We start from the raw sequence: 127,283 nt of genomic DNA on the forward strand, positions 1-127,283 counted from the left end.
CAACGCTCCAGCTGCTCAGCGGAGCATCACACAGGCACTGTACGCGCCGTGCGTGTGTATGGAAGCGCCGAAGACTTAAAAGACCGGTAAGGAACTCGGGCGGGTGGGTGGGTCCTCTGGAGCACCGTACCGGAACGGTATCTGGTGCTCCGGGCAGGGTCCTGTACGCCTGTACCGGGGCGTACCACCTGCAACCCTTCACTGCTCCATTCCCTCTACACTCTGGGGCCGGCCAGAGGTGATATTTGCCGGTTCTCTGAACTACTCAAAATTTCCACTACCGGTTCTCCAGAACCTGTCAGAACCTGCTGGATTCCACGCCTGGTCCATCATGTTCTGAATTCTACTCTGTGTCCTAACTCAGAACAACATTTTCAGGCATCGAGACTCTTTTGGCAGCCATGCATGATAGACCATTTGCTGGTGTGTCACTTGCACAAATACATTAAAAAAATGTGAGTGCCAGAGCAGCCCATTTTAGCTTTTGATGTAGCAGTTTAGTTTGGAAGTGACTGCTACTGTGCTGGCTTTTATTGGTTTCCCCACCTCTTCTCCTCCGTGTTGAGTTATTTCCTATTACAATGTTACAGCACAGGTAATTCTCAACTTACTAAGACTTGAGCCTTGTAATTAGGCTTGTAATTTGTGTGGGTCATAGAGGATCACTATGTGATGGTACCTGTTTTTACACCATTTTCTGAGGTGGTCATTAAGTGAACACCGCAGTTAGGCAAATGCTGTGGCTGTTACGCAAACCCCTTGTTTATTATGTGCTGGTTTTTGCTAGAAACCAGAAGTACATTCCAGTTTCTGGCAAAACCACTGTCAATCGCAGTCACATGACCACAGATCACAACTGATTTGTGAGTCAGTTGCTGAGTGGCCAAAATGCAGATACATGACTGTGGGAGGTGGGGCGATGTCAGGATTTTGAAACCAGGTCATAAGTAACTTGTGAGGTCACTAAATAAGTTCAAATGTTCACCTAAGCAACTGGTTATAAGTCAAGGAGTACCTGTAGTCTCTTTTGGTGTAGACTGGAAAACAGCCTTGGAATTTCCTGGAGATCTACTGTACCTTTAATAAAAAGGAAACTCTTTCCAAGTGCGATTATAATATAACATTTAAAAAGAAGCAGTAAGAGGTGGGGAAAGAACATTATGCTCTCTCCTCTCCAGGAGGGAGACCTGTCTTAAAAAGAGCATTAAGAGAGGTTAGATAAGGGGCAATTATCAAATTGTCCACCATTCCGCCTGCTTCCCCAATGGAAGCAGTAAAAAGGGCCAAAGTAGCAAGGAGGAAGCTGCTAATTAATCTTGCAAGGGACCTTCACTGAACCACACTGACCTACAAGGACAGAAGACTCTTGGTGATGAAGGCAGGCACTGCTGGGAGTGGGGCTATTTTAGGGATTGTGTGAAATAACTGCTTTAATTCTGCTTCCAGAAGATAGCGAGAAGCGATGCCTCAAAAATGCTCAAAGGTTTTGGAAAGAAAGCAAATTCTCTGATCTACAAAAAATGGAAATCTCCACCGAGGTTCTCTTCGTATTTCACATCTATTCTTAACAGCCCAACATTGGCTTCTAGACAGTGTGTGGGTGGGGAGTCTGCCCTGCCCCAGGCACAGACAGGAGAAGTTATGGCCTTGCCAAATGCTCTTGAAATACATCATCCCAAGGGCGAGAGGAAAAATCTGTTTGGAAATTTGCCAGAAAGGACTACTAATGGCTCTGAATAATAAAACGGTGCCTGCTTTGAAAAAGATTAAGAAGACCTGCTTTGGATCTCCTTCAAGCCTTAACTGAGATCACCCAACTTTTTTCAGGCTTCTGGAAGAGCCTGGGGTAAAAAAAAAGATGCTGCTGCTTTAAAGAGATTATTCCTTAAAGGGAATCCAACTCTTAAAAGCAGCCACACTGTTTTTTTGGGGCGGGGGACTGAAAGCACTCTTCATTTTGAAGAGTGCCTACTGCATTAAAAAATATGGAGCAAGTATGATTCACTTAGCAGTGGATTGCTTGCCTTGCATGAGGCATCTCCAAGCATAGCTTTCTAGCATTTTCAGACCAGCTGGAAGACACCTGTTAGGAAGGATTGGGGTAGCTAGATGATCCCTGATTCTGGTCAGTTAAATTGACCAAACCAATCTAGTACAGGGGGACACTAAATATCCTATAGCAATGATGGGGAAACCAGACTTTGCCCATTGCTGTTCTGGGTTCCAGCATGCACATGTGCACCGGCCAGCTGGTCTTTGCACATGCAGGAGTGCCGGAAACCAGAGAGGCAGCTCCCTGGTGTGCATCTGCATGCTGGGAAGCTGAGCTTTTTGTTTCCGGCACACGTATAAACACTGGCCAGCTGGTCTCTGTATGCGCATGTGCGCCAGAAACCGGGATACCAGGTGGCTGGCGCGTATGTGCACACTGGAAATTGGAAGCTCAGCTTCCTGGCGCGTTTCCAGCACTCCCGCAAGAGTGCTGCTCTTCCAGTTTCTGGCACTCCCCTTCCGCCCGTGTGCTCCCATTTTGGCACTCGGTATCGAACTGTCCAACACTGTCCTATAGAACAGGGCTTCAAACTCCCAGGCCATGGGCTGGATGCATCATGCGCTGGCTACACCCAGTTTAGTGAGGGGGGGGTCCCAATATGTCACGAGATGCCGCGAGTTTGACACCCCTGCTGTAGAGTATCATCCCCTCTGAAGTGAAATTGGTCCCAACCCTACTAATGTTCCAGAAATTCCTCAGAACATGCGTTTGATCAATAACCTTAGGAATCCCAAACGTTTTTTTCCAAAAGGCAACTTTCTTGGTTTTTTCCTTGACACCATTTTGCTTTTCATCCAAGATGTTTCTTCAGTTGACACAGCTGGCTGGAGAATTGAAGTCTATAGGTCGTAAAGTTGCCAAGGATGGACATCCCTCAACTACATTGTTCAGTATATTGTGTTCAGCAATTGGCAAATTCAAACAGCTGAGTGAAAACCTTCATGCAAAGATAGCCAAAACTAGGAAACAGGAAGAGGACGTCACCCCCGGGGATGTGGACAAGGCCATGAGAGCTGTAAGTTCCTCCACCTGTGTTCTGGATCCGTGTCCCTCATGGCTGGTTACTAACTGCAGTGAGGTGACACGAGGCTGGATCCAGGCGGTTGTAACCGCCTCCCTTCGGGAGGGGAACTTCCCCGCCACACTGAAAGTGGCGGTGGTGAGACCCCTCCTGAAGAAACCATCCTTGGATCCAGCTGTTCTTAATAACTATCGCCCGGTCTCCAACCTTCCCTTCTTGGGGAAGGTTGTTGAGAAGGTGGTGGCCTTCCAGCTCCAACGGTCCTTGGAGGAAGCAAACTATCTAGACCCCTTCCAGTCAGGCTTCAGACCCGGTTACAGCACAGAAACCGCTTTGGTCGCATTGATCGATGATCTTTGGAGAGCCAGAGATGAAGGACATTCCTCCATCCTGGTCCTCCTTGACCTCTCAGCGGCTTTCGATACCATCGACCATGGTATCCTTCTGCGACGACTGCGGGAGGTGGGAGTGGGAGGCACCGTGCTACGGTGGTTCTCCTCCTACCTCTCGGACAGGCCGCAGTCGGTGTTAGTGGGGGGGCAGAGATCGTCCCCTAGGCCCCTAAATTATGGGGTGCCGCAGGGCTCGGTCTTATCCCCCCTACTATTCAACATCTACATGAAACCGCTGGGAGAGATCATCCGCAGGCACGGGATTAGATACCATCAATATGCGGACGATACTCAATTGTATCTGTCCGCCCCGTGCCAAATCAATGAAGCGGTAGACGTGATGAGCCGGGGCCTTGAGGCAGTCATGGACTGGATGAGGGTTAACAAGCTTGTGCTCAACCCAGAAAAGACCGAGTGGCTGTTGTGTTTTCCTCCCAAAGATTTGGCTAATATTCCAACACTCAGGCTGGGGGGTCAAATTTTATACCCCTCAGAGAGGGTTCGCAACTTGGGAGTCCTCCTGGATCCACAGCTGTCATTCGACCACCACTTAACGGCTGTGACCAGGGGGGCATTCGCCCAGGTTCGCCTGGTGCGCCAGTTGCGACCCTACCTGAATCGGGAGGCTCTCACAACAGTCACTCGGGCCCTTGTGACCTCTAGGCTGGAATACTGCAATGTGCTCTACATGGGGCTGCCCTTGAGGAGCATCCGGCGACTTCAGCTAGTGCAGAACGCGGCCACGCGAGTGATTGCGGGTGCACCTCGATTCACCCGCATAACACCTATCCTCCGCGAGCTGCGCTGGCTACCTGTCGATCTCCGGATGCGCTTCAAGGTGCTATTAATCACCCATAAAGCCCTACATGGCAGTGGATCTGGATACTTGAGAGACCGCCTTCTGCCAATTACTTCCCTGCGACCTATAAGATCCCATAGACTAGGCCTCCTCCGCATTCCATCGGCCAGCCAGTGTCGGCTGGCAACTACAAGGAGGAGGGCCTTCTCAGCAGTAGCCCCGACCCTTTGGAACGAGCTCCCCGTGGAGATTCGTACCCTCTCCACCGTCCAAGCCTTCCGCATAGCCTTGAAGAACTGGCTCGCCCGTCAGGCCTGGGGATAGGATAATTACCCCGCCCGAATGATGAATGTATGTTGGTTATTATTTTACTATATGTTGTTATCTTATGTTTGTATTCCCCCCCTTCCCGGTTTTGTGTGAGCCGCCCTGAGTCCCCTCAGGGAAAAGGGCGGCCTACAAATGCTAATAAACCACTAAACCACTAAACCAAGAGAAAGGAATTTTAGGAACAAGAAATCACGATAGAAGGCTTCAAAAAAACACATATTTCCATGCTACCTCCAGTGTAGTTCTAAACAGGAGTAGCCACAGGATAGGGACAAAAAAGTCAAGATGGTAGCCCTGGCTTGAAGCTCTATCTGGTTTTTTAAGTGCGTTGACTTTTGTGTCTTGGAGCGAAGGGAAGGACGCGACAAGAGGTATGAGGAAGTGACTTTATTCAGCTCATAGTAAACTGCGATTCAACGTGGCGTGGTTCGCGCCAAACATTTATACCCCCGGGTTTGAACGAGGAGCCAATGGGGCGTCGAGTAGCTCGACCAATCAGGGCGAAGATTGAACCGGCTCCGCCCGGGAACCAATCAGGAAAGGAGTCCTTTATTCGCGCGCTTGTATTTCCCGCGCTAGTATTCAACACCCCTCCCCCCCCAGTCAAAGAGTTCCTTTAGGAAGGGCAAACATAGTCTTGTAGGTAGGCGGGACGGTGGCGTTCTCGTCCCGATCTTCGTGGCTCCCCGGCGGTCGTCGACGGGGGGGGAACCGCCGGCGGAGGTGTGTCCGTGGTGGGGCGGTGAACCTGCGGCGCGGCCCCGTGAGAGAGCGCTGGCCCCGGGTCCCGTGCCCGATGTCCATCTGTCCGGGGCGGAGTTTCCGTGGCAGCCGGAGTGTCCGGTATCGGCCCCGTGCAGTCCGGTAGGGGTGTAGGTTCAGAGTCTCGATAAGGGCTTCGAGGAAGGGAGTAGCCGGGTGAGGCGCGCCTGTCCGGAAAGTTCGCATCGTCTTGTCTCCCGTTCCCCGGGTGGAAACGGTCCGTAGGGAAAAGGGTCAACGAGGGTGGCTCCTGCTGAGAGCGGGTGTCTGAGGGGCTCGGGCCGTCTGTTTCCGCGGGAAGGCGACGCCTTAATTGGTCCACGTGGCGCCTCCATTGTGTTCCGTCGGCCAGGCCGACCCTGAAGGAACAGGGGCCGGTCAGAGCTGTGATGGTTGCGGGAGCCCACCGTGGATCCCCAGAAAAGGAGCGGGCCCATACAGGATCCCCTAGCTTAAACGCGTGGGAAGGAAGGGCCCCCAGGTTGCTTGGCGGATCTCCTGCGTAAAGTGGATGGAGCCTGTCTAGGGGGGTTCGCAATCTCCTACCCATCAAGAGCTCCGCGGGACTTTTATTTGTCGTTGGGCAGGGTATGGAGTGCTGGCTCAAGAGGTAGGCCGCTACTCTTTCTTGCCAGTCGCCCTGGCCCATGCGGCCCAAGGCTTCTTTCGCTGAGCGAACTGCGCGCTCCGCCCGGCCATTACTAGCTGGGTGATAGGGGGCTGTGGCCGCGTGTCTGATTCCTTGCTCGGCCAGGAATTCTTGGAACGTGGTGGAGGTAAACTGGGGCCCATTATCGGAAACTATCACATCCGGTAACCCATGGGTAGCGAACATCTTACGGAGGGCCCTCACTGTACTCTCCGCTGTGGTGGAGGTCATGATTACCAGCTCCACCCACTTGGAGTAAGCATCGACTACTATCATGAAGTTCCGGCCGTGGAAGGGGCCGGCAAAGTCGATGTGTAAACGGGACCATGGGCCTCTAGGGATCTCCCACTCACGAGGGGCGGCTGTGGGGGGATTCGGCCTAGAGTTTTGGCAGATCCTACATCGGCCTACGTAGTCTGCAATTTCCGAGTCTAACAAGGGCCACCACACGTAGCTGCGGGCTAAGGCTTTCATTCGCGCTATGCCTGGGTGGTTTTTGTGGAGTGCGGGCAGGATTCGTGCCCGCAAGGCCGTGGGGATCACTACCCTATCCCCCCAGACAAGACACCCCCCGTGAAGGGCGAGTTCGGCTTGTCGCACTTTAAATGGACGGAATTCTTCCGCTACCTTTTCCGTGGGCCACCCCCTCAAAACCCATGAAGCAACCTGAGATAGGACGGGGTCAGCCTTTGTGCAGGCTGCAACGTCCGCGGCCGAGACGGGGAGGTCGGATTCGGCGATGGACAGAACAGAGAGCGCGGGCACGTGGGCTGTGTCCGTCTCTGGCAGAGGGCAACGGCTTAGAGCGTCTGCGTGCCCTAGCTGTTTGCCCGGACGGTATAACAGCGTATACGAATACGCCGTTAGGAACTCCGTCCACCGAGTCATGCGGGGGGACAAAATGGGGGGAGTTGGCTTGTCGCCCGCCAGTAGCCCCAGGAGGGGCTTGTGATCCGTGACCAGGGTGAAATTCCTACCGTAGAGGTAGTCATGGAACCGCTTAATGCCGGACACTGCAGCCAGGGCCTCTTTATCGATTTGGCTGTAGTTCCGCTCCGTGGAGGAGAGTGTCCGGGAATAGAAAGCTATGGGGGCTTCTGAGCCGTTCGGGAGGACGTGGCTCAGGACCGCCCCTACGCCATAGGGGGAGGCGTCGCAAGTCAGAATTAGAGGCATCCTATCGCTGTACTGGATTAGGACTGCCGATGAAGTTAAAATATCCTTTATAGCCGCGAACGCGTGTGCTTCACGGCTACCCCATTTCCAGGCCGCTGACCGGTCAAGTAGTCGGTGTAGCGGCTCAGCTAGTGACGCCTTGTGGGGGATAAAAGGGGCGTAGAAGTTTAAAAGCCCCAGGAACGCCTGTAATTCCGCCCTAGAGGTGGGTGCGGGTGCGTTTTTGATGGCGGCAACTTTGGAAGGAGTGGGGTGGATGCCTTGGGCATCAATGAGGAACCCCAAGAATTCAACTTTGGGAACAGCGATTTCGCATTTGCTGCGCTTTAATTTCAGTCCTGCCTCCCTAAAACGCGTGAGGACCTCCCGCAGTGTTTTCAGGAGTTCCGAGTGGCTGGGGGCTGCGACCAGGACGTCGTCGAAGTAGGGAACGACGCCTGGGAGCCCATGGAGCAACCGCTCCATGAGGCTCTGGAAAATCCCAGGGGCAACCGCGACGCCGAATTGTAGGCGGCGGCAACGGAAGGCCCCGCGGTGGGTGACGATGGTCTGGGCTGTAGCCGCATCGTCGTCTACGGGAAGCTGCTGGTAGGCCTGTGCCATGTCTAGCTTGGCGAAAATGCGGCCCTGTCCTAAAGAGTGGAGTAGGTGCTGCACTACGGGAACCGGATACGGGTTTGCCTGCAGGGCCAAATTGATGGTCGACTTGTAGTCGGCACATATCCTCACCGATCCGTCGGGTTTGACCGGGAGGACTATGGGGGTTTCCCAACGGGCGTGATCTACGGGCTCGAGTACCCCCTGCTCGATAAGTTTATCCAGTTCGGCGTCTACCTTTGCTCTCAATGCGAAGGGGACCCTGCGTGCCTTCAGCCTAACGGGAGCGACCTGGGGATCAAGGCAGAGGGAAATGGGGGTGCCCTTGTAACAACCCAATTTCCCATCGAACACATCCGCGAACTCATCTAGGACGCTATCTGCGGAGAGGGGAACTACCCTGTGCACCCCTTCTATGGTGAGGCCCAAGGCAGGAAACCATTCCAACCCCAGGAGAGCGGGCAGGTCGTTCCTGACGATTAGGACTGGGAGTTTCCCCTTAAAATTCCCGTATTCCACCCGGATGTGGAATATCCCAGCTGTGGGAATCCCATTTCCCTGGTAGTCTAGGAGGGAGACCCCGACGGGGCGCAATCTGCTCTGGGGAACCCCGGGACAAAGGCGGGAGAACAAAGCCCAAGATAGGAGAGAACGGGAAGACCCGGAGTCCACCTCCATTTGACAAAGCTGACCTTCGAGTCGGACGGCGGTGCTTATCTTGCGGCTACCAGCGGGAACGTGGGATGCCTGGTAGACCACGCAGTCGGCGCTGGAGGGCTGGTAGGTTGAATGGCAGTCCTCAGCTCGCCTCGCGGGACGTGGCTGTTGGCGGTGTTGCGGTTGCGATGCCTGGCGCTGGTCGCTGGGCTGCATAAACGATGGGGCTGGCAGGAGAGCCCGGCAGACCCTGGCGAGGTGCCCTTCTCCTCGGCAGCGGCGGCAGACGGCAGAACGGAACGGGCAGGCTGCGCGGCTGTGGCGGCCGCCGCATCCGCGGCAAGGTGCGCTTGCGGCTGGCTGAGCGGGCGTCGGGGGTTGCTGGAGTGGCCTCCGCTTCGGCTGCGTCCTCATTTGCCCAACGGTTTCCTCCTCCTCCTCCTCCTCCTCGTCTTCGGCAGGGGAGAGGTCGTCGACGAGGTTCGTCTGGGTGGACGGCCCCGCGGCGGCTTGCGCGGGGGGGTTCAGCTGGAGGCGTTCCATGTCGGCCGTGGATTGTTCGGATAGTTCGGCTGCTCGCGCTGTCTCCACGGCTTGCAACAGGGTGATTTTGTGATTCCGGAGCATGCGGCTGCGCAATTGCACGTCGCGGACCCCGCACACAAACTGCTCCGCGAGGTTCTCCTCCAGGTCTGCAAAATCACATTGGGCGGCCACTGTGCGCAAAGCCTCCAGGAACTGGCTGATGGATTCGTTGGGCTTTTGCACTCGGCGGCGGAAAGCGAAACGGCATGCAAATAGAGAGGGTGAGGGAGCGTAGTGGTTCCTCAGCCTGGACATCAGCTCGTCCCACCCAAGTTTGTAGGCTGGCCTCGGGGCGGCCAGGGCTCTCGCAGAGGCGAACATGGAAGGCTCACAGCAGGACAGGAAGAAACTGCATTTCTCCTCGTCGGTCTGAGCCTGGTTCTTCGAGGCGATCAGGTAGCACTCGAAACGCTCCATGAAGCCGTCCCATGATTCTCCGGCGGATCCGAATGGCGCGAAAGGAGGAAGCGCTGATGCCATCGTGGTGTAGAGCCAGAGAGGGGGAGGAAGAGGGTGGAGAAAATTTCGCGTTCGCTGCCGGAGTTCTCAGTCTGAAGATAGCGTTCGAGCTGATTCAGACGCGGTGGCAGCTGGCTGTTCTTCTCCGTGGTCGCGGGAATCGGGATCCCACCTTCGTCGCCAGTTTTGTGTCTTGGAGCGAAGGGAAGGACGCGACAAGAGGTATGAGGAAGTGACTTTATTCAGCTCATAGTAAACTGCGATTCAACGTGGCGTGGTTCGCGCCAAACATTTATACCCCCGGGTTTGAACGAGGAGCCAATGGGGCGTCGAGTAGCTCGACCAATCAGGGCGAAGATTGAACCGGCTCCGCCCGGGAACCAATCAGGAAAGGAGTCCTTTATTCGCGCGCTTGTATTTCCCGCGCTAGTATTCAACATTGACCACCATTTTAACCCCTTTTGGCCACCCCTTGCAGACAACCGCTGTCCTTGAATGGGAGAACCTGGAGCTGGCAGTATCTCACCTCAAAGGGAATTCAGAATGCCACTTTACTCCGCAATGCCAGCCTAAGGATGGTAAGAATTGGACCTGGCTCAAATCCAGGTGGAATGGTTTTAGCATGATGAAGGGCAAGATAAATTGTATTTCTCACACTCAGCAGGAAGGATTTTGCAAAAGATCATTAGCTAAGGAGAGTCTCTGCCCCCTCCACCCTGAAGCTTTTAATGCAAAATCAAATCAGATTTGGGGGGGGGCAAGAGAGAGAGAACAGTTGGGAGGAGCCATTGTTTTTCTCCACCTTCAGCCTTGCTGGACTTTGTTTTCCTCCCCGCCCCCCAAGCCTTCCTCTTAGGAGATCTGCAGCTTCAATGGGCTGGAATTTGCTCCCCTGCGAGGTCTAATTAGCTAATTCTGTTGCTATTTTTAAAATGACGCGGAAAACCTCTTTTATTTGTTTGCCAGCTCCCATTCCTCTCTGGCAAAGTAGTCAAAATGCCAGGCTTTGAGGGAGTTGCCTAGGCTCAATCGATAAATCAACAAGGCAGGGCACGGAGGCTTGCGGCTTTAGCTTCTATTAACTACCCAAAGTTGGTGCTCTCCCTCCCTCCCTCCCTCCCCACTTCGGACTGAAAATACAAGCTATTTAGAGAGTGGCATAAATCAGGCGGCCAGAAACACCAGATGTTTGACTGCCAGGTACCACAGCTCTCCTAGGGGGTCTACAAGTGTTTCTCAACCTTGGCCACTTGAAAATGGCTGGACTTCAGTTCCCAGAATTCCCCACCCAGTATGCAGAATTCCCCAGCTTGTCTGCTGGGGAATTCTGGGAATTGAGGTCCATGCATCTTAAACTTAATGAGGTTGAAAAACATGGCTTAAATCAGGGGTGGGTTCTGGCTGGCACTACTGCCGGTTCGCTTGTGTGCACACTTTGCACATGTGCTTGATGCACACTGCACACGCATGCACAATGCAATTAAAATTGTTCTGCGTATGCGCAGAACTGAAAAACAAGATGGTACCACTGATGGCGCCAACCGGGCAACCTGTTCGGAGGCATGGCAGCCCTGGGTCACTGCCGAACCGAGCCACCAAACCACTACTGGTTCGGCTGAACCGGTCCAAACCGGTAGGAATCCACCATTGGCTTAAATCATGACTCCTCTTGCGTCAGTCAAACACAGAGGTATTTCACATACTACTCTGCAGAAATGATCGTTGTCAGACAGTTCTGGGATTAGAATTTTTAATATTGGTTGGAGAGTTCACATGTATTAAGGTAGCCAAGGTTGAATTGCACTGCTGTCTCAAGAACTGACCGTAAAACTGATCCAGAGTTTGCACCACGCCAATTCACTACATGCAAACTTTTGTATACCATGATCAGCTGCCTGGATTTTGTTGGTGGTCTTGCAATGCCTATGGTCATCTGCCCTTCTTTGGGGGGATCGAACAGATTTAAAGAAATTAGGAAAATCATCCAATAATCCTCTTGTCAATTCTCTTCTTGTTTTCAGCTGCTTGTTTACTGGCAAACTAAATATGGGAAATTACTGTATATTGGCAAAAAATGCAACTTTGTAAGGCTTGGCAAGAATAAATGTATTGAAATCTGTTCTCCCATTTTATCTAGAGATAATGCTTCTCTTAAAATCTTCCTTCTGTGGAAATGCCATTCTAAATAGAAATATTAATATAGGTATTTCACTTGTTGATATATATGAATACATATCCATATCAGTGGTGGGTTCCGGATCCCGTCGCAACCGGTAAGCTGCAATGGGGCCAGGTGTCCACCACGAGCATGCGCGCTGCACACACATATGCACCCACTGTCCTGCGACGCTCCAGCTGCTCGGCGGAGGTCACACAGGCACTGTACACTGCGCACACATGCACAAATGGCTCGGTTAGCTCAAATAGAGGTAAGGAACGAGGGCGGGCAGGTGGGCCCTCCAAAACACCATTCCAGTACGGTGACCACTGCTCTCAACCGTACTGGGGCATACTGCCCAGAACCCACCACTGATCCATATGCCCCCACTTCCAAAATTCTCTTCCCCCCCCCCAATCTGCTTGTGGTTTTGTCATTTTTCATTTAATTTCTGGCTTGATGGTTTGTTGTTCCTGCACTTGATCCAGGTTGCCTTGAGAGAGATAGAATGGCATATGTGCACAACCCATTGGCAGGTTGTGTTGCTGCTGTTGTGGTTCACACTTTGTTGGAAGCTTGCTTGTGGTGTCTTTTGAGTATGAATGACCCGAATGTCTGAGAGCATCTGACATTTGGGCCATGTCTTTGCCACCTGTAGTGTTTCTCAACCTTGGCAACTTTGAGATGGATGGACTTCAACGGCCATGCTGGCTGGGGAATTTTGGGAGCTGAAATGTACCAATTTTAAAGCTCCTGAGGTTGAAAAACATTGATGTGTACTGTATGTATGATGTATTGCAGTGGTTCTCCACCTGTAGTTTGTGGACCCCAGTGGGGGGTGATCTTCAAGCAAAGGCTTGAAGAAATGTTGTGATTTAAATCTTGGGGGGATTCTGTGGCAACAAAAGATGTTTAAAGGGGGTCCGTGGTGAAGAAAAGAATTGCATACTTTATTAAACATACCAATGGGGTGCATTAAAATCCGTCATGACATCACCTGCTTCTTATATCAATACACAAGTCGTGGCAATTTGGCCATTTGTGCAATGACATCACGACGCAGTTAGATTTAAAAAATCGTCTCTGAGTACTGACTGGAAATCCCAATTGGAATTTAGCAAAAAATTTAAAAAAATGGAACAGATGATTTATGGTTTTTATGAACAGATAGGACAGATTATAGACAGAAGAGAGACATGTTGTAAATATAGTGAAATGGGTAAATTTATAATTCTAGTCATAATTGCTGTAAACATCAGAGACCACTTCTTTGTTTCTATTTTTCTTTTACTTTCTTTCATGCATTTTAGCTTCCTCCCTCTCTCCTGTCTTTCATATTAGTTTTTATCTTGGAAAAAAAAACTTTAAATACAATTATAAAAACAGAAACATTATCTCCAGGGTGCATCAGAAACATCAAGATGGTGGCTAGAATCACTCTCTCAAAGCCCTCCTTTTTCATATGGTTTGCACAGCACCTATGATCACTATCTCAACTTTTTCTGAGCCCCACCCTAAGGATGCCCCTTGCTTGAAACCAATATTTTTTTAGGGAGGGAGGCGGCTTGTGAAAGATAATGAAGTCCCACCCCAGCATCTTTCATCTCTTGAAAGCCAGAAGGTCTCTTTCTTCTTGGACCTCCAAGGGCTCCAATGGAAAGGACCCAACCAAGGGAAGGAATTCAATTCACTTAGTTCTGATAAGCTAGAAATTTAGATGGAGCACTCAGACCAGGAAATAGATAGTAAAAGAGAGCTCAATTGAAGAACAAGAATAGAAGAAAAAGGAACTAAAAAAAATAACTAGATGGTTTCATTAGGGTAAAATAGATGAAAAGAGGAATCATGAAATGATAATTTGGTATAACTTTGAAGGGGCAATTAATATTGTTTATATAACAAGAAGTTTAAGATGGAAAATATGTGAAGAGAACAATAAGAGTTCAAATTGGAAATAGAATCATGATGTAAACTGGATTATGTATAAAAGAGGATGTAAAAGAGGACAACTTGGACAATGCTTTGTTCATAAATGTTATTTGTATTAAAAAAATAAAAACTTTATTTTTTTAAAAAAACCACTTAATTCTCTTCCAGCCCAAGACACAACCTGATGGAGAGCAATAAAAGGACCTCTGTTGTTTGAGGTTCTGGGAGCTGGCCTTGAAGCTGCTCTCTGCTCTGGCAACCTGGGTCCCAGCAGCAGCAGGAGAAAGGGGTCAGACCCACAAATGGCCAGCGTACTCCATGGCTTTCCCGTGCCCTAATGTGCCCCTCTGTGAAGAAAAGGGGTCTGGTGTTGCAAGCCTGTCCTTGGGGTGGAAGTTAATCAGTTTCCACTGATAATCTAATCAACTAAATCACAGTGAGGTCATGTTCTCTCACCTTCACCCAGTCTTAAACCCTTCCTTAAACCCCCACCCCATTTCACACCATGTCCCCCCACCCCAGGATAAAAAATAAAACAGGACAGTCTTGGCAAGAGGCTTTGCGTATTGTGTGCAGACAAATCAATTCTTAGGAAACTGACAACAACTCAAAGCGAAAGCGGTACAGTATTTTACAATCTGAGAGGTAAATACTGTACAAAGGCCCAGGAATGGCTGCGTCAGAAATAAAAAAATCCTCACTTCCAAGCACAACCAACCACATGTCCCCAGGAAACTCACAAATGGAGATTAGGGGTATACTGCCTCTGCAGTAGGAAGTTCCCTTACTTAACACTTGAAAGCTACACCCACTCAAATCTTCTCTCTGGCTTTTTCAAGGGGAAAAGATCTCTTCCTCTCTTGCAGCCAGAAACAATCAAATAGTATCAACAGCAGGTTTGAAGGCATCATTTCATTGTTTAAAATTTTAATATGTTGTCATTTCTGCAATGGGTATCCACAGGGTGGGAGTCAGGAGAAAAGTACAGTGGTACCTTGACACTTGCTGTCAATTGGTTCCGAAAGGCACGATGAATAGCAAAAATGATGAGTACCAAACAATTTTTTCCCATTAAGGAATAATATAGTGAATCACAAGACGACACCAACAAGTTCTAGCATGTGTGTTGAGTACCAAACGAACGGTGAATACCAGGACAAAATTTACCAAACGAATGGTGAATACCAGGACAAAAAGAAGTTTGAGTACCAAATTTGATGAGTTTCAAAGTGGTTGACTACCGAGGTAGCACTTGTATGTGTGTGGATGGGGCCTGATTAGCCAACAGGAGCACATAAAGGAAAGCACCACACACACATTATTCCTAACTATGCCTACTATCCTAAATTTAACTTCTTCCAGCTTGCTCAGCCCATTATTATTGTGGTGGGAAATGTCCATGAAAGAGCTAATCTTGTCCACTTATTTTGAAGGGATGACCCTCGGCAGCTCTTCAAGAGACCGATCTAATCCAAAAAGTCGTAACATCACACACAATCAATGGAAGTATACTAATTAAAATCAGCCAGTCACAAATTTCTATCCCACCTTCTGTGCTACCAAATTGGCATTTTGTGAAATTCTAAAAATAAAGCCCTAACAGCAGCTCAACACTTAACTTCCTTAACTGAATGCAGAACCTTCAGATTTAAGCCAGGAAGCGAAAGAAGCAAAATTTGAAGAAAGGCAGTTTTGGCCCTTAAGAAAGTTAAGATGCAATCATCAGGCTAAGCCATCCTATAGTTTGCACGTGTGTTCAAGTCAGGATGTTGCTATGCTATTGGGACTTGTCCATAATTCACACTCCAACCTATGCTGTCAACCCCAAGCGGACCGTGTTTCATCCGCTAAACCATATTAAGCCAACTTGATCAGCATCTTTACAGTAGCGTCAACACGGAGGGGGCCCCGAGGGGTTTCCACATCCCGAACCAAAGGGGAGCGCACCCTAAGAAGGAGGGAGGGGCATGTCCTCAAAGTCAGCCGACGGGAGCGGCCATATGCTCGAGCCCCGGCCCTGCGCCTGGGACCCCGAACCTGATTTACCAAGCGTTACAGCAGAGCGCGAGGCAGAGAAGCGCCCTCTGCACATGTTCAGGCGCACTGGCGCAAGCGGGGACGGCATGCGTGGGCTGCTCAGGCGCTGCCCGGCGAGGGTCTCCGGGGCTGGCCAGGGCCGCGCCCTGCAGCGCCCCCCGCCCGGGCGAGCGAGAGAAGCCCCCCGCCCCCCCTGGCCGCCTCCCCCGGGCGGGACTCGGGCGCCGGGCCCCGCCCCCGCGCGTGCGGCAGCCTTATTAGCCGCCGCTTTTGCGCACCGGGCTCAGAGCAAGCAGAAGGAGCGCGCGCCAGGCAGGGTCTGCGCCGAGGCTGCAACGGCCGAGCCTGGGAGCCCTCCGTGCCAGCGACGCCCGGACGCGGCGCCCCCTGGGCTGGCTCCACCGCGCAGAGTCCCTTGAGGCGGCCGGGGCTCCTTCCCGCATCGCCGCCTGCGCCCGTGTCGCCCGCCGCCGCGCCGCCATGGGCAGCCACAGCTCCAAAGCCGCCAAGGGGGAGGCAGTGGCCCAGGACGCCGCCGTTGCTGCTGCCGGCGACGCCTCGCCCGCCAAGTCCAACGGCCAGGTGGGTCTGGGGACGCGCCCGCTCAACGGCCATTGTTCCCCGCGCTGCCGCCGCCGCCGCCCGCATCCGAGTGGGGCGCGGCAGACTCTCGGAACGGTCGCCCGGAGCCCGCCAGACGCGCCCCGCCGCCTCTTCCCAGCGCCCGCCCGGCGTGCTGCTCCTTTGTTCGACGCGGAGCCCTGTAGACGGAGCGCATCCCTTCCCGGCGGGGAACAAAGGGCCCGTCGCGCTGGGTCCCGCCGCTGCATTGCGCGCATTCCCGGGCAAGGGCGGCGCTCCCGGGCGGTGGTCGCGCTCCCTGCAGGCGACGGCGAAGAAGCCCCCCCCCCCGGTTTCCGCCCTTTTGCAAGGAAGCCCGGAGCTCCTCTGGCTTGGCGGGCGGGGCGGGGCGCAGGAGCCTGGAAGGGACCGACGGGCGGGAAGCGCTTCTGCTAACGTGGCCCTCGCGGGGGCTCCTCTCGCCTTGCGCCCGTCCTTCCCCCTCCGGTGCAGCGGCCTAATGGCGGGGCTTTGCATCGGGAGAGAAAGCCCCCCCCCCCCGCCTGTTTGACCAGAGCGGGGGATTCCCAGCCGCGCCGCCGCTCCTACCCCTTCGCCTCCTGCGGCCTGAGCGCGGCGTCGGCGCTGCAACTCAGGCGGGAGCGGGGCGCCCCCTAGCGACGGCGCGCGGTAGGCTTGCTTTCTCGGGGAGGGACGTTGCGGCCGCCTCCCAGGAACGGCGAGTCCGGGCGGGATTCGGGGGCAAAGGGTTTGCGCTCCGGATGGGAGGAAAACCAGCCGGGTTTCTGGAAGAATAAATACAGGAGACAAAGTCAGTTTTCTGCTGCTCCATATGTTGGATAAAGCGGGTCATTTGGAGGGTTGGGTTGAATGCTGGGGGAAAGCCCAGAAAAATGCATGAATTCAGTCCTGGAGTGATGCATTGTGTGAGGGCAGTCAAGGTTCTCTGCTATTGCCAGGGTTCATCCCTTGGCACTACGGGGGGAGCGGTTTTTCCCCTCATGCAATTGGGGGGGGGAGGGTAGCTGGAGGGGATGCACAGATGCTGAGCTGCTTTTTCAAAGCTGTAACACTGGTGTCCCTTTTCTTTCCTCCTCCAGGAAAACGGCCACGTGAAAGTCAATGGGGATGTCTCCCCGAAAGCCGATGGGGAGGTGAGCTCCCTGAATGGCAGTGGCTCAGTGGAGGCCCCCAAGGAGCTTGCCAAGGCCGAGATGGGCAGCGGAGATGCCATAGAGCCAGCCCCGGTGGCTGAGGGGGAAGCCAAACCCGACGGAGCTGCTTCCACCAAGCAGACCCCCAAGAAGAAGAAGCGGTTCTCGTTCAAAAAATCCTTCAAACTGAGTGGCATTTCCTTCCGGAAAGCCAAAAAGGAAGCCGGGGACGTGTCGGCCACCTCCTCTCCCAGCGAGGAGCAGCAGGTGAAGGCCGAAGCAGCGGAGGCTGAGGACCAGCCAGCCACTGCTGCCACCGAGGAGGGGGAGCAGGCCAGCGTGCCCCAAGAGGAGACAGAGGCCCCCGAGGAAACCCCCACTGTGGCCTCTGCTCCCGACAATGAACCGGTGGCCAAGCGGCAAGATGGCAGCGAGGGGCCAGCCAAGGAGGAGGAAGAGCCTCAGCAGCTGCCTTCCAGTGAGGGCCAGGGGGATGTAAAGCCAGAAGGAACCTCAACATCTGTGGAAGTGGAGCCTAGCACTGTGGCCGACCAGGCTGCTGCTGCAGAGCAGAAAGAAGAGTAGAGCTGACTTAGCTGCCCACCTCCTGCCCATCGGAAAGCGAACTGTGCCATCCTTCCAATCCCGACAACCCCACAGAACTACTGCCTTGACCACATGCCACACATGCCCGCCACACACACAGGCCTTCTGCATTGAGATGGCAAGCTTTGTCTCTCCACAGTGTCTCCACACACAGTGAAGGAAAAAAAAACACCTGACTTTTGCCCCATTGTCCCTCAAGCAGGAGTTCTAAAGCCCCCCCTTAAAACTATATGGAGAGATAACTGATCCTGGACAAAAACTGGAAATTGCTCCATTGAATGAGACTCCAGCTATTAACACCAAGTTCTTTTTCCTCAGATCTTCTGTTTCTACTAATCTTCAAAAGCAGCTTTTCTTTTTTCTCCAAAAAGTCCAACAAACCAGCAACAACTGACCCGTTTTTCAAAACGGATATTCTCTATCTTGGTTTACATTCCTGGTTCTGACTTCATTTAAAAATATTTTGTGCTTTTTATAGAAACAACCATTTAAAAAGCTAATCTGGTTAGTTTTTTATAATGTCTTGCTCTTGGCTTTAAAACCATAAAGCAGCGTGTAAGTTCACTGTGTTTAATTTGACATCAGAGGGAGAATTACTGGCGGCTTATTTAGGGATGGGGGGGAACCTTTAGGGAGGGGGTGGGAGAGGGTTGAGGGAGAGGGCTGGCTGTATGATGTGACTTTAAATTTTCATTTTCTTGTCTTTGTAAATAATTTTTTAATGACCCTACTTCTGATCTGCAGTTTTCTAACTCCTAAACAAAAGTCGTATGGGTCTTATTGTAACATTTGAAAAGAATAAATGGTGACCCCTTTATGGATCGGAGTTGGGTCCTTTTCTCTAGCAGTTGGCCAAGTGGCCAATAATTGAGTAGCTTCATGTTTTCCCAGATATCCTTTCCTTTGAAATGCTGGTTTCTCTTTCTGTATTCTCCAATTCTTCAATGGAAGTTGAACTCCTGCATTTGGAGGGCACTTGCATGCCTCAGAATTGAGGCCAAGAAGAAATGGCTTGTGCCTATCACAGTCAGGCATAGATTTACTCCATTCAAGCTACATGTCAGGAGAGGCCGACCGATTTCCTTAGAAGCCCTAAGCTTCAGGACAGATCTGGGTGGAGTCTTAATCATGCATGCAGCTTTCTTTCATAGGCTATTAAGAGGCTTGTTGGAGAACACTCTAGGATTCTCTTGTAAAGAGTAGGAATTCCTGCAAGAGACACATCTATGTCTCTACAGTTGCCTCCACAGGGTCTTCCTCCCTGCCTTGACCTGTGTGGCTCAATGAATAGGCGGCCAGGCAAGCAGCGGAGATGGCTTTTTCTCTAGCCATCAGCCTTTCCAAGCAAGGGAGCCCTCATTACTCGACTCCGCATGCATCTCTTCAGGCAGAACGATCCTCTCCAGCCTTAGTTAGCAGGTAGCTAAACGTTGGCTCTGCATGTCTGAATGGATACCAGTAAATCTTGTTGGAATCTCCAGGGGGGGATGATAGGATGGGCTTCACATGGTGTTTTGTGCTGCATGCAAATGGCTCCAGATGTTGAAAGCACTTCAGTAGATTTTCAAAACTGCAGCTTGGGTTGGGGGGGGGAGAGTAAGAGAAGCATTTCTGACAGTGGAGCTGGAACTGGAATGTGGTCTGGCAGCCATTTTAACTCATCTTAGATCAGGGAGAGGCGCCTGCTAATCACCATATGAGGCAGCAGTCCTAGTTTCTCCTGCCTAAGATGGAGGGAGGCAGGGAGTTGCAGCTATAGGAACCAACCACTCTCAAGCTGTCCCTGGCTGCAGGTTCCCTGCCATAGTGGTGGGAGGCAGACAAAAGTGCCAAAAGAATGTATTGGCATATGGTTTTAACTGCCCACTGCACAGGTCATGGGGCCAAGAAATACTGACACAAAGGATGGTGGTCCTTCTGGACAGAAGATTAGCCTTCTGGGCTATTGGGGGTGGGGTGGGAGATTCTAGAAAGCAAGGCAGGTGGATCAAGCAGCATCCAAGTAATTTGTTATTTTGACAAGTCTTGAGCTCAGCACCTATTCTAATTGGCTTGCCAGGTCTTGTTTGGGGACAGGGATGGCCAAACATTCTTGTGTATTTCATCATATGTTTGTCTATTTATATATTGGCTTCTTGCCTCAATTCTTGCAAATCATTTGACTTCAGGGAAGAGCCAGTGAGCAAATGGGAAGAGAATATTTTGCTGATCAGCACTCCATGCCCTTCATTAGAAAGCATGACAAGACAAGCTGCAGCCTGTGTTGGCTGAGGGTGATAGGAGGTGTAGTGCAATGTGTCAGGAGTACATCGGATTATGGAGGACTAATCACACTAATTCCTCCAATCCCAGCAGCCACCAACAAAATCAGTGTTTGTTTTTGGGGCTTGTTTTTTTTTTTTTGAAATAAAGCAACTTGCCCTGCCAAAATCTGTTCCTTTTGTTAATTGTTACAATTGGGCCTTGCAACTATCACCTGCTGGTGGCGGATCAGTTTTCAAAAGCCATTCGGGCTCTTCGATCAACCTAAGGAATCGATGCGCCTACTGTTCTGGCACCAGCAATGGCACATTCGGGATGCAAGTGGGAGATGGGTGAATTTGGTGAAGTCTTTTGGCCTTTAGTTACCTGCTGCTGTGAGAAGCAGCTGCAATGCCGTCCTTGAACAAAACAATTCCTAGTCTTTGGAGAATAGGCGATAATGGTTGGCAAACAGTTGTTTATTAGGCCACCAATCCTTCCGGGGATTCAAGTAAAATGGTGATGTAAGCGCTAAAAGGGTTCTTAGCTGTGGTTTCTCGCTATGGCTTACATCCTTCCCAAACCACATGGTTTGCTCTTTAGGTAAGTTGAGACGCACCAGCCTTGTGATGAGAGTTGTTGGGTGGAAACTATAGACGTAAGGAAAAAAAAAACATTTTCTTGTTCCGTCCAGATGGAGAATCTGAATGAACTTCCAGTTGAAAAAGGGCTCCAAATGATAAGTACCAGGGACTTACTAAATTCTTATCCCTTTTCCTCAGAAACTGAAGACACTAGAACAGTTTCTCAACCTTGACAACTTGAAGTTGTCCGGACTTCAACTCCCAGAATTCCCCAGCCAGCATTTGCTGGCTGGGGAATTCTGGGAGTTGAAATCCAGACATCAAGTTGCCAAGGTTGAGAAACACAGCACTTGAATCTTGGACTTTTACTCTCACTACCCTCCCCCCTTTTGTCTCGTATCGAACCTGTTGACTAACCCAAGTCACTAGGGTGCATCTTGACTTGAACCCAAGTTCTCTGTTCCTAGTTCAACTCCTTAGCCACACTTGACTCTCCCTGGATGTTCTGAATACGCTGCGTTTTTTTTAAATAAAAAAAAACTACTGTAGATGCAGCAGCCAGAACAAAAGCTTCAATGGGATGTGTTGGGCGTAGCTGCCGGAGCTTATTAAGAGATTACCTGGTCCCACTGTTCATACCGTTTTCGCACCTTTTAAATCCAGCTTTGGCTGATCTGCCAGCAGAGCACCATCGTTTCCTCCAAGGAAGCAAAAAACAGGTGCCCATTCATCCTATGATTTCCTGAGTGCTCTGCTCAGTGGGGTCAATTCCCTTTCCCCCCATTTGGTCAATTTCACAATGGAAACTGGAAAATGCCTGGCTCTGAGCACCTTTCCAACAACCATGCCCCACAAGCAAAATTGATGATAAAACAACACTGAAATGTTTCAGTGTGGCAAGCAGCTCATAGGGAACATCAAAAGTTGGAGGCGTTGGAATACTGAAGGAGTGGCATTCTGCATGAGACTGGTCAGACAGAACCTCCGTCCATTTAGGTGCAAAGTAACATGTATAGTAGGGACGCAGAGGTTAAGATGTTGAGCTTGTTGATCAGAAAGGTCGGCAGTTTGAATTCCTAGGACCGCGAGCTCCCGTTACTTGTCCCAACTTCTGCCAACCTAGCCATTCGCAAGCATGTAAAAAATGCAAGTAGAAAAATAGGAACCACCTTTGATGGGAAAGAAACAGGGTTCCATGCGCCTTCGGCATTGAGTCATGCCAGCCACATGACCACGGAGACGTCTTCGGACAGTGCTGGCTCTTCGGCTTTGAAACTGAGAAGAGCACCGCCCCCTAGAGTCAGGAACGACTAGCACATGTGTGCGAGGGGAAGCTTTACCTAACATGTATATGCAAACTGGGTTTATGTGCAGCATTAAACTAGAACTGCTTTTAAGTAAGCCAAAGTTTGGCACAATTGGTAAACTGCTGCCTCTGGAGTTCCAGAATGTGCCACACTTGAGAAGGCCATTAGTTTCCCAAGTTTGTTAGAATCCAGAACCTCCCAGCTGTTTTACACTTTTGTCTAGAACAGGTGTCAAACTCACGTCATAGTGGCGTCACATGACTTATTGGTACTTTCCCCTTCGCTAAATCAAGCGTGGCCAGCGCATGACGCATCTGGCCCATGGGCCAGTTTTGACAGACCTGGTCCCAAAGCAAGTAGCATCTGCTGTCAGTAACCCTTTTCTACCCTAAAGGGAGGGAGCCCATGCTTTACCAGCTGCACTTCCATGTTGTCTGCACATTACTTCCATAGATCGTTCCATCTTTATCACTCTCTGGATACATGTACCAAATTCTAGACCACTGATGGCGAACCACTGGGTGCCAAAAAGGACGCACGGTAATGTCATGTGTGCATTCTCATCGGGGCAGTGTTCCAGAAAAGCCAAACTTCTGGGTTCTGGTGCACATGTACATCATACGATCAGCTGGCCAGCGCACACGTCATCACGGTTCTGGGCTGTATTATCCTGAAGACAGGACTTTTCTGGGGTGAGAAGGGGGAAATCTTAGAAAACAAGCCTGTTTCATATGAGCGCTGAGCACTAGGGCGGCCCTGTGCAGCAACCGTTGACCCCACTGAGGGCAGGATCCCAGAGCAAAAGAAATATTGGGGGATACTCAAATGGGCTGCTCCAGTAGTGATACACTTTGGGAGATTGCTGCCTGCAAGAATTCACCGCCAAAAACAGAAAAACAGATCCATTTTATTACAAAGACTTTTTTTCCCTGCAAAAATGAAAATAAAAAGCTTTTCTTTTAAAAAACACTATATATATATTCCCATCCCACCCACCCCCAGAACACACATATACAATGATCTTTTCTTTCACCAATACAAGTATCAAAGAGTAAGAACAACTGGAGGGCATTTGCATCCAAGCAATTAAAAAAAAGGCTTAAAAAAATAAAACCCCACCTTTCCCCCCCCTCCACCCCTGAAAGAGGGACATGGCAAAATTAGCAGCATTGCTGGGGTCAACCCCAGACAGTGACATTCTGTTCTATCTCCCACTTCCTTGCTTCCCCAGAAACCTCGCCCGCCTGCAAGCCTCAGGAACAGGGAGCAGGCTTGGGCTGGTTCCTTTGTTTTGGGAAGGTGCCCATCTGTAGAACCATCCTGCAACAGGGTGGATGTCCTAAGCCCCCCCCCCCCCCGTGGCTCGTGTTCATTCATAAGCAAAAGCCCCAAGACAAGTTTAAAAAGGGGGATTGGGGATCAAATGGCATCGCTAATGGAGACATCTATGGCTCCAAAGGGAGAAGCCCTGATTCTTTCCTACTACAAGCAGGATGAGACCAAGGCCTCCCCTGCAACTCCAGAGCTGATACCCCTAGAGCAGTGTTTCTCAACCTTGGCGACTTTTAAGTCCTGTGGACTTCAACTCCGAATTCTGGGAGTTGAAGTCATCAGGACTTAAAAGTCACCAAGGTTGAGAAACACTGCCCTAGAGGGACTAAGTGTGGAAATAAACCAGTGGGGTTGGGGAAATAAACCATGGTTTACATTCATGGTTCCTCAAAAGGGATCAACCTTTCCTAGGCTTATAGACGGGTAGGGTAAAATGGCTTGGAATTCTGGGCTCCACCCCCCCACCCCCACATCCCATCCCAAATAACTCTTCCAGAGTTTTATGGCTGTATCCATACCTCATTAAACCAGCAAAAGAAAAGGAGAATGGATGACTAGCTTTCCCCTGAAAAATTACCTTCTCCGAGAAGAGAATCATCCTTTAAAAACACAAGCAAGGACAAAGCAAAGGGAAGTTCGGGGGCTGCTTTCCAAAAGGAAGCACGCAAATTTCCCCAATGCAAAAGCAAGGGGGACATGAGAAGCAGGAATCTCGTAAACGGCACCCCCTGGGATAAGCAGGTTCCAGACTGTCCTGGCATCTCACCTAGGGAAGGGCAGCCGAGTCCCCCCAAAGATTTACAGAAATAATCAACACAAACATATAAAATACAAATCTTGTGGCAAGGGAACCAGAGTGCCGAATCAGGGAACCAGGGAGCTGTGGTGTTCCCCAGCTGTCCAATGTTTCTTAAGTGGACTTCACCTCTTCCTTTATGCTGTTGGAGAAATAAAGGGCCCAAGATATTAGCTTGGGAAGCATGAGGGTTAGGGTTCTCGTTTCTAAACAGACTGAGCAGACATTCCTCCAGGAATGGGTCCTTGTCTTTTGCAAAACCCAAACCAGCCCCAGAGAAGTTGCCTCCCCAAATTTCCAGCTTCCCTTTTGCATGAAGAGTGACAGCATGACCATAGGGAAGCCCTTTCATGCAGGTGTGAAAAAGGCTTCCTTTAGAGGAGGAGGAGCCAGGTTTGGGAGCTACAGAAAGAGATTTCCAGAGGTGACACACTGCCTCCCGCATTCCAGGGTCTCTCACCTTTTGGCTTCTGTGGGTTCTTCTTTTCTCTTCTCTTCCTCGTTTACTTCTGTAGGAAGGAACATATAACCCTGTTCCTCTGTTATAGGACACACACACACACACACACACACACACCTTTTAACATGCTGTGGGTGTCCTTTGAAAACATTTCCCTTGTCATCCAAGAAGCTTCCTTAGTTCTGAACTGAAGAACTAAAAAAGAAGAACTGAGGCAGCTTTTTGGATGAGAAAAGAATTCTTTTAAAGGGGGGGTGAACCCAAGAGGGTCCAGTTGACTTTTGGGGAAAGTACCAGTCATATTTGAAAGAGGGGGGGGGGAGAAGGCACAGGGAGACCACCCGTCTCCAGCTCAGCTGGAGTTTTCACAGCTGTGTAGTTCAATTTGCCTGAAATGGTATATGGTTTCTTGTCTGAGCAGGGGGTTGGACTAGAAAACCTCCAAGGTCCCTTCCAACTCTGATTCTATTCTATTCTATTCCATTCCGTTTGTTTTTGTTCCTGTTCGTTTCTATACCATTCCTAGGTATGGTCAATTTGGATTTGCACCACACCCAAATTGACCACCCTCCCTAATTATTTTCTAAGGCTATTATGGAAACTGAGGGCAGAAGGATAACAATTTGGCTAATAGATCCTGTATTTTTTTCTTTGTGAAAGTGAACAATTTTAGTTGTGGAATTCATGCGGGCACCAGGAGGTAACAAAAGGTAACTGGAAAGCCAGTGATGACTGAAAAGATTACATTAGAACTCTAACCTAACAAGTAAATACGGCCTGCTGCCTCAAATGGTAATATAAATTGGAGGGGGAAAAAACATAATGAGGTTTGTACTTCAAGCTTTCTCATAAATGTATTATTTTGGCAAAAATAATGGCCAGCCTCCATTACGGTCATAAAATCAAAATTACTTGTACTCCTAGTAGGATACAAGCCAAAAGTCCAAATACAGAGGTGATAACTTGTCACTGCTTAAAAACAAACAATCTGCACCTACTCAGATAGTACAACTACACAGTTTTAGTCCGGGAGGCCAAAACACGTGTTGAAGCTCAGCATGACATTTCTGCAAGGGCAAAGTGGAACTAGTTCTCACTGGATGGGAGATTAGAGGTCTTGCTGGAAAAGTAAGCTCTACCATTATTATTTGGGGGGGGGGTTTATCCCCATAATAAGCATATTCTACCAATCAGGCAGGATGAAAAGTGCTACCCCACAAATAAATAGCTGCTACCTTTCTTCTCCTCCTCCTCCTCCTTCTCCTCTTCTTCTGTTTTTGGCCGTTTGGCCTTCTTGAAATTGGCAACGTTTTTGCGACCCCCTTCCCCTTCATCCTCCGAGTCCGAGAATTCCTCCTCACAGGCGATTCTCTTGTCTGAAGAGCGGACTGTTGGGGGGGGGGGGGGAGAAGCAGAAAAGGACGTTAGCAGCTTTACGTTTCATACAAGAGGAGGAAGGCTAGAATTATTCTATTTTTTTCTTCAAGAAGTAAGTCTCATCCTTAGACGTCCATCCATTAGTGCGCTGACAAAACCTGAGTGTTCTACAAGGAAAAATGGGAGTCAAACACAAGGACTCTAAGATTAAAAACCCTAATTACCATATTTTTTGAACTATAAGATGCACCTTTTTTTCTTCAAAAAAGAGGCTGAAAATCTGGATGCGTCTTATACACTGAATACAGCATTTTTTTGCCTCCAACACCCCACTCCTTCACCAAAATGGCCATGCATACCCTTATGGACGCTTTCGGAGAGCTCCTGGGGGGCTGGGGAGGGCAGAAATGAGCAAAATATGTGCCTTTTTTGCCCCCCCATCCCCCAGCAGTACTCTATAAGCTCCCCCAAGGCTATTCATGCCTCTTTTTTTTTTGAAAAAAAAACAAAACGGGCCCATTTTCGGAAAAAAACGGGCCGTTTTGAGGAGGTTTGCAGAGTGAAAAAACTTTTTCCCCCCTTTTGGAAAGCTCTTTAACTGATGAGAATTACATTGATCAAGTGCTGTGCCAGCAGGAACAAAGTCTTGGGTGCTGCAGATTGTCAGCAATTCCCTTCTCCAGCACATGGATAAATACACCTGAAAACATTTACCTACCTACCTACTCTCTCTCTCCCTATCTACTGTATTTCTCTCCCTCTCCCTCCCTCCCTATCTACTGTATTTCTCTCTCACTCTATTTCTCTCTCTCTCTCTCTCTATCCCTCTACCTACCAACCTACCTACTCTCTCTCACCCTACCTATCTACTCTATTTCTCTATCTTTCTATTTCTCTCTCTCTCCCCCCACCTACTTACTGTATTTTTCTCTCTCTCTATTTCTGTCTATTTCTCTCTCTATCCCTTTATCTACCTACCTTTCCCTCCCTACCTACTTACTCTTTCTCTCCCTCTCTATCCTTCTACCTACCTTTTTTTTAAAAAAAAATTGCCTCTTCAAAACCTTGGTGCGTCTTATACTCCGGTGAGACTTAGAAAAATACGGCAAACCCTAAACTAAGAGTCAGTTTAGTGTACTAAATGAAGGCTTAAAAACCAGAAGATTCCTACAGTTCCCATGGGCATGAAAGCTGGCTGGGTGACTCTGGGCCAGTCCCTCTCTTTCAGCCCAACCCACCTTACAGTGCTGTTGTGGTAAGGAAAATAGGAGGAGGAAGAAGTGTTAGGTATGTTCATAGCAGCTGGATAAAAATAAAAAAGCAGGATAACAGCACCAGTAATAATACTGACCATCCATAGAGACTGTGTATTTTAAAAGGCATAACATTTTAAAATGCCAATTGCAAAAATAAAAATGACTGTTATTATTTTTATTGGTTACAGTTTTCCCAAGGTGCAATGCTATTCAAAATAACTCAGTAATCACAAAAATTCCATCCAGGATAAATAATCCCCTAACAACAAATCCAGGGACGCGGTGTCTCAGTGGCTAAGATCCTGAGCTTATTGATTAGAAAACTTGGCAGTTTGGCAGTTCAAATCCCTAGTGCCGCGTAATGGAGTGAGCTCCCGTTACTTGTTCCAGCGTCTGCCAACCTAGCAGTTTGAAAGCACATAAAAATGTGAGTAGAAAAATAGGGACCACCTTTGGTGGGAAGGTAACAGCGTTCTGTGCGCCTTTGGCATTTAGTCATGCCGTCCACATGACCACAGAGACATCTTTGGACAGTGCTGGCTCTTCGCCTTTGAAACGTAGATGAGCACCGCCCCCTAGAGTCGGGAACGACTAGCACATATGTGCGAGGGGAACCTTTACCTTTACCTAATAACAAATCCAACAAAGCAACTATTCACAGGTAAAATAAATGCAAACACAACCCCCATACCAATTTAAAGCAAAATTCCTACAGGATCTCGAGTACAGATGCCACTAAAATTAGACTAAAACAGGTACCAGCCTGGAAATTGCCACCATTAACAAGAACAGGGTGGGATAAACAACTCCAGAGTAACTTCTCAGTCAAATAAAAAGGTCTTTAAACCCCTTTGAAAAGCCATTAAGGCAACACAAAGGCAGAGGGAAAGAGGAAGCTGCTTCTAGGGCCAGATCAGCAGATAAAACTGCTAAGGGAACATAGGGAGCAAACAGGATAGTGGTGGGAGAAATGGGGCAGAATTGAAGACTGTAATCAGAGGGCTAAAACTCCACCCCTGCAATTGATTCTGGGCTCTGGATCAAGTATGGATCCAATGAAGAGCCTGGCAGTGTCAGGAAAGTGCACAAGAAGTGTGGAAGGTCCCAAATGGCACCGCTCTGGAGGAATCAGGACTGCAAGCCAGTAGACGATTACCATAACTGAAGCATGAAACAAGAGAGACATAAATCAATAAAGCTGCAGTCTGCTCCGCCAGAAACAGCCCGTCCTATTAGTATTCATCAAATAAAACTTAGCCACCCTTGTGAGAAATGGAGACAGAATTAGTTGGTCATCAATCGAACCTAAAGGTGGACAAAACTGGGTCAATTAAGGAACTTTGGAAACAAATACTGGACAAGCACTATAGACGACTAGAAAAAACAATCGGCCAAAACTAAAATCTTCATTTTATCCAAATTCATTTGAAGCATGGGACATGAACATTGAAGGGTATTCGGGATGAAGCACTAGAAGACACTGTGTTGTGGTGGGCCCTCTCCAGTCATCAAAGATGACCAATCACCAGCAAAATGATGATACTGAGCCCTGATAATGAAACAGGGCACCAGGAATAATCAAGGACAAAGAAAACAAGATTGACTTTCTATTGTAAATCTCTGCTACAAGAGGAAATTCCCAGAAATGCCACAATAGATATCTGTGTAGCAATGGGATACTATAGAAGATTGAAACCAGTCCAGTACAGAGTGAATGATCCTCAGGGATTGTGAGCTAGACAGCAGTATCTGGTGACCACGCATATTAAATGTGGCCATCCAGTCCAAAAAAATCAGCCCTAAAGTCAGATTAAAGACTTGGCCACCAGGATATTGTTCAGACCTCTACAGCATGTTGTCCCAATTGAACTGCTTAAACTGAAATTGAAGAGGATCAAGCAGGCTGTGGAAGATAAATGAAGACCCAATGGTACAAGAGGATCTGAGGAGAGTTCCTTCAGCATGCTTGGAAGTCTGGAATGCTGACAACGGAGAAAGGAAAGGAAAAGGAAACGGAAAAGGCAACTGAACCGTGACAACTTTAGGATGTATGGACTTGCTGGGTGGGGAATTCTGGGAGTTGAAGTCCACACCTCTTAAAGTTGCCACTCTTGAGAAATCCTGGCCTAGAAGGTAGTAAAAAAAAACAGTCCAATTTTCAAATCTTTTTCCCCAAGATCGAAATACCACATTTTTCGGACTATAAGACACACTGGAGTATAAGACGCACAAAGATTTTGAAGAGGTAAATTAAAAAAAACATTTTTGCACTCTGCAGGACTCCCAAACCCTCTGCACGCCTCATTTTTTGTGAAAAACAGGAGATGCAGAGAGTTTGAGGCCTGCAAAGTGCTCCTGGGGGCTGGGAGCAAAAATGAGCAAAAACCAGCCCATTTTTCACAAAAATGGGCCCGTTTTTTTCAAAAAACAGGGCATACATAGGCTTTGGGAGGCCTGCAAAGTGCTCCTGGGGGCTGGGGGGGGGCAAAAACAGGCAAATAACGGTCCATTTTGTGCTCCTTTTTGCCCTCCCCAGCCCCCAGGAGCACTTTGCAGGCCTCCCAAAGCCTATGCACACCCATTTCTGTGAAAAGGGTGGAGTTTCAGAAGGCCAAAAATGCTGTATTCAGTGTATTGGTATTGGTATTTATTCGATTTGTAAGCCGCTCTATTCCCCAAAGGGACTCAGGGCGGCTGAACAAAAACCAGGGGAAGGGGAAAACAAATACAGAAAGTAAGACAAACAGGACAGTGATACAACAATTTAAAAAACACAGCAAGCACAGCAAATTCGAGTGGGGGGGGGGGACTCAACCCCAGGCTTGCTGGGACAGCCAGGCCTTAATGGCTGTCCGGAAGGCCTGAAGGGTGGCGAGGGTCCGAATCTCCACGGGGAGCTCGTTCCAAAGGGCCGGAGCAGCCACAGAGAAGGTCCTCCTCCGGGTGGTCAACAGCCGGCATTGGCTGGCAGATGGAATTCGGAGGAGGCCTAATCTGTGGGATCTAATGGGTCTATGGGAGGTAATTGGCAGGAGGCGGTCTCTCAAGTACCCAGGTCCAATACCATGTAGGGCTTTATAAGTAATAACTAGCACCTTGAAGCGTATCTGGAGACCAATAGGCAACCAGTGCAGCTCGCAGAGGATAGATGTAACGTGGGTGTACCGTGGCGCATCCACAATCGCCCGCGCGGCTGCATTCTGGACCAGCTGAAGTCTCCAAACACTCTTCAAGGGCTGCCCCATGTAGAGCGCATTGCAGTAGTCCAGTCTTGAGGTCACAAGGGCATGAGTGACTGTTGTAAGATCCTCCAGGTTCAGGTAGGGACGCAATTGGTGCATCAGGCGAACCTGGGCAAATGCCCCCCTGGTCACAGCTGACAAATGGTGATCTAAGGTCAGCTGTGGGTCCAGGAGGACTCCCAAATTGCGAACCCTGTCTGAGGGGCGTATAATTTCACCCCCCAGCCTGAGAGATGGAATACATTAACAATTTGTGGGAGGAAAAAACACAAGCCACTCGGTCTTGTCAGGATTGAGAGCCAGCTTGTTAACCCCCATCCAGACCCTCACATCCTCCAGGCACTGACACATCACATCAACTGCTTCACTGAGCTGGCACGGGGCGGACAGATACAATTGAGTATCGTCCACATACTGGTGGTATTTTATCCCGTGCCGTCGGATGATCTCTCCCAGCGGCTTCATGTAAATGTTAAACAGGAGGGGGGACAGGACCGACCCCTGCGGCACCCCATAGTTAAGGGGCCTAGGGGTCGACCTCTGTCCTCCAACCAACACCGACTGCGACCTGCCCGAGAGGTAGGAGAACCACCGAAAAACGGTGCCTCCCACCCCCACCTCTCGCAACTGCAGCAGAAGGATATCATGGTCGATGGTATCGAAGGCCGCTGAGAGGTCCAGGAGCACCAGAAAGGAGGCCTGGCCCCCGTCTCTGGCTCTCCAGAGATCATTGATCAATGCGACCAAAGCAGTTTCCGTGCTGTAGCCAGGCCTGAAACCAGATTGGAAGGCGTCTAGATAATCGGCTTCTTCCAAGGACCGCCGGAGCTGAGAGGCTACCACTTTCTCAACAACCTTCCCAACAAAGGGGAGGTTGGAGACTGGATGGTAATTATTTAAAACGGCTGGATCCAAGGACGGTCTCTTCAGTAAGGGTCTCACCACCGCCTCCTTTAAAGGGGGGGGAAAGGACCCTTCCCGGAGAGGCGCAGTCACTATCGCCTGGATCCAGCCCCGTGTCACCTCACTGCTGTTCGCGACCAGCCAGGAGGGACACGGGTCCAGTACACATGTGGAGGCACTCACTGCTCCGATGGCCTTGTCCACTTCCTAAGGAGTAACAGACTGGAAATCAATCCAACGATGTCGGTCAAGACCCTCCCCCGGTACCTCGGCTGGCTCTGCGCAATTGGAGTCCAGGTTTGCCCGAAGCCGAGCCACTTTATCCGCGAGAAATTGGACGAACTCCTCAGCCTTACCTTGTAAAGGAGTGCCCGAATCCCTCCCTTTAAGGAGGGAACGGGCTATCCTAAACAAAGCGGCTGGGCGTGACTCAGCGGAAGCTATCAGAGCGGCAATGTAAGTTCTTTTTGACCTCCGAATTGCCCGGAGGTAGGCTCTGATGCAGGATTTTAATAGTGCTCGGTCTGACTCGGACTTACTGGATCTCCAGCGGCGCTCTAGGCGTCTCTTTTGGTGCTTCATCTCCCGGAGTTCCTCAGTAAACTAAAGAGCCCTCCTGGATCCACTGCCTCGGATCGGCCGTAAAGGCGCAATCCGGTTAAGGGCCCCTGCCGCCGCCGAGTTCCAAGCAGCGACCAGAGTCCCAACCAAATCGCGGGCGAGAGTATCAGGTATAACGCCAAGCGCCGTCTGAAAGCCCATAGGGTCCATAAGGCGCCTGGGGTGGAACCACCTAATCGGTTCCTCCTCCCTACAGTGGGGGATCGGCCTCCGAAAGTCAAGCTTCAGTAGGCAGTGGTCCGACCACGACAGGGGCAAGATCTCAATACCCCTCAGACCAAGATCGCAACTCTACTGCTCCAAGAGGAATACGAGGTCAAGTGTGTGACCCAAGTGAGTCGGATCCCGAATTATTGGGTCAAGCCCATGGCTGTCATGGAAGCCATGAACTCCTGCGCCCCATCAGAGTGCTCGCCAAGCGAAGGCAAGTTGAAATCCCCCAGGACCATAAGCCTGGGGAACTCAGCTGCCAGCTCGGCTACTGACTCGAGGAGCTAGGGGAGAGCTGCTGCAACGCTGTTGGGAGGCAGCTACGTTAGCAGCAAGCCCACTTGACCCCCAGGGTCCAACCTCACCAGCAAGGACTCACACCCGACAAGCTCCGGAGCAGGGATCCTACGAGGAACTAAAGACTCTCGGATAACCACGGCCACTCCCCCACCCCTTCTCTGGGGTCGCGGCTGGTGAAGCACCTGAAAACCCTCTGGGCACATCTCGGTGAGGGGGACTCCTCCCTCCAGGCCCAGTCAGGTTTCAGTAATACATGCCAGGTCTGCCCCCTCGTCTAAAATTAAGTCCCGGACGAGGGGAGCCTTGTGAACCACAGACCTGGCATTTAGCAACAGCAGCCTGAGACCAGGGCCCTGACTACTCGCGCCATCTGGCCTTGGAGTGGGACTAATAGGGCCGGAAGGAGGGATCTCTGTAACATAGCGAACCCTCCTTCCCCGGTAATGGCTTGCCCTAAAGTCCCCGCCATATCTGCCCCTCCCAGTTAAGACCGTAATGCTCCAGCCCACTCCCGTGTCCATAGGCCCCCCACCCTCCCCCAGGGCTATCGACACCCCTGGCAAGCCCTTCGAACCATACATTCTAAGGCTGGGGGTTAAAACCGGGCCCCCCTAACACTTCTGCAAAGCACTCAGTGTAGGAGGTACCCGGTTGTAGTCCCAGCCTTCTCAAACATATTCACTCATCCAAACAAACACTCCCCCACGACAATTTAAAAAACACAAATACAGCTATATGATAAAAGTGGGTACATACATACATCACAGTCACACCTCAAGCACTCACCATACGTTAAAATGCACGGAGCACTGCGATAGTGAGCTATCAAACAATGATGTAAAAGTGGAGAGAGAACTGCTCTGCTCCTCTCTCTTCTCTATGTCCCGGAGAGACGTCCACGGCTACCAGACCAAAATTCGATAGTGTACAGGGTAGCCGTACATGGGAAAGGGTAAGGCATGAAAGTCTGATGTTCACAAGTAGCAACCGGTCAGTCTCACCCCTCTTAGAGTCCAAAAGAAGGTCAGCGCACCGCATGCACAAAAGTTTCTTTCCTGATATTAAGTCTGGGGGGCCAAAGTCTGAAACTGGCCTGAGCCGCTCTAGGCGGTGGGGGAGAGAGCGCTGATCTTTCCGAAACCAAGTCCTCGCCCTTGCAGCCGCCATCCTCTATCGCTCCTAATCCCAACCCACCCCCAACCCTACTCCTAAACCTAATCACTAATCTAAACTAATCTAACACTAACCTACACCCTAACCCCACCCAATCTTAGCCCAACACCAGCCTAATCTACTACTAATCCTACATTAACCCGGCTATAGCCCAGCCCTAACTCCATCTCAAGCCCTGACCCTAGCCCTAATCCCTGCCATTCAGTCCCTCCCGCACCCCCGGGTGCAACCAGCCGTTGCCCTCGTAACTATTTCTAAACTATATCTAACTATCTAACTATACCTATGCCTATAACTAACTATATCAATCTCTTATCTAAACCTATCTAACTAACCAGAGCAATGGCAGGCGGCAGACGGGCGGGGGGGGGGGGGGAGAGCAGATGTTACAGGCAGGAACATCGGACACAGGCCAGGTAGAGAAGAGTCAAAGCGGCTAGGGAGATGGTAAAGGCTTCCTGATGGCTGGGGAGGGAGACAAGGAGTAATGTCTGGAGGTGGCTATGATGACACGGAGGCCAGAAGTTGGAAAAAAATGGGAGGCATCCAGGCCTCTCGCTTCCTCGGCTGGAACACGGAATTCAGAGCGTCGTTCTTCCTCTTCATCTGAGCAACCACACCAGTCAGACGAACGGCCAGATCTTTTCCCCAGAGGACCGCAGGACAGCAGGCACGAGGCAAGCAGAATAGAACAGGGGAGGGGGAGGAGGCGTCTGGGGCAGCTACGGCGGCGGCAGGCACAGCCAGCCGTCCGATCCGCCGCTCCACAATCTCAAAGTTTGCGATGCCCCCACCTTCTTCACAGCTGAAATTGAGTCCCCAGGCTCACCGCGCCGTTCGGATCAGTCAGTCAGTTAAGCAGGCAAGGGGGGAGGGACGCCGAAAGATTTGCAGTCGCTGCAGTTCAGCAGCGTGGCGCCGCCATCTTCCCCCTCACACCGCAATCGCCGTTCCAGGCCGCCGCAGTTCCCCTGTTCGGGAGACAGCCACGGATAGCTACCGGATGACAGTCGAGCCTTACGTGATTCTTGGGACCAAGCTCCACCGGGAAGGTTTGTTAGAAATGTAAAAGGGCTCCGGAGGCTCTCAAGATCTTCTATATTTGGCACTGGCTTCTATAGAGCGAGAAGCCAGGCAGCCATCCGAGTCCCGCACATGCGCCAGTGTATAAGACACACCCAGATTTTCACATTTTCTAGGGGGGGGAGGTGCGTCTTATACTCCGAAAAATACGGTACATTCAAATACAGATGGAGCAGAGGAAGATGATGGAAGGAAAAGAGTAAGCCATATTCAGGACTTATTTGAGAGGCATCTTTCTAAAAGCCCTCAGCTGAAAGAAAGGGCCCCTCTGGGCTTGATACTCACTGGAAATCCGTTTGTCAGGATCTTCCTCCTCTTCCTCACCACTCTCTTCCGGCACAGCATCCTCCGGAATTGGCTGCATCTGCACCCCGGGAGCATGGGGGAGCATCCTCAGGTTCTCAAAGAGACGCTGCCTGCAACCGAGGAATCAGAAGTCAAGCAGAAGCCCCTCAGCAGAAATCTATCCCCCACCCCAAAAATAAATGCACGGACTTACTTTATCTTTTCCAGGTATTCATTGGTGTTTTGGTTGGTCATGTTGGAAGGGCTGATGTGGAGTTTGAAATCCGGGCCAAAGTATTCAAAGTAATCATTGTAAGGAAGCTCTGTGGAAGCATTCAAAGCATGGAGGTTAGGGTGTTAAACCTGCATCAAGGCAATTCAAAGGAACACACAGGAAAGCCACGGCCTCCAAATGGTGCTGAAGAAAGTTCAAAATTCAAATAATCACGGGGTCATCAAAGCTTTTTGGGGGACTGGGACACCTTCCCAGCCCAATCAAAGCAGAAGGCAGATGCTGCCAGAAAACTGGAGATTACACAAAATGCACTTTGTAAAATTAACAAATGAACCTAAAACAATGTCCACTGACAATTACTACGCCTTTATCAAGTAGCATCAGAGTCCCCATGGCATCAAGACTCAGGCACAAGGAACCAAAAAAACGACAGAATGAATTGCTCAGAACGGTTTCTTTGTTGCTGTTCACCCATAGATAGGAATCTTGCCAGAGCAAAACACACAACTCTGCAGAATTATCAGATAAATCCTGCTGTTTTAGGGAGGATCCTTCCAGGGTCTCTTTCTGCATACCAAGGATTCAAGGCTGATTTGTCTCTGAGCTCCTTGTGAAAGACCCCTCTCCTCCTGCAACTCAGCACTGCCAGATTCCACCACAAATATTGAGGCAGGGAAAGCCTTAAACTCACCTTCTAAGTGTAACTCTGATCTTTACCAGAGACTCACCCCAAGTCCCAGCGCTGGCTGGTTTTCTGATGCTTGACTCTGTAATTCTCAAGCAGCTCAGCAGCTGCTGCCCTGATGGGATTCCCTGAGGACTTGTCTATGCCCCCCTCCCCAGGTGAGCTAAACAAGGGTCCTCCTTACCATTCGGGATCTCGGTGTTCAACGCCACAGCCGTCTCGTACGTCCAACACCGTGCCACATTACGGATTGTGTAGCCACCGCCTCCCAGCATCAGCATGGGCAAATTAAAGCTTTTGATGAACTCCACACACTTGGCATGACCTGGGGGAAGGAAGAGCATCAGCCTGCTGGAAGTGAGTTCCAATTTGAGCAACCAATCAGCAAAATGATGATGGAGCAAAACAACCCAAGTGAGCCACGAAACCACGATAAGAGGCATTTCAGAGCACTTTGTCTTAAAGAGGACCCTTAATTCTCACTATGCCATAAGACACAAATATCCAACCTTCAAAGATGCTCCTGTACTCCCGCAAAACATTGAGAGGCCCCTCACAGGACACACGGTTTTGATTTTGACCAGCAAAGCATCCTGAGGACACCCTGAATAAGTCACTACTTGCCCCCTTCCAAGAAACCTCTCTTACCTTTAATGGTCAGATTAAAACAACCCAACCTGTCCCCTGATAAGGAATCTGAGCCACACTGCAGGGCAACGGCACTCGGCTGGAAGGTCTCCATCACTTTAGACATCACCTAGCCAGTAAAAGAAAATACCTGAGCATGGTAATAATGACCAGAACCTGAATGGTCACCATTAGGACCTCCTTCCTTTCAGCACAACCTCTGGCAGAGATGGAAAAGCCAGCCCAATAGCTTCAACAAAGCCCATTCCCCCATGGAAGTCATCCAGAGCTCCAATCTCACGTTATGCTTCCATGCAGACCAGGGACAAGCCTCCCATCTCCTCCCACCAACAGGACCTGAAGGAGACCACGGGCTTGTCGGTGCTGAACGGGCACTCTGAAACTTGCTCCTTCAACCCGGAAAGCTCGGGGTTCTCCCACCCCGTCCCTGCTCCTCTAGCTTGGAGAGGAGATCAGAGAGCATCTGGTTGCCATGGCTAGAAGTTACAACTTCCTCCACAATCTGCAAGCCTGAAAAGCTTAGCGAGGCAACTGCAGCATCTGCAAAACGAACTAGAAGCATTCAAGGACTAAGACATTTACCGGCTTGAAAATGGCTTCATAAGACTCATCATCGATCCCATCCCGGAGAGGATAGTTGACAGCATAATATTTTCCTTTACCCGCACCAATATCCTTAGGGAGAAGAAAAGATGTCATCTGAAATACCAGCTGGGGCCGCCTTCAGAGGATGCCCAAGACAGAGACTGCTGGTACTCTTAATGCTCACAAGAGGCCCTGCAGCCCAACAATGGCACACCCTCATCACGTCACCCAGAACACTCGAAAGGGGTTGTCCACAAGCTTTCTGGGCTCCCTTAGTCTATGGAGATTCTCAGTCTTCCAGGGTCATGGTTGTCCCAAAAGTGCTTTTTCAAAAGGCATCTGGACTTTTTCGGGGGGTGGGGGGGTGTTGAAGACATTTTGCTTCTCATCCAAGATTAACTTCAGCTCTGAAGAAGCTTTTTGGATGAGAAGCAAAATGTCTTCAAAGAAAAAGCAGAAAGTCCAGTTGCCTTTTGGGACTTTAGAGCCAAGGCTTTCCCAATGACACCTCCCCAAAACAGCAGAGTCATTGTCCTGCCCAGGAGAGCTCAGCCCAGAAGAGGACTGTGGGGGGTGAGCTGGTGCTGAATCAATAACCTGAAATAAGCCAGATTCAACACGTATGCCAACCGGCTCATCCGATCCCAGAAGATGAGTGAGGAAGCAACATTTGCCCTTCCTTACTCATCTCTTCTTCCCCAACGGCTAAGATTTTGCCAAATGCTGCCCAAATGTTCCCCATCTAGTCATTTTCTGTTGCTGTAAGAGCAGGGGGCGGGTTTCAAATTTTTTTACTACCCATTCGGTGGGCGTGGCTAGATTTTGTGTGTGTGTGACTCAGTGGGCGTGGCCAACTTGACATCACTCATGCACACTCAGTTACATAACCCCCATCACCAAGCCACAGCCACCGAACCAGTGGTGAAAAGTTTTGACTGGGGGGAGTGGGAGGGGCCTCTAGCCTCGCCAGAGCTAAGGTAGCGCCTACAAACTACCCAGTAAGAAAAAAAGTTTTTGTCCTCCCTGGCCCCCAGGAACACTCTGAAGGCTTCAGCAGGGCTGGGGGAAGGCAAAAACTGCCCCGTTTTTGTGAAAAATGGGCAGAAAACGGCCCGTTTTTCACATAAACTAGAGCATTTTTCTCTTCCCCCAGCCCAGCTGAAGCCTGCAGAGTGCTTCTGGAGCTGGGATAAAGCAAAAACTCATCTGCTTTTGTGAAAATGGCCCATCTCTGGGAGTGGCATACACACACCATTAAAAAAAGGGGGGAAATGCATTTTTTCAATGAAGATTGTTCTGTGCATGTGCAGAACAGAAAATAAAGATGGCAGCACCAGGATAGAACCGGTGCGGTCATGTGTCTGGCCGAGTTACTACCTACTCGACCGAACCGGTAGGAACCCACCTCTGTGTAAGAGCAAGCTATTTTCTGGAGGGAGGAGGAGAGATCTTGAAAGAGATGAGTATTCTACGATTAACATTATGCTTGCAGGGTTCCCTCTGTTTCTTAAGGCAAAATAATGTATTTCTCAGGTAATTTAGTTTTTCATGGAAAGGAGAGTCTGTTTGATGTAATGGTTAAGGCAATATTTCTTCAACCTTAGCAACTTTAAGGTGCATAGACTTTAACTCCCAGAATTCCCCAGCCAAGGCTGACATGTGTGAGCTTTAACACAACATACTGGTTGAGGAATTCTGGGAGTTGAAATCCATGCATCTTAAAATTGTCAAGTTTGAGAAACACTGGGTTAAGGTGTCCGACTATCCCTAAGGGAGACCCGGATCAGAGCACACCTTTATTAATAAATACACAGGAAGAGGAATGGAACAGTGTTTTAAGAAAATTTCATATTTGAATTGTTTCAAGCTCCAAACGGCATCTCAACTCTCCCAGAAATGTCTGATCTGTTTCAAACTCAACAGGGCCGTATTTCCGTTCAGGGGTTTATTGTTTTATTGTAATCTTCCCCGAGTCACTTGGCTGGGAAGGGCAGCCATAAACAAATTTTAAACTAAAAACATTTTGCATGCTCCTGGAGGCACGAACAGGCCTTTTCTAGGCCAAAGGCCATGCCCTGCCTCTCCTTAGTAGGCAAAAGGCTTGACTCTGAGAAGGAAGTCAGAGAGACAAGTTCTTTAATCAAACTCTTGCCTTTTTCAAGTCAAAGTCGACTCCTAAGGATTAATGGAGATGCTCATGTAATTTTTGGAAAATTTCTGGGAAGTCTTTCAATCTAGAGCACAGATCTGGGATTCCAGGTTCTAATTGACCTAGCTTTTGAGCTGAAACAACATCAGCCGGATGTTATCATCTGTCAATACAGATAACAACCTACAGTCAATAAAACTAATGAGATTACTCTCTTTCTTCCATTCACTAACATTGTGACATAATTTCTGTTGCATTAAAACTTTTCAATTTGGGAACAGATGTGTTAGTAGTACCTCTGACCCAGAGAACATGAATCATCTTGTTTTAGAAGGAGAGAAGGTCAGGCAAAGCTCTGTTGCTAACAGGGCCTGGAAAGTGTTCGAGCCAACCAAAAAGAAGAAAGAGGGACTGGATGCCCAGGAAGATGCATCTCAAGTTCCCATTCTCACCCGCAGATCCCCGGTTCCTGGGAAATATTCCCCATACTTATGGAAGGAGGCTGTCATGACACGGTCTGTGGTGTAGAAGGCTTCCTCCACACCATCCCCATGGTGGATGTCGATGTCAACATACAGGACTCTCTGGTGGTACCTAAAGTTGCAAAGGGATGTCACGCTGGCACCTCAAAAACAAATTCCAGCCATGAGGAATCTAGACATCCCCCCCCTCTGCCCACCCCCGCAAAAGTAAACTCAAAATTATCAAGTTTTAAAATTCAGTCCCCAAAGCCACACTAGGCTTTGTTGAGAAGAAAGGAAGCTTGTGTGATCGACAGCCTGGTGAGGTTTCAAACAGTCATCCCGAGATAATACTGAGGAGCAGAAAAGGTGGAAACAGCTGCCAGAGATGTAAGGGCACCCTTAACTGCTGAAAATTACCGTATTTTTCAGATTATAAGACATACCTTTTTCCTCCCTTATTCCTTTCCTCTGTTGTTAGGTGAAGTCTTAAACACTGAATGTAGCCCCGCCCACCCACCAGCCCCCACCCTTTGGCCTCTGCCTCCCAGCAATTTACCTCCTTGCAGCAAACGGAAAAATGGGGCTTGCGGGGGCAGCTACAGGCTATGGCCAGGATGGCGAACCTATGGCACACATGCCACAGATGGGACGTGGAGCCATTTGTCAGGGCACGCGAGGCGCTGCCCTGTCGGCTGGCCAGAGCATATGCGCACACTGGCCAGCTGAGTTCACCCTTTTTAAAGCCATTTTTCACCCTCCCCAGGCTCCAGAGGCTTTATAGGACACTGGGGAGGGCAAAAAGAGCCTTCCCCCCCCTCAAGGCCCTCCGGAGGCTTCAGGAGCTTCCCTGAAGCCTCCAGAGCGCAAAAAAACCCAGCCCTAAGCGCAAACCGGAAGTTCGGGAATGGACTTCCGGTTTGCTCATAGGGTCTTTTTTTGCCCTCCAGAGGCTTCATGGAAGCCTCCTGAAGGTCCCTGAAGCCTTCGGAGAGCTCAAAACGACCCTCCGAGCAAACCAGAAGTCACTTCCGCTTTGCTGGGAGGGTCATTTTGACTACTCTGGAGGGGGCTTTTTTCACCCTCCCTAGGCTCCTATAAAGCTTCTGGAGCCTGGGGAGGGCGAAAAAAGGATGCAAAAAATGGGGGGGGGTTTTTGTTACGTCTGTATTTCACGCATGCGCACTGGGGGAGTCGCACATTGCATTATGGGTGCGGCACGCCCGCACACAACCCCCCTGCGCTCCCCCCCCCTTATGGCACGCGAGCCAAAAAAGGTTCGCCATTGCTGGGCTATGGCAATCCCTGCAGCCTGAGACAGCTGATCATCGGGAGGCCAGTGCTTAAACTGAAAGTGAAACAGGCTGTTTGCTGCAAGGAGGTAAGTCAATAACTATAAATGCCTATAGAAAGTTCGAATAACTAGACTTATTTTTTAAAGACTTCTTTATTATTGTTCCAGACAACTTAACAAAATGAAGATTTTTAAAATAAATGTTTGGTCTGAAGTGCTATTGTATTTTCTTTTAAATAGCAGAGAATAACGTATACTTCCAGAAAGGCACATCAATTTTAACAGCATCTGTACAAGTATAGTCTGAAATGTAACACCACAAACAGTGTATATCGTCTGTACTGTTTGCTGTTTGCTGTAAAGAGGAAAATTGCTGGGAGACAGAGACAGATTTATTTTCCATTGTTTTCCTCCCCAAAAGCTAGAGGAGTCTTATACTTCAGAGTGTCTTATACTCCGAAAAATACGGTGCACAGCCAGGGTGCTGAATATTTGAATCCTATATGGGGAGATTTCTCCTCTTCCTTCATTTCCAGAAATAATTACTGTCATCAATCCACCTCTTAGGGAAGCTGAGGAGCTGCCAAGGATTTCGGTTCCACATTCTGCACCCAGGCTGTTTTGGGGGGGGGGGGGTCAGGGTGGACCCTTTTAAAAGGATGCATTCCTGAAACACAATTGGGAGTCTCCCTTTTGGTCATCAAAATGACTGCAAAAATGCATCACAAAGCTTCTCTCTGTATCCATCAAGACTCCGTTTCATGCTGGGCTCAGATTCTGCAGAACTTCAGAGATTCCCCTAAATGCCCATGGACCAAATAATGCTTCTTGGACTCGCCTTTCGATGTATGACAAGTCCAAGATTTAAATATCTGTGCCTCCCCGGCTATCTCATACATAAATTCCCTTCATGATGGTGTCAAACATCTCAGAGATTTCCCTATCTGAGTAGCTTATCCTGCACAGGATGAATGTGATATTTTTGACAAGGTGAGGATTTCATTTAGATCCACAGTATAAAAGCTGTTTCTCAACCTTGGCCATTTTATGGACTTTCCAACTCCCAAAATTTCCCAGCCAGCATGCTTGGCTGGAGAATTCTGGGAATTGAAATCCACACATCCTAAAGTGGCTCCAAAAGATGATGAGAGAGGGAAGTAGAAGGGAAGGGAGAAGTAGGAGAGAAATGAGGAGTGGAAAGAGAGAGGAGGAGGAGAGGAAGGGGAAGTAGAGAAGAGAGGGATAGTAGAGGGAAGAAAGGAGGTAGGGAGGAAGAAAGGGAAAGGAGATAAGACGGCTGTAAAATAGGGTATAATATGGTGCACTGAAAGCAGAAGAGCAAATGACAGCAGTTCTGGGTTGAGGGAATGATATAATAATGGAGAATACTAAACAAATCTCTGTTCAGATGTAATGGTATACTTGTGGTTATATGTATGAAATTAAAATAAAATAAAATAAATTTTCAAAAAGAAAAAAAAAAGATAACGATCTCATTTAGGTCCAGCATATAAAAGTGGCAGTTTCACATACTTCAGCAGTTCTAGGATAGCCAGGACAATGTCATTGACGTAACAGAAGCCAGACGCCTCTGACTTCTTGGCATGATGCAAGCCTCCAGCCCAGTTCACCGCGATGTCTGTTTGCTGCTTGTTTAGTTTCACGGCGCTTGCTGGGGAAGAGAATAGTATTTGTACAGATCTGGATAAATATTTAGGGATCCCCGAATCCAGAGCAAATTCCCTTGGTTGCCAGCTTCTCTGCCTTCCCTGATTTTGATCGCTTTAGATTATTTTAATTAAAAAATAATCTGGAAAATAATAGCAAACTAGAGCATAAAATATAATGGTGTCCTCTGGTATCATTGTAATTTGTCAAAACACCCCTGAGCCACATACTTACTTGTTCTCTCAGCAGACTTAGAAATTAAAAATGCCTGATGGCAGCTATCACACTAGTCTCTAAAAGTAGGTCCCCCTGTTGGGAAAAAGTCAATTTGGATCACTTAGAGCCATGCTGGCGAACCTATGGCACGCGTGCCAGAGGGAACACGCAGAGCCCACTCTGCTGGCATGCGTGCCACCGCCCCAGGTCAGATCTCCGTGGTGATTTTTTTTGTGAGCTTCTGTTTCCCTGCTAATGATGAAACAGAAGCTCACAGAAGAAAAAGATCTTACCTCTTGCTGCGCTGTAGGTGTTGGGATGCCCCGCCTCCCACCAACCTGCTGGTCTTGGGTCTCTGCTGCGCATGTGAGCATGTCTGGCGCACGGCTTTCAGTTTGGGCATGTACATGTGCAGTTTGGGCACTTAATGTCTAAATGGTTCGCCATCACTGACTTAGAGCAATAAAGACCAGACTGGCTGGCTAAAGAAGGGAGGAGCAATCGGCGTTTTGCCCCATGGGTCTCCTTGGTATCCCTTTTGTGAGAGGACCCACAGCTGTTCTCAAGTTGCACACTTGCTCACCTGCCCAAAGGAATTGCCCACTTTTGGTATCGAACCAGATGTTAAATGATTCTCAAAACAGGGAGAACTGGAAAGATTGGTCTCTTTTTTGACATTTTGCTGTTGCCCAGTCGCTAAGTTGTGTGACCCCATGGATGACGACAAACCAGCCCCACCCCACTGTCCTGGAATCTGCCCAAACTCAGGACTACTGTGTCAATGACCCTGTCTAACCATCCCACCCTCTGCCATCTGCTTTTTTTTACAACTACCCATGTCTTATATAATGTCTCACGTTTCATAAACATGAATGCCATTGTTGGCCTGAGGTGGGGAAGGTTGCGTGGGATATGCCCCCCATATCCCCTGATCTTGCCTTGATGCATAACTATGCCTGACCAAGAGTGTTCCTTGTGTCTGCTTAAAACAGGGGTCCCCAAACTTGGCAACTTTAGGACCTGTGGACTTCAACTCCCAGAATTCTCCAGCTGGTTGGAGAATTCTGGGAATTGAAGTCCACAAGTCTTATACTTGCCAAGTTTGGGTACCCCTGCTCTAAATGCTACCGATAGAGAAGAATATTTGTGGTGTCCTTAGTGCTCTCTTGATGGTTTTCTTACAGACGTTTCATTACCAAACTAGATAACATCATCAGTGCACTCTGAAGGGGTCTGGCTGTGATGGCTGCTTTGCCATCTCTGCTCTCTCACTTGGTTTGAAATTCTGAGATGACTATTCATGGAAGCATGAGAGAAAACATTCATCCATGAACTTATCATGTGGAATGTACAAAACATTTTGATCCGAGTTTTTCTGAATCCACAACACTTTCTTTCTGTGTGGAAACAGTTGTGAGCATCTTGAAAGTGATCTGAGCATGGAACAGAATGTCTCAAGCTCAAAACAGCTGCTTTAGCAAAATGCTTAATAGGAGAATTACAAAAAAATCAGGTTTCTGATAGCCTCTTTTCCAACTAACAAATTTTCTTAAAAGGCATAAGCTTCTGTGAGCTCGAGAGGACAAGAGGCGGTCTCTGACTTACAATCAATTGTTCAAAGTTATAATGACACCCCACCATCCTCATGATCACATGGTCAAAATTTGGGGGTTTGGCAACAGGCCTGTATTTATGATGGTTTGGCATCCCGAATCATGTGATCATCATTTTCAATCTTTCCAGCCAGCTTCCCACAAGCAAAGCAAATGGGGAAAGATGGATCCACTTAATAATCCTGTGATTCATTGAACTGCAGAGATTTGCTTAACTATAGCAAAAAAGGTAATAAAATTGGACGTGACTCACTTAATGACCACCTTGCTCAGCAACAGAGATTCTGGGCCCACTCGTGGGTCTAAGTTTGAGGAGTACCTGTATCAATATCCTGACATTTTTCAAAAATGTCTGAAATAGTTTGCATTCAAAGGGAGGTTTTAAATTCAGAGCAACTTTGCACATCATTGCCTGGCCTAAAAGGAACAGGAATCAGCTGTCAGAACACGCAATCTGCAATTACACAATGAAAGTGAGGTCCTCAGCAGAACAAGCAGCGCAGTAAGTACTGTTCATCCTTTGAGGTTTTTATTTTTAAAACTGTGATTGCTACTTACCAACAGACCCTCCTGTAGATAGTTGGCAGAATTCAAACAGTCCATCAAACACAGGGCAGTCTTCTCCAACATTGACTTGAAAAAGAAAGCAACAGGAGAAACCCTTGTTTAATCACAACACATCAATGATTTCAGCCAAAAAGAGAAATGGAAATATCAGAATTTGAAAACAAAAAAACCCAGAACAATAGACATTTGTCTGGGAATATGTTTGGAAAAGGGACGCGGTGGCTCAGTGGCTAAGATGCTGAGCTTGTCGATCAGAAAGGACGGCCTTTCAGCGTTTTGAATCTCTAGCACCGCATAACAGAGTGAGCTCCTGTTACTTGTCTCAGCTTCTGCCAACCTAGCAGTTTGAAAGCACATAAAAATGCAAGTAGAAAAATAGGAACCAACTTAGGTGGGAAGGTAACAGCATTCCATGCGCTTTTGGCATTTAGTCATGCCGACCACAAGACCACGGAGACGTTTTTGGACAGCGCTGGCTCTTCAGCTTTGAAACGGAGATGAGCTCCGCCCACTAGAGTCAGCAACGACAAGCACATATGTGCAAGGGAAACCTTTACCTTATGTTTGGAAAACTGATTAAGGAAGACAGGGAAGGAGAGATTTAACTGTATATCACCCACAGTTACTCTGTGAATGAGACGGACAGTCTCTAAATTTGATAACTGAACATAGATATATAATTTGTGAACCATGTGTGATAAAGCTGCCCTTTCACTGGAGTTGAAAACATGAATAGGAGGCAAAAACTGAGCAACTGCATTGACATATCTTGCTTAGAGGGGGGGAAAATCCAACACAAGCTGCTCATTAATGAAAGTGATATGTCAGATTTGTTCAAGCTGTCCGTTGGCATTTAACAATGCTAGGGGGTGGCGCCACCTGCCGGAGCTTTAACAAACAGAGCTTTAAGAGCTTGGCACAACTCCACACTGGAGCTTCAAGGTGGTTAGTACTTGGGCAGGACACCACAGGGAAGTAGGCTACCCCAAAGTGCTGGCCTTTGGGGAATTCTGGGAGTTGAAGTCCACATAGGTTAAAGTTGCTGTGGATAAGACATACCGCCTCGGGCAGAAGGATGAACATTTTTACTGCACATTTCTCAAGCTTTAACTCAACTGAAGCAATACAAGGTTGCAAGAAGGAACTATATTCCTTCTTAAGCCTAAACCTATTTTTTGCACGACTGACCAAACTTTCTACAGCACACAAACAGTGGATATTAACAAGTTACACTCTGAAGCAGAGGTCTTCAAATTTGGCAAATCTGGCTGGAGAATACTAGGAGTTGAAGCCCACATGTCTTAAAGTTGTCAAGTTTGGGCACCCCTCCTCTGAAAGAATGGCAAATGACAAAGTGGCGGCAGCTCCCAGCAACACCAAAGGCTTGTTGGGGCTAGTCTGGGAGTGCAAAGCCAGTTTGCCATCCCACCTGAAAGCAACCACACATTCTATGTCAGGCCAGGCTTTTCCCAACTGGGATCAGAAGCCTCGTTTAAGGGATGAGGATAAGATACTGCAAATGGATTTTACAGGGGCGATATCATCCATCCTTGCTGTTATAAGCCTGATCAGTACATTAACCCTCCACCCTCCCCAGTAAAAGCCCACCGAGGGGGCCATTTTTTAGCCAAGCATGCCTGAGGATTTCCAAGCAAATATGACACCCTCCACTTTCACTCACATCGTTGCATCTGCTTGCTGTATTCGGACATGTTATCTGGGCGAATGGACCGCAGAAATTTGATGTAATCGTCACTGTGATATTTGGTCATCTCCTCGGCACTCGCTTTGTAAGGTCGCTGAAATGACAAGAGAAGGGAGGAGGAGAGCTTGGTAAGGCCGTCACTTCTGAATATTGTTCAAGCATAGCTCTGACTTTATGGAGGTTCTTGAAAAGGGGCATTTGAGCAGCCACAAAAGCCTCAAATAAAGAGATGACCTGTACCCCTTCCAGGTACACCGGCAAGTGGTGTAGGGCTTCCTGCCTAGGCAGGGGGTTGGACTAGAAGACCTTCAAGGTCCCTTCCAACTCTGTTATTCCATTCTATTCTATTCTATTCTATTCTCTATTCTAGTTTTCTATTCTATTCTAATTTTCTATTCTATTCTAATTTTCTATTCTATTCTATTTTCTATTCTATATTCTATTTTCTATTTTCTATTCTATATTCTATTTTCTTTTCTTTTCTAATCTATTCCAGTCAGGATTCAGCCCTAGATGGGAGCAAAGTCCACAGGTCCTTCTTGATCGCGACCTCCAGCTGGGGTGATTCGGGGGGACGGGACGGGGGACGACAGTGCTCCCTTGTAGTAGCTCTCCTTCTTCTTTCTGAGCCACAGGCCCCAGTCAGTAACAATGGGTGAAGAATTTAATGTTCAGTTTTTTAAAAAAAACTTACATAAATTTCCATTTTTCTGTAAAGACCATAGTTGAGAAGAAGATTGTGAGTCATCCTGATCCTGTGAGGCTTCATGGGGTGACCTTGACCATAGTAATAGTTTCCAATATCCCCTAAGAGGCAAAGAAAAGAGGGGGGAGGGGAGTACAATGTTATCATTACAATGTGAACCTAATGAAATGTTAGAAAGGTATTTAAGAATGGACATCAGCATAACAAGGAGGGGGAGAGGGAGGGATACAGGAGTTTTGAGTTTAAAGATCTGTTCCAATAGAAGAGGATACTTCAGGGTTGAACTGTGGAACTCTTGATGCTCTCTGAGCTTGGTTGTTTTCTGGCAGACATTTCATAACTTAACTTCAGGGATTTTCCCTGAAAATGTGACATGTCCTGAAAATAAAGCCATGCCAGATTTTTGAAGTGGGCAAAAATATGTGCTCAGCCCTGAAAAGAACATCGCCCCCTCTCTCACACACACACAAACAAACAGGTCCTCCACCCCTCCGAAGGCAGCTACATCCGAGAACTCCCCCCCCGCCCCTCCCTGCGGCACCGACTGTAGACCTTGAGTGCCTGTTCCTGCTACTGTACCATGGCAGCAGCCACCCGCTCTCATCCCTGTGCCGCGTCCGCATAAGCCACGCTACCGAGCGCCTGCCCCAGCGGCCCCAATGTAAGCATTGCCGCACCAGGGTTTCCTCAGCAGGGCGGGCGGTGGCAGCAGAGGCCTCTATGCTCCGTGCTTCCAATGCGGACGGCGACTGCATGTTGGAGCAGTTGCAGCTGGGCACAGGTCTCTCAGCGGGGATGGCTGAGGCGCTGCAGATGTTGCAGCCGCCGTCACCACCTGTGGAGGCCCCGACCAGTCAACCTCAACCATGGACGGGGAGTGCTTGCCATGGTTGGGCCGGCTGAGCTGCGTCTGTTGGGGATGCCCTCAGTGCAGCTGCCCAGTGTCTCACTGCTGGGCACCTGGGAAGAATAAGCGGGGCTTGCGTGAGGAAGGGAGGTTGGCAAGGGTCCTGTGAGGCGCCACTCCCCAGGAAGAGTCTGGCCTGGTCACCGTCCCATCCGGTGACTCCCGAGGCTTCCCGGGCTCGCCAGCGGGCACTTCGGTCGGTCAGTGCTTGGCTGGGGAGACCATGGGGCAATCGGAGCGGAGCAGGGGCGGAATGGGAGGCCTCTGGCAACCATCACCATAGAGCGGCCATTGCCCTGGCTGGTGGTTTGGAAGCCACAGAGGAGTTTGGGGAGAGAAAGAAAAACTTATGTTGCTTTCCTTACGCGCAGCCAAAAGCAGCAGCAGCAGCAGCAGCAGCAGAAGCACCACACAGGCACTCGCCCGGCTTGATATCTTCAGGCTGCTCACATTCCACACACACACACCCTGTGGGGGGGGAGGGGCTTGATGGCAGCAGATGGAAGGAGCCTCTCTCTGCCAGACTCCAGGCTGTGAGTGTGCAGGCCTCTTGGGGCTTCCTGCACCCCCAAAATAAGACAACCCACCCCCCACCCCCGATAATAAGGCCAAGGCCATAAATAAGACACGGTCGGTAACCTCATCAAAACAAGAACTGTTCTGTGTACAAGTACAGCTTCAGTCCTCAGTTTAATAGGTTTCTGACTGAGGAAGGACTATTTCCTTAAGCAGAGTTTTTCAACCTTGTCAACTTTATGAAGTTCGGACTTCACTGCCAGAATAACTCAGCCAAGGCTGGGTTAACATTGATTCTGAATGTAGGTAATCAGCAGGGCAGCTTCTTAAAGCTTCTGAATTCTGCTCTGCAAGTGGGATGAAAATGGGGTGTTAGCAAGCTCTCCAAACAGCCCTTCAAAAGCAAAACTGCAGAGCAGAGGAATTCTATAGGCCCTTTCTTCATGGCAGGGGTGCCATCCCATTTTACAGAGACATGGATTGCATGGTAGCAGGTGTTCTGAATCCACTCACAATTTCATTGTGTAGAATCCACTACAAGTAAAAATCTTTTCATCTGTGCCCAAAACTTCAATACAAATTCAACTCAATAAAAGCAATTTAGCAATAGCAATAGCAGCAATAGCAGATTTTTATATACCGCTTCATAGGCCTTTCAGGCCTCTCTAAGCGGTTTACAGAGAGTCAGCATATTGCCCCCAACAATCTGGGTCCTCATTTTACCCACCTCGGAAGGATGGAAGGCTGAGTCAACCCTGAGCCGGTGAGATTTGAACCGCTGACCTGCTGATCTAGCAGTCAGCTGAAGTGGCCTGCAGTACTGCACTCTACCCACTGCGCCACCACGGCTCCAGGACAGGAGGCAATTCCAAAACAAAAAGCAGAAGCAGCATGCCGAATCCCCAAGTAGTGTTCCTCAAAATGTTTATGTTATTTAAAGGAATAAACATAGGTTGTAATACAATTAGCTCTGTTTTGATTTCCAAGTTGTGGTGAACTTTGCTTTATTCAATATATCAGACAGAACTCATGCTGTGGCCCAGGGTCAATCAGGTCCCCTTAAAGCATGTTGAGACCCTGTTGGTTCAGCCTTTCTCAACTAAGGGACAGGGTTCAACTACCAACTACTCCAAGTTGTCCCAGCCCTCTTTTACAGAAAGCAAGGGGAGAAAACTCCTTCCTCAGAACAGACAGCTGTTTCAGAAAAGTGCTACACCTGGAATATAAGAATTTGGCGAGAGAAATGGGATGGACCCCAACACGCAACACTTCCATACAATATGACTTTGTCAATAATAAGCAGCAGCCTGCAGCAGCTTCCCCTTGAAGCTGTAACCACGTAAAGAATTCCTTAAGTTGGACTCAGCTCCTACTGAATTTCATGGAAACCTCCATGTGGTTTTCTCAGCAACAGCAGAAGTCATTTTGCCAATGTTTCTCTGAAGGAATCGCTTTTGACCTCCCCACTGGAACCTATAAGCCCTGGATCTTTCAGTTATCTCCGTCAAAAACTGATCCAATCCTGCCTCACTTTAGGAGCAAACCTCATTTCACTCCAAAAAAGACAGTCTAAATCAGGGGTGTCCAAACTTGGGAAGTTTAAGACTTGTGGACTTCAATTCCCAGAATTCCCCAGACAGCCTGGCTGGGGAATTCTGGGAGTTGAAGTCCACAAGTCTTAAAGTTCCCAAGTTTGGACACCCCTGGTCTAAATGAAACACAACACAGAATATTTTTTGAAGACCATAGACCCCAACATCCCAAATTCCTCAGCCAATACAGCCATTGCTGAGCATCTTGGAAGAAGTCCATAGCTCTCAAGAGTCCTTCAGTTGGAGAACTGGGTTAGCAATGTACTTCTGAGTGGAAGAGGGTGCAGGTAGTCCTCAACCTACAACTACAATTGGGACTGGAATTTCTGTTGCAAAGCGATGCACTCATTAAATAAACCACATTCGATTTTACAACCTTTTTTGCAGTGATCATTGTGCAATTTGTGTGGTCATTAAGCGAATTTGTCTTCCCCCATTGACTTTGCTTGTCAGAAACCCCCTGGGAAGCTTGCAAGTGGCATTCATATGACAGCGGGGATGCTCCAATCGTAAGTACAAGGACTGATTATAAGCAATTTTTCTCAGTTGCTGTTGTCACTTTGTCTGTTAAGCAAATGATTGTAAGTTATTATTACCTATAAAAGAATCCTAAGTAAGTTAAGCAAACGGGATGCGGTGGCTCAGTGGCTAAGATGCTGAGCTTGTTGATCAGAAACGTCAGCAGTTCGGCGGTTCAAATCCCTAACACTAAGTAACAGAGTGAGCTCCCATTACTTGTCCCAGCTTCTGCCAAACTAGCAGTTCGAAAGCACGTAAAATTCAAGTAGAAAAATAGGAACCACCTTTGGTGGGAAGGTAACCGCATTCCGTGTGCCTTCGGCATTTAGTCATGCCGGCCACATGACCACGGAGACGTCTTTGGACAGCGCTGGCTCTTTGGCTTTGAAACAGAGATGAGCACTGCCCCCTTGAGTCGGCAATGACTAGCACATATGTGCGAGGGGAAGCTTTACCTTTATCTAAGTAAGTTAAGCAAAGCTCTCTGTGCCAAGGATAGATGGTTGGCCCAACTATAGGGCCACTTTCACATTCTTATTCAGTATTTTTCAAAGTTGATAACTTCAAGTTGTGTGCCCTTCAACCCCAGAACTTCCTAGCCAACCATCAATGGTGGGAGTTGAAGCCCACACATCTTAAAGTTGCCAAGTTTGAGAAAGACTGCCCTACCAGAGGCAATCAAAAGCCCTCTGTGACTCTCCTCACTGCTATTTGCCTCACAACATTGAGAACAAGGAGAGAAAAAAATCAACATACTGCTCCTACAGCAACAAAATCCCTGAGGCCGCTAAAGAGAAAGGAAAATAAATCAATTAGTACACACACAGACACACATCCCCATTGAACAGGCTTTGCATACCTCTGGGTCAAGGGCAGAAAACCCAAAGGGATCCTACGGCAAGGGACCTGTGGAGCCAACTAAGCCAAACTCTGCCCTGCCAGTGCCAGGAGCAGGGAAAGGGTGAGGCAAGAGCTCCTCCTCATGGAGAAATCCACCACTGAGTTCCATTAAGTCACAGTACTTCCATAAACAAGTAAATAGCATTCGTGGTTTCAAGTAGGATGCTGCCCGCCAAAAATAAATCAGTTCTGCTACTGAACAGAGGTGATGTGGCTCATAGTGGCCTGAAGCCATTTTCAAACTGGCACAGAGTTCTTATAGGGAAAAGCCTTTAAGTCTGGAATAGGCCACCATATACAGTAAATACCTGGATTACTTGACTTACACATAGCGCTCAAATTACGACCAATCACTTAGTTTCATGCCATGGCATAATTAGGACCTGGTTCCAAAGGTATGGGGGCCAAACCTCAGTCTTGTGACCACATCTAGCGCCCTGCAGTCATGTGATCATGTTTTATGACATTTTGCCAAAAATAGGCATTTACTTCCCATTGTCTGCAAAACCAGTTGATAATTGTGTGGGATTACATATTTGCCCTGGAAAATGGCCTTCCTTCCCGGCAAACAAGTCCCTAGCATTGCTTTGAAAACCCCATCCATGGAGGCTGAGATGAAGAAGTGATTGCCAGCAAACCAATTCTCCGTCTAGAAACAGGCCAAGTTTCCCAGGCTAACGTGGGAAATAGGGATTGCTTTTCTGATAACAGGAAATACGTGGCCTGAGAAAGAACCAGGAGCCTCTTCCAAGGATAAACATCTTCAGCTCTGAGGCCAGAGAAGACGGGAAAGAAATGGAGATCCCTCAACTCAGAATTTAGCTTAAGAAGCTGGGGAAGCCCTAGAGTCCAATTCAGACCTATCCTCATCCAGAAAACATAGGAGACAAAGCTTCCCCCACCCACCCACCCCGGCAATCATCATCACAGCCCCAAGAATTTATTTGGAATAGGACAACAGTCCCTGGAACTTAAAAGGAGCCTTCCAAGGTATTGCCACAATGGTAAAACCAACCACCTTCCCTTCATTTTCCACCAACTTCCTCCTCTGTCCATGCCCAGCTTCCTCCTCACTTTTTAACCCTGCTAAATCTCCAGATTGTTTTCCAATACGCTTGGACAGCACTGTTCCATCTCATTCCCAACCAACAACGTGCTACCAGGTGCTCTCCCTGGCTTCCTGAAACATCCCATCCAGCGCTCCTTCTCTCCATGGCTGCCCTGGATCTTCTCCCTCTTCATATCCTGAGCTTGATCCTACTATATGCTTACAGCAAGTAGAAGGACTCCTCCTTTCAGCTTGGTAAAAACCTTTCCATTGTTGCAGTCGGATCAGGACTGGGAGCCTCTCTTCAAATGAGTCATGAAAGTTACTTGAGGCCACCAGGCCAGGGGTCGGCAACCTTAAACACTCAAAGAGCCACAAAGGTCCTAACCAGAAGCCCCCTGTTCAATTCTGGAGCCGACCAGAAGTCCGGTTACCTCACCATAAAGTCTCCTCCTACCGCTGCCTTCTTTTTCCTCTACCTGTCCTAACCAAAAGGCCTATCAATTGTGGAGCCAACTGGCGACAGGGAGCCGCAGCAGAGGCATGAAAGACCAACATGCAGCTCCAGAGCTGTGGGCTGCTGACCCCTGCTCTCTAGGCTCTGTCCTTTCGGGCCTGGCCTACCCAAGGGCTGCATATTACATGCCAAATTACAGCATGCCACGCTATTGTGAGATACATATTACACGCCCAGTCATTTCTTCCCGTATAAGTGGATACACTTCATCAGGTGCCCCAGACAGTAAACCTGAGAAAATGTTGAACATCCATGACTTACAAGGTGGCTGCTGGTGATGGTGAAGGACAGAGCCCAGACAAAGCTGGGACAGGAATTCCCTACGCTTACAATCATCTTCCTTCCTTCCATTTGATTTGTCAATCGTTTACAAGATAATAGGTATAAGAATAAACACGAGTATGAATGAAATGGGTACAAATAAGTGGGGACAATAGGACAGGGACGGTAGGCACAATGGTGCTCTTATGCACACCCCCTTACAGACCTCTTAGGAATGGGGTGAGGTCCACAGTAGACAGTCTAAAGTTAAAGTTATGGCGCCAGAAAACCCCAAACGGGCACTAGAGACTGGGGGATTTTTTTTTCTCATCAGAGTTGCTTTCTCTGCAGCCGGGCAGTCCCCAGCCTCACATCAGGGGGATTTCTTCCATGCTGCCCCCCCCCCCCGCAAGGCTCCTTTCAATTCCACCCTCCCGATGTCCCTGCCTGAGCCCAGTTTCTCTTTCCACATGCAAAGGGCAGAGATGCTCTTGTAGAATTTTCCTGGCAGCCCAGGGTCAGCCTTAGCCGCCAAGCCCTGCACGGTCCCACAGCCAGAGGTCCTCAAACTTGGCAACTTTAAGACTTGTGGACTTCAACTCCCAGAATTCTCCAGCCAGCTCTGCAGAATTCTGGGAGTTGAAGTCCACAAGTCTTTTTCTTTTTTTGATCCAAAGGTTTTTTTTTAAAAAAATTTAATACAAATTTACACATATTATAGAAACAAAGTGTTGACCAGATCTTTCCTTTTACATCCTGTCCTTCACCTACCTAATCCATTTTATATCATAGCTTGTTTTTTACTTTCAGCCAAATTATTTTCTTCCACTATTTTACATTTTTTATTTTTATTTTTTCTTAATGCATAAACAATATCTTCAATGACCCCTTCAGGAATTACACCAAAATTATCATTTCATATTTCTCTATTTTACTACAAACAATATATATCCTCTAATTAAATTTTAACATAGAGAGCATTTCTTCCAGTTTTTTCTACAATTAACAATATATCATGATTTCTTTATTTCTTAATGAGTTACATAGCAATACCAATCATCTTACAATTCCCTTTAATCTACTAATGCAACTCTTTTCCCCTTTCTTCCTCCTTTATCCATTTTTAATGAGTTTTATTATCTTTCAATTACAAAAATAAACATCCCATCTTTTCCTTATGCAGTGTGTCGTCAGGGCTGAAAACATCTCTGTGCCACATTGTTCCTCTTTTGCCATCTCTTTCACATTCATACTAACATTATTTCCCTAAGTTTAGTATTATAATATATTAAGCATTTAAACGTCATAAAACTCTCCCATTTTTCTTCTGAATATTTTCTTGTAATAATATCATATCAACATTAAAACATCGTTATTCTCATCATACATATACTAACCGTTTTCGTCTTATTTATCTTTCATCCATTTTCTCATGGGCTCCTCAAGTCTTAAACGTTGCCAAGGTTGGGAACCTCTGGTGCATGTTTGTATGTATGTATGTATGTATGTATGTATGTATGTATGTATGTATGTATAGTTATCAAGGTTGAGGTCCTCAACCTTGGCAACTATACACACACACATACACACACACACACACACACACACACACACACACACACACACACACAGTTCCCAGCCTTTCCCCTCCTCCCACCTGCCAGGCGAGAGTGCAAATCCGGCGAGGCTTTTCCCAACCAGGCCCTTCCCGCACAATTAATGGGGCGGAGGGGGGAGGGTTATCCCTCTGGCCAGCGCCTGTCTGACCTCGCAGGGCTGTTGTGTCAAGAGCGGAAGTCCCTTCCCACCTTTACCCGCCTGCCCATCTCCCCCCACCCCCCCAAAATCATCCTTTCCTCGCCCCTGCAGCCCCACCCCCACCCGCGCCAAATGTATCCCGGCTGGGAAGCATGGGGGATGGAGTCCAAAGCAGGCACCCCGAGGACGGCCCGCAGGGGGACGATTACAGCTCTGGAAGCAGCCAGCCAGCCAGCCAGCCGCTCCGACGGTTTGAGGAGGGGACGCAGCGGCGGCGGCCCCCAAGAGCGCTGTGGATGATGGGAGGTGTAGTCCCCTTCTTCTCCCGCCGCCCCCGTGACCCCTCCCCTTCCTTCCTAAGCCCCGCCCTCCAAGCGCAGAGCCCCCCTCACTCACCGTCGTAGTAGTAGCAGACTTTCCGCTTGGTCCCCTGAGTCAGCGCCATTTTCCGCCGCCGCCGCCGCCTCCCGACGGCGCCTGAGTTCGGACCAGAGTCCCGCCACGCAACCGAGCCCGCCTGGGCAAGGGAGGAGAGGGCGGGCCCTCCAGTGAAGCCTTTCCCCGCCCGCTAGCCTATCACAAGTGGAGGCATCCCGCCGAAGGCCAATGGGGAGGCTGGGAGGGCGGGGCGTTTCGCGACAACAAGTTAGATCGAGCGGCGAGTAGTTGCTCGGACTGTACCATTGTTGCAGGAGAAACGCAGGGGTGTGCTTTTTTAGAATGGGCTGGTATCATTTTTCAGACGAGGGGGAAACATTCCTCTGGTTGTATCCCCTGCGAAGCGCCCCCCCCCAAAGTAAATAATGTATGTTTTTCGGGCCGACAGCGGGGGAAAATGAATATATCTTGCGCTTTTTAAAACTGCTCTGCGCCTTTTGAAAAATTCACACATCCTGCATCAGTTTTTAAAAGATTCAATCTTAAAGGATTCTTAAAAGATTTTTAAGTTGAGTTAAAAGTCTCATTCGCTGCTCTTATTTTAACTCAACTTATCGAAACTTTTATCTTAGATCAGGGGTGTCCAAACTTGGGAACATTAAGACTTGTGGACTTCAACTCCAGAATTCCCCAGCCAGCTATTCCCAGAGAATTCTGGGAGTTGAAGTCCACAAGTCTTAAACTTCCCAAGTTTGGACACCCCTGATTTAGACTGTCTTTTTTGGAATGAAATGAGGTTTGCTCCTAAAGTGAGGCAGGAGTTGGATCAGTTTTTGACGGAGATAACTGAAAGATCCAGGGCTTATAGGTTCCAGTGCGGAAGTCAAAAGCGATTCCTTAAAAGAAACATTGGCAAAATGACTTCTGTTGTTGCTGAGAAAACCACATGGAGGTTTCCATGAAATTCAGTAGGAGCTGAGTCCAACTTAAGGAATTCTTTACGTGGTTACAGCTTCAAGGGGAAGCTGCTGCAGGCTGCTGCTTATTATTGACAAAGTCATATTGTATGGAATTCCCCAGCCAGCTATTCACAGAGAATTCTGGGAGTTGAAGTCCAAATTCTTAAAGTTCCCAAGTTTCGACATCTGTCTTAGATTATTTGCCCTCCGTTTTTAAAGCTTCCTCTGCTCTATGAGCTGTTTTTTTTTCTGTGACATATTCTGATTCAATTCACGTTCTGTTTTTTTTTGGGGGGGGGGGAACTCATTAGGAATTTTAAACTAAACCAAAACCAATCATCATATTTTTTTTAAGTTTTTATTTTATTTTTTCCATAGTATAAGTTATATGTATTAAGCATGTGTGCATATAGAAAAGATCAAATTATATAATTTCGTAACTGCTGTGATTTTGGAAGACACGATTTAAGGTCACATGTGAACCCAAAATTATTGTGACTTGTTCAAGAAACAATGATTTAAAAATGTACTCACTTAGAGTAACCTGTAAATTACCTTTCCTCCTTCCTCCTCCACCTTCCTCCTCCTTGTCAGGTCCTATGTGTGGTCAAAAAAGTCAAAATGGCAGCCACAACCGTGCAAGCAAAGCTCTTCTTCATGAGGGTCACCACAGAAATAAAAAAAGGTGGAGCTTCGACCACCATTGTGACGGCCATCTTAACTTTTTTGACCACATCCTGGAGCCACTTTTTATTGCCTTTGTTCATCCTCCAGGCCTGGTTGCACAACAATCCCAGGAAATCCAATGCCTTAAGTCAGAGGACCTTTGACTTAAGAAACAGCTTTCTAGACAGTGGTTCTTTATTTGTAGAGGTAGTCCTCAACTTACAACAGGTCACTTAGCGACCGCTCAAAATTACAACCTGCCCCTGAAAAACTACTTATGACCTACTGGTAGATTTGAAGTTCTGATGTTGCCTCTCCCCCACAATCACATGATTGCCATTTACAATGGTTGTTGCTGAAAACCAGCATTCATTTTAAATTTCTGGGGGGAAAAACTAGCAAAAATAGAATTGCTTAATTACCACATGAAGTTTTTGCTTTATGGCTGCTGCAAAATGGCCATTAAAACAGGTCTGGTCACAGGAGTGATTTGCTTTATGACTCTCACAACTTACAACCTCCCTTGCCAGGTTCGGCATGGTCATAAGTCAAGGACTACCACTTATACCAGGTGCATGTGCCTCCTACAGAGCAGCTGAAGCAAAAAGTAATAATTAAAAAAAGGCTCGCTTCCCGCCAGCTGAGCTGGTGTGAGAACCCTCCGTCTCAGTGCCTTTGGGTACCTTTGAATGTTGGTTTTCTTTTCCTTTTAAAAAAAGGGGGAAGTTTTCCAGAGATGAGCCATGAACTTCTCAGGAAGTTATTGGGGTCCCAATAAAGCCCTTCTTTTCCACCATACCCCCCTCCCCACCATCTTGGATGCAAGGCAAAGTTTTCAACAGTGTCTTTTCTGCTAGTTGTGAGAAGAGTGTCCCACGGATCTTGGGTTGAAGCATCTTCACACCTGCTGCTCATATTGTACTTCCGTGGCAGTGAAGAAATCCTCCATGACCCCTTTCAGGAACTCAAAAGTGGGGCGTTGCTCTGGGTTATCCCTCCAACACTGCAACATCAATTTGTACAGCTCTTCTGGGCAGTTGTCCGGTTGTGGCATCCGATAGCCTCGTTCCAGATTTTGGATGACTTCTGGGTTGCTCATTCCTGGAGTCACAAGAGAGGCAGCAAATGAGAATGGGGATGAGGTCCAGATGAGGCCCTAACTCTAACCCCCACAAAGCCAACGCATCATAAAGCATCCCCAAAAAGGTGTGGTGGTGCTTTCCCCAGAATTCCTACCTTATAGCAGAGTTTCTCAACTCAGCAACTAAGATGCGTTGACTTCAACTTGCAGAATTGCCCAACAACCATGGCTGGGTAGAGAATTCTGTGAGTTGAAATCCCCATTTTTTTTTTGTAAAAGTTTTTCCCCCCCTTTAAAACAAACACTTCATCATTCATTAATCAGTGTGTTGTCTTGAGTACAATTTTTGTGTCATAATAGTTATAGCTTACCACCAAATTCTATATATACATCTATTCTTATTTTAACATTACAACTTAAAAGTATCTTCTGTTATAACATTTCTCTTCCTAATTTATTTAATTTTATACTTTTTATCCATATTCATTTTCTAACCAATGATAAAATAACCCCCATATATTATAATAATCAGATTCTTCCTTTCCTTTAATTGCTAGTGTTAATCTACTCATTTCTGTACATTCTAATATATTCTGTGGTTGGAGAAGGTGACGCAGTAACGTATTCACTTAAAACCTGAATTGTTTTTGTTGGGCATCTTACCAGGGAAAATATAGTAAAGAAAATGTATATTCATGTAATAACTGCAGCTAGAAGTGTATTTGCGCAAAACTGGAAAGCTGAAGAAATCCCTAATGATGGAAACGTGATTAAGAAATCCCCAAATCTTGTCTAAGACAAGAAACCCTGCCTTAGACAAAGGCAAACTTATTTTGTATAGATTACAAATGGAAATAGATCACTACTTACTGACCTGGGTAAGGGATCCGACCATAAGTGATGATTTCAGTCATTAGAATCCCAAATGACCAGACATCTGATTTAATGGTGAATGTTCCATAATTGATGGCCTCTGGGGCTGTCCATTTAATTGGGAACTTTGCTCCTGAAGGAAGAAATCTTAAGAGAGTAAGAATAATGTCTTGGCAGAGTAGACCCACCAGTTTCCCTCTGGACTTCGATCCCCAGAATTCTCTTAGCTCTATGGCTTGCGAATTCAGGAACTGAGTTCCAGCCAATCAGGAGAGTTGGAAGGCTGGAAAAGAAATACTATTTTTCCCCAGGAGAAAAACTGGTAAATTTCATTGCATCGGCCACAAGAAGGAGCTGCACACTGTGGAATGCCAGCATTTTATGCCATGCGTCCTTGATGTGCACATCATCAAAAATGTTCCTCATCTATAAAATCAGAGTTTTGTTGATGATCAACACACTAGAGATAATTTTCCCATTCCTGGACCTTGAGTCATCCTTTATATATCTGACTTTGGGCCAGGTCTACTCTCTCTCTCTCAGCCACCCACCTCACCCAATAGGGTTGTTATGGGGAAAATAGGAAACGGAAGGTATAATGGATATGTGCACTGTTTTGAATTATTTGTAAAAATAATAAAGGCGGGATACAAATTAAATAAATAACATGCCCCAGAACCCCACAGAATCACTACAGCCTTTAAAATACTTTTAAAATTCTAAGAATTGAAGTCTGCACCTCTTAAAAGTTGCTGATGTCAAGACTTAATTTGCTCACAGGGATCTCTTTAGAGAGCGCACTCGGAATCACAGATCTCATTATCTCGGGGTTGCAGGGAGCTTTCTCTTGCTACCTTTCCTGGCTGATGCACAAAGCAAAGCCAGTGGGCTACAACTTTCTCAGGAAACAGGCTGGGGCACTAACTCAAAACCAGCCAGCTGCAGCTCTAAAACAGTGCGGCAGTTTTCCTATCAGGAGAAAGGATTCTGACTCTTTGGCCAAGCTTGGGCAAGCAGCACACACCTGCATCCTAAGGGTCAACTGTGGTCCAGTGTTTCTCATCCTTGGCCTCTTTAAGCTGTGTGGACTTTAACTCCAGAATTTTGGGAGTTGAGGTCCACCCAGTTTACAGTGGCTAAGGTTGAGAAACCCTTTTGGAATCAGTGTGCCTAGTACCTGTGCATAAGATCCTAACTCCTTCCCTCCCAACTTCAGCCCAATTCCACCTTCAGAATAACTCGTGGACCCTCATCTGCCTGTTCAGAAGAATGAAGTCTTAGCAGGAGGGTTTCTAAGGGAGTTAACAAAAGATTGAGAAAGTGTGCACCATCACCAAAACTGCACCATTAAAGCCCTCCTCCTTTTGACATGCAATGCACCCCACAGGTAAAAATGGATTGGGTGTTTGAAGCTACCAATTTGAATCCTTTGACACTCCCTCTGCAGTCCTCCACCCCCCACTCCCCAAAAGAAGGAAGAAGCTTTGCTTGCTTGGCAAGGCCAAAGAGGCAAAAGAGACCCACCCTCTTGAGCAGTGTATTCGTCATCCTTCATAAGGCGGGCCAACCCAAAATCTGCAACCTTGCAGCTGAGGCTTTCTGACACCAGGATATTGGCAGCCCGCAGGTCACGATGGATGTAGTTTTTCTTCTCCAGGAAGGCCATTCCTTCTGCTATCTTGGTGGACAAAGGGGAGATATACATCACATACTTTTGTGCTGCATTTCCACCCCAGCTTTCCTCCCAAGCAACCAGGTCAAGTGTAACTGCCTTACTTTTCCTTGTATCCTCACAACCATCCTGCTATAAATCAGACTGAAAAAACCTCTTAGCCTTTATTTACTTATTTATTTATTTTACAGTCCTCTGGATCCTCCTCCCTTGCTCCCAAATAGCTGCCCCAAATCAGTGAATGTCCTATTCCTGCTCTTTTCATGGGTTTATGAAGAAGAAAACCTATTTCTACACATGATAGAAAATGTCCTCACATACTGCATGACAGTATGGTACGCTGGTTTAACTGCTATGGACAGGAAGGCACTACAGAGAGTGATAAATTTGGCACAGGTAACCACTGGTTGCCCTCTAACACCACTGGATGACATCACCAGGTCTCGCTGCTTTAGAAGAGTAAGGAAGATACTCAGAAATGATTCACACCCTGGTCAGTGTCTCTTCGCGCTTCTACCATTGGGCAGAAGACATCAAAGCATAGTCAATCGAACGAATAGGTTTAAAGATAGTTTCTATCCTTGGGCTGTCAGGCTCTTAAACACAACCACAATCACTCCACACACAAACGTGGAAACGTATCTTTTTCTTTCTTTTTCTATTCCCCTAATTACTTGCATTGGGATTATTCCTTATACTATATATGTTGTTTGTATTTGTTGTCATGTGATTGGACCAGTGAGACTAAAACCAATTTCATTGTATTTATTTTGTACAATGACAATGAAGACTAAACTAGACTAGACTAATTAAACAGAAATCACTTTCTAAGTATCCTCAGAATGAAAGCACCTGAGCCAAGATAGACAGCCTGCTAGCTGGCTGGAGAATTCTGGGAGTTGAAGTCCACAAGTCTTAAAGTTGCCAAGTTTGGGGACCTCTGCCATAGAACACAGAATCATAAGGTTAGATACTCTTCAGGGGTCTTCTAGTCAGGGACGTGCAGGCAGGGGAGGCGGGGCCTCACCAGTGTCATGAGGAAAAGAAAAGGAAATTAAAAGGAAAAAGGCTAAGGTAGTTGCTGCGAGAATGACTCTGCTTAGTGCTAACTGCAGGGGAAGGTGAGAGAACTACGGGCCTCCTTTGCATAAGGAATTTTTCGCCTTTTAACCCTTGCTCAGAGTTAAGCAAGGGTTAAAAGGTGAAAAATTCCTTATGCAAAGGAGGCACGTGGTTCTCTGCCTTCTGGTCTGGGAGCAGCAGGTCTTGCCTAAGTTTGCCTAAGTGTTTTTTTTTTTTTTACATTTTCATCATGACAGACAAGAGGAGAGTTGAAATGATCCTCTGACACAGCTGGAAAAGGTGGGTCCGAGGGAGGGGGCAGGGGGGAGGAATTCAAAATTCCAATCATCCATCCCCTATAAACTGCTTTGGTCGCATTGATCGATGACCTCTGGAGAGCCAGGGATGGAGGTTATGCCTCCGTCCTAGTGCTCCTTGACCTCTCAGCGGCTTTCGATACCATCGACCATGGTATCCTTCTGCGACGACTGCGGGAGGTGGGGGTGGGAGGCACTGTCCTACGGTGGTTCTCCTCTTACCTCTCAGACAGGTCGCAGTCGGTGTTGGTCGGAGGGCAGAGGTCGACCCCTAGGCCCCTGAATTATGGGGTGCCGCAGGGATCGGTCCTGTCCCCCCTCCTGTTTAATATCTACATGAAGCCGCTGGGTGAGATCATTCGACGGCACGGGATAAAATACCATCAGTATGCGGACGATACGCAGCTGTATCTGTCCGCCCCGTGCCAACTCAATGAAGTGGTTGACGTGATGGGCCAGGGCCTCGAGGCTGTTAGGGACTGGATGGGGGTCAACAAGCTTGTACTCAAACCCGATAAGACCGAGTAGCTGGTGTGCTTCCCTCCTACTAATTGGCCAAGTGTTCCATCTCTCAGGCTGGGGGGGTCAAACAGTACGCCCCTCAGACAGGGTCCGCAATTTGGGAGTCCTCCTGGACCCACAGCTGACTTTTGAACACCACTTGTCGGCTGTGACCAGGGGGACATTTGCACAGGTTCGCCTGGTGCACCAGTTGTGTCCCTACCTGAACCGGGAGGCTCTCACAATAGTCACTCGTGCCCTTGTGACCTCTAGACTGGACTACTGCAACGTGCTCTACATGGGGCAGCCCTTGAAGAGCATTCGGCGACTTCAGCTTGTCCAGAATGCAGCCGCGCGAGCGATCGTGGGTGCGCCTCGGTTCACCCACGTAACACCTATCCTCCGCGAGCTGCATTGGCTGCCTATTGGTCTCCGGATACGCTTCAAGGCGCTAGTCGTCACTTATAAAGCCCTTCATGGTATTGGACCTGGGTACTTGAGAGACCGCCTGCTGCCAATTACCTCCACTAGACCAATTAGATCCCACAGATTAGGCCTCCTCCGAATTCCATCCGCCGGCCAATGTCGACTGGTGACCATCCGGAGGAGAGCCTTCTCTGTGGCTGCTCCGACCCTCTGGAACGAACTCCCCGTGGAGATTCGAACCCTCACCACCCTCCAGGCCTTCTGCAAAGCCCTTAAAACCTGGCTGTTCCGACAGGCCTGGGGCTAAAGAATTGTTGCCCCCGTCTCGAATTGGTATGACTGTTGTGTTTTAATTATGCATTGTTTTTTATGTCGTTTTAAATTCTTGTTTGTATCCCCCTTCCCTGGTCGTGTTGTGAGCCGCCCTGAGTCCCCTTCTGGGGAAAAGGGCAGCATATAAATAAAATCAATACAATACAATACAATAATATGCAGCTTTAAAGTGATATTTGATGTTTGACCGAGTATATAAGTGTAGTAATATGGAACATCATTTTGAAATGGTCAGTTTCCTATAGAAAATTATAGTTATTCTTGAACACTTTCCAAAATTCACTGCAACATGTATGTATTATTTGGTTCACCAGTTGAAACAGAAATAGTTCCCTGAAGAATATTTAAAGTGGTAAAAAGAAGCTGACTTCTTCAAATGAGGAGCCCAGACGAGGCTGGAGCGAGAGCCGCGGAGGCAAAAGGCGAAGAGGGATGGGGTGGGGTGTTCCAAGAGGCCCCCTCCCCTTTTTGCACTCCACAAGCCAGGCCCGCAGTGGCAAGAGGCTCAGCTCCGCTTCTATCCCCCCCCTCTCCGCTTCAGAGAAGCCGGCTGCGGGCGAGTCTCCGCAGCCCTGGATCTGTCTCCAAGCAGCCCCGGGAGGAAACGGGCCAGCCCCGCTTCCCTCCCCAGACTTTCCGGGAGCGGAGGACTCACATTCCGCTCCCCCTTCCAAGCCCCAAATGGCCAGCTTTTCGCCTCCGCGGCTCTTGCTCCAGCCTCATCCAGGCTCCTCCTCGGTGGGCCTGCCGGAGCTCTGGGAGAAAGTGGCCGGAGCTGAGGTTGGCCACTGGGGGCTTGGAAGGGAGAGCAGAATGTGGGTCCTCCGCTCCCGGAAAGTCCGGGGAGGGAAGCGGGTCTGTCCCGTTTCCTCCCAGGGCTGCTTGGAGATGGAACCGGGACTGCAGGGACTCGCCTGCGGCTGGCTTCTCTGGAGCGGGGGGGGGGGGGTGTTGATAGAAGCGGAGCTGAGCCTCTTGCCACTGCGGGCCTGGCTTGCGGAGTGCAAAAAGGGGAGGGGGCTTCTTGGAACACCCCCCACCCTCTTCGTTTTTTGCCTCTTCGGCTCTCGCTCCAGCCTGGGCAGGAACCGGCACTCTTCTGCTGAGGATGGGACGTACTCCTGGTGGCCTGCAGCTCCGGCGCCTGCAAGGTGGAAGTGTTTGCCCTGCAGGGCGGGCAAAAGCCGAAAGAAAGCGCCCCACTGCTTCTGTCTAACATAGAGGCGCCCCACGCCCCGCAGCTAGTTGTAGTTGTAGTTGTAGTTTATTCAATTTGTATGCTGCCCTATTCCCGAGAGACTCAGGGCGGCTAACAACCAAGGAGGGAAGGGGATACAAATAGGAAAATAAAGACAAACAGATTAAAATACAACAACAGTCGCGACATTCAAGTGGGGCTGGAAATTCATCAGCCCCAGGCCTGCCGGAACAACCAGGTCTTAGTGGCTTTGCGGAAAGCCGGAAGGGTGGTGAGGGTCCGGATCAGGCACGCCCCGCAGCTGGGTCGGACATAGCTGTGGGGCATGGGACGCCTCTATTTCGGACATAGCTGCTGCGGGGGGGGGGGGGGGAGCCGCTTTCTTTCTTTTTGCCTCACCAGCCATAAACTTCACCGCACATCACTGCTTCTAGCCCAATCTCCTGCTCAAGGCAGGGGCCTCATACCATCCCAGTCAAATAGCTGTCCAATCTCTTCTTAGAAACCTCCAGTGATTAAGCATCCCAGGTTCTGTAAGCAAGCTGCTCCATTTATTATTTGTTCTGACTGTCAAAACATTTCTCCTTTTTTCTACATTAGATCTCTTTTTAAGGATCTTGTGAGTGTTGTTCTGGAGACATTCAAGCTACAGCCAACTAAATTCCCAGGTTCAGTAGAAACTGTTTCTTCCATTTCTTTTCATCCCAAAAAATAAGTTTTTTTTACCCATTAACAATCCCCCCACAATAAAAGATTTCTACTGTTTGCTCTTCCTCAGCCATTCTGACTGCTTCTCACCCCATTATATTATTTTGTTCATACCTGTGCTGACATGTCTAGCAGCTTATAAATTGTTAATTTAGCGCCTTCCGCAGTTTTGAGAAAATCTACCAGATTGCCTAAAAGGAAGAAGGGGAAAAATCAGTCAGAATATGCTCAGTGCCTCTTCACAGTTATAAGTACAGAAATACAAGATTAGTATGTTTCTATTATCTTTTTTTCTAATAATCAAAATCGTAACTTGTAAGTTTGTTTTTTTGTTTCCCAAAAAAAGTCTATAAGGAATTTCTTGTCAGCCATAAATGTAGATGTTTTTCCTCTAATCAATGAAGTCAATTTAGCCAACTTTGCAAGCTTCATCATCTTCATTAACCATTCCTCCATTGTGGGTTGTGTCAAATCTTTTCCTTTCATACATATCATATCCATCATTCCTAAAAGAAAACTCTCCAACTTTAATTGTATATTAATCTTTAAAATCCTTGGAATTGGTATATATAGCTTTATCTAAAATGTTCTTTACATCTCCACCAAAGATGATAAAATGTTCCCTTGCGTTATTCACATTTAGAACATAAATTTGAAGGGCCTTTTCTGTATTCTAGACAAGGGGTATCTAAGCCTGGCAATTTTAAGACTTCTGGACTTCAATTTCCCGAATTCTCAAGGTTGACCCCCCCTTCCTTCCTTCCTTCCTTCCTTCCTTCCTTCCTTCCTTCCTTCCTTCCTTCCTTCCTTCCTTCTTTTCTAAGATGTGAGTGTTTCAGACTCTTTCAACCATGCTGTTCTATGTTGAAGAAATTCTCCTTAGATTTCTTTTTCTCTTAAAATTGCTGCAACAATTAGAGAATTCTAAGTACTGTTGGAAGACCTGTCCTTCTGGGTTCAGTTCCAAGTGGGGGGAAAAGTCACTGGAAACAGGGAGCCTGCTTGGAAAGATAGTTTAATGGTGGACAGGATCACATGGCTTGAGCTCCTGAACAGAAAAGGCGGATCACATGCTTCCAGATGTTGGGTGAAGAAGAAAAAGAGACACTGAAAGTCCCTGGTTTTATCCCCTTTCTGGCCTTTGATCTTGATCTTGTATTCTGATTGGTTGTCAGAGTCCCATGGGGCCATGTAGGGGCAACTCTCTAGGCTGTCTTGAGTCCAGGTTTGGTTCAGCATCACTTCTTCCCAGGTGCCCTGTGGTGTGATGGGTAAAGGGCTAATACTATCATGCCTTAATCCCATTACCCTGGGGCTGAAGGGGGAGATCTTTGTTATGTAGAATAGACTGGCTCAGGCCTTTTAATGCCCAATGACAAAGGTGGGGGCTATTAAGAGTGAGTCTGTTTCCTACTTAAAAACATGTTTCTCCATTTCCTATCAGGGGAATATAATATTCAGCCTTTTCAATATTTCTCAGGATATTTCATTCTTCTAGTAGAGGGCTGGGTTTTAACTTCCTACAGTACCCAAGACCCACTCCCCAAAAGAAAAGTTCACTCTATGCTTTCTTTGAATTTAGATGTGCTTCCAACATTTACCTACAGAATGGTTTCTCAATTGCATTACCCCAAAAATTGTTTGCAAATTCCTTATGGGGGATAGATGGGGATGCTGAAGATCAAATTGTTAAAAGTGATGAACCTTCATTCCAGTACTTGGCTGAGCCAAAAGCCTGGCGTCAGGTCCCAGGCCATCTCCGGGGCTATCTTCTTTGACACCGATGTTCCCGTCTCCGATTCTCAGCATTTACTTGCCTCTTCTGTAGTTGACCTTAGCAACCAACAGCACAACACGACCTATACTCCCAATGTTCTTCAGAAGGGCTACTGCTGGGAACTCAGATTGACATTTGGATACCCTTAAACCCAGTGGTGGGTTTCAATTTTTTTTAGAACCTCTTCTGTAGGTATGGCCTGCTTTGTGGGAGTGGCTTACCAGCCATCTGACGGGGTGGGAGTGGCTTACCAGCCATCTGACGGGGTGGGAGTGGCTTACCAGCCATCTGACTGGGTGGGCGTGGCCAACTTGTAAAATGTGGTGAAACTCACTTAACAACGCTCTTGCAACCAAAATGTTGGCTCAGAAACTCTGGCATTGAAGTGTGCAAGTCTTAAAGCTGTCAAGTTACAAAACCCTTGCACCCCTAACCCTTTAGAAAAAAACCCCAAGGGTGTTCAAACTTGACAGCTTTAAGATTTGTGGACTTCAACTCCTAGAATTCCTCCTCTTGCTCTTCATCTTCATGATGTGCAGACAGGCGGGGGGAGGGAGCTGGAACCGGTTCTAAATGGCACTGTAGATTTGTTGGAACAGAAGAGGTTAGAATTGGCAGGAACCCACTCATGCTTAAACCCCTAATCATTCTCTCATGGAATACTGCAGGATGGAGTGCTAAATTCCAAGATTCTGCTTTTATGAATTACATTGCTGAATTTGATATAGTTGCTTCTGTTCCAAAAGACATGGCTTGAAAATGTCTTATATTTTCAAGCCACGTCTCAGGACCCAGATTGTTGGGGGCAATACGCTGACTCTATAAACTGCTTAGAGTGACCTATAAAGCACAGTGAAGTGGTGTATATACTGTAAGTCTTAAGTGCTATTACTATTGTTATTCCCAATAGAGTGGGGACATCAATTCCAGAAGTGGGGTAGAAGGTCATTTCTTCATTTTGCTACAGTGAAATGATTTTGTCTATCACCCATTAATTTTTTTTCGTCATATGGAGATGAATTATGCTATATGCCAAATTACCTCTATACTATAAGATGTTCCCCAAATGTAATAACAACAGTTCCCATAATGCCAAGCCAACACATCTGTGGAAATCTACTGGGGAAAGATGGCTTATAAGGTTATATTTTTTTTAAAAAAACATATCCTTGAAGCATTATTTCTCTGCAAGTGGCAGGTAAGGTCTAGAGAAGGTATAGCTCCATTATTTCTACAAAATTCCTCTCAGAGATAATCAAACTGTAGCTGAACTAGAACTAGGTTGCAAAATTCAGGATGGCCAATGGAGTGAGCCATAAAGTATCCCTCTGCTGCTACCTAATGATCATGAAGAAATTTGCATCTCAGATTTAGAAGCGACATTTTTGGGGTAAAAATTCTTCTTTTATTTCCTTTTATGTATTCTGCCATCCTAGGAAAAGACCAAAATAGCCCCTTCATTTGGATATGTGTATGCACATGCACATGTGTTTCCCCTCCTCCAGCCTTCTCAGTAATGAGTCAAGGCCAATTTCTTCTGCTGGGACAGCAATATCTCACAGGAAAAAAATGTGACCATGTTCCAGATGCCGTAAACCAGAATGAAAATCTCTGGTTTTCTTTTCAAACTCCAGAAAGAAAGTGCAGCAGCAGCAGAAAAGCAAATGGTCCTTGGACAGATAACAGCTAAAATATTTTGCCACCCAGCCCCATCCAATTGCTTGCTCTGGAGCTGAGTGGAGTGTGAAATCGTTCTCACTGATGTATTTAAAACCCTGGCGGCCCAAACCGAGAGATGGAAATCATCTAGTATATCATCTAGCTTATCAGGGTGATAAATCAACAAGAATTCCAAATTCCACAAGGTTGAACACTGTAGGGTCAAATAGCAGGCAGAGTACAGTTTTTCATAACGGCTCATTTGCTGCACATGGCTGCTGAGAGTCAGAATATCCAGCCTTCTTATGTTAGTCTCAATGCTTGGTTATGTCTGTGGGCATCCCAGATGGCCAGTTTCAAGATATGGGCATTTTATTCTATCACTGTAAAAGCTGATTTACTCATAGCATATGCTGCAACAATTACTACTATCATTTATTGGCATGTGCAGATGTGATTTAAAAAGTCAAAAGAAATTCTGCAGCTGCACAGTGAAAACCTTGTCCCTTTTTAAACGTTTTTGCAACTCACATAAAGATTTGGTGCTTCTATCATAAAACTGTGGCTGCCATCTTGACTTTCTTGACCCCCTCCCCTCTGCAGACTTTTTTTTTGCACTCTTTTTCACAACAGATTTGTTGGACACTAATCGCTATCACTTTTGCACTCTAGGCTACAAATAGTCCTTGTTTAGCAACCATAATTTGAACCAGCAACTTAGTGGTTAAGCAAAATGGTCACTAAGTGAAACTTTAACTGTGCTTATGATCTGATTTCAGATGTCCTTTGCTTTACAGGCTTGTGAAGGTTGTAAATTGTTGTAAAGTAACTTTTTCATCACCATCATAACTGTGAAAAGTTGCTAAATAAGGACTACCTACATAGGGCAAGGATCCCACTGGCAAATCAAATGTGGGAGCTTTCTATGAGCTTGGGGATATGATTGGGAGGGAGGGAGGGAATTGACTAAATGGGATAAAATAAGCAGGTGGTGAAACTGACCACAGAAAGTCCAAGTGCCAAGCTGACGGATTGTTTCTCCTATGGAAAGGAAAATTCTTTAAGAAAAGAAAAACTATGCTATGCATTGATGAAGGTTTGGCCCAATGCACTTTCAGGAACAGAAAGTTGAACTGAAATATACTAACCTGTAGAACTAAGGTTCTACAGTAAGGTTCTACATTTAGGCAAGAAAAACAAAATGCACAGGTACCATATAGGTGGTACCTTGCTCAATAGTAGTATCTGTGAGAGGGATCTTGGAGTCCTAATGGACAAGCATTTAAATAGGAGCCAGCAATGGGCAGAAGCTGCCAAAAACGCCAACACAGTTCTAGGCTGCATAAACAGAGGTTTGGTTTGGTTTGGTTTGGTTTGGTTTGGTTTGGTTTGGTTTGGTTTGGTTTGGTTTGATTTATTGTATTTATATGCCGCCCTTCTCCCAAGGACTCAGGGACGCGTACAACATTAAAAAAACACATATTACAAAAGTTTGAAAAAAATAGATAGAATATCCAAAAAACAAACTCAATTAAGATTCACAATAACATTTTTAAAAATCAATTAAAATTAACAATAATCAATAATTTATTTTGTTTTGTTCAGGCCAGGCTGGCTTGTTGGAAAAGCCAATTTTTTAGGGTGCGTCGGAAGAACCGGAGGTTGAAAATTATACGAAGCTCTGGGGGCAGCTCATTCCAGAGGGATAGAATCAAGATCACGTGAAATGTTAATACCACTTTATAAGGCCTTGGTAAGGCCACACTTGGAATACGGCGTCCAGTTTTGGTCGCCATGAGGTAGAAAAGATGTGGAGACTCTAGAAAGAGTGCAAAGAAGGGCTACAAGGACGATTAGGGGACTGGAGGCTAAAACATATGAAGAACGGTTGCAGGAACTGGGTAAGTCTAGTTTAATGAAAAGAAGAACTAGGGGAGACTTGATAGCAGTGTTCCGATATCTCAGGGGCTGCCACAAAGAAGAGGGAGTTAAGCTATTCTCCAAAGCACCTGAGGGTAGGACAAGAAGCAAGGAGAGAAACAATCTAGAATTAAGGAGAAATTTCCTGACAGTGATAACAATTAACCAGTGGAACAACTTGCCTCCAGAATTTGCGAATGCTCCAACACTGGACGTTTTTAAGAAGATGTTGGATATCCATATTTGTGAATGCTCCAACACTGGACACTTTTAAGAAGATGTTGAATATCCATATGTCTGAAGTGGTGCAAGGTTTCCTGCCTAGGCAGGGGGTTGGACTAGAAGATCTTCAAGGTCCCTTCCAACTCTGTTATTCTATTCTAACTCAGTAACAACCGGAGCACTACCACAAGTGTATTGGTAGCCAAAGAATCTGTTCACACATCTGCCCTCCTGCAGTTTGGATGTGTGCATTTCAGGGTTAACAGGGAAGATAATATGGGTTGTGCTGCCCCAGTTATCATCTGCCTCATGCCCAGAGGATTTTGGAAAAGATTTGTCCTTTCAATGCTGCCTGTACAGAGAGGATGTGGATTCTGCCTACCGTTCTGTATATCCATCTCTGGGTTGCAGGTTCAGTGTCAAACATGCAGAACCTCTGACCCTTTGGCTTTGGGGTACAACAGGGAAGGGACTACCATTGGTGGACTTTAAAGTTCAAATACAAGAGCCCCACTCTAGTTTAATTCATAGAAGAGTCCAGAGTTGGATGAAGGCCAACTGGTACCTTAAGCAGTGGTGTCCTTTGGCTATTTCATGGCTTAACTGACAAAGACATTAAGACTCTATGGATGCTGAATGCTAACTGTGGCCAGGAGAGAGTTAACAGCAGGACAGCTAGAGAGGTGGTACTCTGTGATGCTCCCCTTCCCTTAAGCATGCTGTTATTCTGCCTGATGCCTAATTCAGGGCTGGAGAGAGCCTAGCCTTGCTGCAGCCTTCTGAAGATGGAGGGAATAGCTTGCAGGAAACCCCTCCCAGATCCCCCAGCTATTTTTGTATCCTGGCAGGCTTTGTTCCTTTTGTAGATAGCTAAATTGCAAGACCCTTTCATTTCCTTCCTTTTCTCCATTGCCTCGTGCCAAATCCTGCAAGGTCTCTTCCATGCCTGACTATCTAGAGCAAAGGGAACTGTGCAGAATAGCTTGGTTGGTTGTGAAAGAACAGGGGGAATAATAGACTACAGGTAGTCCTTGATTTACAACAGTTCATTTAGTGACCATTCAAAATTACAATAGACAATAGAATTGCACATGCACCAAACCGGCAGCAACGCCGGTAGCAACCCACCCCTGCCCCTACTGTGTATTCATCAGGGATATCATTTAGTTCATACCTGAGTGGCCTAATGCTTTTCCCTACTTTCTACAATTTAAGCATTATGCATATAAGCAAAGTCAGTGAGAACACCAGATTTATTTAATAACCGCATAATTCTCTTAAAAACTGCAGCAATTCACTTAACTGTGGCAAGAAAGGTTCTAAAACCAGGCAAAAATCACTCTAAACTATCTTGCTTAGCAATTCAAATTTTGGGCTCAATTGTCGAGAATTACCTATACTAGTAGGTGACAGTATAAAAAAAAATTCTCTGCAGTGTTCTATTCTGTTTATCTGGGAGAAGACAAATATTTGGCAATGATCCCTTGATCCCTTTTGTTTAAGGTCATGTCAAGCCCAGTTACTGAGAATTTCATGGAAATATCCATGTCTTTTTCTTGGAAATGTTACAGAAATAGTTTCCCATTGTCTTATCTTCTATGGCTTTAGTTCAACTTCCCATCTAGCTTACAGTCCTAGGATTTCCTAGCTATCTCCCAGCCAACTCCTAATTAGGCCAATCCTGATTAGTTTTCCAAGATCAGTCAAGATTGCAATTCTTCTACCATCAAACTGGGCCAAATTTTGATAGGGCCCCAATTTGGGTGAACTTTGGAGAGGAGACAGGAGTTTCCTGAAACTGAAAGTAAAAATGAAATATTCTCTACTGTACTTTATTTCTAGTGTATATACTAAAAGTTATCTAGGAATTGACATACACAAAAGGAGAGCCCTTCCCTCCAACAGATCTGACACACTGGCTTCTAAAATTCATAGCTGAAGATGTAACCAAACATTCAAAGATGCTGGTGCTTCATACAATCCTCAAAGTAAGCCAAGAAAAAGAGGACAGATATATCTATGCATTTAACTTGGAGAAAAATATCACAATACTGCCATTTTATCAAAGATAATTAAGCAGATACTAGATTTGAATGAATCTTTGTAAAATGCCTAAGAAACAGTTCCATGGAATTTCCATGTTTCATCATGGAGCAGATTATTTTTATGTTATTAAAAATGGGGGCAGAATGGGAATTCTAGAACCTTCTCCACTTGCATCTAATTAGAGTTTAAATGTTCATAACTAGCAACATCTCCCCCCCCCAACTGCTTTTTTTGGCCAAGTCCCCAGAATGCCTTCATCTTGTCCCCAACCCACAGCTGAGGAAACGTAACATCATTCTTGATTGCTCTGTGTTAGCTGTGGTTTCCTCAAGTCGTCCAAAGCCATCCCTGTTTTACCATTGGTACACAGTCAAGTGATCCCTAGGAACAATGGTGGGTTCCTCCAAACCGTTTTACTACCAGTTTGCTAAGAGGGCGTTTTGCGCATGTGCTGCTTGCTTCGCTCCCACACATGTGCACCACACATTGCTGCACATGCACAGTTGACTGAAAACTATTTTGCACATGTGTAGAAACATGTCAGCAATGGTAAAAGAGACTGGGGAACCGGTTCTGGGGTGTGGCAGGCCTGGGTCACTGCCGGTTGCAGTGACCCAGGCCGCCATACCACTACTACTGGGGAGGGGAGGGGAAAGGAGAGGAGGGGAGAGGATAAAGGGGGAGGGGAGAGGGGAGAGAGGAGAGGGGAGGGAGAGGGGAAGAAAGGGGGAGGGGAGAGGAGGGGAGGAGAGAGGAGAGAGAGGAGAGGGGAGGGATAGGGGAGGGAAGAGGGTGAGGAGAGAGGGGAAGGGAGAGGGAGAGAAGAGGGGAAGGAGGGGAGAGGGGAGAGGAGAGGGGAGGAGAGGAGGAGGGAAGAGGGGAGGGGAAGGGAAAGGGAAAGGAGAGAAGGGATGGGTAAAGGGGGGAGGGGGGAGGAGAGAGGAGAGAGGAGTGAGAAGAGGGGAGGGAGAGTGGAAGAAAGGAGGAGGGGAGAGAGGAGAGGGAAGAGAAGGGAGGGAGGGGAGAGGAAAGAGGGAGGGTAAAGGAAAGGGGGAGGGAGGGGAGAGAGAAAGGGGGAGGGGAGAGGGGGAGGGAGAGGGGAGAGAAGGGAGGAGAGAGATGAGAGGGGAGGGACGGGAGGGAAGAGGAAAGGGGTGAGGAGAGAGGGGAAGGGAGAGGGAGAGAAGAGGGAAAGGAGGGGAGGGGAGAGGGGAGGGTAAAGGTGGGGGAGGGGAGAGGAGAGTGGAGAGAGAGGGGAAGAAAGGTGGAGGGGAGAGGGGAGAGAAGGGAGGGAGGGGAGAGGAGAGGAAAGGGTGGAAGGAAAGGGGGAGGGGGAGGGGAGGAAAGGGGTGAGGAGAAAGGGGAAGGGGGAGGGGAGAGAAGAGAGGAGGAGAGAGGGGAGAGAGGGGAGGGGAGAGGAAAGGGGTGAGGAGAGAGGGGAAGGGAGAGGGAGAGAAGAGGAGAAGGAGGGGAGAGGAGAGGGGAAGGAGAGGAGAAGGGAGTGGAGAGGGGAGGAGAAGGGAAAGGAGAGGAGGTGAGAGGGGAGGGTAAAGGGGGGAGGGAGAGGAGAGTGGAGAGGAGGGAGAGGGGAAGAAGGTGGAGGGGAGAGAAGGGAGGGAGTGGAGGAGAGAGGAGAGGAAAGGGGGAAGGGGAGGGGAGGAGAGAGGAAAGGGGTGAGGAGAAAGGGGAGGGAGAGGGGAGAGAAGAGGGGAGGAGAGAGAGGAGAGGGGAGAGGGGAGGGGAGGGGGGGAGACTTTCCCTAGAAAAATATGGAAAGCACAATTTGAACGCAATACCTAATAGAATCAGAATGAACCTGCAAAATTTCCCACTTCCATGTCACAACCAAACTTCATCCACGTGAAGTGGGAGGAAACATTAGCAGAAGCTCACCTTTTTCCATATACTCTGTAATGATGAACATGGGCCTTTGAGTTACCACTGCATAGAGCCTCACCAGGCGTACATGGCGCAGTTTCTTCATCAGGTTGGCTTCAGCCAGGAAGGCTTCAGGTGACATGCCGCCTTCTTTCAAACGCTTGATGGCAACTTTTGTATGGCCATTATAGTAGCCTGCGGAGGGAGAGAGGAAAGATATGGGCCCAGGGATAAGCCTGAATTTCCCATTGCTGGACATAAGTCAAGAGTTGAAGGGTTTTCTGGTCATCAAAACAGCCTCTCCACCCTTTTGGTCTAGCAGCAGGCCTGTTTGTGGGGAAAGGGGGGTCAGGTAAACCATGAAGATGGCCAAGACCACTCAACTGAAGCCATGCATTTTTCTTCATGTAAAAACAGAGTAGGACTTCAGTTGTGTGGTTGTGACTGCCATCTTAGCTTTTTCAGCACACAAACACGAGGATGCCTCTATTCAGATGACACAAGCCTTGAGCCCTTCATGTCTCTCTGAACCCAAATGCTGTGTTCATACAACATGCTTCACTTGGGTATGAAATTAAATCATTTCCTGAATCTGCACAATGTCTTGTAATGTGCAATAATCAAAGGAGTTGGATTCACACAAGCCATAAAGAAGCTAGCTGACATTGAACCTAACCAAGCATAGCATTTTCTGCAAATGTAGCCTCCAGGTTTGCAACTGATCTGGTTAACATTGTGATACCAACACAGCCGCTGTTTTTCAGCAGTCACTTCCTGCCACAAAAAGTTTGATAGAAACTAAATTAAAAGTTCAGCAGCAAAGTTGGTATATACTGAAAATCTTACTTCATCAAACAAATTATTTAAATTATGTAAAATTACTTTTGTAATTTTTAAATAGCAGACAATTAAGACAATGACAGCTGGGTAACTTTAGGCCAATCAACAGAAGACAGTGAGTTCTAGTCCTGCTTAGGTGTGAAAGCTGGCTGAGTGACTTTTGGCCAATCACTAGGAAACTGAGTTCTAGCCCTGCCTTAGGCATGAAAGCCATCTGGGTGACTTTGGGCCAGTGACTCTCTCTCAATCCAACCCTCTTTACAGGGTCATTGTTATGGGGAAATTAGGAGGAAGAAGGATTACATATAAAGATATACAAAAAATAAAGATGGGATAATAATACTGTATTTTTTGGAGTATAAAATGCACCTTTTTCCCTCAAAAAAGAGGCTGAAAATCTGGGTGGGTCTTATACACTGAATACAGCATTTTTTGCCTCCCAAAACCACGCCCCCTTTACCAAAATGGGCATGCATAGCCTTTAGGAGGCTTTTAGAGTGCTCCGGGGGAGGGCAGAAATGACTGAAAAATGCTCAATAACTCCGGCGTTGCCGGTCCCAAGCCCGGATGAAAAAGGAGGAGGGTTGGGATCAGGTTGGCAACCTGACCCCATGAAAAAAACCCGCCAACCCATATAACATGGTGAAAAAAATGAATAAAAAACCAGAAAAGCAGGCCACAGTTGAATTCTGGAAAGAATTGTGGGAAAATGCAAAGGACTACAACAAGGAAGCAAAGTGGATACATGACTTTGAGAAAAGCATTGGCAACAAGCAAATGAAAGTGTTAGAAATAACAACTGAGATGGTCAAAAATCGAGTAAAAAAAAATAAAGAATTGGACATCACCTGGAAATGACCAATTGCATGGTTTCTGGCTCAAATATCTGACCGGTTTACATGCAATATTGGCCAGGCAACTGAATGAAATTTTACAAAATGGTCAAATTGACGAATGGTTGACAACAGGAAAAACATACTTGATTCAGAAGGATGCAATTAAAGGAACAATACCTGAAAACTACAGACCAATAACATGCTTGCCAACAACCTTCAAATTACTCACAGGCATTATTGCAGATAACATTATGGATTATTTGGGGAAAAAATAACATCTTACCAGTAGAACAAAAAGGCAACAAAAAAGGAGCAGGGGCACAAAAGATCAGCTCTTAATTGATAAAATGATATTAGAAAATTGTAAGAACAGAAAAACGAACTTGAATATGGTCTGGATAGATTCCAAAAAGGCATTTGACTCACTGCCACATAGTTGGATCATAAAATGCTTAGAAACAACTGGCATTAGCAAAAATATTACATCCTTTACTGAAAAGGCGATGAAACAATGGAGAACTGAGTTGGCAGTAGGGAATGAGATCTACAGAATGGTTAATATCAAGCGAGGAGTTTTCCAGGGTGATTCACATTCATCTCTTCTCTTCTTCATCGCCATGATCCCACTATCAGTAATCTTAAAAAAAATGAAATTAGGCTACCAAACAGCCAAAGAAGCTGAAAAAAATTCGCATTTACTATATATGGATGATTTGAAACTCTATGGAAAGTCAGAAATAGAAATCCAATCATTGACAAACACAGTCCGAGTATTCAGCACTGATATTTCAATGCAGTTTGGCATGGAAAAATGTGCCACTGTATCCATAAAAAGGGATAAAATCACTGCATGTGAGGGAATTGAAATGCCCAATGGCCAACTAATTAAATGCAACGAAAATGAAGCCTACAAATACTTAGGCATTCTGCAGTTGGATAACATCAAGCATGGAGAAGTAAAAACTATTGTCAGGCAAGAGTACACTAACAGAGTTAGGAAAATTTTGAAATCTAAATTGAATGGTGGAAATACAATCAAGGCCATAAATACCTGGGCAATACCAGTTATAAGATACACAGCTGGTATAGTTAACTGGACACAAGCTGATTTGGACATTTTGGACCGAAAAACCAGGAAACTAATGACAATGCACTACAGTTTACATCCACGTGGTGATACTGTTAGACTATATCTGCCCCGAAAATCAGGTGGCAGAGGATTATTACAAGTGAAGCAAACAGTTGAAGAAGAAAAACATGCACTGGCTGATTATTTAAAAGAAAGTCAAGAACATCTATTAATCGAAGTAAAGAACAAAAATCTACTCAAGGCCCAGCAGACGAAGCAAGAATACAGAAAAGATGTGATAAAATCAAGAATGGAGAGTTGGCAGAACAAAGCACTGCATGGCCAATTTCTGGAAAAAATAAAAGATAAAGTGGACAGTGAACAAACTTGGTTATGGTTAACAACAGGTACATTAAAGAAAGAAACAGAGTCACTAATCCTGGCTACGCAAGAACAAGCTATCCACACAAATGCCATTAAGGCCAAAATCGAAAATTCCTATTATGATGCCAAATGCAGACTTTGCAAAGAAGCTGATGAAACTGTTGATCACATACTCAGCTGCTGTAAAAAAGTCGCGCAGACTGATTACAAATTGCGGCACAATTCAGTAGCACAAATGATCCATTGGAATTTGTGCAAAAATTATAATATTAAAACAGCAACAAACTGGTGGGAACATCAGCCTGAAAAAGTCACCGAAAATCAGATGGTCAAGATCTTGTGGGATTTTCGCATACAAACAAACAAAATACTGGCGCATAATACACCAGACATCACACTGGTTGAGAAAAATAAGGTCACAATCATAGACATCGCAATACCAGGTGATAGCAAGGTCGCTGAGAAGGAACATGAAAAAATTGCAAAATACCAGGACTTAAAAATTGAAATTCAACAACTATGGCATAAACCAGCAGTGGTAATTGGCACACTGGGTGCTATTCCAAAAGCACTGGAATTACATTTAAAACAGTTAAAAATTGAGAAAATCACCATCAGTCAAATGCAAAAAGCCGCACTGCTTGGATCTGCACGCATATTATGAAAATACGTTATAACGTCCTAGGCCCCTGGGTGGGGCCCGACTAGTAACCAATGCCAAATCCGGCGAAACAACTGGCCGCTGTGATACAATTGTATAATAATAATAATAATAATAATAATAACAACAACAACAACAACAACAACAACAACAACTTTGCCGTTGCCGGTCCCAAGCCCGGATGAGAAAGGAGGAGGGTTGGGGTCAGGTTGGCAACTGGCCCCATAAAAAAACCCCGCCAACCCATAGAATATGGTGAAAGAAACAAATAAAAATTTTATACCGCATTGTTCGTCGCGCGGGTTAACAAGGGCCGCGGCGGATGTTGGGGTCCCTGGACATCCGTCGACAAGTGGGCTACAAGTGGACCAGCCAACAAAACGACAAAAATATAGTGCAGATGAAAACCGTGCCATAATGGCCTGTTACTACAACTCAGAGCCAGAAAAAAGAGGTTATTTAAAGTGAATTATGGAAACAACAATATCCAGATTCAAATGTTAGTGAACAACGACTAGCAGATCAAAAGCGATTTATTATACGGAATAAAGTGTTTAGTGAAGTTGAACTTGAGGAAATTCAGGCAAATTGCAAAACCAAAAAAACAATATCACAAGCGGAAATAACTGATATTCAAGACACAACTAAAGACATTATAGTAGAACTCCCAGAGGAAGCTCTCCGGGAAGAAATAACACCACCACCACTAGAACCAGTTATCAGTGAACCAACTGATGAACTAACTCAAAAACAAAAAGAATTGAAGGATAAGATCATGGAGCATTTTCTGCTTAATGAGGAAAGGCAACGTTTACCATCACTAACAACTGTGCCTAAGAAAATTTTGGCCCCTATCATGAAAATGGTTAATGCAGTGTTTTCAACAATTGAATCGGGATCCATCTTGGAAACGAACCAGTTAATGTACAGCACAGCTGTAATAGTCACCAATGCTAAATCCGGCGAAACAACTGGCCGCTGTGATACAATTGTATAATAATAGTAATAATAATAATAATAATAATAGCCTTTTCTAATAAAGGTATGGTTCCTTGAATTGAAAGTCATGGCTGAACAGAGTATACATGAATCCACAGCCCACTTACCCATCCAAACTTCACCAAACTGCCCTGCTCCCAGTTTCTCCACCAGCTTCAGGCTCTCCCTGGGCACTTCCCATTCATCTTGCCACCAGGGCTTCTGTGGCTTCTGAGTTTGGCAGGGCTTGGTAAGGCAGGTGCAGAGCCCATCAGTGTTACCTATGAAAAGGATGAGGCAAAGGAGAAGAGTAAGTAGATCAGAGGAAGGCCAAAGGGATGGCCCTGGACCATGTCTGCACCTGGCATTGAAGCTTCACAAGCAGAGGCATGAAAGAAGATCTCTCAGAGCGTCCTCAGAAAGGGCGACTTCTCATAGGTGGAGCCATTTTTACAAATAAAAAGCATCTTCTAGAATAGTGCTTCTCAACCTGGACAAGTGTGAACTTCAGCTGGGAGCTGAAGTCCACACATCTTAAAGTTGCTGAGGTTGAGAAACACTGCCCGGATGGTACAAATTCCAGGACAGCAACTACTTTAGTGCATTAGGTGCTGAAGCCACAGAAACCATGGGCTACTTGACAGCCCTACATTAGTATCTCTGGCATTGGGAGACCCAAAGTCTTTCTGTAGGAGAAGAGCAGGCAGCCCAGTCCCACCCAAAAGAGGCTCTCTGGGAGTGTCTTTAGCCTTACTGGTATAATGTTCTACCAGGCTGTGCAAGCTGTCAAAGGTGATACGAGGAGAGATATAGAACCCGCCATTGTCCATATTTCGTATCTTATAATGCTTCACAACTTCTCCTTGGTTCTGGTCAAAATCTCGCACGGAGAGGGAGAAGGAGCCTGTGGAGAAACAGAATGGGGTTACTTTTCTGTCCCTTTCTGAGAGAGAGAGAGAGAGAGAGAGAGAGAGAGAGAGAGGGAGGGAGGGAGGGAGGGAGGGAGGGAGGGAGAGAGAGAGAGAGAGAGGGAGGGAGGGAGGGAGGGAGGGAGGGAGGGAGGGAGGGAGGGAGAGAGAGAGAGAGAGAGAGAGAGAGAGAGAGAGAGAGAGAGAGAGAGGCAGGCAGGCAGGCAGGCAGGCAGGCATTGCTTTCCTTGCTCCCAAATGCTTCCTTGCCTGCTGGGACAGTTAAGAAAGCACTTGGGAGTGAAGTTTGAAGTCCAAACTAGATGTGTATTGTAGGAAGAGAGCTACATCCATCAATAGAAGCTAGAGACACATTTTAATAATATTTTTTTCATTTTTGCTCACAAACCTTCTGCCTTTTGATGAAATGTTGGTGGACACAGAGAAGCAGTCAAAAATGTCAAAATGGCAGCCACACTGAAGCAATCAAAGCCCCATCCCTTTTATGGGATTAAATGGGGTAGGTCTTTCCTCTTTTTGTTGTGGCTGCCTTCTTGACTTTCTTTGAGCAGTTGCCCAAGGAACACATTTACAAGTAGTCATTGATTTACAATCACAGTTACAACTCAAATTTCCATTGCTAAACAAGATGGTTGTTAAGTGAGTTGTCCCCAATTTTATGACTTTTTTTGTCATGGTTGTTAAGCAAATCACTGCCGGTTTTTTTATGTGAGTTGTGCAGTTGTTAACCAAATATGTCTTCCCCCATTGACTTTGCGTGTCAGAAGCTGCCCATCACATAATCCTAGGATGCTACAACTGTGGTAAACAATATGCTGGTTGCCAAGCGCTCAATATTCAAGTTCTCACATATTTGTGGGAAAGCTACAATGGTCATAAGTGTGAGGACCAATCATAAATCATTTTTTCAGTGCTGTTGTAACTTTGAATGTCTCTAAACAAATGGTTGTAAGTTGACGACTACTCACAGTTCTGCTAGTTTGAGGCTCAGCATTTGATATCTCTGCTATTGCATCTTTTCACCCCAACATGTTCAAGTCTTTGATAGAGAGAAGCTGGTGGCAGAGTTTTTAACAACACCATCTCCAGCTTCCCAGTAAAAGAAGGGAAAACTTTACTGATATCTGCAAAGCAGCAGCCAGGATATGAGATTTAGAGGACAGTTCAGAAAGGACTTGGGAATCAATCTAATGTGTATTGTCTGAAGAGAACTGCATCAATCTATATAAGGGAACATGTACTCCATCTACATTCTGACCTGAGCTTAGTGCACAAGATAATCTGCCACAACGTCCTACCTGTTAATGACTACTTTTACTTCAACTGCAATAACACAGGGCCATCAATAGATACAAACTGAATGTAATCCACTCTAATCTTGATTGCAGGAAGAACGATGTCAGCAATAGAGTAGTAAATGTGTGGAAGACCCTACTTGATCCTGTTGTTAGTTACTCTAACCCCCTATCTTTTACCTTAAGCTATCTCCCTGGAACCTTATGTGTTTCTTAAGAGGTCCCTAAGGGGGCATGCATAAGCCCACCAGCATGCCTACCATCCCTGTCCTACTGTCCTACATCTTTTTATATGTTCATGGCTATGTTTTGCTTACTTATATCAATTTATTTGTGCCATTTTTTCACATGTTTTCATACTTGTTTCGTTGTACTTGTTGACAAATAAATAAAAATAAATAAATAAACATTCAGGAGGTCACAGTGTAATATTTTTTCTCTTTTTTGCTCACAAAAACTGCCTTTTGATGAAATAGGTCAGCTTGAAAAGTTGCTACTGAAACTGGATGGGGCAAAGCAATCAGGGACAAAGCTCACGGCTTAAAAACATACAATTATTGTTAATTGTGTTACAGACAGTATGGAATTAGGTCAGATTGTGCAAGAGCAAACAAGAGGCTGCAATTTCACTGAACAAAATTCTCAGTCTGGATTTGCAGCCATCAGACAGAGGCAGGAGGAAGCCTGTGGATACAGTGATACCTACTTTAATGCAGTGTTTCTCATTCATGGTAGCTTGAAAATTGATGGGTTTCAGCTCCCAAAATTCTCCAGCTCGGACCAATTCTGGGAGTCCACCTATCTTGAAGTGCCCATGTTTGAGAAACACTGCATTAGACTAAAGTATTAATATACAAGTATATATTCAAGAATGAGACATAGAATAAAAATAGTTAGGATATGATAGTGAAGAAAGGGGAATAGGAAATGATAAGTATAAAGGTATGAATAGGTTTGTGGGAATACCATGCCAAAAATACACCAGTTGAGAGATGAAAAGAGATAACCACAACAGAAAAGGATAAGAAGAGAGGAGGAGAGGAGGAGAGGGGGAAGGAGGGGGAAGGAAGGAAGGAAGAGGAAAGGAGAGGAGAGGAAGGAGGGAAGGGATAGAAAGAGAAGGAGAGAGGGTAGGAAGGGGAAGAGGAAGACAGGAGTAGGGGAGAGGCAAGGGAAGATGGAAAGGGAAAGGAGAGGAGGAAGGAAGGAAGTAGAGAAGGGAGGGAGGGAGAAAAGAAGGAAAAATAGGCTGGTGATAACATAAAATAGGTGTATGGGATGGTAAGCAAAGCAATCCAGAATGTATATTTTTAACCTTTTATATGGGAAAACAAATGTGTAAAAGTAATCAATACAAATAAGAACAATAACTATGTGAATGTATACCCTGTAATTGTATGTAAGAGATTAAAAATAAAAAAACTTTAAAAAAAAAGACTAAACTGGCTCTCAAGGTTACTCTCTTTCCCATTTTGTTTATTTGTTTGTTTCTATGCCATACATTTTATGCCAGCTTCCATATCAGAACGTAAACCAAAGTAGCCAACGAATCTTCTATTTGCAACAGCAAAGGGGCCCCACCTTCTCCAATGCACCTGGAGGCAGCAGCTGGCTAGCCCATATATTTTTCTGTCAGTTGAATTGCTTTCTTGTGGCAAGAAAAGTAGGTTGCTGATATTTCCAACAAAACTAAATAACCCTCTCATGGTTGCTCCTGCCAGCAGCTTCCCTCTGCTCAATGATAGGCCAGCCTTGACTCCAGCTGCTTCCAAGAGGCACCCATGTTGTCAATGCAAAGTATCAGACATCTCTCCTCCCTCCTTTCCCTCCCCACTATGGAAGGCTGACAAGAAAGCAGACTAATTGTGCAACAATAGGCATGACTGGAAGCCCTTGAAGCTTAGAAGGAAGTGGTTCTCAATCTTGCCCCCCCCCCCCCCCCGCAGCAGAACACAGAGGCTGGGACACAGGATAAATCATAAAAAGGCAAATATATTTTCCACAAATGATCAACATACAAACAAAATGCTAATAAAGGAGAAGCTTTAATGTTTTCTAGCATAAAATGATACTCTAATCAAGGAACTAGGATGGGAAAACCACACTCACCTACCAACACATGAAGGATAAGGAAACAAACTCCACTCTTCCTCACACTGAACATCTTACCTACTTGGGTAATTAAATGTCTCTGCAAGCTAACAACCAAGCTCAGGCAGTGTCAAGGACTCCATAGCTGCAAATATCCTTTTATGTTGGAATTAATGGTTTTCTTGAGAAAAGTGGGGGTTCTGGTGTAGGGAATCCCATGTTCGTTGACAGAGGGGCTGGTGGGATATACAGAATACAGAATAGAAGAGATGGGAGGAGCCTTAGAAATCTTCTAGTCCAATTCCCTGCCCAAGCAGAAGGCCCTATACCATTTCAGACAAATGACTGTCCAACCTCTTCTTAAAAACCTCCAGTAATGAGCACCCATGAAATCTGGAGGCAAGCTGTTCCACTGATTATTTTTTCTCATTGAGAAGGAAATTTCTTCTCAATTCTAGGTCGCATCTCTTTTTGATAGGGTCTACCACAACTCACCCCAGTCAACTTGCTGTGGCCAACTTGCCACAGCCAACTCACCAAGGCCAACTGACTGCAGGACAACTCACCGTGGGACAAAAATTACACTAATGTTGAAGAAATGGTGGAATAGAATCATTAAAGAAAGGATGCCAAAGGAGAGACAAAATAAAAAGTGAATGACAAAAATTGAAAATTTTTAATTATTTAAAATAATTAAATTGGATTGTTGAATTGTCCTGCAGCAAGTTGGCCCATAGCAAGTTGGCCATGGCGAGTTGTCCCGTAGTGAGTTGGCTGGACAGGTTGGACATAGTGAGGGGACCAGGGCAAGTTGGCTACAGCAAGTTGGTTATGGTGAGTTGCCCATTCCACTTTGATAAGCTTCCACTAATTACTTCTTATCCTGCCATTTTCTCTTTGACAGCCCCTCAAATATTGGAAGACTGCTCTCATGTAAGGCACCCAATGACACTTCTCCAAAGTTGTTTTTAAGTTTCCCCCTCCAATCTTTTTGTCGTTTTCCTAGTACAGAGGAAATGATGACCAGAGCCTTGTCTAAACAAATTACCTTTGGTGGATTCACTCTCTCGAATAAGGAAAGCACCATGTGTATTACCAGCAGTGAGAAGGCGGCGCTCAGCATCCTTCCTGCCGAGGGCTTTGAAAAACCAACTGCAAAAAACAACACATTGTTGATTACAGAGTTCTATCTACAGCCCATTGTGCATTTTAGAGTTTTACGTAAGCGACCGCAGCTATTCTGACTTAAAATGAAACAAGGTGAGTATATTGTTTATTACAGAAGAAAAGATCACATTTACATTTTAATTTGAAACCTTTTGGGCCACTCTGCAAAATGAATATATACAGTAAATATTTCCACTATAGCCTATAAAATATATATTTTTTTAAAAAACACCATATATTTATATTGATCCACAAGAACAAAGTAGAGAAAAGAGAATTGTAGTGTCACACAATCCAAACATATATAGGGCAAAATATTTTATTTCTTGCAAAACCATTCCCAAATTAGTCCATCTGTCTTAAGAACAAAAGCATTTGCCATTTGCTCAGTAAATATCTTTTCAACCCCTAAATGTTGCCCCACTTTTCTTACTGTTGAATTAAAGAACTATGCATCTGTACTACAAAGATCAGAATTGTGCAATTCACAAAGATGCTCTTTGTGACCCTATGTGAAAGTGAACAGAGTGAACATTGGACTTTGAAGAAAGAAAACACCAACAATAAACCCCATTTATTTGTATCCATTTCATGCAACCATAATCTTGTATATACTTATATATATTATCTTATACACACTTGACAAAACAAATAAATAAAGTAAAAATAAAAATAAAACACCTTCAAATACTGATGTTGAAGGAGACTCCTTGGTTGAGGCACAAAGGATTCAATTATTATGTTTTGACATATTAGTTGAATACCCAGCTCCCTTGAAAGTCCAGACTGTTGGGAAAAATGGAAGAAGGGGGGGGGGGGGAAGAGGACAAGCAACAACAAACTGGAGGGACTCAATTACAGTGGTGAAAGATAAAACACAAGAAGACCTAAAGAACTAGGTTGGGAGTTGGTACCACTTTACCCTGAGAAAAATCCTCCTCAACTTTAGAGCACAGAAAGTAAGCACCCCAAGAGATTGTACTTGTACTCAGTGATGACTAGGCCACGATCCTGATGGATCAAGATGGAGGTTGTCTTTTTTGTGCAACCTCTAAATACTCTCCAAGTATAGCTTCTGAGAAACATCTTGCAGTCAGACCTCCAGTGTGGTTATCACAAAGACCAAAGTCCCTGTGACTACTTTCCTTGTGGTGTCCACAGCATGCCCTCAAATCTCATCAGCCAAAATGATTCAGGTGGATGGATGCCTTGCGGTAAAAAAAGAGCCACTTACTTCCGTGGGTTAGAACCTTGATTCAGTAGCTGTGACCTCGATGAGGCCAGAGCTACTGAATCCTCAACAAAATCAACAGAAACACTGCAGAAACATGGCAATCCAAAAAGCGCGCACAGAGTTGTCAAAGTCCTTCATGAGAACATCGAGCGAGACCTCTTGTCTGACAGCGAGGACGAGGTTTTCTGCCTGCAATTTGACAGGAAGAAGACAGCACGTGAAATTGAAAACCATTTCCCGCCTTGTGCTGGCTGCGGGGGAAACCACCAAAGATCAGCCTGCCATTTCAGGGACGCCATCTGCCAGCGGTGTGACCAAAGAAGACACCTGGCCCAAGTCTGCAAAGGGGAACTACCATCCGCTCAACAACCAAAGAATGTGTTTAGCCAGTTAGGGAAACTGAGGCAACCCAGATGAGAGGTTTGGAATCCCCAGTGGAAGCAAGAGACAGCAGAATCAACTGAAGTGTTCCAAACAAAAATCTGACAAGCCAGCACACCAAAAAACAAAAATCTGAGAGTCACCATCCACATCGAGGGGTCACCGTGCAGCATGGAAATTGATACTGGATCATCCTTGACCATCGTATCCTGGGCCACACTCAAGAAGGCCATCCTGAGTCTGAAAAGGCATAAGCTGAAGCACCAAGAGCTGAGACTCAGCAACTACCAGGGGAATTGCATCCCCGTACTAGGCTGTGGCACATTCTGTGTCCAATTCAAGAGTTTGAATGGACTACTCTCATTGACAGTGGTCAGTGGCTCCCTTCCAAGCCTACTTAGCTTGGACTAGTTCAAATCCCTGGGTATGGGGGTAATCGGCATCAATGCCATCCGAGATGACAGCACCGAATAGTTGCTCCGCAAGTTCGAGGATGTCTTCAGTGGAGGTCTTGGCAAGTATGTGGGGACTCCTATAGCATTTAACCTTGACCCCAACATAGCCCCCATTCGATTGAAGGCCTGGAGGGTCCCTTTTGCCCTCCAACCTAAAATTGACCAAGAATTGGACAAACTAATTGGCCAGGGGATTCTGGAGCCGGTTCACCATGCATGCTGGGAGACCCCTATTGTGACCCCAGTAAAGCCCGAAGGGTCTATCTGCATCTGTGCAGACTATAAGTGCACCCTAAATAAAGCCCTCCAACAGAGTGCATACCCGGTGCCAATCGTCCAGCATTTACTGCATTCCCTTGGCCCCTAGAAAAATATTTGGCAAATTAGATCTGGTGCAGGCGTACCAGCAATTGCCAGTAGATGACACTACAGTGGAGGCCCAAACCATTGCAATGCATAGGGGTGCATTCAAATGCACTAGATTACAATTTGGCATTAGCATTGCCACTGGACTGTTCCAAAGCATCATGGAACATCTTTTGCAGGGGATACCAGGAGTTGTCCCTTATTTCAATGATGTCTTGATATCCGCTGCAAATAAGGAGCAAATTTCAAACGTTTACAAGTAGTTTTGGCCAGAATTAGAGAGAAGGGCCTCCGTTTGAAAAAGGAGAAATATCAAATTGCAGCAGGGTTGAATTCCTGGGATATTTGGTAGATGGCTCCAGAATTCACCCCAACAAATGCTAAAATTAAAGCTATTCAGGACGCCCCCACACCTTGCAACCAGACCGAGCTGCAGGCGTTCCTCGGACTTCTCAACTTTTATATCATTTTCTTGCAACAGAAAGCAATTGTAGCCGAACCACTGCACCGGCTCCTCTGAAAGAAGGCCAAGTGGACATGGGGGAGAACCAAAGCTGCTGCGTTTGTCACTGTCAAACAGCTGCTGTCAGCTGACACTTTCCTGGTGCAATACAACCAGACTCTCCCATTGGTGCTAACCTGTGATGCGTCACCTTTCGGCATTGGGGCAGTCCTCAGCCGTCACATGCCAAATTAAACTGAAGCCCCCATCATGTATTATTCTAGGACCCTGTTTGCCGCTGAGCACAACTACAGCCAGTTGGACAGGGAAGCACTGGATGTGGTGGCAGGGGTCAAGTGGCTTCACAAATATGTGTACGGCTGAGACTTTGAACTTGTCATGGACCATAAACCGCTGTTGGGCTCTGGGCTGCGGATCGACCCACTTCTGCATCTCTCTCACTGCATATGACCCATTGGACTGTTTTCCTCGTAGCCTATAGCTACCGCCTCATTCATCGGCCAGGTATGACTTTGGACCATGCTAACACCCTCAACAGATGCCCTTTGCCTGAACTTTGGGATGATCCTACCCCCAAGGCGCCTGTTTTGCTCATAGACTGCCTTGAGACTGGCCCGGTGTCATCAAATGAGGTCGCCCACCACTCAGTGAGAGACAAAACCATCTCTCAGGTTCTGAACTGGGGGTGGAGGGGGTGGCCCAAGGGACCAGTTGGGCTGAGTTTAAACCATTTATTGCAAAACAAAATGAACTGTCTGCATTGAGGGAATGTTTACTGTGGGGGGACCGGGTGATTGTTCCACCCAAACTGTGAGTTGCAGTATTAGAGACCTTACATGTAGGGCATCTGGGGATTGTCCGGATGAAATCTTTGTCAAGGAGTTACGTGTGGTAGCCTAACATGGATGGGGAGATTGCAGAGTGGGTAGCAACCTGCACACTGTGCCAGGAATCCTGACCATCTCCCCCAGAGGTACCTGAACATGAATGGGAGAGGCCCAAGGCACCCTGGTCTAGAGTGCACATTGACTTTGCCAACCTGTGCATGGACAAACTTTCCTCGTAGTTGTGGATGCCTACTCGAAATGGTTAGAGGTAGTCCTCATGACCACCACCACGGCAGAGGTGCTACGGAGACTTTTCTCTATGCACGGCCTTCCCAATGGTCTGGTCTCAGACAACAGGCCCCAATTCACAGCCATCCAATTCAAGACCTATTAGCAGAGCAGGGAATCAGACATGCCCTGGTTCCCCCCCCCCCCATTCCATCTGGCTAGCAATGGCCAGGCGGAAAGAATGATGTGATCTGCAAAAGAAGCCCTATCCAGGATGGGGCCTGGTGATTGACAAACCCGAATTGATAAAATTCCTCCTTGTATGCCTAGTGCCAAGTGCCACAACTGGCAGAAGCCCCTCTGAATTACTAATGGATCGTCTCCCTTAGACTGGCTGCACCCAAACTATTCTGCCAATAATCCATTGATTCAACCAGTCAACTATGGTCATTTAGAATAGGGGATCGAGTGTATGCCCACATCTATGTTGGGGGTGCTCTCTGGGTTCCTGCCCCAATTGTAGAAATTACCAGCCCTCGCACTTACTGCTTAGAGCTTGAGGATGGTAGAAGTTGGAGGCGATACATTGACCAACTCCGAGGCTGACTCAGCCATTCCACTCTTAAGCAACCAGAGGTACCTCCTGCATGAGTTAGCTAAAGACCTACCCAAAAGGAGCAATCGTACACTCCTTCCACAGACTTCTCAATCCTGAAAGAGCCGGAGTACTTATCTGGGGAAGTTGGAGGCCCGCAGCAAACTCCAGGTGAACTGGCTCTGAAAATTCCATCCACACCCCGGGAAAGTTTCCAGGAGTTTCCATCAGTTGCAGCAGTTGGAGAGTCAACAGGTCCATCCAACCTGACTGAAGTACTAGCACCAACTGAACTGCACAGGTCTGAGAGGGTTCCTAAGCACCCTGCCTATTTGGGTCAGTACATCACTAGTTGGATTAGCCCAACTAAGAGGGGAGGGGTGTTACATACTGACAGCCAAGTAATAGGCTCCACCAAGGTCCTCCATTCTGGCAGGAGAATACTCGAAGCCGATTTGCTGAGCCGTCTGACAGCTCCCTATAAAAGGGCTAGCTGTCAGACAGGCCTGTGCTGGATTTGTAAATAGTTGTCAAATAAAGAGCTGTTGTTTGTCACTTAAGCCTGAGTTTTGTCTCATCCATTCACCCGATCTAACACTGTCTAATCCAAATTTTTCTACCTTATCAAATAGTAGGTTATGGTCTACTTTAGGCCTGTCAAACTGGGGGTCCATGGATCACATATCACTTGCAGGCCATGCCTACCCTGATTCCATTAAGGCCAAAAATTATTGCGACACATCATTATCCGGCCCTTGACGCGATCGAGTTTGACACCCGTGGTCTACTTTATCAAATGCCTTACTGAAGTCCAAGTAAATTATATCCACAGCATTTCTCTGGTCCAGTAAAATTTGTCTGGCATGATCTGTTTTTGACAAACCCATGATGGCTTTTGATTATGACTTTGTTTGCCTCTAGGTGTTCACAGATTCATTGTTTGATTATCCTTTCCAGAATCTTCCCAGGTATTGGTATCAGGCTGATAGGTTTCTAGTTTCCTGGATCCATTTGTTCACATGTGATATATACAAATTTCTTCACCTTTTGTAGTTCTACTCAGATTTGCTATTCATTTGCTTTGTTTCAGAATAGAAATTCATAGGATCAGTGAAATAGTCTGAATAGCATCATCTTCTTCCTTGGTCTCCTGGCTCAGTCTTCTCTAACCTGGTGCCTTCTAAAGGTGTAAGACCATCTCTTGCAGTTGGTTCCAGAATTCCTCTTTCTGGGAGCTGAAGTCCAGAGTTGCTGAGATTGAGATTGTTGGACCATACATTAGGAATGTGGCAGTGGTGGGATTCAATTTTTTTTACTACCACTTCTGTGGCCATGGCTTGGTGGGCATGGCATGGCTTGCTGGGTGTGGCATGGCTTGCTGGGTGTGGCAGAGGAAGGATACTGCAAAATCCCCATTCCCTCCCAATCAGCTGGGATGGGAGGCAGAGAATAGATGGGGGAGGGGCCAGTCAGAAGTGGTATTTACCGGTTCTCCGAACTATTCAACATTTCCACTACCAGTTCTCCAGAACTGGTCAGAACTTGCTGAATACCACCTCTGGAATGTAGATGTCTAACTCTTTTTACTGCGTATAAGGTTAGAGAAGAGGAGCTGAGCTGACAGAGAAGGACTCAGCTTTAGCAATTGAATATACAGAAAATCCTCAACTTATGACCACAATTGAGCCCAAAATTTGTATGGCTAAGTGAGAAATTTGTTAAGTGAGTTTTGCCACATTTTGCGACTTTTTTGCCACATTTGTTAAGTGACTCACTGCAGTTGTTAAATTAGTGACATGGTTGTTAAGTGAATTTGGTTTTCCCATTGGCTTTCTTGTCAGAAGTTTGCAAAAGGGGATTCCATGAGCCTGTGACACTGCAACTGTCCCCAATATGAGTCAGTTGTCAAGCATCCGAATATAAATCACAGGACCACGGGGCTCTTACAATAGTCATAAGTGTGAAAAATGGCCATGTCACTTTTTTCACTGCCGTTGTAAATCGAGGACTAACTGTATTTGTGTGAGTGGCAACATTTTTTTTAAAAAGTACAATACACATACATTTTCATTCCACAGAAAAATATATAAAACACACAAAAACACATGCATTCCTTTAGTAGTGTACCTGCATAAGTAACATTTGCATTCTGTTAAGAAAATCAAAATGAAACTTTCTTAATGCAATCAACAGTTAGACAGATTTATCAATACATTAATTTACCAATAGCCTAAACTTGAATAAGCATGATTTGGGCTGGGGTTTAAGCCTCATTACACTCAGTCCTTGATTTACAACCATAATTAGAAGCAAAAGATTTGTTGTTAAGTGGTGATTGTTAAATGAAGCATCAGGTGATCACACTTGATTTTATAACCTGTTTTGATGCTTGTCAAAAGCTGGCTACGAAGGTCGCAAATGATGATCAGACGACTACAGGATGCTACAGTTAAAGGACTGGTTATCACATTTTTCAGCACCATCGTAACCTTGAACAGTCACTAAATGAATTGTTGTAAATCAAGGACTACCTGTTTTGATACCTTTAAAAATACAGCCTGTGTGTAGCTAATGGACATGGAGAAGAACAGTTCTTGCTACTCACGGCTCTTGCTCCAGTGTGTTCAACTTGGCGACAAAGTTGCATGGTATATTGCCTACTTGTCCTGTGGTGAGAGACTGAGCTTTCCACCATTCTCCTGTCCTAAAAGAGAGAAGAATTGTCTGTCCATCTCCTTATTCTTCAACCCCATCCCTACCCAAGAGACAAAGGCAGGGAATGAACCCAATGGAGGTTTGGACAACCCTATTTCTACTGCTTCCAGTTTGTGTTTCTTTAGCCATGTCAGCTGGACATAAGGCACTGGTCCCAAACCAGTGGTGGGTTGCAGGCGGTACGCCCTAGTACAGGCGTACTGGTGCCTGCCCTGAGCACTGGATACTGTTCTGGTATGGTGCTCCGGAGGGCTCACCTGCCATCCTTAACTGTCTTTAAAGTCTTCGACGCTTCTGCACACAGTGTGTACAGCGCCTGCGCGACGCTCCATGAAGCAGCTGGAACGTCATGGAGGCTCGTGGAGGCATCACTGGAGGGTAACATGCATGTGGAGGGTGCTGGGCCCCATTGCAACAGTACCAGTTGCAACGGAATCCAAAACCCACCACTGTTCCAAACAAGGAGCTCCTTCCCATTATCACAGTATAATTTTTGCACAATGAATTTTTGTGATGTGTTTTATCAATCCCTCCACTCAGGGCAGTGAAGCTGGGTGGGATATACTCCAAAACCAGAGAATCCACTGGGGAGAGTGAGGTGTCCAATAGATCAAGATGGCTAGTGCAGCCTGCCAATCAAAGCCCAACCCTTTTTTAAAAATACTTCACAACTTATGCATATATAAACGATTAGGGGCAGTAAATGAATTTGTGTGCCTTGGTAGAAAGTCCATACTCAGAGACTGAATTCAACCATGACAAAAACATGGAATTCTTACATTGTTTTGGCTTGTGTTTGTGTGTGGTTGCATGTGTGTCAGGGGTGAATTCTGGCTGCTACTGCCGGTTCACTCAGAGACGTGCTTCACATATCAAAAAAATTGCTTTGGGGCATGCACAGAAGCAAAGAACACCATAGGCACCGCCAAGAGAACCAGTGCAGGGGCGTGGCAGGTCAAGTTACTACCTACTCACCCGAACCAGTCTGAACCAGTAAGAACCCACCTATGGTGCATTGTCTGTGTGTCAGTGTGTGTGTGTACACATACATACTTACAAGGCCTTTCAGTTTTATATCAGTTGGGCTGAATTAATCTTGAGGGTTCTCACAGCCCACTTAGAAACCCTTCAGAGTATAAATGAATGTCTAAGTCCTCATTCGCCAATATTACTGATAATAACATGATTCTTAGTGGAATGCAAGCCTTCAATGCAACTTAGCTGTTTTCAGACAGAAGAGTTCATTCCTTTTGCTGATGAATAACATTGTGCCCCAGAATGGAAGCTAGCTTACTCTTCTAGTATCCTTAGTTGTTCTCCTGTCCGAAGCGGCAGATCTCCTTCATGAGTTGTTTCATAATCATAGACTGCAACCACCAGTTTATCTAAAAAGGGCATAAACACAAAACAGGTTTCTGAGTAAAGGCTGCTAGGAATAGAAGGAAATGAATTACATTGAAGACTATGAACATGTGTGAAGACCATGGGGAAGGATATTGTGAGAATGCAGAAATAAAAGAAGCTGAAGATATATTGAAGATAATGGCTGCCGGAACAAATGAGTCAAAATACACACACACATATTTACGTACATACGTATATATGTACGGGTATGTATGCATGTATGTGTAGGTATAGATGTGTATGTGAATGTATCTGTGTATATACGTGTGTGTGTGTGTGTGTGTAATTTTCAGGAAATTCAGGTAGATTCATATGAGTATAAAGATTTATTGCAACCTTAAGCTCTCTACAAGAATCTGACCAACTGATAGTTAAGGGAAATGAACGGGAGATAAGAGAGGCATTCAAAGTGAGCTGGACTTGGATCTCTTGAAGGACTTGTGTCTTATGATATGTTTGACCCTTCCCTCAGACTCAGCCTGGTCATCTTCTACACAAAATGTTGTTTCCAGTGAGTGAAGAAAGCTAAGTAAGAAGCCTACAACACAGTGAAACAATTTAAAAAACTTTTAAAAGTGGTGAAATCAACTGGAGTTAAATTGAAAAGAGGGAAAGCTGAAAGGAGTATTTTAAATATTTATATGGAAAAGCTAGTGGTGCATTGAAGAATGGAATCAAAAGAAATGCAATCAATATTCAAAAAGAAGGAAAAGGAAACCATGAATGTTGTGAGTATGTCAGAAATAAGGCTACAGGTGTATACAGACAATGAAACTGTGTAAAAATATGCTTATGGATCATCTGTGCAATTTATTTAACACACGTGTGAAAACTGTGTCTGTGACTAGAAACATCCTGCTATTATTCTTATATCTAGGGATAGGAGTAAGAAATTTGCAAAACTATACAGGCATTACTCATCCTTGGAAGGTAATGCCAAACAGAATGAGTATAAAAGGTTGTTGTTGTTGTTAGTCGCAAAGTCGTGTCCGATCCATCGTGACCCCATGGACAATGTTCCTCCTGGACTTCCTGTCATCTACCATTCCCCGGAGTCCATTTAAGGTCACGCCGACTGTTTCTGTGACTCCATCCAGTCACCTCTTTCTCTGCCATCACCTTCTTCTTTTGCCCACAATCTTTCCCATTGTAGGAAGTTATCGCCCAGCCCTCTCCCATCTCTGGATGTGAAAAGGAAGAAACATGTTTTAAAAGACAGAGTAGCTGCATGCAGCTTCCTGCCCATCCGCCTTTGTCAATGAGCCATTAAACCCTGAGCTAATCCACTTTACATAATAAAGAGTTATCCCCTTCAGCTCCAGAGTGATGGGATTAAGGCATGATAATATTGGCCCTTTACCCAACTTGCCACATGGCATCTGAGAATTCAACCAAACCTGGATTCAAAACGCAGCCTAAAGAGTTGCCCCTGCATGGGCCCATGGGAGTCCGGCAACCAATCAGAATACAAGATCAAGATCAAAGGCCAGAGAGGGCATAAAACCAGGGACTCAGCATCTCAGCCTCCCTTCTCTTTTTCTCCATCAACATTGAAGCATGTGATCACCTTTTCTGCTCAGGGTTCAAGCCATGTGGTCCTGTCCACCATTAAAACCATCTTTCCAAGCAGCCTCCATGTCTCCAGTGTCTTTTCCCCCACTTGGAGCCGAACCCAGAAGGACATTTCTTCCAACACCAGCATGAGGCTCTTCTCCAGGGAGTCCTTCCTTCTCATTAGGTGGCCAAAGTCTTTGAGTTTCCTCTTCAGGATCTGGCCTTCTAAAGAGCAGCCAGGGTTGATCTCCTCTAGGACCAACTGGTTGGATGGCCTTGCAGTCCAAGGGACTCACAGGAGTCTTCTCCAGCACCAGAGTTCAAAGGCTTCCATTCTTTGGCACTCAGCCTTCCTTATGGTTCAGCTTTCACAGACATCCATTGCAAGTGGGAAAACCATAGCCTTGTCTATATGTACTTTTCAGGGGTGGGTTCTGGCCGGGGCTACTACTGGTTCGCTCATGCACGTGCTTCATGCGGGCGCATGCGCATGCACAGCTCAATAGAAATTGTTCTCCATATGCACAGGACTAAAAAACAAGATGGCAGCCCCAATGGTGCTGACTGGGGGACTGGTTTGGGGGCGTGGCAGGCCTGGGTCGTTGCCGGTTCCAGCGACCCAGGCTATCATACCACTACCGGTTCAGCTGAACCAATCCAAACCGGTAGGAACCGACCACTGGTACTTTTGCTGGCAGGGTGATATCGCTGCTTTTTAGTATGCTGTCTAGATTTGCCATCACTTTCCTCCACAGGAGCAAACCTCTTTTAATTTCTTGGCTGCAATCCCCATCTGCGGTGATCTTGGAGCCCAGGAAATGAAATCTGTCACTACCTCCATTTCCTCCCCATCCCAATTAACAAAATTGAGAAAGTGCAGTGTGACTTTATGCTAGGCAGGGTTGAACAGATGGGTCCTTTTCAGCAGTTCATTAAAGCATGTGAGGAAGTTTATTATGGATTTGTTGGTTTGGAGAAAGTGTTTCCTAAAGCAAATAGTTATGGAATGTGGAATTGGTTGACAGCTGAAAACAATAAGAGTGGTATATGACAGAAGAAAAGAGCATGAGAATCAGTTAAATGCTTAGCAAATAGTTAATATTTGAGCAAGGAAGAAATCAGTGAGGGTTATTGTCATTTTTGCTTTTGAATGAGTTTATGGGAAATATTCTTAAAAATGCTGTTTCTGACATTAGACATGTATTGGTTGTGGACAAACGTGTTTGCATGTAAACAATGCTATATTGTTGACAGATTCCAAATTATTGCAGCAACGGTTGTAAAGATTATTCTGATGTAAGAAGGAATGTGAATCTGAAATTAATCTATCCAATATCAAGGTATGGGTGTCTAACAGGAGAGCAGAGAATTGCAAATTCTACATAAATGGTGAACAATTAAAAGGAAGTGCATGAATTTACTGCCCCTAGTAAAATATTTGTTGAAAAGACATGCTTTTGAAAAGTTGGGAATAATATGTCATTTATATCAAAGAATGAAAGTTTGCTGAAAGAAGAAAAAATAACAGCAAATTTGCCTGCTACTGTCCACTTAGATTTACAGAAATAAGACTTGGGTTTATCAGCAAAGGCAGTTAATTTGATGTCGTTTTAAGGCACTATTTTAGAAACCAGAAAACTGTACTCTCTAGTCCCTCCTCAAACACGAAGCCATCTAGGTGACCTTGGGCCAGTCAGTCCCTCTCAGCTCTTTCTCAAGAAGGCAATGGCAAACCATGTTTGGAAATCCTTGTTAAGAAAACTTGACAAGGAGTTGAGTGAGAATCAATTATAATAAATATATGAAAGAAGAGCCAATGGGTCAAAAAGAAGGAGAGTGAGAAAGTCATGAGTAGATGGAGCTGAGGGGATCCCAAAGTGAAAGAACAATAAGGCTGAAGAACAAAAAAAGAATTGGAGTTATGGATATGGTAGAAGCAAACATGGTTTGCAGAGCTAGAGATGAGATGAGAAAAATATCTTTGGTTTTCTATGGGAGAATTTAAGAGTCCACAATACTGAAGGACAATATCTTTTAGGAACCAACAAGAACTGGCTTGGGATTGAAGTTAAGGAGAAGACTAGAAATCAGGAGAATGAGAGTTTTCGTCCTGTCTTAGGTACAAAGCCATCAGTGATGGAATTCAAAATTTCTTACTACTGGTTCTGTGGGCATGGCTTGTTGGGCATGGCTTGGTGGGCGTGGCATAGATTGTTGGGTGTGGCTTGGTGGGCATGGCATAGATTGTTGGGCATGGCTTGGTGGGCATGGCATAAATTGTTGGGTGTGGCTTGGTGGTCGTGGCAGGGGAAGGATAGTGTAAATCTCCATTCCCACCCCACTCCAGGAGAAGGATACTACAAAATCAGAGGTGCTATTCAGTAGGTTCTGACCAGTTCTGGAGAACCAGCAATGGAAATTTTGAGTAGTTTGGAAAGTAAATACCACCTGTGACTAGCCCCATCCCCCTCTATTCTCTGCCTCTTGAGTCCCAGCTGATCGAGAGGAAATGGGGATCTTGCAGTATCCTTCCCCTGGAGTGGGGTGGGAATGGAGATTTTGCAGTATCTTTCTCCTTTCATGCCCACCAAGCCATGCCACACCCACCAAAAAGGACAGAATTGTCCTTGAGATCCCTAGGGTGGTGCATGAGGTGTCAATATGTCAAAATGTCACAGATGCCTCAATGGGAATTAGATTTCTTGCCCAGTCTGACTTTTGACGTGCCAAAGAATTACATTAATAGAGACTGAACCAACTGAAACAATAGTTAGAGCAGGGGGTTCCCAAACTTGGCAACTTTAAGACTTGTGGACTTTAACTCCCAGAAGTCCTCAACTCTTAAAGTTGCCAACAACAAATCTGAGTAACAATTTTCATAAGACATGGACCCCATTTCTGCAATCTTTCCCATCTGTGGATGCAGTCCCCTTATTTTGTTCTCTGCCCTACATTTGCGCCCCCCCCAACCCCTCGACTTGCCAACCAATCCTAAGATGCCACAAATTTATTGCATTGCATTGCTAAGAAATCCGGTCTTTGCACAGATCCAAGTCTTTGCAAGGCCTTGGCCAACATCCAAAGTTGAAAGGAAAACAAAACGCTTACCTTGAAGGGGTGAACCAGGAGGTGGAATCTCTTCGGCTGCCAACAAAGGAGTGCGCAACTCATAACCATTTAAACTGGGCCTCTGCAGGAGAAACAATGCTAACTGAAATCAAACAGGCTTTAATTGCAAGAGAGCTGAAAAGTGAGGTAGAAACATTTTTAAAAACAATGGAAGAAACTAAAATGCTTCCTCCTCACTCAAATAAAATTAGTATTATTCTCTGGTAGTTTTATGATGCTCTATATTTCCTGATCTGGCTAAAATGAAAATTGATCCTGTCGGCTGTGAAATCAGGTATAAAACTTGGCCAGAAACAGAACACGTATTTCAAAGAAAAGTTGGAATACATAAGCGGGGTGGGGAAACTTTGGGGTGAGACTTTATACCAGTGTTTCCAACCGTGACAGTTTTAAAATGTGCACCTTAAAACTGCCCAGGTTGGGAAACATTGTTTTATACTGTAGGTAGTTAGCACCCACCCTTCCCACTCCTAGAAAAATGAAATATCCTGGGAAATATTAAAAAGGCAGAATATCATATTTCCCTGGATCAGAACAGAGAAAAACATGTTTTTAGGCAGGAAGCAGACTTACTCTTAATAGCCCCCAGCTTGGTCAATGGGCCATTAAAAGGCCTGAGCCAGTCTCTTCTACATAACAAAGATCTCACCCTTCAGCCCTAGGGTGATGGGATTAAGCTATGATAGCATTAACTCTTTACCCATCTCACCACAGGGCGCCTGGGAAGAAGCAATGCTCAACCAAACGTGGACTCAAAGCACAGCCTACAGAGTTGCCCCTGCATGACCCCATGGGACTCTGACAACCAATCAGAATACAAGATCAAGATCAAAGGCCAGAGAGGACATAAAACCAGGGACTTTTAGCATCTCCCTCTCTTCTTCTTCTTCACCCAACATCTGGAAGCATGTGATTCCCCCTTTTCTATTCAGGAGCTCAAGCCATGTGATCCTGTCCACATTAAGCCATCTTTCTAAGCAGCCTCCATGTTTCCAGTGTCTTTTTCCTCACCTGGAACTGAGCATACCAGAGCAATTTCTCACCTTTGGCTTGGTGGCTGGATCAATAGGATAGTGACACACTTCACAAATCTCAGCGTCTATGGCCCAGTCATCATCATAGTCGAAACTGCAGCAGCAACCCATAATGTCTGCAAACACAAGAGAGGAGACAGAGTCATGAGCCCAGATTCAAAATCCCGAACGTCTAAGATCTTCAGCAAATTGCATGAAATTAGAAATAAAAATAAATAAATAAATAAATAAATAAATGCAAAATGAAATGAATTTGTAACAAAATATATTGCCCATCATTCATGATACTCCTGAAAAAAACTAATAGGCACTAGAAGCAGCAATACACCAATTACTTGACACCTCACTTGACACACCCATACCTGAAACCCTTATAAACAGAACACCGACACTGATATCTCCTAAACTCTGCTGAAGATGTTTCCTAGTAAGAATAGAATAGAATAGAATAGAATAGAATAGAATAGAATAGAATAGAATAGAATTCTTTATTGGCTAAGTGTGATTGAACACACAAGGAATTTGTCTTTGGTGCAGATGCTCTCAGTGTACATAAAAAGACAAGATACATTCGCCAAGAATCATAAGGTTCAGCACTTAATGATAGTCATAGGGTACAAATAAGCAATCAGGAAACAATTAATATCAATATAAATTGTAAGGATACAAGCAACTAAGTTCCAGTCCTGCAGTCATAAGTGGGAGGAGGTGGGTGATAGGAACGATGAGAAGACTAATAGTAATAGTAATGCAGCCTTAGTGAATAGTTTGACAGTAGTGAGAGAATTATTTGTTTAGCAGAGTGATGGTGTTCGGGGGAAAACTGTTCTTGTGTCTAGTTGTCTTGGTGTGCCTGGCTCTATAGAATCATTTTAGGGGTAGGAGTTGAAACAGTTTACATCCAGGATGTGAGGAGTCTGTAAATATTTTCATGGCCCTCTTTTTGACTCGTGCAGTGTACAGGTCCTCAAGGGAAGGCAGGTTGGCAGTAATTGTTTTTCTGCAGTTCTAATTATCCTCAGAAGTCTGTGTCTGTCTTGTTGGCTTGCAGAAGTCAAACCAGACAGTTATAGAGGCGCAGTTTGACAGATTCAATCATTTCTCTGTAGAAATGCATCAGCAGTTCTTTGGGCAGTTTGAGCTTCCTGGGTTGGCGCAGAAAGAACATTTTTGGTTGTGCTTTTTTATGATGTTTTTGATATTAGGAGTCCATTTTAGGTCCTGCGATATGATAGAACCTAGATATTTAAAGGTCTCTACTGTTGATACTGTGTTATCTAGTTCTCTAAGAGGTGGTAATATGGGAGGGTTTCTCCTAAAGTCTACCCCCATTTCTACGGTTTTGAGTGTGTTCAGTTTCAGATTGTTCCAGTCACACCATGAGGCTAGTTGTTCAACCTCCCATCTGTATGCAGATTCATCGTTGTCTCGAATGAGACCAATCACTGTTGTATCATCTGCAAACTTCAGTAGTTAGTAACGAAATGTTCTGAAATCTACCCACAAGCTTGGAGAATGAACCTTCACCCTTATCCTACACCAGAGCTACAGATATTCACAACTATTGCAATACAATCACTTGCCTAGAGCATGTCATATCATGGTGAGTACAGTAAGTTGGTGAAACAGGGGCAATACTTGGAAATCACATTTTCCTAGTATCAACCAATTCTGATATCCCTCAAGAGGTAGTACAAATAGTCCTCAACTTACAACCACAATTGGGCCCCAAATTTCAGTTGCTCAGTAAGACAGTTGCTTTATGACCTTACTTGCCAGAGTTGTTAAGTGAATCACTACAGTTGTTAAGGGAAACTGGCTTCCCCAATGACTTTGCTTGTCAGAAGGTCACAAAAGGGGAATCACAGCACCCTGGGACACTGCAGTCGTCATAAATATGAGTCAGTTGTGAAGCGTCCAGATTTTGATCACATGACCATGGGGATGCTGCAAGAGTCATAAATGTGAAAAACAACCATAAGTCGCTTTTTTCAGCACTGTTGTAAGTCGAGGACTACCTGTATAGCACTAATTATAGGAGGCTGGGAGTCACCAGCAGAAGGAACATTTTGCATTTTGCCATAGTTGGAAAAGTAATTTCTGAACAGGCACCATGCCATTTGAAGTCTGGAGTCTTCTTCCTCTTCTCTTTACAACCTTAATAATTTTTTTATATCAAGCAAGTATAAAATGCATTGCTTTATATTAAATTGTCAAGGTCTTCAAAGCAATAGAAGAGAATGAAATAAGCAAAATATAGAAAGGGCTTTAGAAATGTTTACAACATTAAGGAAGTAATCGGGTGATGTTTTCTACACAAGTTTGGAAAGTGATCTGTGGCATCGAGCTGTGCTTGCAAGGACTTAATTTTAAAAAATGAAAACATCCTTTAATTCCATTTTGATCCATTTTTCTTTCTTTTCTTTCCTTCTTCCTGCTCCCCTTTTTTCAAGCTGTTTTGCTTTGCGATATGTTTACCAGTTACTGTATGAGTTGCAGTATTTCTTTTGGTAATAATGCAAAATTAATTTATTTCCCCCCCAAGTATTTTGAGTTCACAATTCCTGTATCTGAATGTTGGGTTCATTAATAAAGGAGCTCTTTCTATCTTAAAAAAAAAAAGAAATGTTTACAACAAATGAAAAAGAAGAAAGTTGATAACCATCACCCACTTGCTACCAACTCCTCAGCAATTTGGAAGCTGCTGAGAAATTGGTAAAAGTCTGGCTAATTTTCAACTCCACCCCAAGTGATAGGAAGACCAGTAAACCTGTGTCCAAATATACCCTAACTGAAAGTTGGTGAGATATAGAGAATCAGGGAGTGCTCTCAATGTGCTATGCAAACTGCTTCCCACTTCAGCCCACACTCCTCTTTTGCCCCACCAACCTATCAGTTGGACTACTTTTGATCTCCTACCAGGAGATCAATAAACTCATATTTAGCCTGAGATAGAGATTGCTGGCAAGGAGCACCTGCACCTGCCCTCCATTCTAAGCCCCCAGCCACACTCATCCGAGCCTGATACATCACACTTCCAAAGTCATCATTGGTGGATGTCTCTCCTGTTAGTGATGCTCAGTGGGAAAATCTATCAAATGCTGCTCTAAAATTATCCCACGGTGAAGCTGAATGGACTGGCTGGATGAGTCGCATCCAATAATATAAGCTTTCTTGCTATGATTGTTATGCAAATCACCAGAGTTTTTGAGTGAATCAAATGGTTGTTAGCAAAACTGCATTCCGCCATTAACTTTGCTTGTCAAAAGCCATCTGCGAAGGTCCCAGATGGTGATCACATGACCAGGATGCTACAACCATTATATATATGCCAATTGCCCAGTGCCTGAATTTTGATCATGTGACCGTGGGAATGCTGTGATTGTCATAAGTGTGAGGACCAGTTGTATGTCACTTTTACAGGGCCATTGTAACTTTGGACAGTCACTATGTGAATTGTTGTAAGTACCTCCTTTCCCCAACAAATTGGCTGGATTTTGAAAGCAATTGAAGCTCAACACATTTAGAAGACACCTCCTAGTCTGTCTAACGTTTCATGTAATGTCTAAATTCATTTCCTTGAAGTCCTGAATGCTTCCTGTACCCCTTGGATTTCTCATATGTCTCTTTTGCTGTCCCTAAATTGCATTTATTGTTTTCCCATTAAGGTTTACATTATAAAATTCCTACAGATAAGTATTTATTTACTGAGCACTTATATTTTATGTTACAGATGGGCCTGTTTGCCAGGATCCTATCTTCTCTTGTGTTGATTGCAAGCTTGATGCCATAAGATGCCTTGAAAATTCAAGCCAAACAAAAGGTATAAGTTGAACAAAAGCCTGAATACTGTTAGCATCTCTCCCTCGTACACTTAACACACTTATCTCCTTAATTTAAAATAGAGAAAAAAAGATGGCAGTCTACAAAGATTCTTAGTCATCCAGGTGACAGTTGTCCCAAAGGTGCTTTCTGTCAAAAGGCAACTGGGCTTTCTTCTGCCTTTTGAAAGAAAGCACCTTTGGGACAAAGATTGCAGTCATGTCATCTTCTACTTCTTATTTACAAATCAGTTAATTATCATTAGTAGTTAAACTACTCGTTTAACTATAACTTCTAGCGAGTCAGTGTTAAATTGAATCCAACAAACAAAAAAGATACGTAAACAATAATAACATTCACTTACAGCCCAAACACTTATCCTCAAATGTCACCTACAACTCCCAGAGAAGGAAATGTTAGGAGAATATCTGTAGATAACCCCTTGGGAGAAAATTCCACCTAAAGAACCAAGGCTGGGGAATTCTGGGAGTTTAAGTCCACAAAGAGGCCATAGTTGCTGACAGAGTCTGACTGATACATCGGTCGGAAACTTGTCAGTTACCCTGCCCTGCGCTTGGGTCTAGAACTCAGCCTCCTCTCAGTTCTTCTCCATTACTTACTTTTAGTCGGGGTGGAAGAAACCAGTTTCTCCTTGGTTCCCACAATTTGAAAGGGAGGGAAAGGTCTTCCTCATCACACTACAGAGCTAATCCACATTAACTGTTTAGATAGAGACAGGACTGCAGATGAGAAGATCAAAGATTTCTTCACTTCTCTCTCCTTTCTCTCTCTCTTTCTCTCTTGCCACCTTTCCTGCTGATTTCCTGCCCTCTAAGATCTCTGCAGAGGCAGCACAAGAAATGTGTTTGTAGCACTTGTTTGACCACAAAAAGTTCTAAAGCAGTTCACAAACCCCAAAGGTTTCCTGCCAGCATCACCACCCCCCCGCCTTCTGAAGTTCTATAGCTGAATGTTGCAGCTGGCCCCCTATGGATCTCCTGAGCCACAAGGTGTGCAGCCTTATCATAAGACATACTGTACTGTTGTGCCTTTTGAATTCTGGGAACCATTACACTGGGAAGAACACAGAGACAGTATGGATTCAAAGCAGAGGTGGGTTCCTACCAGTTCGGCCCGGTTTGGCCAAGAAGGTAGTAACTTGGCCGGACACGCACCCGAACTGGCTCTATGGCGGCGCCATTTTGATTTTATGTTCTGCGCATGCGCAGAACAATCTTTCTTGCAAAAATGTAATTTTTTCCTTTTCTAATGTTGTGCGCATGCGCAGATTTTTTGGGGTACAAATGCTCACACATTTTTTGTGTGCCGAACCAGCAGTAATGCCGGCAGCAACCCACCCCTGATTTAAAGGATGTTTCAGGAATGCTTCCAGACATTTATTTAAATGTCAGAGGAGCTCCATGTTCCAGATTGGGTCCAAAGGGATCTCATTGCTTTCTCTTGGCTTGATTTTCCTCACAAAGAATCACTAAAGAGCTAGTGGTTTTCCCTTCTGAACAGGAAAAACTGACTAGCCAGGAAACTGTTTAGAGGATTGCTTTTCTACTGCACCTGGAAAAATGAGACATGGTGACATTAACCTCAACAACGTTCTGATGATTGCGCTGCCCCCACATTGATTTTTGGCCCCTCATCCTGACATTCCTACTAATTAAATTTCATTCAAATACTCTGAAACTTAAAGTCATGCCCAACACTTGGTGGCTGAATGATTCACAGGTTTGTTCTTTTATTTGAAAAGGGATAGTGTTTATGGATATTTTCTGGAACAAAATGCCTAGGGGGGGGGATTTTTTAGAAGGAGATGATGAATAAGGCCCACTTTTGTTTGTTTCACACAAAAATATATCACTGAAATAATTAGCTAGGAAGGGGAGGATAAATTGAAAATAAACTAGGGCACTGGGTTCTATGGTGGAGAGATGAGGACAGTGAGTAGACTGGAAAAAACAAGAATGGATCCAATGAAAACAGTATGGAGCTTTTCTGTCTTTCTCTTCAGGAAGGGAGGGAGGGAAGGATGGAGGGAGGGAAGGATGGAGGGGGGAGGGCGGCGGGAGGGAAGACGAAGGAAGGACAGAGGAAGGGAGAGAAAGACGGAAGGAGGCAGTGTTAGGACTATAATCTAATGGTTGGGTTGGCAATATATAAATCATGTAACAATGTTGTACCTGTTTCTTTCAATCATACTGTAAAATGTGATTGGTTGCTGTTTTCCTCAATCGGCCATAAGAGGGAGCCAGAACGACTGTTAGCTCTCTGTTCGTTAGATGCTGGGCTGATCTGATCTGAGTATTTTAACTGAAAGACATTGATGACTGACTGTCTTATCCGTGTATGACTTGGACTGTTTGATGGACTCTGATACCTCTATTTCCACGAAAGTAAAAGCCTATTTAAACTGCAGTGTCTCTGTATGCTGGTTTGTGTGTTCTCCAACACAACTCTCACAACACTTCGCTGAACGTACCGCTCTCCCAATTGGGAGCTTACCTAACACTGGTTATGGGCCCAGAGTATACCAGACGTAGCTAAAGGAGAGTTGGTGTTGATATGCAATACCACATACAGACAGCTGTTTATTTAGTGATTGCACTATCCTGGAGAAGATAGCGAGTGACCCATCAACAAGTCTATCTATGATAACCCGGTTGGATGGAACAAACTATGTTTCCTGGTCTATGAAATACAGTCTACTCCTACATAAGGAAGGTTTATGGGATGCTGTACAGAATCCACCGGATGTAACTGCTTGGAATCCAGATAATGATGATGATGCCAAGAAGATAGCAGATTTTCAGCGATGCAATGAACAGGCTGTCAGTGTTCCAAGTATCATGTAGAATTAAATCAGAGTCCAAAGCAAAAACTATCTGTAAAGTTCCAATTTAATAAATCAGACATCTTGGCATTATGCTATGAAATCCCAATACTTGAAATGACATCAGAATTCCACCCAGTTAAAAGTTCATGATCTTGTCCCCACACCCACAATCTATCACATGATCCAATCTTCTTCTTCCACACTGGCATCCACACCCAGCTGCTTCCGGTCAGGTGTAAGAGTACGGAGACAAAAGATGACCTTGAGCTTCTAGAAAGGAATGAAAACAATACATTCCACAATCCTACTCCTTTTATTCCCCCCTCCCATGAACTAAACTAATGAAACAGCATAATGAAATAAGAGAAAGTGTGGCAGGCCAAAAAACAATTAAAGGAATATAATTGCAGGCCTGACACAGGAGTTGTGTATTATTGGTCTAGCACTGAATGACCAACAATTAATACATATTCGTATGTATTTTCTACTGCAACATCTTGCAATAGAAAATTCTACTGCAAGATATTGGGAGAATTTGAAGAGAATTTGTGTTCTCTCCAAAAGGATGGAAAGGGAACAACTGAGAGAAAAACCACCACAACATGAGCAGTCGCATTCTACTGTCTATACAGTTCGAAAATGTTATTCTTGTGGGGCTAAGGGACATATAGCTATGTTCTGTAAAAAGGCAAAACAACAGAATGCCAGAAGCGCTAGAAAAAATGCTAATCTCAACTTAGCTATGTCTACTTTGGCTATGTCTAGCAATGCACCTATAAATCATAATTTGTGGGTTGTTGATAGTAGAGCATCACAGTGCATTGCTAGAGATAGAAAAAGGTTTGTAAAAATGACCACGAGCAAGGAAATGTGTTTTTGGCAAATGGTTGGAAGGTGAAGGCATCTGGTGAAGGTAATGCATGTTGTTCATTTCTAAAGAAGTTACCAATGTTATATGTACCTAACCTGAAATTCAACTTACTATCAGTTAGGGCTCTGGTTAACATTGACTATGTGGTAACCTTTAGGGGAGATATCTGTATTATTGAAAAGGAGGGTAACAGGGTTACTGCTACTTTAAAAAACGGTTTATATGTTATATCGTATGGCCAGATGGCTAACACAGCTTATCATAATGTTAAACCCCATGACGAATGCATACATTTACTACATAGACACATGGGGCACATTAATTTTAAGATGCTGCAACGAACTGTTAAGTTGGCAGGAGGAGTAAAACTAAAACAATGCGGTAAATGTTTGCAATCAGGAGAAAAGCAAAGTTACTCCTGCAAACAGACTGAATGGTTTTAAAACAAAGGAACCTCTGGAGGTTATTTTTGCTGATTTAATAGGACCTTTGAAATCCAGTTTGGGAGGTGCCTGTTATGTTTTGAGTATCATGGATCATTATTCCCGATACGATTTCTGTTACTTAATGAAAAACAAAACAGAAACATTTCAGTATTTTTTAATTGGCTGAGGTTTGCGGAGAGAAAGATGAAAGGTTATTACTGTAGTTACTGATAATGGGACGGAGTTTACCAACTATAAATTCCAAACAATGTTAAGAACAGCTGGAATCGAGCACAAACGTTCTGCTCCTTATAGGCCACAACATAACTCATTTGTAGAACGAAGGGGGCAAACATTACAGGCCATGGCTCGAACTATGATAGCTGATTCAGGTTTTCCGGAAACACTGTGGGGTGAAGCTATGATGTGTAGTAACCATGTTTTAAATAATGTGGTGAATACAACAACCGGTGAATTGCCATTCACTAGGTGGCATGGCAGAAAACCAGATTTGAGTTACCTACATCACAAGTGAGACTGAAAGGGCAACATAGAGCTCGACATTAGGATATGAGGCTAACCATAAGTTTTGGGAGAAGGGCACAGCTAAGGTTCACTGTAGCACTAGTGCTAAGTTTATAGAACAAGTGGGGTGGAATAAATTAGAAACAACTGATGATGTAATTATCGACACCCAAGTAGTCCCTAATGATGAGGTAGGAAAACCAGTAATCAAAGAAATTAAGGAAGAAGTACATGACGAACCAGAAGAACAAGAGCAGGTTATACAGGAGAGTCCACTGGTGAGTCCTGAAATACCTAGATGTTCTACTCATGTAACTAGACCACCTGACAGGTATCAGGCATCTATAGCATGTCAGGCAAGTAAGGTTCCTGCTAATTACCAAGAATTAACTCTATATCCAAATGAGGAACAGAAAGCTTGAAAAGATGCAATGGAAAAGGAATTGAAATCATTGCAAAGGTTAGAGGTGTATGAAAATGTAAAGTTACCACCAGGTAAACATGCCATTGATTGTAAATGGATTTTCAAACTTAAAAATAGTGTAGGTGGGACTGTAACCCATAAAGCCAGGTTAGTTGCACAAGGGTTTGCTCAGTAGCAAATGACTATGATGAGATCTTTGCGTCTATTTTAAAGGCTACAATGTTACGTGCAGCATAAGTGTGGGCAGCTAAGAATGAATATATAATTAATCATTTAGATGTAGAGACAGCATATCTTCATACACCATTGCAACATACTATATATTTACAGAAGCCTGCAGGATTTAAAACTGATAATAAAACCGATTGCTGGAGGTTGAAAAAGAGCCTGTATGGCTTGAAGCAATCAGGATATGAATGGAACCAATGTATGGTTAAAGAGTTAACTAAGATAGGTTTTAAAGCTGGCATTGCTGATCCATGTTTGTTTAAGAAAGAAAGTAATGGTGTGATTTCATTGTTGTTATTGTTCACTGATGACATAGCATTAATCACTAAAACTGAGCAAGAAGCTATGAGGATTATAACACTGTTAAGGACAAAGTTCAGTATAAAACATCTAGGTGAGATTAGGCAATATTTTGGTTTAAAAATAGATAAAACTAGGGGAGGATACAAAATCTCACAAACTGAGAAGATAAACCAGCTACTCAGAATGTTCAGGATGGAACAGTGTAAACCAGCAAAAACTCCAATGGGACTGGAATTTAGCCATGATGATGTAAAAAGCTCTATGTTTGATAAGGGTATTTATCAATCATTAATTGGTAGTTTATCATATCTGAGTAATTGGTCAAGGCCTGATATAGCATTTAGTGTAAATCAATTAGCCAGGTTTAATGCTGAACCTGCTGAAAGGCACTGGCAAGCTGCTAAGAGGATATTAAAATATCTTAAGCAAACGATGCATTATGCATTATATTTAGAACCTAGAGATGATCTGAGTTTAACAGCATATGCTGATGCAAGTTTTGCTACAGATGTGTCTACACAGAAATCAACATTGGGGTTTGTTATATTCCTGAGAAAGGCACTAATTGGATGGTTGTCTATTAGACAAAAACATTTAAGTCTATCGACTATGGAGGCTGAGTTCTCATATCTGTCATTATTATGTACAGATTTGATTTGTTATAAACAACTCCTGCTGGATATGGGGATTGATGTACAAGAACCTATTGTTGTTTATGAACACAATCAAGCAGCAATTCAGATGGCATCCAATATTGCTGTAAAAACTAGGTCAAAACACACTGATATAAGATATCTGAATGTACGGCAAAGTGTGAATAGTAAATTAGTTTCACTGGAATATTGTATGTCTGAAAACATCGCAGATCATTTCACTAAGGCCCAAGGTAATATAAAGCATAAATATTGTTGCGAAAAATACGGATTAAGATTGTAAGAGTTATATATTGTCCTACCCAAAGGGGAGAATGTTAGGAATATAATCTAATGGTTGGGTTGGCAATATATAAATCATGTAACAATGTTGTACCTGTTTCTTTAAATCATACTGTAAAATGTGATTGGTTTCTGTTTTCTTCAATCGGCCATAAGAGGGAGCCAGAACGACTGTTAGCACTCTGTTCGTTAGATGCTGGGCTGATCTGATCTGAGTGTTTTGGAAGCTAGCTGTTAGAAAATGCCGTGAGCTATTGTAAGTTTTGCAACTGCTAGCAAGCTTTGTGTACCAGACTGATTGTATGATACTGGACTATGTTATTTGGATTATCCCTTAATTGAAAGACATTGATGACTGACTGTCTTATCCGTGTATGACTTAAACTGTTTGATGGACTCTGATACCTCTATTTCCACAAAAGTAAAAGCCTATTTAAACTGCAGTATCTCTGATGGTTTGTGTGTTCTCCAACACAACTCTCACAACGCTTCACTGAATGTACTTGCTCTCCCAACAGGGAGCTTACCTAACAGGGAGGAAGGAGAGAGGGAGGGAGGATGAAGGGAGGGAAAGACAGAGGGAGGGAAGGACACAGGGAGGAAGGATGGATGGAGGGAAAGATGGAGGGAGGGAGGGAGGGAGGAAGGAAGGAAGGAAGGAATGAACGAAAGAAGGAACGAACGAAAGAAGGAACGAAGGAACGAAGATTTAACTTTAGATTTTAGATTTGTTTTTTGTTTTTTTTACACTACCGAGAGTCACATCTCCAAGATGGGCAGCAATATAAATTTGATGGTACAGTAATAAATAAATAAAAAGGAGGAAGAAAGCAGGGATGCCCTTGCAGCAAGAGTTCAAAAAAATGCCTATTTTGATAGCCCTCGTGGACATTCTGAAAGGAGGACTCCTGGTCAGATCCATCCAAGGGCCCACCTGGCCTATCAAGCAACCTCTTTCTGTGCTCCTCAGTGTTAACAATAGTCCACCACTTTCAAGGAGGTGCCATGATTAAGGATAGTAGCTATGGGATGGCCTGGTTCTTCATGAATTGGCCCAATTCTTCTTTACTTATGGATACGCCAGGGATGGTCTCCGTATCTGATGGCATAAATTAACTCTGCCTTGAATTTTAAAAAAGCTCTTCCTTTGGATAGTGGTGAATCTCCTGATGTTTCACTTTGACGGAGTACGCATGTTGTGAAAAAGGAGGAAGAATGACTTTTCCCATATTTTGCATACCACGTACGTTGTTCCAAGCCTCTCTCCCCTCTCTTTCACTTGCCTACTTCAATTTCATCAATTTGGTTGCTCTTGCGTGAACCTTTTCCTGTCTGGGTTAGTGACAAGAACAATGCCCAATGGCAACCTTGCAAAGCATTTCCTCCTTTTGGACATTAATCTTGAGATTATGGGTAATTTAACTTGGTTTTGTATGGATGCATATAAAATAATCTTTACGATCATTACTGAGAGCAGCTGAACACAATTCTTTATGGTTAGCCAAACGTGGCTTGTTCTCAACTTTAAGTTTTGGACCGATTTTTGTCTCAGTCTTTTTGATGGAGTTGGTGCTTTGTTTTCTGTGGGTCCAGTTAATTATTATATATTCCTGCTGGGTTTGTCTGATTTATAAGTGAAGTCCTTAACATTTTTTTCGTTGTTTTATAAAATTATTTATCTTTGGTTATCAATTTTTATGCATCCTCTCCATAGTCGTCACACATAATCGTCACACATTATATAAAATCTCATATTATCAATCTAATATATATGCATACAATATTATCATTATTAATCATTTATTTGACTATAACTATTAACTTATTAATGGTTAGACAAAGAATTTTATAAGATGTATTATTACTGGATGGATTTAGGATGATGTAATGAAATGTCATAATATAAATTTATCTAAAATGTAGAATATCTCACATAAAATGAAGCAATGACAATTATAGTCAATAAATGTATAATAATAATTTTATACATATATATCATATTGACAATACGAGATTCTATATAAAGTGTGAGGACTATGGTGAGAATGTACAAAAAAGTTTTGTAATCAATCGACACACTGTATGGAATTGGAAGATGTTTTTATGTTTTATGTTTGTCTGTACTTGTTTGTTTAAAAATAAAAAAATGTTTTTTTAAAAAAATCATTGATTTCACTCTGAATTTTTTGGTGTCATTTTTAAGACGACTCTTGTGTTATTGTGACTCGTTAATCTTAGCCTTTTCTGTTCCAAATATTCCTTTTAGTTGGAAATTCTTCTATGTACTCTTTTTATTTATTTATTTTAAACCAATAAGTTTAATCCATACTGGCTGGGGAATTATGGACATTAATATCCACATGTTTTAATGTATCTAAAGTTGAAAAGCATTGATCCAGAGTTACAATTACCACATGGTTACATTTGCTTCCTGCTGGTTAATAAACCATAATAAAGATTGCTAATAAAGAACATTGCCGAGGGAAGAAAAGTGGAATTGAGCAGAGATCACAAAGAGCAACAGAATCATGATCTTTGGGGTTTCTTTTCATGTATTTTATTAATTGTGCCAAGCTTGCTAACGTAAACACAAGCACACTGGTTGCACACTCAGTTAAAATTGGCAAGGGCAGGGCCAAGAAGAATGTGGTATGTTGATGTGCACATGCACCATGTCGGCAGAAAAGTCACTGAACAGAGGAAATACCCTTTACAGCAATGCTTCCCAAAGGAGAAATTACTCAAAATTGGATAAAAGTGTTTTTTCTTTAGGTAATAATGTATGACCTCATTACCAACAGAAACATTTAAACTGCCTTAAAGATTCCTATCGGTACTAACTAATAAGCTTTGTGAAATTACCAATGATAATGTGCCCCTCCTGTGTCCTTGGCCAGGTCCACAGGACAGTCCAGAGAGCCACAGCATAGAAGACCTTAAGGGAGGGGAGGTCAAAAGGGTCAAAATGCAGCTTGTGAACCCTGCTCCATTTTTGCATGCATTGCTGGCAACTTTGGGTTGGCCCTTCTCTGAACCTGTAGATTGGAGTTTGTTCTCCACCAGACCCTCTTAAGCCTTGAATCACCAAAAGGATACCCATTGTCCTTCTTGCTCCATATTGCTCCCTGCTTTTCATCTCCTTTTTCTAAGTAGCAAAGCTTCCTTCCCTGAGGGGTGCTTCACCCGAAGAAAAGCTGCCCCAGGCAGTTCCCTAGATTTCTCTACTTTCTACTAGGATGTGTTTTGTCTATCATCTCACTTCCCTGAGATTGCCAGTTCAGGTATGTTTGTGAGCCCAGAGCAGATCAGCCACTGCTCTACATAGGTGCAAAATCTATAGGTGCATGCAATGGGTGCCAAGATACCCCCTGGTTGCCAGCAGCCACAAGCGCCAAGCAAGCAGGCAATAGGGTGAAGGTCCATCAGCACAAGGAGAAGCGGCGGGAGTTTATATTCATGCGGGTGACTCCAATGTGCTTGAGAGGGGTAGACAAGAGGAAGGCCATCTTGGGGGGAATGTTGCAGAGCAGGTCTGAGTCCTCCTCGCAGCCCTCCAGTTCAAAGGTGGCATCATCCAGCATCTCTTTGTGACGATGGCAAGCCTGCTCCACTTTCAGCTGATGGATCTGGGCCCGCAGCCCTATCAGCTGCCGTGCCAGCTGGTTGTCCAGAGCCTGCATCTTCCTCTGAAAGAAGAAAGGATTGGCCTGACATCAAATGTATTTATTTCTTTGATTTTTATCTTGCCTTTATTATTTTTTATAAATAAGACAGCAAATTTACATAATACCCATGAATGAAGGCAAATCTACCAAATGTACTGGATCTCCTGCATGGATTGCCTCTGTGACTATGTAGGACAGACAGGGAGGAACGTACTACCAGATAGGAAGAACACAAGCAACGGTCAGATGAGGAAACCTGAATATTGGTAGCCTCTCATTGTCCTGAACAAGGACATACATTCAATTTCGCAGCTACTAAGATTGTTGGCCGAATAGGTACAAATATGGCCAGAGAAATGATTGAAGTCTGGGAAACAGACCTCATGTCAATTAACAAGAGTGCTGATTTACCACCAGGTTGTCAGCTATTTAGGAGCTGAAGACTCCTAAGTAGAAATAGCCAAATTGCCAGCCATCAACATATCAATCAACTAACAAATACAACTCACAGAAAACCCCAAAGCAAATATTCCAGTAGAGAGAAATTCCCTGGAGATGGGCTCCAGCATGAGTCCAAAAGCTTGGAAGAATAAACTTCTGGACCCAGTGACTGACTGTCAGACCTGCCTCAATCTGATCCCTTAGGAAAGAAAGACTTTCGACTCCATTAGGTTGAAGTAAAAGGTTCTTTTACTGAAGGAAGTTGATTGCAGTAATGTCAGACTAACTCTAAGGCTATGATGGCAAACCTATGGCATGCATGCCAGAGGTAGCACGTAGAGCCTTCTCTATGGGCACGAATGCCATCACCAGCTGCTCTTCTGGGTTCCGTCACATGCATGCGCACCGGACAGCTGGTCTGGCATGCATGTGTGTGGTGGCCAGCTGATCTTTTGGGTTCCAGTATGCGCATGCAGGCTGGCCATCTAGTCTTCGCGCCAAGACCAGTTGTCCAGCGCGCATGTGCACGATGGAACACAAAAGAGCAGCTGGCTGCCATGCACTTGCACACCAGCCAGCTGCTCTCTTCCAGGTTCTGGTGCTCCAGTTTCAGCACTCAGTGCCAAAAAGGTTAGCTATCACTGCTCTAAGATTTCCTTGCATGAAAAAGATACAGAAAAGATTCCTGTCTCTGATCTCCCTGCGTCCAGTCTGCGTTTCATCAATTGCAGCTCGCCAAAATGTTATGAAAACACTGAAATGTTGTGGGCAATTCACATTCCTTTCCCAGGGTGTATGGACTTGGTGCCTCTGGTTGTGGGCTTCTCTGGACTTCCTCACCTGTCATTTCGTACACCCAATCATATTGCCCATTTGTCACCTTCTCACCCCCTCCAGCCTTTGATGGCAGAACCCAACACCAACCCAGATTCAATTTTACATAATAATCTGTCCTCCTCCTATTTTCTTTGCAACAACAACAACCCTGTGAGGTAGGCTGGATGGTGACAGTGTGATTGTGACTGGCTCAAAGTCCCAGCTTTCATGCCTAAGGTAGGATGAGAACCACTGCATAAAATCGGGTCTGAATGGGTTATAATCGAAGGAAGAAGTATCTAACATCCATCATTTCACTGAAGAAAGAATTCTAACATCTGGGCTGGATACTAGTACAGAGTTCTAGAAGGAGGAGAAGGGAAAGCCAGTGACATTACACACATTGTGATGCCCTCCCACATATGAACAAGTTCTACAACTGATATTAAGTTGACAAATTGCCTGATAATCCCACGACCCATGTGATCTCACTTGCTTCCCCTGCAGACATCCAAGGGTGTTGCTGGGACTGCAAAGGAGGGCAAATGACATCAGCTGCAACACGGTGTCGTTGCACAAAAATTACTATGCTTCTATTGGACCCCTGTAGATTCAACAAATTAAAACAACTTGCAGTTCATTAATCAACTTTATAATTTGATTTGAAACAAAAAGATGGAACCAATGAAATGGCTGATTTAATTATGTTGCAGCTGCCACGGGAGATAGACTGGGGTTTTTATGAATTTTTATTACTGTGTTTCCCTGAAAATAAGACAGGGTCTCATTTTCTTTTCATTCCCAAAATAAGCACTTGGCCATTATTTTCGGGAAAATGTATTATTTTTGAGGTGGAGGAGGCGGTGAGTGTGGTCACCTCATGGCTGCTGATGCTGTGTTGCAATATTTTCTGGGAGGGCTTATTTTAACACATGCGCTCAAAAGCCCTATTGGGCTTTTTATTCGGGGAGGTCTTATTTTTGGGGAAACAGGGTACATGATGGATTTTTTACAATTTTGTGAGACTCCTGGAGTCATTTATGCATTGAGTTGGGCAGTTATATAAATAGACAGATGAGAGAGGGGGGGGAATAAGTAGGTAGGTAGATGAGAGAGAGAGGGAGAGAAAGAGGGAAGGAGAGAGAAATATGTTTTACTTCTCTCCATCTAGTAGCTTAAAATCAATGAGGCTTAATGCAGATAGGCCAGTAAGCAGCCAAACAGAGCCAAGGGATACCAAGATAGCCTCTAGGGACAGGTAACAACCTGGTTTCTTGAAGGAAGTTAACAAAATATCTCCACACAGAAGGGTGAACAACTGCTTGGCCCACAAAGGTTATGGCCAAAAATGCCAACGTGGTGGGTTTCACAACTTGAAGTTTCATGATGCACATAAAAAAAAGCAGGGGAGAGTTTTCATGCACTGTTACAGCTCCTACCTTCACTTTTCTGGCCCAGCAGACACACCTGTTCCCAGAAGAGCAAACACAAATGTAATAAACACCCACCAGTTCAGCTGCAGACTTTGCTTTGCGCAATAGAATTCTCAAGACAAAATTCACCCTTTCATTTTCATTGCAGTTGTGTTTCCCAGACTTGGTCGCTTTAAGACTTCAACTCCTAGAATTCTGGGACACATCTGAAAGCTGGCAAGGTTGAGATACATGACTGCAGGTTCAGAAAATTACTGAGAGCTATACATTGAATCACCAGGGGTTGATGTATAGCAGAGGTCTTCAAACTTGGCAACTTTAAGACTTGGAGGCTTCAACTCCCAGAATTCTCCAGCCAGCTCTGCTTAAACTCTTAAAGTTACCAGGTTTGGGCACCCCTGGTGTATAGTCTCCAAGGAGAGTTGACTTTTTAAGACAGGATGACTCTGCTCCAACAAAGTGATTCCTGGGCTGCAACTTCAGGAAAGGTCCCAGCTCACAACGGATATGATCAGCTCACAACGGATATCTTGTCACTGCTGCCAGCTACTTTACATAACGAGAAACACCCAGCCATTGGAAAGCTTTCTCTGTTGCCTGACGCCATGCTCTTCCCTCTGCAGTCTTGTATAGTATTTTTTTTTAAAGTACCATTGGCTAAAAGGCTTTGTGCCAGAGGTGGTATTCAGCAGTTTCTGACCAGTTCTGGAGAACCGGTAGCAGAAATTTTGAGTAGTTTGGAGAATCAGTAAATACCACCTCTGACTGGCCCTACCCCATCTATTCTCTGCCTCTTGAGTCCCAGCTGATTGGGAGGAAATGGGGATTTTGCAGTATCCTTCCCCTGGAGTGGGGAAGAAACGGGGATTTTGCAGTATCCTTCCCCTGGAGTGGAGAGGGAATGGGGATTTTGCAATATTCTTCCTCCAGGAGTAGGGAGAGAATGGATATTTTACTGTATCCTTCCCCTGGAATGGGGATTTTGCAATATTCTTTCCCTGGAGTGTGGAGGGAATGGAGATTTTCCAGTATCCTTCCCCTGCCACACCCACCAAGCCACTCCCACAGAACAGTAGTAAAAAATTTTTGAATCCCACCACTGCTTTGTGCCTATGATTCCAAAGATTTGGAAACTGCAGAAAATGTTCTTCTTCATTGTTCCTTCTATGGAGTAGATTCTGAACCAGATTCTCTCTACCTATGATTAGTAGAGACCTGGTTGGCCCAGGTTCAGCCTATGTCAAATGCTGATGATAGATGAAGTATCCCTCATTGCAGCACATACAGCTACGTTTTGTGCAGCAGTAGGGAAGATTCGATGAGCTCATTTTTTGCTGGCCAAAGGTAACTGTAATTCATCTAAATTCTAGCTGTTATCATTTTTGGGGAATGTTAAATGATGTTACATGGAATATAATGTTAGTGTCTACATTATAATTTAATACAGACTGCATCATAGATCTCATTCATAGATGTTAGTTAGGTTGTTTTAGAAACATATTTTAACTTTACCTTAAACTATTTTGTTTTTTATCCATTTATCTAGTTATCTTTGTCCAGAATCATATAGGGCAGGGGTGTCAAACTCACATCATCACAGCGGTGTAACATAACATATTAGGACTTTCCCCCCCCCCTTCGCTAAACCGGGCCTGGATATGTGGCCAACACATGACACATCTGGTCTGTGGGCTAGGAGTTTGCCAGCCCTGATATAGTCTCCTACTTGAACAACGGGTTTGACTAGAAGATCTCCAAAGTCCCTTCCAAATTTGTTACTCTATGGTATGTTCTACATTCTAAATCTATTTATCTTCACAGAGCACTCTGCTTCTATTGATCTAGAACTGTAATAAACTGAAATTTATAAACTGTCTAAATAAAGTCTAAAATTGCTGGGAAAATGTCCAGGATGGCCATGGACTCTCCATTGCTCAAATACCTTGCTCCCCTTCTTCTTTTTCTTAAAATATGGGACTGCAGTCTGATTACATACATACAGATTACAACTGCTGAGTTTCACATTACTACAATTTACTTACCCACTGAATATTGCCACATTTGATAAAATATGTTGGTAACCAAGATTTATTTGGGTCTTTATGTGTTTATTTTTCTTTATTCATTTGTTTACTTGACCAGCAGAGGCATCCAAAATCCATCATAGTAAGTAAGATTCAACAGTAGCAAAGATTCAATAGGGAGCAACAACAACAAAAGATTTAAAATACCGTATTTAACCGTTTTAAAAGACCTCAGCAATGTTGGGTAATATTTGCTGCCACGTCCTCAGAGTTGCTAGGCAAAATTTAGCAATTTTGTAGTCAACAATGGCCATATGATCTGCCAGAAGAAGAGATGTTGGTGGTGCCAACTAATGATTTACAAGCAGCCAGAGATTCTAATGTAGTGTTAAGCACACACTTTCTTCAACATGGCAAGCCATCCCTTTGCTAGGACTGTGATGGCAAAAAGCTGGAAGCAAAACTAAAAGAAATGATGTATATATCTATCACGGTCACCATAGAATGGCTCAATCTCAAGCACAGCACTTTATGGTGGTTGTATTAGGATCTGTCCTCTGTTCCTGAAAGTTTTCAGTTGTATATATCCAACCACTTGGCCCAACTTGCAGGAGGGTACCAGGTGAGGACACCAACGCCAAGTTGGACTTAATAGGTTTCAAAGCATTCCCAAACACTTCCCACTTCTAATAATCAGAGGAGACCAGGTGTGCCAATGATGTCACCTGTGACATGGCATCATCATCATCATCATCATCACGGTCCAATGTTGTTGTTGTGGCTTCAACTAGAGGTTGGTCCTTCTCAGACACGACTCTTAGCCTGTCGCTTACAGCTGGAGCAGAAGCAGAGAAACACAGCTTGTAAAAAGCTCCTGACTGGTGGTGGTCCTTGAAAAATACTGACCTGAACAGGTTTTCTCCTCTGCCTATGTTCTCCAGAAGCCCACTGCCCAAAAAAGCAGCAGAGATTAAGTTAAAGGGATGAATAGTATAGATGGTCCTGGTTGGAGATTGAAAAACCAGGATTTTGCTGCCCCGTCTTCTAATAAATTTCATTGACATTAATTATAACTACCCCAAATGTAGCTTCCTGGTAGAACTATCTGATTTTCTGACCCTTTTAGGCCAAGTAATCCTGAGACCCCAAAAACTACTTACCAGTTCCATCCGAAGCCATTCAAAGGCCATACCAATGGTGGGGAATCCACAAACAGACTTCAAGGGTCCCTGGGCCTGATCCTCCTCTCCTACTGCCTCTTCACCCTGCTTCTCCAGGTGGGTCTTCAGAGCTCCATCCCGCAGCCCATTTCTCCAGGAGGGACTTTGCACATGGGCCTTCCACTCCAGGTAAGATGGGCGCCGTGTCTGTAGCTTCAACTTTGTTGTCAAGGCCTTGACGCTGTCTAGGTTCTCCTCTTCTAAGTTGAGGTCATCTTCCCCCAACTCCTTGAACCTCACCAGGGCCATGGCAGAGATGCCAAGCACAGAGTGTGTCTCCACAGAGGACAAAATAACAAACTCACTCTCCTTCTCGGTGTGCACACGCTGCATATGCGTGTGCGTGCATGGACAAAAGCTGTTTATGCTTGAAACAATCAAGTCCTTGGAAATATAAAAAAAAGCAGGAACTTTAATTATCCAGAGGTGAATGGCACAGGGTGTTTTTTTTTAAGTATACTATTATTGTCTTCAGCTGGGCGGGGACACGCTATTCTTTGAAAGGAAGTTTCAGTAGGAACATAAGTCAGCAAGAGTGTAAAGTAATTTATCCTGTGTGGGCACTGTTTCCTTTTCTTATCACCAGCCAAGAAGAGTCATGGATCCTCCACCCAGGTCTGAAATGAGTTGGAAAAATGAAAGGGCAAAGTACAATATTTTTTATCAAGCTAGTTAAAGTTAGGCTTTAGCTAACCAGAGGCGGGGAGACCTTGATTGGGGCACTGGCCTACCACATCTTCTCTGCCCCCTTTTAATCTCTGGGACAACAAGGAAAGTAAAGCAGCAGCTCCTCCTGCTGACTCTAATAAACCAATCCATTTGATGCACTTCAGTATGCAAATGGGGAACTTTCTTCCTGACCCAGAAGAGGTGTTTTCTTTTTTACAAAAATATTTATTTTTATTTGCTTGATTATGTGTGGTCAAATCATTTTTAACTCCTAGGAACCACATAGATAGCTGGCACCCATGGCAATTTACACTCAACCTGGATTTTCAGGTCTTTTAATGCTGCACCCACCTGTTCTCCAGCTAAGTCCATCCATCTTGCTATTTTATTTTTCTTACCCATTCATAAATGCTGGTTGGCTTACAAATAAAAGATTTATATTAGATTTATATACCACTTCACATTGCTTTTACAGCCCTCTCTAAGTGGTTTACAGAGTCAGCCTCTTGCCCCCAACAATCTGGGTTCCCATTTTACCCACCTCGGAAGGATTGGAAGGCTGAGTCAACCTTGAGCCTGTCAGAATGCAGAGAGTACCTCTCAGTTTGAGCTATTATTTTTCTTTTGATGATGACGAAGTTGACCTCTGTGGTTTGGGGAATCCAAACACCTTTCTTAAATTTAGAAATCAGGAAGGATCAGAAAAACCAAAGGGCTCCAATTGACCAAAGCTCTGTACTTTTTAAAGAAAAGGGTGGCGTTTTCATCACAAGCTGCCATTTTGACCTTTTTGTTCCACAAACACACCCTAAGCACCACGGTTAGAAACTTTTACTACTATTCGCATGATTTCTGTCTCAGCTTCCTGTAAAACCAGTCAGTTTCTTATTCAATGAGGATATTGCAGAACAGCATTTCTCAATCTCAGTTGGAGATTCTGGGAGCTAGATAATTCTGGGAGCTGAAGTCCACATGGCTTAAATTTGCCAAGCTTGAGAAATGCTGCTCTGGAGGTGGAGAAGCTTGCTTAAACTCCCCAGAAAGAAAGACCATAGCTGGTAGGTAGGAGCCCCACCCTCCACCCCCCCCAAATCAATTTTATGGGGGGTTTCTTCATATGTAATCCTATCATAGGTCTACCATGGAGAACTCTTCTTACTTTCTGCTGCGCTTGGGAGCACTTCTTTGTTGCCACAGTCTCGTTCCTGCACTTCATTTAAGGTGGAACCAAACAACTGGATTTCCTGAACATATTTAATCATTCTGCCCCAGCCAGGCATCTTCCAGATGTCCTGGGGCTGGAAGTTTCTAAATTCTAAGCCAGGCTGTCTGGAGGGTATCATTGGTAAGGCGTCATTAGAGAAATGATATCTGATTCTGGTTCCTCTGACCTGGCTGGAGGCCAAGATAGCACTCAGATTCATTTTTTCAAGGATCCATTGCTAAGCAGCTAAAAAGGGAAAACGTCTCCTTCAAACAGAATACCTAGAAGAGGCAATCCCATCTGGGCAAGTTTTAAATGTTTGTTTTGTCAGTCAGACACCTGTGGGAGATTTGGAAAAAGAGATACTATCTGCACTCTAACTGCCCACTCTGAGGATAAAACTGCATTAACCAAGCTCTCTCAAGCATTTCAAGCAGGCAAACCGTTCCATTCCTGGCCTTGCCTGTTTTCCTTTGAAAGGTGAAAGTCCAAAGGAACAGCAATTGTTCAGACTGTTGCAAAACCAAAATGACAATGTGCCTTCAAGGAGACTCCCCTTTTGATAGCAGAGAACTGTAGCCCATGAAATTCTGCTCCCTGTTGGCCATGATGGTTGTAGACTATGGGTTTAATTCTGTGACTCATTGGGACATTTTTGAGCTGAGGCTAACACTGTCTGCTGTGACCAAAAGAAACATTCAGTTTTAGGCTGACAGTATTGTTTTTATTTTAGTGCTGGATAGTCTTGTGATTATCTATGAAATATATAGTATATCATGAATAGAAAAATAACTCTAGTGATAAAACAAACGTCAGTGATAAATGAACAATTGCTTATTTAAACAGATAACCAGAATGACCTCATTTAGGCAAAAAAGCCAGTGGGATTGGGAGCAATTTCTGACTTCCTGCCAGCTTCCCCAGTGACTTTGCTTGTGGGAAGCTGGCAGGTAGCATTTCAAGTCAAATCACCTGGCCCTGGGGATGCCTGAACAGCCACAACTTTGACAATAAAACCGGTCTGAACATTGTGGAAATTTCAAGTCCTCCAGCGTAAGAGGTCCTGGATTTATTACACATTTTTTAAGTTAGTGGATTTTAGGTGCCTTGATTTAAAAATCATTGTGGTATATGCATTGTTTGGGTTAACTTGAGGATACAAACAGACAATAAGAGGGTTAATTGTGTATTACATTCCTAAATAATGCTGTAAGTTTGGTTTCCATGGGCTCAAGAATTCTTTCCAGCACTCATGTGATGGGACCAAGCCTTCACAGCTGGTGTTGGTTTATAGCTGCTGCCTTTTCACCTTTGACCCTCAAACAGCCCCCTTCCTGAAAGGCCGGCCCCCAGATTGGTGAGCAGGAACCTAACCCTGGGCATTGAACTGGGGTGAATGAACCCTGGGGGCAAAAGCACAAAGCATCTTTCACTTTTCTGGAACAGCTCAAAAACAAACTCCCCACTATCTTTTGGAAGCATTTTATCTTGATGAATCCAAAGTTTTGGGTTTGTGTGACATACTGAACTTTACACCACCCACCCAGGAGAGATTCCCACAGCACAGCTGCTGATCAAACATCCATTTCCCTCAAGCAAGGAAAAATGTGGTATTTATTAGTTTGAGAGGAAGCCCTACATTTTAACCACCACAACAAACTCTCCCTTGAAATGTAGAATCCTGTAGGTGGGAAGTTCAGATGGGGTGGGGGGAAATCCATGTGGGGAGCAGAGGGAGAGGCTCACTTTGTCACAGCAGATGCGGGGGGGGGGGTGGAGAATGGGAAAAGACCTAAGAGAAAATGTAACTGGCTACAAACATTTTTGGCTTCAAAATCCAGACTCTTCTGTGTACATCTGGAGTGTGAGGAATAACACCCACCTTACATGGATTATATAGAATAACAGAGTTGGAAGGGATCTTGGAGGTCTTCTAGTCCAACCCCCTGCCTAGACAGGAAACCCCATCCCATTTCAGACAAATGGTTATCCAACATCTTCTTAAAAACGTCCATTGTTGGAGTATTCACAACTTCTGGAGGCAAGTTGTTCCACTGATTAATTGTTCTCACTGTCATGAAATTAATCCTTAGATTAAGTTGCTTCTCTCCTTGATTAGTTTCCACCCATTGCTTCTTATCCTACCCTCAGGGGCTTTGGAAAATCATAGACTCCCTCTTCTTTGTGGCAACCCCTGTGATATTGGAACACTGCTGTCATGTCTCCCCAAGTCCTTCTTTTCATATATGTTTTAGCCTCCAGTCCCCTAATATCTTGACAGCACCCACAATGCTTCATCAGGAATGAACCATCTGGAGTCTTTCAAGGATTGTGGACAAGACTCATCTATTGCAATCCTTTATTGTCAGCAGCAAAGGACTATTAGAAATGTCTTCAACCCATTCGGGAGAACATCAATGCCTTATTACTATTTCTTTGTTTGTTCTATTTAATTTATACACTGTCCAAGCATCTGGAAAGCCACTCTTTATTGTCAATTAATCTTGATTTACGTATAAGCATTTGGCAATGAAAACACAGCAGATCCTTACATCTCACAGGATTATTGAGGTAAAACCCAATCTACTTAGGAGACATCAGTTGGTAAAACACTATAGTTCTGTTTTTCCCTGATGTAAATAAGAAATGCCATTCCTATTACTGTACAATTGATCATTGCAGAATAAAATATACAACTTTTAAAGCTGAAGATTTTGTAATCTAAATTTTAGCAATACATGGAATGAGTATTATCTAAAGTACAATGGATTCAGACCAGACAACGGTTTCAAGGTCATCTTGCTAATGTCTCATGCAGTGTTTCTCAACCTTGATAACTTTCAGGTATCTGGAATTCAACTCCACCCATATTAAAGTTGCTTGGGTGAGAAACATGGGTCTAATATATAACGGAAGAGGTAAAGGAGTTCCAGAAGAGATTATTTTGACTTTATTAATTTTACAAGAAAGGGACACGGTGGCTCTGTGGCTAAGACGCTGAGCTTGTCGATCAGAAAGGTTAGCCATTCGGCGGATTGAATCCCTAGAACCACATAACAGAGTAAACTCCCGTTACTTGTCCCAGCTTCTGCCAACCTAGCAGTTCAAAAGCAGCACGTAAAAATGCAAGTAGAAAAATAGGAACCATCTTTGATGGGAAGATAACAGCGTTCCTGCACCTTCAGTGTTTAGTCATGCCGGCCACATGATCACAGAGACGTCTTCGGACAGTGCTGGCTCTTTGGCTTTGAAATGGAGATGAGCACCGCCCCCTAGAGTCAGGAACAACTAGCACATATGTGTTACCTTTACTAATTTTACAATGGCTTTTGGCTGTGGAAACCAGAACCAAATGTGAATAGCTCTCAAAAGCAAGGGTGTGCCAGGGTTATTGAAAAATCAATATAAAGAACAAGAAGTCACAAGTAGAATGGAATAGGGAATAATAAAATGGATTCAAAGATAGGAATGAGTAGTGTCAGGTTACTTTATTTATTTAACAAACATGAAGAATATATCAAGAGAAATTCTGGATTAGAAGAAATAGCCAACTAAAATGGTTGAGGAAAGCCTCAACAAACTCAGTTACGCTGATGATACTACTTGGTGGTCTGAAAATGACAAGGCAAATCTCTTGTTGAACTCTTCCTTAAGATTTAAAAAAACTAAGATCATGTCAGCAAATTACACTAATTTTATGCAAGTACTGAGAAGCTGAAGTAATAAAAGACTGTATCTTGGGCTCCGTGACCCGACAAATGTGCGCACGACAAAAGTGTGCCGACAAAACCGCGGCGCTAAAACCGCGACATCATCAACGCGACGTCATCAACGCGCTGACAACAGCGCGCTGACAGAAGCGCAATTTAATTTAAGGTAAGGGTTAGGTTTAGGGTTAGGTTTAGGATTAGGTTTAGGTTTAAGGTTAGGGTTAGGGTTAGGGTTAGGTTTACAGCACGCTTCTGTTGGCGCGCTGTTGTTGGCGCGCTTCAGCGCTCATTTGTCGGCGCAGTTTAGAACTCGCAGTTTTGTCACCGCGGTTTAGTCGGCCGCACTTTTGTCGTTCGCCCTTTTCTCGGTGAACCCTTGGGCTCAATTCACTGGGACTTGGACTGGGACTGCAGCTATGAGATTACAACAGGTCTAGACTTTTAAAATGCAGACACATCCCATTGACTCCAAAGATACATAATGTGAAAACAATGCCCTTGAGCTGGGATGTCAGAAAAAGTAATTGGAAATACCTTGGGCCAGTGGTCATCAACTGATGGTCCACGAGAAAATTTTGGGGGTCCACAGAAAAATTATTTGTATTTTTTATATTGCACTAAATAAGGGGCCCCTGGGCCGGATACGTACAATGAACGTCTGTGTTGCTGCTTAGAGTCTCCCTCTTCGGGATCTTTTTGTGCAGGTTGGAGGGGGGGGCAGAAATTCTGACATGGGGTCTGCTTCAGCCTCCTGGTGCAGAGCTTCTGGTGAAGGCTGGAGGGAAGTGCCCTTGGTGGTGAAGAGCCGGAGGGCCTTGTTCCAGTGAGACAGCATCATGGCCTGGAACTGGCTGACCATCTCAGCTCACTGAGCCTCCAGGGGCCAGTACCTGGCCTTGCCCTCCCACAGGTCTTCCCTCTGCTTGGAAAGCCTATGCTCATAGTCCTCAGTGGGTGCTTCTGCTGAGCCTCCTTCTCGGTCAGATCCAATTTGAACTGAGCCTTTGAACTTTTTCTCTGGGTGGCTGCTTAGCTCCAACAATTGCTTCCTGTTGGGGCCCTAAGGAGCCCAGACGGGGAGACGAGGAGTGGCTGGGAGGAGAGGACAATTAGAGGCTGGAGAGGCGCCCCTTGACGTGAGTAACATCGAGTTGCCCACGCCCATCCAGTCACATGACCACCTTGCCATGTCCACCAGTCGGTCATTAGGCAGATCATATTACTAGTGCCTGCAATTTAAAATTATGAATTTAGTGGTCCTTGAGGTCCGAAAGGTTGGTGACTTCTGCCTTGGACCAATGTTGGCTGCCTGAGGAATTCTGGGAGTTGAAGTCCACACATCTTAACATTGCCATGGATGATAAGAAGAACAAATCATTAAATTGTAGGTCAAACCAGTCAACTGCCCAGAAGCATTACTAAGAGAAGTAAAACATAAATAGGAGCCAAAGAAAAAGTCACTGGAGAAGACCCCGGTGCTTAGAGAAATCAAAGCTGTGAGAAAAGGGAGGGACTTTTCTGAACATCTGCTTTTTATCTCTGCCTTCTTGGGGATTTAACCTCAGACTGTTTACTGTCGACCTCACCCCATTCCTAAGAGGTCTATAAGGGGCGGCATGTGCATCAACGTGTCTATTGTCCCTGTCCTCCTGTCCCCACTTATTCGTATCCATTTCCTGTATTCATAATCAGGTTTATACTTATATCTGTTAACTTATACATGCTTGACAAAATAAATAAATAAAT

General features: G+C 45.4%; 4 protein-coding genes across 4 annotated transcripts; 1 reads left to right on the top strand and 3 right to left on the bottom strand.

The window, feature by feature from the left end:
• The first annotated feature begins 15,891 nt into the window (after positions 1-15,891).
• MARCKSL1 (MARCKS like 1) lies at positions 15,892-18,763 on the top strand. Its single transcript, XM_014061761.2, has 2 exons — positions 15,892-16,186; positions 17,287-18,763. Exons 1-2 carry the CDS (start codon positions 16,085-16,087, stop codon positions 17,923-17,925), a joined length of 741 nt encoding a protein of 246 aa, XP_013917236.1. The 5' UTR covers positions 15,892-16,084; the 3' UTR covers positions 17,926-18,763.
• Positions 18,764-23,672: 4,909 nt separating this feature from the next.
• HDAC1 (histone deacetylase 1) lies at positions 23,673-56,221 on the bottom strand. Its single transcript, XM_087728126.1, has 14 exons — positions 56,063-56,221; positions 47,637-47,749; positions 46,919-47,036; positions 45,229-45,303; positions 42,707-42,845; positions 39,871-40,012; positions 37,267-37,359; positions 36,685-36,793; positions 36,221-36,361; positions 35,331-35,439; positions 35,117-35,247; positions 25,902-26,054; positions 24,667-24,715; positions 23,673-24,348 (listed from the first exon to the last, which is right to left on the bottom strand). Exons 1-14 carry the CDS (start codon positions 56,109-56,111, stop codon positions 24,321-24,323), a joined length of 1,449 nt encoding a protein of 482 aa, XP_087584252.1. The 5' UTR covers positions 56,112-56,221; the 3' UTR covers positions 23,673-24,320.
• A 1,159-nt stretch (positions 56,222-57,380) lies between these two features.
• On the bottom strand, positions 57,381-104,584 carry LCK (LCK proto-oncogene, Src family tyrosine kinase). Its single transcript, XM_087727122.1, has 13 exons — positions 104,420-104,584; positions 99,987-100,093; positions 98,923-99,004; positions 94,151-94,241; positions 92,747-92,845; positions 85,474-85,577; positions 80,865-81,014; positions 80,239-80,391; positions 75,358-75,537; positions 65,955-66,031; positions 61,148-61,301; positions 59,625-59,756; positions 57,381-58,770 (listed from the first exon to the last, which is right to left on the bottom strand). The coding sequence occupies exons 2-13, from the start codon at positions 100,086-100,088 to the stop codon at positions 58,568-58,570; spliced, it is 1,527 nt and encodes a 508-aa protein (XP_087583248.1). The 5' UTR covers positions 100,089-100,093; positions 104,420-104,584; the 3' UTR covers positions 57,381-58,567.
• An 8,100-nt stretch (positions 104,585-112,684) lies between these two features.
• FAM167B (family with sequence similarity 167 member B) lies at positions 112,685-120,383 on the bottom strand. Its single transcript, XM_014058388.2, has 2 exons — positions 119,895-120,383; positions 112,685-114,041 (listed from the first exon to the last, which is right to left on the bottom strand). The coding sequence occupies exons 1-2, from the start codon at positions 120,285-120,287 to the stop codon at positions 113,778-113,780; spliced, it is 657 nt and encodes a 218-aa protein (XP_013913863.2). The 5' UTR covers positions 120,288-120,383; the 3' UTR covers positions 112,685-113,777.
• Between the last annotated feature and the right edge of the window lie 6,900 nt (positions 120,384-127,283).

Source organism: Thamnophis sirtalis, unplaced genomic scaffold (genome assembly GCF_051295495.1).
Source record: "Thamnophis sirtalis isolate CommonGarterSnake01/CBP01778 unplaced genomic scaffold, rThaSir2_p1.2 scaffold_13, whole genome shotgun sequence".
NCBI lineage: Eukaryota > Metazoa > Chordata > Lepidosauria > Squamata > Natricidae > Thamnophis > Thamnophis sirtalis.

Coding starts and splice junctions, on each gene's coding strand:
- MARCKSL1 (XM_014061761.2), top strand. CDS start 16,085: ATGGGCAGCCACAGCTCCAAAGCCGCCAAGGGGGAGGCAGTGGCCCAG. Junction 16,187..17,286: donor CCGCCAAGTCCAACGGCCAG/GTGGGTCTGGGG, acceptor TTCCTCCTCCAG/GAAAACGGCCACGTGAAAGT.
- HDAC1 (XM_087728126.1), bottom strand. CDS start 56,111: ATGGCGCTGACTCAGGGGACCAAGCGGAAAGTCTGCTACTACTACGAC. Junction 36,362..36,684: donor TTTTAATCTGACCATTAAAG/GTAAGAGAGGTT, acceptor TCCTTCCCCCAG/GTCATGCCAAGTGTGTGGAG. Junction 24,349..24,666: donor GAACCCACAGAAGCCAAAAG/GTGAGAGACCCT, acceptor TTTCTCCAACAG/CATAAAGGAAGAGGTGAAGT.
- LCK (XM_087727122.1), bottom strand. CDS start 100,088: ATGGGTTGCTGCTGCAGTTTCGACTATGATGATGACTGGGCCATAGAC. Junction 99,005..99,986: donor ATCCAGCCACCAAGCCAAAG/GTGAGAAATTGC, acceptor TTTCTCCTGCAG/AGGCCCAGTTTAAATGGTTA. Junction 58,771..59,624: donor TGGTCGGATCCCTTACCCAG/GTCAGTAAGTAG, acceptor TTGTGACTCCAG/GAATGAGCAACCCAGAAGTC.
- FAM167B (XM_014058388.2), bottom strand. CDS start 120,287: ATGCAGCGTGTGCACACCGAGAAGGAGAGTGAGTTTGTTATTTTGTCC. Junction 114,042..119,894: donor AATGGCTTCGGATGGAACTG/GTAAGTAGTTTT, acceptor TTCTTCTTTCAG/AGGAAGATGCAGGCTCTGGA.